Consider the following 144179-nt stretch of genomic DNA (forward strand, 5'->3'; position numbering starts at 1 on the left):
GGGGATTATTCGTGGCAAAACTCGTGGCGAAGCGCGGTATTTCCGAGTACAGTCTCCCTCCCTTCTTTTTTTTCCAAATAGGTATTATATGTTCGGAAGATGAGCTTGCATACCTCGTACCTAAAAGAAAAAAGTCAGGGGAGCCAGCAGTGACTTTCATGTCCATACATTTCGCCTGGCACACAAATATTAATTATAAAATGGTCGGAAAATCTTATATATTATACAGATGCAGCCATATCCATTTATCATTATTTGTTACTCAATAGCTGTAGTGAAATGTCAACTGTCATTTATCATTGGTTGTTACTCAACAGTTGTAGAGATGCAGCCATATCCATTTATCAGTATTTGTTACTCAATAACTGTAGTGAAATGTCAACTGTCATTTATCATTGGTTGTTACTCAACAGTTGTAGAGATGCAGCCATATCCATTTATCATTATTTGTTACTCAATAACTGTAGTGAAATGTCAACTGTCATTTATCATTGGTTGTTACTCAACAGTTGTAGAGATGCAGCCATATCCATTTATCATTATTTGTTACTCAATAACTGTAGTGAAATGTCAACTGTCATTTATCATTGGTTGTTACTCAACAGTTTCAGAAATACAGTTATATCCACTTATCATTTGTTACAGTAGTAATATGCTGACTGTCATTTATCACTAGTTGTTGCAATGCTGAAATGACTATTTCAATGAGGTCAAAACAGCCTAAATATCCAGCTAAAATAAAGCATCTTAATGAATGTGGATTGTGTTGTGTACAGTCATTAAATTGTCCATTGTATCTATGTATATATGGAAATGCATGCATCATAAGAAGGCTATTTTGTGACATTATTTTGAAAATAAAACAATAACATACTATATGTTACAAAACTACTCTTCACCAGTATACAATTAGGCTGGTGGCAGGCTAACATATTAGAAAGTTATATATTGGCATTGGGATTTTGTGTCAATGTGCTGATTTGTAAATCTCTTGTTGTTATTTGCTATTCCGGTTACTAAAATTGTATTGGTAATTTTATTTCATTTTATTTATAGAACAGATAATATAATCGCTTGTAGTATTACCCATATACCAACAGATTGTTTTATTTGCATCCTTATTTTATATTTATTAATTAGTAATAATCCACATTTTATAATGAACATCCACACAAGATTGAAACAAAAATAATGATCGATAGACTCGATGCAGCCCAACCGTGGTATTACATTGTTTCATATGATAAAAGATTTTTGGATTCAATTTGTACAATCACTGGTTCTGATGCAATATTATAGTAATATATATTGTCATTGTACTAATTCCCATTAATTTGATCGTCAGGAGAATAAATATTTTTTGCCGAAAATAAAGAAACGTTAAATGAACAAAATTATTCTATTTCCGGGTGGCCATTGTGGATTATATATCAGACCTTTATCTAAATAATAAAGCTCTCATATTGCGGTTTCGCTCTCTATAGTTGAGATCAGTTTCCGTTTTGTTTTGTTTTGACGCAGAGGACGCTATTACGATAATCATGTATTCAAATGAAGTCTATTGGCAGCTGCCTGATGTGTTATGCAGTATGAAAATAGTCTTGGGACTTGTGTTTAAAAAAAACAATTACTATGTGGTTCACACTTTGGACAGTCACTATGTGGTTTTGGGTACTGGTCTGTGTCACTGTGTGCAAACAGTTGTGGTTTTATTATTCCTGGGTTTGATTTCAGATTTCTATTCATTGTTTTACGGTCAAAATGGTTTCATGTTGTGCCAATAATAACAGGGCCAATTTGGCAATCATGTTCACCTGGCTACCTTTTCGGACCAAAGGTCAAAGTTAACGCATGTATTTTTGTTTTGTTTGTTATTATAAACACACGGAGGACCTAGCTTGGACCTTCAAACGTGGCACACATGTTCCCTATGTGTCTCGGTAATATGTTTACATCTGGTAACTGACTGTATTTTGTACTCACACTACAGGTGTTATTTCTATATTCGTCGTTAGTATTAGTTAATTAATTAACCGACCATGTATTTAGAAATGTTTCATTCTCATACAACAGAAGATTGTTAAATTACATATGGATCATTAATTAATATTCAATCCATTTCAGCTAACTCATCAGTACACAAAATTAACAAACTGAAAAAGTTTGTTAGATCCAGAATCCAATTACGGGGTCTGAAATTGTATTTTTGACCCTGAAAAAGGATGTTAATTCCGACGTTTAAGCCTTGCAGTTAGATAATTAAAATAAATTACAAACTATTAGTGTAGCAAGTTACAATCCGTTTCAGCAAACTGTTGTTAAGTTTCAGAAAAAAAAACTTACTGCGAGCAGTTAAATAGTATACAAATGTCCAATGTTTTTCATATTAGTTTTACCCCTCATTTTAGCTAAAGTGCCAACAATCTAATTGCGCGAACAATAGCTACATCTTAAATTAGCGAATTTCTAGGATTAACTAAATTAGCTAAAATATCATGCTAGTAAAAAAGATATGTTTTACAGTATATTTACTAGAAATAACTTACTGAAAAAGGATAGGTATTGGGGTTTATATTTGTATTACTGAAGCTCAAGAAGATTAATTTAAAAGTGATGTATCGAGAGAATGAATACTTTGATGATACATGATATATATATTCTACTGATTCACGATGTAGGAATGATGGTTTGGACCATCCGGCATAACGTGCATTCTACGGCTATTCTTCAGTTTTAAATGGACAAATCGGGAAATAGAAGGTATTTCATTAAAACAAATATGGTAAAATTACTTGATGAAGAAATCGACTATTCGATAATCTTTATTCAATCTCAAGTTACATTAATAATGATAGGTAGGCGCTGCGTTGTGCCAAATACTATTACTACATCAACAGCGTTCATTACAGGTGCACAATACCGGCGAGGCATGTACAATCTCGAAATAAATAAACAAAGCGGTATTGCGTGAACATTCTACATGGAATGACATTTTAATAGTGTCTTTTATTCTATTACGAAGGCGACAAGAGTGCGACAAGAAATGTCATGTTATGCAATTATGTTCGGAAATAGACGCGTCGAGTGTATGTGCATTAAGTTCCAAGTAAGCATATAAACATAGGGTACATAATATAATAAATACTGCCTCAAATAGCCAAATGCGACCGGGGCAACTCATATTACAGTTATATTCGTAAGAATATACCCATTTACCACAAGCACGATTTCGAATTGTAAGGTATGGATACAATATGCATATTATCCTTATTGACAACATAGTAATTATTAATTTATCTAGCTATTTGTAGAAATATTGTGGCTCGTAAAATTGACAGTTGCACTTACTTCGTGCTCTTTTGCTGATTGCTTCTATTGCATGTTCAATGTCGAAATCTTCTACGCTCAGGATTTCGGTAACAACAGTTACATTGTGGCTTTCTAGTTGCTCCTTCGTAATTTGATAAACGATGTCAGTGTACGCGTTCTTTTCACTAAGGATTCCTACATGCGCCCACCCGAATCGGAGAATAATTTCTACGATCATGGTTACGTCTTTGGACGATGGTGACACCACCCTACTGAATGTATCGTAATGTTTCTTATCGGATAGAACGGCTGAAAGAGCAGACATACTTATCATCGGAATACTCCAGCTCGAAGCCAACAAGCCACAGACTTCACAGTCGGATGAGCAAGGGGGGCCAATAACGCCCGCCACTCTGTGGTCGTCAACAACATGTATCAAACTGATGAGGCATGTTTTCCCGTAGTCCCTGCAAATGGCTGGGGCACTGGTGAAATTAAGTGTTATATTGCGGAATACATCCCTGTCCGTGTTGACTTCATCTCTAGCAATGTACGCTGCCGAAGCTAACGTGTTGAAACTCAGATGGAACCCTGGTTGCGAATGCAAAAAAAGTGCTATACGATAATCTGTCGCCTGAACGTGTAAATAAAGAAAAACATGGACCATACACGCCATATGTATATATGTATTCCAATCCATCGTGCACTTCAAATGAAGTTCCTTCCAAGCGTACTCTGAATATTCAAGATAGTTTAGTCGGCTTGAGCAGACTTCCTATGATGTAGTTCAATGGATTACAGAAAAAGCCATTCAACTATATTTCAGTATTTGCACAGAACTAAGGAGCAGGCCAAAAAGATAATACAAATAAGTCTTTTACAAGAGTCGTAAAAATGCAGGATACCCCGAGGATCTGTGCTAGGGCCGACTTCTTTCTTGATTTGTATAACTGGCATTTATATATCCTCACAGCTATTCACATTTAGTTTTCGATACCGATGTACATGTGAAGTTACTCGGCTCAACACAAGGAAACGTTGAAAAATTTAAGAACATGATTTAAATGCGACAAATAAACACGCATACACGGAGCTATATTTGTGTCATTCAAATTTGTGCACACAACTAATCAAATGAAAAAATCAGCTACAAAATCAATTCAGTCGGTCGAATGAAAGCAGTTCATGGGTCTAACTTTTCAAACTGGTCTAAGTTAAACAGTTGTGGTCAATTACAACATGACCATCTGTCATTTACAAACTGCGTATGCTTGCACCTTATAGTATGAAAAATGCAATTCAATCCAATTTCCCATTATCTCCCCTTGTACCCTTTAACGTCGGGTTTTGACGAAGGCTTGAATTGTATTTTATCTATTTACAACACTAGTGCAGTGCTCATTATTTTAAGTGACTTATTTGAAAAAAAAGTGTACATTATTTGTTTCGTTTTTATGTCTTAAAGTATTCGTTCAGAAGCGCAAATCTGACGCTGTTCAACAGTCCACTAGATTTTACAGTCGATAACAATACTTTCTGGACTCTCCAAACCCAATTCTGTGTCAGTATTTAAATATAAATATAAGAAATCCCTCACTAATAGATATTGATATAAAATATAATGTTTAAAATAATTAATAATTAATATTTACTTATTTCATATTGTTAACTTTACTTGTATGTTTTTTGTGTATTTGTTCTCTTTATTTGTATTTTTAAGTTTTATATTTTGTATATGGAACAAAACATATGTTACTATTGTTTAATTGATTTCAGTATACTTTTATTATTATATTATTGCCACAAATTGAGGTGTTAACGATAAAAGCTTTTAGCTTCTAGTTAATTTCCTTCACATGACACAACATTTTCTGTAGTATTGTATTTTTTTTCTATTTTATTGTGAGAAATAAATGATTGATTGATTGACCTCGCCACGACAACATCGTTGTTTATATTAATTACGCAAACACGACACCGTAAATGCACCTTATTACTTTAAGCGTCCCTGTTAGACTGCTTGAAATAACGTGTAGTAAATACATTCGCGATTCGAATTTCTGACGTCACAAACAACATATACACTAATTATATTAGTGTTGTTGTTCCTTTCATCGCCAATTCCGACTACGATGATAGTCATATCCATGCAGGTAAGACATGTATCATGTGGAAGAACCCCGTTTTCATGAACGATGTGGTGTATCCTGGCTCCGTAATTTTCGCGAACTAAGCTAATGAATAATGGAATATATCTGTCAGCAAATTTGCTTCATTGGAATGCCGATACGTTGTTTAAAAGGTATATTCTTCAAACTCGAGAAATGCGTTCTAGCATACTGAGATTGTCATCTTCATTTCAGAAATGTTTAACGACTCGCAGTCTTGTTCTTAACAAAGTAGATAGAATGGTATCCAACTACTTATATATATATTTTATTTTATGACATATTATAATATATATTATAGGAACTTTTAATAATTTTGGTTAATGTAAGAGATTGCTAGCATGTAAACTAAATTATTCCTGAAACTAAGTTGCTTGATTTGCCTGAATCACTGAGGGGAATTATTCTAAATGTGTCAACATAACTATTTACACTCCTTTGACTCGACTTGGTGATTACTTGTGTCAAAAAATATAAGATCCTTGTGGATATTACGACACACACACAGGTTTGATAGAATATATCTATATAAAAATATTTGAAGTAAGCTTTATAGATATTTATTATTGTTATGCAAATTGTTTTGCAATTTAAAAATAACATTGGAATAACTAGATATATTTTACGGCGCCGAGTATGACTGGTCTTCAGTAATATGTTTGGGCGAAACCTCTTATTGAATTCAATCTTATACATAAAGGACATATCCAAAAGACATGAGCGTTCGTCGAGCGGTACAATTGTCGTTGAGTTGCGCCATCTGCCGGCGGTTGCAGCAACTCGTGCTAGGCTGTATGCTTCGGTGAGGGCGCAACATATAATTAAAACATAAGGCTGTAACTGAAGGCTGTTGTATCATACAGTAAAGTGCACGCACGACTCCGTTGTTTATATTTATAAGCAAAATTATTTGACACCAGTCACGTTCAAATCCAATTCGATTGCGTAGGTTGGTGACTCTTTCCTTTCCAGAAGCGCTAACTCCATTACCTAGTGGTAATATACGTCGTCTTATTCATATCTGCTTTTTTGTTATAATGTGAAATATACATGCCTTAGTACCACAATTATCATATAGTGCCAATGGCTGTTACATCAACTATTCACACTACGTTATGTGCTACCATTTCAGTAATGCTAGATTTGTTAACCCGCGGCCGAAGACTACAAATCTTGTTTTGTTAAAATCGATCGACTCAATTCGCCCGTTTGTCGTCGTTTATAAATATAATATTTTAAATTGACGACTGACATCTAAATGTGTCATGATATTATCAAAGATGTATATGGATATATCCTACTAGGACATAACATAGCGAAAGGATTCCACCATGTTGTGAGCGGTTGAGAGCGCTTACAAGTCCGTCTCCAACTATTTGAATTTTAGTTTGCGAGGAATCTGACTACTACTCCGTACTTGTCTTCTGCCACCATCCACACACGTTTGCATGAAACAGTCTGTGTTGCGTTCATTGCGCGTGTTGGTTTGGGCTCAGTCTGATGACAAACACCCCTAGCGACCGGAATTAAAGGTACCTGTCACCTTTACCTACATCGGAGTCCAACCACTGAGTAATTTGCACGTCGGATATTAAAATTGCGCCCTCTAGTCTACTTCGGATTAGCTGTGAAGTGTGCGCGAGTCACATTCAGGTCACAACGCCCTCGCGCACAGAAATGAAAAAAAAAAAAAAACGTAGGTTCTATCGAGTATTCGACGGCCTCAAGTGAAACAGTACGATCCATGAAAACATCTATGCGTAATTTGAAAAGTTGAAAACAAAAAATTGCCAGAAATACCATTTATTTTCGGTAAACCCAGAACGTCCACTTTGTAATTATTTCGATTATAGATAAACAATATTCATTCAAGTGTATCGGAATAATAGAAATCGCTCCATTTATTTACATGGTATCAATTTTTGCAAAATCATACAGCTGTCACAAGTGTGTTAAATTATTGAAAACAATGAAGATATATATATAACACAATGCGTCCCATGGCACTAATGTGTGTGGCTTAGTTTTCTATCGGATGGTGGACCACTTCATTCCGCAAAAAAATCGACAAACCCTGCCCAGTGGGAGTGTGCGGACGTCAATAGGAGTGCCCCCCTTACCGAATTTCTGGATCCACCAGTGGTACGTATTCCAATGTATAGAAGGTAGTATGGTTAAAGCCAACAGGTGGCACTGTCTCTCGAAGAATATAAATTTAACCTCGCAGTCAATTTGCAATTTGATGATGATACTGCAATATGATTTTGTGAAAAACCGCTGTTTGTATGTAAACATGGATTATTATAATTTTATATATTAGTCTATCTATTAAAAGACAAAGAGAAATTGCAAAATTAGACAAATTCGTTTTTTTCTCATTTTATCTAAAAAATTACGTTAGTTATTTTTCACTATTGTCTAGCTCGATCACGACCAATTGAACTGGCGTTAATATCCATATCATATCTTTCAGGGATATTACCCGTGACGCAACTCAGAGGTCGTATGACACTAATTTGTCCCGGTGCATGGCTTTTTCTTCGAAAGGCCATTCGAAAAAAAGTGCATTTCGTCGGAAGTTGGATATATCGAAGCGAATCCCTTTCGACAGGTGTCCTCCGGTAAAGAAAATGCACCTGTTTGTAGTTTGTACACATAAAATACTTAAAAGCGGGAGGGTCGTCACCTGCGCACGCGCGGGAATTGAGTCCCAAGCGACGATAACAACTCACGCTAAAACGCAAAGGGGAGACGCTCGTGTGTAAACAATGACACGCTATGGCCATCTGACGCATGCGTAGGTGACGACTCGCCCGCTTTAAGACTATGATGGTCAAATTATATGCATTGTACAATTTTTTTTTGTAATTAACTGATCACCGCTAGGTTGTCAGCAGACCCGAGTTAAACACGAAAATGTCTTGTGACCCACATATTAAATAAATAAATAAATAAATAAATAAATAAATAAATAAATAAATAAATAAATAAATAAATAAATAAATAAATAAATAAATAAATAAACGAATAAATAAATAAATAAATAAATAAATAAATAAATAAAATGATTGATATTTTATTCATATGTTTTGGGAAAATAATGAAATCCGCTGTTTATTTAAATGAAGTGTCGTCATGCATGGTCCACGACATTTCGTAGAAAATCAGAACCCCGGATTTGTTATATCTTTATGCTTGCTCATATATGACGTAAGTGGTCACGTGGTATATAACGATTTATGCAACCTTATCTACAGATGATGCAGAATACAACACTTGGAAACGTTTAGAAAATAATCTACACTATACCCTCCTGCATGGTACCCGACAATATTAAAATAAGAATCGAGCAAATAACACCCGCTTTCTCTTTCTTTCCTTTTGTAAGGCAGACCCGCGTGTTTGTGACATCCGGTCAAGTTTCCGGTTTGTTTGTATATTTTTTTTCTCTGAAAATAAAAAGTCTTTATGACGATGATATTATCGTCTGCAGGCAGCTTTGGATCAATTTCCGGCAGCTTTGTTGTTTTATGGTGATTTTAAAAATCGCAAAAAAGATGATTTTTATAACTATGGCTCTATGGTCAAACCAATGACGTCACAACTTGGACTTGTATAGCCCAGTTCAAGACAACCATAAACACACTTGCTATTTGCAGTCTAAATACTACTGACGGAACTGATTCATTTAAATATTATTTGAATTGTTCGTATTTTTTGTAAAGTTTAATAAAATATTTCATACAAATTGTTAGTTTAGAAAAGCCGACTTACGGGCGAACAGTGGACATCTGATATATACGTAAAACTGAATTTCAATCTACATTTGTTTTATGCATACCATATTTTATCAAAAACTTAAAGAAAGCGAACACGTTATAATATTCCTGATATTCGGCTTTAGTTTTAACGCTTCAATCTTCGCTCCTTCAACCGTCACTCACCTTGAACGCGTTTCTCTTTGATATTATTAATCTAAATGCGCCTTTCTTTTCACTTCCGGTGTGGAAATGGGGGAAACGTCGCTTGTATTCGCGATCCCTACACAGGGCCCCTTACACCATAAAGTAAGAAAACCTGAATCGACAACAACAAGGACCGTGCTGCAACGATAATAAATAGTATGAATACAGGTGTAATGCATGAGGAGGTCATTTTGAAGGTTATCATCCGGGGAACTGATTACCCAACATGCAACGCGTTTATTTTTCAATTTCTCTATCCTGCCATCTTCTTCACTGGAATCTGATGTGAATAAAGCGATATGGAGTTTATGCAGTCTCCTTAAAACAAAATGGCTTATTCTTGAAGGAAATATTGTCGGAATGTCTGCTAAGGCAACGATGAAGAAATTTGCAAGCATAGGACGTGTGTTGGATGGGTTGCGGTCGGGCTCGACCCCAACACCGAAGGCGGAGAACGAAATCGTCGAAACCCTGAGTTCGGAAGATTTCACCATCAACAAGGTATGTATGCCACTGTAGATGAACTCGCAGTAAATTTTTCTTTATTTCGACCATCCAGTGGGTTTTAATCGTTCTCCACTCGGTTGTTATTATTTTAGGTCGTACGACATGGATTTCCATACAAGCCGTCTGCAATGGCTTACGACCCAGTGCAACACATTTTGGTGATCGGATCCGAGAATGGTTCGCTCAGAATGTATCCTTTTAGCATTTCATTCATTGGCGACACGTCGATCTCTGTGTTGACTCCAACGCTCTACGGTAAGCAAAACTGCATCGTGTCGAAATAAAAGTAAGTCTCAAACATCATGCCGATTTGCTTTGCCGTAATTTGTGCATAACATGACATTTTACATCGCAACCTTCCCCGTCGCCACCGCAGGGGTTGTCATTTTGTACTCGTTCCGATCTGTCCTGCTTCAGCGAATCGTGAATTATGCAAATCCGTATCCACAATTTCTTTAGTCACTAAGCAGCAGCGCGGTTTTCACTCGACGTATATTCGCGAAATTATCGTTATTTTTGTAGAATAATTCCTTTTATTTATTCACCCAGCGCCTTTAAACTGTTTTGCATGTTAGTGGGAACAGCCCACTTTTAAATCCTGCTTCGCAAACAACATTCAGCCAGGGCTGTTGCATATTTAAACATACAGGCCTGACGTCATTTGCATATTAAATATGTAATATGTAGTATACACAACGTATACACTGCGATATGTATATCAGGTGCTTATTACCTAAACTTGTACAGTCTTGATCTGAAAATGAAATTTTATATTTCCACTTCTCAAAAAAATGTTTTGTCTGCTCTGTCTCATCACCATTTTTCGCCCATGCACATTCTTTGAACCAGGAAATGAGTGTGTAAAATATTATTGCTGTATATTTTTATCTAATTTAATATTCTTATCCAGATTGACTTAGTAATCCTCATCCTAGACTGGTCTGGGCAGTTCATACAATATTAATATTTGTCAGCGATATTACAGAAAATTGTTTATGATACTGTAGGTGTGTATTTTGTTCAGTTGAATTACCACTTCATTAATAAGGTCAGCAGAATAATTTACAAAAGAAATGTGTGGTTATTGTACTTGTACTTGGGTTACTATGTACAGTAAACTGAAGTGTAGTGTAGTATGCTACTTTAGTAAAATCCCTGTGTAAAACTCTGTAAACATTGTGTAATCGAAAACTCATTATTGTGATACTCAGACTGTTGTAGTATTCAAAATGTCAAGTGTCTAATTAATACTTGAACATTTGTAAAATATGAAAGCCTTTTAAAAATTTGAGAAAGTTATTTCTTTTCAATTAGTAACATTAAGCAGATGATACTGTTACATTTATTATTACACTTTTTTTCAGGATAAGAGTAAATATAAAAATATAATCTATTATATTATTGATTGTTGATTTTATCATTAGTAGGTGTTATTACAAACTGTATAATTTGTACTTACCCTGTAGTTTGTAAACAAAACACCCCCCACCCCTACCATGGATATATTTTACATTTTCATTATTCTTCTCTGATGATGTCGGTTTCTTCTTTGGCTGTTGCATTCTGGGTATAGCAGAACTACTAATCAAGGTACTTGTACATCAGGAAATGTAGGCCGGTGCTTTGCAATCTGGCAAATCTATTAGAATAAATAAATGACAAAATGGTACAGGCGTCAGCCGTTAATCTCAATTTTTACTGGTCTTTCATGTAATATCAAAGAAGTCTGGACTGTATCGTATTACTTTTGGAAACAAAACCTAAAATGTTGTATCGTTCTCACAATGCTGTGCTAAGGTCATGCGACTATGAATCTATAATTTAATTTAAGTTTAATGTTCAGCAAATCAAGTGATAAGCTGTTGCTGCAGCCATGCAGAGTGAAACGACATTGATTTTAATCCAAAGATGCATGCCATTTCTGAGTGCTTGCTTTTAAAGAAATTTGCTTGTTGATTTGATATAGCAGGTGAAAATAAAACTGTGCATATAATTGGCCATAAGCTATGCTATGGTAGTTACTGTCTCACCTAATGTGTTCATTTTAATTTTAAAATGGATATAGAGATATAATTGCGTTTAATGAATTATCTTGGATAAGTTATCTTGGAGGATTAAAATTGATAAAATTAATCTCCTTAATAGACTTCCACAAAATAGTAGTACTTTTTATCCATGTTTTTGGTCTCATCAGCGCAATATAAGCTTGTCTGAAATGTATAACATTCTTGTCAACAAGCCATCTATAGAAACTGGTTGTTGTTGAAATTATTCTATTCGGATCTGAATATAACTATTAATAAAAATATTTTATCCACTATTTTGTAAAATTTAAATCAACTGATTTGTGAAATTTTATTAATTTAGTTGTGCTGCAAGCAGCTACTGCTACAGTTTTGTCAGTGGCAATAATGATGAAGATTTTGACTTTGACTGTGTTCCAACAGACTCAAATATTTTTAATCTCGTAAATTCGGGTGGTACGTAATTAATATTGTAATAAAATGTGCATATTTGACCATTTCTGTTTCTTCATTGTAAGAGTCAATGACGACGCACCTAGTTTCGTAATTTTATTTTCCCTCAAAGACGTAATATTCCCCTCAATCTGTCACACGGTGAATTAAAATTGTCATTTGCATTTGTAAGCGCCCACCCCTGAAAAATCCTGATTTCATGAGTTGAGGACCCTGGGCGCTGACGCGGTCGAGTACGGTAGTTTTGTCAACCCCCCCCCCCCTCACTCATCCATCCAAGGTATTGTTGGATCCTAGAACACTATTTTGTATAACAGTGATTTGTCTATTGTTTTTTAATGTAGTTTCACTGATTATAGTTATTATCCAGAAAAACTATGTGACTGTAAACCACTTTATTTTCATGAGAAAAAAATAAAAGTTTTGCAAAGTGAAAAAATCATGGATGAATACATCACAGCAGTCACTTCGCATCATAATCGTGTGGGTCTCCCGCAACATATAAAACTCATGTAATACAATTGTTTGTTTACACACAAAGTCAAACATGAACACAACAGTAGCTTTTTAAATCATTCGAGTCGCTACAGTTTCAGTAGTAATATATCCCACTTTTAAACAAAAGCACATGTTGTTGAAGTTCAATTTGTATCAACATTCGTTAAAATTATTAGCAGTAGTTTGAATAGACCCATGTGTACAGAATGTCACTGGTATGGAATTATAAAATTACAAAAGGCAATTTCAAGTAGGTGTTATTGAAAATTATAATGTCTATACTGCTCCTCATCATTTGATTTACATATAATGTCTGGGAAAATACATGATGTGTTTTTATTTAAAGCTGCTAGATGCTTCTCTATGTGTTTATCGCTATCAGAAGATTTCATGATATTCAGATGTTCAGGTTTTCAACTTGAAGATGTAATTTAATTCTACCATCTAGAACCTACATCACAACAGTGGTCATATTCCAATCATCACAGAAATAATGTTTACAAGTTTATTTGAACTGAACCAAGAAAAACATAAATGGTCTCCCTCCACCCTATTTCAATAATGGTCAAAAGTAATGTTTTAAGGCTGACCAATAACCAAAACATTTCTTGTAATTAGAATTAACCCCCTCATGCCCCTACTCCACTTACATCTGAAATAATGGGAGTTTTTGGTGATGTTTAACCTTAAAATGTATTGATGTCGCATTTGTATCTTTACAATTTCGTCACTGGTTTTGGCGCTGAACCATATTCTCTTTTCAACAAAGTCAGTAAAGTCAAATTGACAAAACGGAGCAGCGAATCACGACCATATTGGGAAGCATGTGGGTACCAAAAATCATATCTCGAAAGCGATTTGTCATGTGACTAACTAGGGCCATTATTTGATCAAGAAAGCATGATATCAGTGGAGTCTAAATTTTAAAAATCATTTTGTAATATGCGTAGTAACTATTAAGTTTTTAATTTGAAAATGCCATAGTGTATTGCGTGAATGACTTTTTGGAATCTATTTTGTAACATTAAGTGAGTGTACTGATGAGTCGTATACAACTAGAAATTGAATCATGATGGCTACTAATTGTATATCCTGTTTTCAGTTTGTTCCAATTAGACACATAAAAATGGCAAATACATGTATTGATTCATGCTCTCTATTGATTTTCTTGAGATAGTCACTCTCTAAATATGTTTACGCTATCATTTAATTTGACTTGAATATTTTTATTCTCAGTTTCTGTGGCCTCATTTTATAAACATCACAAACATATATTTGTATTAGATGTTATACCTGGGATTTGGTTTCCTATATTACCTATACTTGTAGATGCCAATGTTGATATATTTATAGTTATTTATATATTTAGTTATTTGTTTTTAGTATCTTGCATATTCAGGTTGAAACTAGCACACTACTTGCCTTGCTTTTCTTGGATGTATTCATGTCTTGGAGTGCCTCTGTGTATGTGAGCTTATTGTGTTAGATATCAAAACTGCTCATTGATCGATTAAAAGCTTGAATCATTGCAAGGCCAGCTGTGATCAATCTTCATTTCATTGGAACGAGATAGTGACGCACATAGCAAAGCTTCAATTTTCTGGTTGTCCTCTTCTCACTGACAGATGTAATTGCAATCAGGTATCCCATTGGCATGTACTTTTTTATTTCAAAAGTATGATCATAACATGATCTGATGATGTACAGAACGGTCCTAGCGTAACTTTTATCTAGCTTTTAAGCTGGCGTAAAGCTAGCTTAGCTTAGCTTGATTTCAATACAGAATGGGCACAAATTTATAATCTACAAAAATTATTACTCTGCCTATCTTTGCAATAAAACCTTTTACTCTTTCTCAGGACAAATATCTTCATAAACTTCTACCATTTCTGTCATCTGCTTTGCATGTTGGTAGATACACTTGGATTATGTTGATCTGTTTCAGGCTTAGCATTCACTCTAATCATGATAACTCAGGGTCATTCACTAGTGCTACTGCTTGTACCGGCTTTCAGAATGTTCTTTGGGTACTAAGAATCCATCTGTACTCAGATGTTGATCACTTTTACCTACAATATTGTTAATTTGTCTACATCCACTTTTTTCGATAATGAACTCTCTCACTTATTCTATTCCCATCTTTGAATATCTCTGCAGGAAGGAAAAGATGTATAATAATAAGGTTATTATGAGTATACCCCAAAATATGCACTTAGACAGTACCCAATCGCATCGACCTCCCGCTGTACTGTCTTCGTGCATACTTTGAGGTATACTCCTAATAACCTCATAATATCACAAATATGATTTACTCTGTCTGCACACTAGCAATTGAACTGCATGTTGATGACATGAGCACCGCAAATTGCATGGTGGCCAATAAAACAACTTGGCATTTGTAGAATTGCTGCTACTGTTAGTGTAGCAGTGGAGATTGGGCTTAAATATGTTGAGTTAGAGTACAGATGTGTTTGGCATGTAACCCTTGATATTTCCATACACTATATACTACTACAGATTAACTTGCTTAAACCCTTTGAACATTTAGGCAGAGTAATGCCATTTTAGGCTGATGTTAATATCAAATCCTGTTTCTAATTATCCCCTGTCTTTTCATTATTGATTTTCCATGTTATTGCCAGACTTAGTTGTTTTCCATTAGTTGGATGGAAGGAAGTGCCCGTCCACTTCTAATGCATACAGCATTTGTAGTCACTGCATGAAGAATTCTGCATACTCTAGATTTGCCTGGCTTGCACATACACAGTCCAACTTTTAACTGGTTTTCCCAGCAAAATCCATTATATATTCAATGCTTGAACTTTGGTATTCAGAAGAAACCAATTACAAGGCTAAAAATTCCCTATGACTAATTGAAATGGCAAAGGAAATATTGACTATGAGAGGCAGGCTGACAGATTATCCAAGGCCATTGTGGCCTCCTTGAATTTAAAGACCTGTTTATTATTATTATAATTAGTAAATATTTATTTTTAATTTCTTTGAATAATGCTCATCCCTCCAAATGAAGAGTTGTTTTGAGACTTGTTGACTGCCCTATAAGGCAGAAGGGCATCCGTGATTATGAATTTCAATGTTGATTATCTGAAAAAGACAATAAATGACCATTGAATATGTACATACATTGTATACTCATATTTGAATAATTGAATTTTATTAGCTCCGCTTGTTGTATTTTGAGATGGGAATTAACACAAGCCTACAGCAGTTCCCAGTGTTTTAATAAACTAGACTTATCACATGTCTGTTTGAACAAGTGGGGTCATGATAATGCCATTTGTATTTTTATATATATGTAACTAAAATGTCATTTTATTCATATTCAAAGAGCTATATATTTATTTGTTATATATAATATATCTGCAAAAGTTGGTGTTATGGCAATTATAAAAAACAATAACATGGTTTGGTTACAAAACAACCTTGCTGAGGCCTAGATATCATTTATGTTGTTTATTTGTAATAAATCTGGACAAGAAATATTGGTGTAAATACTTGTATTGTGTATTATGTACGATTATAATTTTTATCTTATCCATTTGTCTGCAGAGCATGTAGATGCAATTTGCATATTGTATGGCGTTTCATCCCCAGCCATGACTGGGAAATTCTATTCAACCTCTTGGCTTCATTCAGTCTGGTTTTTCATTTTATTTTAACTTTGTACAAAAACAAACTCACTGCAGTTCCTGATTGGAAATTACATGACGTGTTCTCCACATTTTCTTTCCATTACTATTTTTATTGGTAGGCTTATATTTTGAAATAATTTATTGTGCATTATGGATGACTTGTACATTTGTGATAAGAACAAATAATGCATTTCTCTCGTTTGGCATTTCTTTTGTATATAACTCTGTAGACAAACTAAGCCAATCCATGAAACATCGTTGAGTTCAACCGATCCAAATACTTGTATTAGAATTCAGGCAATCAGAAAACATTCAACAAAACACATTGGTATTCATAATATTTAATACATTCCATAAGGTACATTGGAATTTGAGTAAGTAAAGTACATTGTAAACCTTTCCTTCATCCCTCTCTTACAACTTTCACCATCAAAGTAAACCTTTCCTTCATCCCTCTCTTACCACTTACATCATCAAAGTAAACCTTTCCTTCATCCCTCTCTTACCACTTACATCATCAAAGTAAACCTTTCCTTCATCCCTCTCTTACCACTTTCACCATCAAAGTAAACCTTTTCATCATCCCTCTCTTACCACTTTCACCATCAAAGTAAACCTTTCCTTCATCCCTCTCTTACCACTTTCACCATCAAAGTAAACCTTCCCTTCATCCCTCTCTTACCACTTACGCCATCAAAGTAAACCTTTCCTTCATCCCTCTCTTACCACTTACGCCATCAAAGTAAACCTTCCCTTCATCCCTCTCTTACCACTTACATCATCAAAGTAAACCTTTCCTTCATCCCTCTCTTACCACTTAGCCATCAAAGTAAACCTTTCCTTCATCCTTCTCTTACCACTTACATCATCAAAGTAAACCTTTCCTTCATCCCTCTTTTACCACTTTCACCATCAAAGTAAACCTTCCCTTCATCCCTCTCTTACCACTTACATCATCAAAGTAAACCTTTCCTTCATCCCTCTCTTACCACTTTCACCATCAAAGTAAACCTTTCCTTCATCCCTCTCTTACCACTTACGCCATCAAAGTAAACCTTCCCTTCATCCCTCTCTTACCACTTACATCATCAAAGTAAACCTTTCCTTCATCCCTCTCTTACCACTTACGCCATCAAAGTAAACATTTCCTTCATCCTTCTCTTACCACTTACATCATCAAAGTAAACCTTTCCTTCATCCCTCTCTTAACACTTTCACCATCAAAGTAAACCTTTCCGTCATCCCTCTCTTACCACTTTCACCATCAAAGTAAACCTTCCCTTCATCCCTCTCTTACCACTTACATCATCAAAGTAAACCTTTCCTTCATCCCTCTCTTACCACTTTCACCATCAAAGTAAACCTTTCCTTCATCCCTCTCTTACCACTTTCACCATCAAAGTAAACCTTTCCTTCATCCCTCTCTTACCACTTTCACCATCAAAGTAAACCTTCCCTTCATCCCTCTCTTACCACTTACGCCATCAAAGTAAACCTTTCCTTCATCTCTCTCTTACCACTTACGCCATCAAAGTAAATCTTTCCTTCATCCCTCTCTTACCACTTTCACCATCAAAGTAAACCTTCCCTTCATCCCTCTCTTACCACTTGCTCCATCAAAGTAAACCTTTCCTTCATCCCTCTCTTACCACTTACGCCATCAAAATAAACCTTCCCTTCATCCCTCTCTTACCACTTACGCCATCAAAGTAAACCTTTCCTTCATCCCTCTCTTACCACTTTCACCATCAAAGTAAACCTTTCCTTCATCCTTCTCTTACCACTTACGCCATCAAAGTAAACCTTTCCTTCATCTCTCTCTTACCACTTACGCCATCAAAGTAAACCTTTCCTTCATCCCTCTCTTACCACTTTCACCATCAAAGTAAACCTTTCCTTCATCCTTCTCTTACCACTTAGCCATCAAAGTAAACCTTTCCTTCATCCCTCTCTTACCACTTACGCCATCAAAGTAAACCTTCCCTTCATCCTTCTCTTACCACTTACACCATCAAAATAAATCTTCCCTTCATCCCTCTCTTACCACTTACGCCATCAAAGTAAACCTTTCCTTCATCCCTCTCTTACCACTTACGCCATCAAAGTAAACCTTTCCTTCATCCCTCTCTTACCACTTTCACCATCAAAGTAAACCTTTCCTTCATCCTTCTCTTACCACTTAGCCATCAAAGTAAACCTTTCCTTCATCCCTCTCTTACCACTTACGCCATCAAAGTAAACCTTCCCTTCATCCTTCTCTTACCACTTACACCATCAAAATAAATCTTCCCTTCATCTCTCTCTTACCACTTACATCATCAAAGTAAACCTTTCCTTCATCCCTCTCTTACCACTTTCACCATCAAAGTAAACCTTCCCTTCATCCTTCTCTTACCACTTACACCATCAAAATAAATCTTCCCTTCATCTCTCTCTTACCACTTACATCATCAAAGTAAACCTTCCCTTCATCCCTCTCTTACCACTTAGCCATCAAAGTAAACCTTTCCTTCATCCTTCTCTTACCACTTACATCATCAAAGTAAACCTTCCCTTCATCCCTCTCTTACCACTTAGCCATCAAAGTAAACCTTTCCTTCATCCTTCTCTTACCACTTACATCATCAAAGTAAACCTTCCCTTCATCCTTCTCTTACCACTTACACCATCAAAATAAATCTTCCCTTCATCTCTCTCTTACCACTTACATCATCAAAGTAAACCTTTCCTTCATCCCTCTCTTACCACTTAGCCATCAAAGTAAACCTTTCCTTCATCCTTCTCTTACCACTTACATCATCAAAGTAAACCTTTCCTTCATCCCTCTTTTACCACTTTCACCATCAAAGTAAACCTTCCCTTCATCCCTCTCTTACCACTTACATCATCAAAGTAAACCTTCCCTTCATCCCTCTCTTACCACTTTCACCATCAAAGTAAACCTTCCCTTCATCCTTCTCTTACCACTTACGCCATCAAAGTAAATCTTTCCTTCATCTTTCTCTTACAACTTACACCATCAAAGTAAACCTTCCCTTCATTCCTCTCTGACTGCCTACATCCTCAAAGTAAACATTCTCTTCTTACTATATAGACCATCAGTTGTTATGAAACCATCCCCCAAATCTTATTATATTGTACCCACATTATAACTATTATAGTAAATTCCCATTTATTTTTGGTGGAATAGAATAAAACACAAAATTTTTTCTTGCTGACAGTCAAAAAATTATTTTCACCCAAATAGTGCATTCAACATTGGAAATGAATTCCTCCTTGTGCACCATTTCAAATTAATTCTGGATCCTATAAATGATTACCCCTTGTATGATTTCATTGTGAGACACTCAGTTTCTTTGTTCTGTGTATTAACAGTTGATGAATAATATATGTATTTAAATTTGAGTTTGACGTAGTTTCTCTGTGTGGCATACACAAATACTATAGTCGCACTATCTCATTTATTACTGTCTTACTAAGTATATAGTGAACTAAATAAGTAGTTTGATGTATAGAATATAAATAGTAAATATGAATACTAATAAAGGTTCTTGACGGTGGTTCACTAAATATAAAAAATCAACTTCAAGCAATGCTTGTTTACGAATCAGTTAATTAGTTTAGAACATCAATGAATATTTTTTTTTTTTGTCATTGAAATTTTTTTTTTTCAAAAGTTGAGAATCAGAATCAATAAAATGCATCTGGAATTATAGTCTTGAAATGTACCGGTATAGTACTAAATTCTTACCTGGGTTTCATTTTTGCTGTTAGCTAATTGTTCTAAGATCCAGTTACTATTAAATGAAATTATTTCCTTCATAAATCAGTGAATTTAACACCATACAAAATCAAATTCCTGTGCGTATTTTTTTGTGAAAGACAAAACAAATTTCTTGTTCATCTGACACACACCTGCCAGATCACATTTAGGATTTTTTATTAGTATTCTGTAACTTGTGATTGCACCAATCAGCATCTCTCCCTTCCATTATGGATACCCAGTCAATCTACGTTCTTAAACAAGTGCTGATTGGTCATTTGCTGACATTTGCTTGTGAATATTGAAATCATAGTTTTTAAATAAATATCCTAAGGAAAAAATACTGAAAAAATGATTAGCAAAATGGGACTTATTATTAGTCTTAATAGTTTAATCAACAAATATCCATGTGCTTGTTTCCATGGATACCATTGTGTACTATTAAAGTGTCCATCTGTAGCCACAAGGCTTAAATAATTAAAAAAAGTCTCAATCGTATGCATGATCCTGAAGGTCACACATGTTGGTACTTTCAAAGAGACAAATTCACTATTTATGAGAATGTCCAAATGAATTTTTTAAAGAAGCAGTTGTGTAATAACATAGCTTGAAAAATATTGAAAATGATTGCTGTTAAAATGTATAATATGACAATATGATTTTGTGGCCCGAGGTCGTGCCCGAGCACGTGAGGTCGCTTAAGCCGTATGACCTAGGACAGCAAAAGCCGTATCCAGTCCAAAAAGGTTTAATCATACACCCTATAGGTGTAATTACAGTTTTACCATGGCGTGACCTCAAACACACGACGTAATTTAGAATGAAGCGTTTTGTTGCGAATGATGAAAATCAGTTGCACTGGGCCAAGCATGATACTGAAAATTATTGCCCCTATGCGAGGGCACACTTCCCAAAACGTTACAATACGAGGTATATGATAACAATACAATAAGTTTTATTTTATTTTATTTTTTTTTCAAAATAATCCGAGAGATATTTAGTAGGGGTATCTGGTGAGTATCTTAAAAGTGTTAGTGCTTATGATAATTGAATATGTCTGATGTAAACCTCCTCCTAATTGGTTAGTAATAGACAGCAACTATTTTTTTCAACCAATAGCGCCATGCATTGTAAAATGAGTCAAATAGGTCAGTAATCCCTAAGGACATGCGCACTCATCACTAACTGTAAAAAGGTTTCTGATCACTTCATGCCATGGAAATTTACAGTCGCAGTATTCAAGTCACATCCTGGCCATAAAGCAAAACATCAAATTAAGCTTGAATTTAGAAGGCAAATGAAACCTGACTATCTGGAGTCGATGTACAAGTTCCATTATTCGTTGGTATTGTCAATTAGCATGGGTAGTCACAGCTCAATATGGATTGGTGACCTACTGTACTGACTAATTAGCATGGGACGTCACAACTAAAACAAACGAAGACTTCAATCGACATGAGATCAAATTTAGATATTGCTGTACAGAATTTATCTTAGCCATTGTGTGACTACATAATTTAGTTTTTCATGGTCTCGTTATTTTAAAATGCTGTAATAAATTTAATTTAAACAAAAATGGTGCTGTAAATATTGTGCATCTTGCACTGTCTTGCAAAATTGAAATATTTTGTAGTATCCAGTGAAATATTTGTTTAGCAGAGTTGTAAAGTTTTGTCTTCGTCAGTGTGTTCTAATCATCTGATTGTGAAAAGTTATTCTGGAGCTCAAGAAAAGTATTTTTTTCTTTGTACTACATGTAACAGTTATTATTACATCCAAGTACTAACTGTGTTTTCATCTTTCTTGTCCTATTTGGTCAATACTCCATTTATAGTACATCTATACTACTTACATGTACATAGACCATTACTGTGTATGTCCTACTCAGTACAGGTGTACAGTTTACATAATATGAATGGATATCAAATAAGAGCAGACCATTGCTGTGTATGTCCTACTCAGTACAGGTGTACAGTTTACATAATATGAACGGATATCAAATAAGAGCAGACCATTGCTGTGTATGTCCTACTCAGTACAGATGTTCAGTTTACATAATATGAATGGACATCAAATAAGAGCAGACCATTGTTGTGTATGTCCTACTCAGTACAGGTGTACAGTTTACATAATACATGTATGAATGGATATCAAATAAGAGCAGACCATTGCTGTGTATGTCCTACTCAGTACAGGTGTACAGTTTACATAATATGAACGGATATCAAATAAGAGCAGACCATTGCTGTGTATGTCCTACTCAGTACAGGTGTACAGTTTACATAATATGAATGGATATCAAATAAGAGCAGACCATTGCTGTGTATGTCCTACTCAGTACAGGTGTACAGTTTACATAATATGAACGGATATCAAATAAGAGCAGACCATTGCTGTGTATGTCCTACTCAGTACAGATGTTCAGTTTACATAATATGAATGGACATCAAATAAGAGCAGACCATTGCTGTGTATGTCCTACTCAGTACAGGTGTACAGTTTACATAATACATGTATGAATGGATATCAAATAAGAGCAGACCATTGCTGTGTATGTCCTACTCAGTACAGGTGTACAGTTTACATAATATGAACGGATATCAAATAAGAGCAGACCATTGCTGTGTATGTCCTACTCAGTACAGGTGTACAGTTTACATAATACATGTATGAATGGATATCAAATAAGAGCAGACCATTGCTGTGTATGTCCTACTCAGTACAGGTGTACAGTTTACATAATATGAATGGATATCAAATAAGAGCAAACCATTGCTGTGTATGTCCTACTCAGTACAGATGTTCAGTTTACATAATATGAATGGACATCAAATAAGAGCAGACCATTGCTGTGTATGTCCTACTCAGTACAGGTGTACAGTTTACATGATATGAATGGATATCAAATAAGAGCAGACCATTGCTGTGCATGTTCTACTCAGTACAGGTGTACAGTTTACATAATATGAATGGACATCAAATGGCCTTTTGACCCCCCCCCCCCCAACCTAAACCCTATCTTTACCCGTACCCTATAGTTCTCCCCAATTTAATTGTACTTGTCCCTCCTGAGGACAACTATAATTATCTACGGGGACATGTATATACAATGGAGGGTGGGTTTACAAAATGAACTCTTTCCAATAATGAACTGTTCCCATTAATACAGGGAAGCCTGTCTTGCTTTATGGAAATTAAATGTCAAATCTGTTTTTTCTATGATGACCTTCCATTTAATTTTCTTGGATTTTCAGTTTCTTCCATCATGGATAATGACATGTCCCTTCTACTGCTAAGGTTGTGATCAAATGACCTTCATTATGAAACCTGACAGTGATGTTAGGCCAAGATGAAAGACAAGAGGCTACATTGTAAATTAAAGTAGGCTTGTAATATCGTTCATTTTGATGAAGGATTGGGGTCACCTACATAAATTTTGCAAAACCACAGAATATAGCTTTTAATATTGCCAGTGTAATGCTGATATAGTGCGTTTTCAGTGAAAATTTAGAAATCACTGTCTGCAGCCTCTTTTGTTGTCTTTCCTCATAAAAGTTAATCTTCAGTAATGGATGTACATGCGCATCTTAACATGAAATAAATTAGCAGTGTCTTTTATGTTGAAATACCGCACACATTTAAAGATCATTCTTAGAACCTTACAACTTGTAAAAAATATGCAGTAAACCAGGCTTTAAAGATACGATCTTAAAATTTTCATCTATTCTTGGAATCCTCTAGAAATAGTCGTGATTTATATCGTGAATGTTTTCACGATTGGAGTTAGCAGGCAGTTGTATTTAAATTACATAGCTAAACTTGAATATACTTTGTTCCTTTGGGACTGCTTGATGCATTGCGTTTGCAATTAAATATGACAAATTGATCTCGTGGTTGTCTTTACCAGCGTTGTTTCTGGGGAAAATTGTAAATTCTCTGTTTTCTGCTCGGCAATATGGTGTATATAGTAACATGGTCAGGTGGATCAGATATTACCTGGGTCCTTGAAAAGAAATATGTGGAAAGAGAACACTTTTTAAAAATGAATTTTTTACATAACTCTACACCTACTATTCACCTAATAAATTATGTTATTTTCATGACCATATTTTAATCCCCTACAAAAAATTAAAAATATGAAAAATTACTTTTTAAAACAATTAATAATTTCCAAGTGAAATAAATGGCAAAGGCCACAAAGAATTATTGGAACACCCACTCGCCCAGTGTGGAGTGATTTTAGATTTATTTCTCGGCTTGAAACAAAAGTACTTGCCTGAGATCCTATACCTTGTCAAGTTAAAGGTTCAGCTCAGAACTGGTACAAGTCTTTGTCATCTACATTGCTTTCATGTAACTTATTGCATAGACTACACTACACTCGATTTTACTGAAAATAAATTACATTGTCAACTCGTAAAATTAGATTTAGTCTTAAATGGTGTTCTGAATACTGAAACATGGCAAGTGTATTTCTAAATTGACACAACTGTTACAAACCATTTGATTTTTTTTTTGTCAATTTAACGTAAATTGCGCTGATATTGAAGATTAATTTATATTTGTTGAAAAATGTTTTCCTTCAGTTAAATATATAGTGTCTTATTTTATGTGCTGTTCAGTGTTGTTATGCAGTGTTTTATGCTGACAAATTTGTCCTCATTGCCTAGTTTTCTCTCTGAATTTACCTTTATTTTTATTCCCATTATCTCATCTCCATGTAAATTACATCTAAGACTTTTGTGATGTCTGCCTTCACAATTCTGCCATTGCAATTTCCAGTCAGTGAAATGGATGAGCAGAGGAAGTTGTATACCTTGACCTTTTCATCACTGCTGTAGCCTGTCACAGAATACACCTGTATGGTTTTTCCATATTTATTATCTTGGGTCCCCGCCCTATCAGTATGATTTGGGAAAAGATGGAGGTGGGAAATTGGAGGTGTCATGTTTTACACCTAAAATGGTAAATAAAACATTTCTGACTGTAAAATAGCTACTGTAAAATGACTAATTTTCACTGGGTTTAAATTTCACTGATTTACCATTTCAGGCATATTCAGTGGGTTTTAAATTCACGGTTTTATCATTTAGATAATATGTTTTATGCTAAATTTTACATATTCACTGGGTTTTAATTTAGCGCATTTTCCAGTCAGCGAAATAAGCCAAATTAAAAACCATTTTACAGTATAATTGAAATGTTTCAAAATTAATTTTAAATGCAGTTAATATTCCAGCATATTCTTGGGATAAAAATAAAATAACATCGTAGCTTAAAAAAATTACCTTTTCTAGAGAGACAAAGCTGTATTTATACATTTACATAGCAGTGACTACAGGTACCAATGGCCATGACCTCTAATTGGGGAGAGTAATGTGGATTTAAAAGCATTTAATATTTAAATTGGGAGAATATGTTGCTAAATAGTCAAATTGTGTACAGATATTGAATCCCTTTTCTTACTAGCAAATAATTTATAGTGTATGCTACATATGGCTAATGTATGTAGCCAGATTATAAATTTTATTTCTGAGTCAGATCATTAAAATTAAAGGTTTTTCTTCTCAAGTGATAAACTGAGGTGTTCAAGTGAAAAAAAAGACAAATTATGCCACACACCTTAATCATAGCACCAAAATATAAATGCGCAAGAAGTTGCCATTATGTCTGTGAATGTGTTAAAGCACTGTCGCTTTACCACTTGTGAAAGACCAGTCTAATCCTGTTATAATTGTATGTTTTCATATTGTTGAATTCAGTGTTCAGGTGTTGTTTTTTCAAAGTTGATTGATAGTTATCTCACAAGATCTTTACTTTTTTTTATGGCTGTTTTGATTGTATCTCACATTTTCAAGGCTCTCTGTATAGTATTTGCATATACTGCTTCTATACCCTGCCCCCCAAGGAATCTGATTACATAAATGGGTGATGATGACTAATGTTTCCATATACATCTCTGTCTTAAAGTTAATGTTGTGTTCCAATTAGGGATGGCTATCACACTTTTGGTAGAGGCCAGGACATTCAATGAATAAGTGTAATGACGCCGAAACTCTGACTGAGATGTAGCATCCAGCCAGAAAGTGTAATTGCCACGGTGGATTTCAAACATTTCATTTGCTTTCAATGTTTTTGATGCTCTTCAAATCTGCATGGATTGTTTTTTTACTGTGTTGATAGAAATGATATTTTGGTTTGTTGTTGTTCAAATCCTGGAGAAAACAGACAAAAATTAATTTTAGCAGAGGCACTTTTGTACTGGCATTGACCTCTACTTTGAGTTGTATGTCTCTGAACTGTGAAGGTTCCTCGTTTTGGGAATTTGCCATGAAAATACAGAGAATTACTTCATGGACATGTGACTAATTTGCATAATTACTCATGGCTCTTGTGAAAGAGAGGAACTTAATATTCAACAATAATTGCCCCGAAGGGAAGGGGTGCAACAAATGCCAAAATACACAAATATAGAAGGAACGATTTTATCTCATTTGCATATCAGTTAAGACATTACCAAAATTATTCCACAAATAACAAATATCTGTAATAATATCATTTACTTAAATATCAAGATGTTTGCAGGATTTCAGTTTGACTCTGGATTTCTCTAAAATCAGTCTCACTGATTGTTTAACAAACAATGAATTTAACGCATGTTGTGAATGTTGAATAGAACCCATATTTATCCAGGCATGGTGCAAAGGCTGTTCGTTTTCATTGCTATAAATTTTGTCGCATGATGATAATTCTTAGTAATTCATGGATATGACATTTCGCAATAGTTACTGTGACTCACTTTAGTAATGATTCAAATAAAAAGTTCACTACGACAAAATTTCATGGTATCTCACAAAAATAGAGCATGAAATCAGTTACAGCGGAAGGGTCACGCACACGCGCAGGAATTGAGCCTCAAGCAATGATTAACAAAGCACGCTAAAAACGCGATGGCTCATTGATAGGCATTTGTTTGTAAACAACAACATGCTATGGTCATCTGTCGCATTTGCAAGTGACGACTCCCCTTGCTTTAAAAATATTACAAAAGTCAGTATTATTTCAGTAATAATAATTACTGCGTATTCGTACATTGAAAAATCAAAACAATCACATCTCATAAATATTCCACATGTGATACACTGACACTAGATGGTAATGAATAGATGTGCTTTGCTGGCCTTGATTGGAATAAAAGCAGTGAGGTTACATGCTTGCAAATCTTTAATAATGATAAAAGATGAAATCAACTACACCTGGTATAATTTATTTGATTAAACGCGGATTAATGATAATTGCGGAATCTTTTTCGTTCAACTAGGGACTTCTGTGGTTTATTTCCTGTAATCAGCTAGCTTTAAGGATATGATTGATGGTTATTTGTCAACCGCATTTGTATCTTCAATAGAAGTGCATGTGAGACAAAAACATGGTTTGATTTTAAATGTATTAAAATGTTCTACTAACCTACTAGTAACAACACGCACTATACTTTTTCTGGTGTTATTACATTGGTACCTAAATCTTTCATGAATGTGTATTACGGTAATACCAATTGATGTTTATTTTTTTGGAATAACTGTACCAGTATTGATAAGTGTCTCACCTTTATGCAAGATTAATAGTATTTTCTCAAGTGTTGATGATCACTACCCTAGAACTTGTCTTGCATGTTTATTGCTGTTAGTGTAACCGACTCCCGCTTAGTTGCTATTCTAATACACTTCTACTCGTGCTGCGAATAGTAGCCAATCACAACCCTTCAGTAGACACACATGTTACAAATGTCTGAACACGTGACCTTATTTGGAATTGTGATTGCTGGTAAAGGTTGATGTTTATTTGTTCAGATTCTTTGTGTTTCTTTTTTTATTACAGTCCCCACCAATTATCTTAAACTTGTATTTCTCAGTTTACAAGACAATTATGTTGACCACGATTGAAGTAATGTTGTGAATGTTGAATAGAATATTGATCGTGGCATGGTGCAAAGGCTGTCGTTTAACAACTCTAAATCGTTTTCATTGCTATAAATTTTTGCATTATGATAATTTTGACGTAATTCATGGAGATGACATTTCAAAATAGTTACTGTGGCTGACTCTTTTAATGATTCAAATAAAAAGTTCACTATTTGGCAATTTTTTAAAAACAAAGATTGAAATTTGGTACACATTTTGTGTGAGCATATTGATTGGCACTGAACTCATTATTAATTCAACCAATCAAATAGCCACATTAGTGTGAATATATGGAATAGCTTGAGTCAGTGGGAGTAACATGTATTGAAGTTTCTTGGGTAGATTATTGCTGTCAGTTACTGAAATAAAGAATGATGTAAATATGTTAGCTGTTACATGCTAACTGTTTTTGTAGGGCTTTTATGAGAAGGAGATTTATCTATTATTAAAAGTAATATAAATTAAAAACTAGTCTGACCCAGGTGTGGCAATTTTTGTGTTTTATATGAACGAATTTCCATGACTGGTCTATTCTGGCACACACCATGTTTTCGTGGTGGTAATTATGCTAATGCATATTCAGGTTGTAAACTGCCAACCAATGAAAAAGCAGTGACTTATTCTACATAACCCTGATGCATGTGTGACCCTGATGCATAGAACCTTTCTGCAAGTATGCGCCTACTTAACCTTTCTGAAAGTGTTCCATTAAACATCACTGCATCTTGTGAATAATTAATAATGATTATGAATATGCCACAGAGTAGACCAGTGATGGTCTGTGTTAGGCCACGAATTATAAAAACAATAAAATTGCCATAGCATGGCTAATCTAGCTAGACACTTGACACTGTTCCATTGGCTTATTATTCAGAATCATGGAACTATACAGTTGTACTATCATAGTAATGTGAAACAGCATTCTGTTTTGTTTTTCATTCATGAGTAGGCTTCAACCATAACAACACTGCTTTTAATGAATTGGTATATTGAAAAACTTTGTAATAAGTTATTCTTATAAACTAATGATAGTTAATTATTTTATTGATTGAATAAATTATTAAGTTAACTTTATTAACCTTTTGAGTGCCAACATTTTGTACATTTATATGTATTTCTGTATAATCTTTTTGTTCGATCAAATGGACATAATTTCTCATTGGATATAGATCTTGTGAAATTCCTCTGTAAAAGTATGGAGGTATTTCGATAAGAGCTGGCTGCTGGCCATATGTTCGGCTACAAGCCCAAATTGGCTGTCTACTTTCTTGTCTTCTCCCTTCCCCCTCCCCAACTGTTTACGACTGCCTTGCTGCAGAGCTTCGCACTGCTGAGAGCCTTTGGGGGGGGGGGGGGCTGTTACAGGATGATGGCAAATATTGTTATGAATGATCTCGAAGTAGTATATATTGTTCTCACTGATTTGATTAATTGTCAGTTGATGGTTGTTTTGTACTTTTGTGTTTTGGATTGTTTGTCCATTTGTTTTGGGGTCTTGGATTCCCTAATACAATTAATTATGAATTGAAATCTTGATTGGGTATATAGTTATTTCTAATGCTCTGTATGTAGAAATGTGTTTTATGCTAATAACTCTACATTGTGATATTTTTGCAAATCGTACAATATTTTCAGCACTATAAATTTCTGCGATCTTACTATTTAAGGATGTTGTGAAGGCACAATTGTGTGAAGGTTCCTCTTACTCCCTGCTTTCAGAGGGCTCTAAATTTTCCCTTTCTGTGCCACAAAATTTATTATTAATTTAAGATCAGCCTGTATTCTGTTCTTTTCAGTGGTGTAAATACTTCCCAAACAAACATACACTCACTACAAATGTCACGGAACTTATTAACAAGCATTCGATCTCCATTTCAATTGCAAAATATGTGGTTAAATGCCTATTTTATTATCAGTAAGTTTTATTGATTGCCATGGAATCATGATGACGAATCTAGGGGCAGCATTACAAGATGACAAATCGGGGACAGAAATGTGCAGAATAAATGGGTGTATGAGCAGCTTTACTCATAGATTTTTTTGAGAGTTTCATGCTGCATGTTTTTGCCTCTGAAATAGTGCTCATTCCCACCCTTACATAATGTCAAGTTCAAAATACCATGGTCACATACTAGTAGATCAAAAGAAGAGTGAACATAATGAAGGGAGGGAATTTAACAATATTTAAAGGAAGTGGTTTGGTTGCTCTTACTGAAATATCAGCGGCCGTTTGTGTCCAACATCAATTTCGAGTATAATCAACAAATTATGGTTTAAGTAGGGACATGGCATTTGGTAGAAAATAACAGTTGACATTTATAATATAAAACTAGCATAATTTGTGATTTTACTGGTTTTATTACTTCGCATCCTTTAGACAACTCCCACTGCCAACCTAACAATTATGTAATTTCATCTATTGCATGCAAGTTGTTTTGGGGATTGGTGTTTATAAAAATGTTTCTCACACACAATACCTGGGGGATTTTTTTCATACATAAGTTTTATAACGTTTGTAAATAATTGATTCACATCTTTTAGGCAATATTTGTCATTTACAATGGTTAGTCCCAAATTTATGCTGGTTTATCTATTTTTTGGTTTTGATTTTAATTTTAAAATTTTTTCAATTTGTTTATTAAGATTTTTTCATGAAAGATAATTTGTTTTCTTCATTATCCTAAAATATTTTTAACAAATGAAAACACATTTTTATCACTTTTCATAACAAAATTGGGATAACAAAATGTACCATATCAGTCACAATATATATAATTTGTTCACCCTATATACATGTATCAAGTCAATGAGCCAACAATTTGGGAAATAGCACAATAATTCCACATAGAAACCAATGGTGGAACCATTCTAAGACTCACAAAATGGACGCCATCCACTAAACTATATCATTTTTTAAGTCAAAATTCTTATATTCACCGAGAGTACAATTTTTACAAAATAGATAATTTCTAATAATTCTGTAGCTTAATTTAGCCTTCGTGAACTCCAAGTAGGCGAACATATTAACAATATGTGGGACTAGAGATCGTAACACAGTTATATACAAGAACACATAGCCACTCTGCAACAGTAAATGTATCTACGCATTTACTCACAGAAATGGGTTAATGAAACTACCAAATTACATTACTGTGCAGAACGTGCCACTAAGGGACGCTGTCAAAAGATCGCTGTCGGATGAAAAACCTATTTCCTTTAGTTTGGGGGTGGGGGGTTTTGACCTCAAAAAGTTTCCATCCTACAAAAACGATTTTATTTTTTAATGAAGTCAAAAAAATCTTGGAGTATTTGTAGTTCGTTTTTTTTTCTATCCAATCATAGACAGAAATAACCGAAAGGGGAAAAAAGCAACAGAAAAATGGTTTGGTTCGAGTATAAATTTGTGCGTCAAATGAGGCGCATTTGTAAAATCCTTTTACACCCACCCGACAACCAACTGCTATGCAATACTACTGTCCAATTATCAATTTGTATTTAATGGTGAATGTAGTCTGACGCCATGACCAATATTTATCAATTAAGTTTCAGTGGGGGTGGGGGTATGGGGTGGGGATTGGAAAAAAACTAAAGGAATTAAGTTTTTTATCCGACATCGATCTTTTGACGTCGTCCCTAAGACCTATTGATTTTTGTGTGTATACATAAATGTCATTATTTGTGGCTTACAGCTTTCAATAGCTACTGACCAATAGTACACAGTTGTGTAATTAAAATGATATCTAATTTGTATAATACTGTAGAATACTTTATTTTCGCTTGGAATTTATTTTCGCAGAAGGGAAGATTCCATGAAAATAAAATCCAGCAAATATACTTTTTTAGTCCCCGTTCGGACAAAGTCCGAAAACGGGGACTTATAATTCGGTCTCCGTGCGTCCGTCCGGAGTCATATCTCAAAATCCCTTGGACCAATTCCGTTTATTCTTTGCATGTGCCTAGTACTTTATGTGGGACATATGCACATGCAGTGGTTTAGCGATTCGATTCAAAATAGCCGACTGGCAGCCATCTTGTTTTTTGAAAATGTTGTATTTTGGACATGCTTTGTCAGTTTTCATTCAAACTTGGTACATAGATTATATATGTTAGGATACATGTCCATGATGATTTATTTCACAATTGGATCAAAGATGGCCGACTGGCAGCCATCTTGTTTTTTGAAAATGTCGTATTTTGGACATGCTTTGTCAGTTTTCATTCAAATTTAGTACATAGATCATACATGTTAGGATACATGTCCCCAACCGTCTGTGAGTTCCTGAGTCTGTCTGTCCGACTGTCCGTGTGTCCGTCTGTCCGTGCGTCAGTCTATCCAACGTCATATTTCAGAATCCTGTGGACCGATTCCGTTCATTCTTTGCATGTGCCTAGTACCTTATGTGAGACATATACACATGCAGTGGTTTAGCGATTCGATTCAAAAAGGCCGACTGGCAGCCATCTTGTTTTTTGAAAATGTTGTATTTTGGAAATGCTTTGTCAGTTGTCATTCAAACTTGGTACATAGATTATACATGTTAGGATACATGTCCATGACGATTTATTTCGCAATTGGATCAAAGATGGTCAACTGGCAGGCATCTTGTTTTTGTTTTTTTATAATTCCATGACAATTTGTTTCAAAATCTGGTCAAGGATGGCCGATTGACAGCCATCTGACTTTTTGGCCTTACTACTATATTTCCACAATTTATGTACCATTTTCATTCACATTTGGCACATACATCATACATATCAGTGTGTTTCATAATCAGATCAAAGATGGCTGAATAACGGCTGTTTTTATTTTGGCCATATTACTATGACACGAAACACGTGTTTTGATGTAAATAAACAATCTGTTGTACACGCCACTTAGAACTCAAGTTTCAAGGACACGCTCGCGACAACCCCTCCGCTTTAATATGACGAGCACAAAGAGAACTTAACGGGGACTGTGTCATTTTCAATGACTTGTTTCCTATAATTCACATTAAACTCATCAAAAATCAGTGAAAATAAATTCCATATAAAACGTCCAAAAAGATTTTTCAGCGAAAATTAAGTCCAGCAAAAATAAACTATTCCACAATACTCATTATTCTGATGCTCAGTTTCTATACTTTTTCACCAGCAATTTATATAATCATATACAGTAAGCAAAAAGTGCTAATATATTTTTGTTGGTATTAAAATAACCAGATTTCAGGACAGACATACTGGGACACAGCTGTGGGTTCATCTAGTATTAAAAAAAAACTGTCTGTCAGCCATGCTGGCCGCAATGCATACTGTAATTTCAGTTGAATATTCGCTCGCATGCAGATCAATAGATAAATTTTTTTTTTTTCTAGTATTTTTTTTAAGACACCTTTGTTTAGGAATAACAAATTTTTTGCAGATTCATATTCAATAGATTTGGTTGCTTGTTATTTTTTTTTTTTTTTTCGGATTTGTTGCTCAGCGACATTAAATCAAGTATATTGGCAAAATTATACAAAGTTCAAAATGTCTTTTTGAAAGATACATTAATATTAGCCTCATTCATATATTCTGCTCGTTTAATATCAAAAATGGCTGCTAGAATCATCAGCCTCATTCTGATGCCAAAATGGCTGCCTCAATTATCAGCCTTGTTACGTCAAAATGGCCGCCATGAACTCAGTAACCTCAATCTAATGTCATAATGGCTGCTGGAATTGTTGTCTTCAATGGATACTGGAATTATTGATGCCATAATGGCTCCTAGAAATACATGTATTGGCCTCATTATGATGTCTAAATGGTTGCCATGAGCTCAGTACCTTCATTCTAATGTCAAAATGGCTGCCAGAAGTTTTGGCCTCGATAAGATATAACCGTACCAAATGATATTATAGATTTACACTACTTTGTCATTCTTGTTAATAATTGTGGACCCTTGAATTGTTGAGGGCATGCAGTTGACTAATTTAAACAAAGTTTTTTGAACATTTTCTCATCAAATTAATAAACATTCATTTTTCAAAGTTGAAAGTAAAGAAGAGTCATTTGCGCATGTAAAATGTATGGTTTGTTTTAATACACAAAATTTATACGCAACTATGTTCTGTTGATATATATTTACAGATAGCTGCGAGTAAATCAACGATGGATAACTCAAATGGGGGATTTGAGATTATTATGTGTGTTTATAGGAAGGAGGCAGGTGTTTTTTATTGACTGTTGCTATTCCATTGCTATATATTACCTTCTTTGTAGACTTCAGTTGACCAGATGCATAGATAATGAGCATTTTCCTTAGTTCTTTGAACCCGAGTAAGGTACAGCGGCATGCGGCAAACATGCCAACCTGTTTCCATAATCCCTCGTTTTAATGAATTTGTTCCAGTGTTATTGCATCGCTGATTGAAATGTCTATTGATACTCTTTTATTTTGCCTCACTTCAAAGCTACCAATTAACATACTAAATACAATTTTTATAGAGGTTTGTTTTTATTTCGCAGTATAATTGGGTTCTTAACAATTTACTATGCTGTTTATGTGCTTAGAAATTTTTTATTGATTTTGTAATTTAGACATCTGTGAAATCAGAATCAGCTACATATGACACCACATCACCCCTTCCACCCTACCCCACTCCACCCCACACCCCCTTCTCCTCAACTCTGGAGTCAGTGAGAAGCTATTTACAAGATCATTGTTCCTGATTGGCTACACAACCCTAAGATTCAGACCAATCAGACAGCAGCTCTTTGACAGGATTTTTTCGATGTATAAAATTCTGCCCTGTGTATACGCTTTGACTTGATTGAAAGTCTTAGAACCAGAGTTTCCATTTAAAATGTGCATCATATTCCTGCTGTGATGTCATGTAATTAAACTGTTATTGTGCATGACCTCCAAAAGGTCACACATCCTGGCAATTTTGGGGGGTACAAATTCACTATAAAATTAGAATTTCTTTATTATTTTCCTTCAAAATGCAAGTAAATTGAAGTTCAGAAACAGTTAAACTTGGGGAAAATGCATGTTATAATGCAGGATATTATGCTGTTTATTGCTATGCACTGAACATTAAACTGTTTTAAGTATTTATCTTCTCTTGGAATTTATTTTCACTTCAAATGTGAAAGTGCATGTACCATGAAATACACCTGTCAATTGAAATCGTTGTTTTTAGGTAGATTAAACGAACCTACACTCTGTATGTGTATTATTACTTACATCTTGTATTTATCATATGTTCCATCCTCAAATTCAGGGATATATACCAGGGTTTGAGTGGAGTGGAGTGGAGTGGACAGGACGGGCAGTTTCAAGGCCAATCTGATATAATTGCCTCAGCATATAATGTGTATATCATTAATACATGTACAGGGAATAGATCTGTATTTTTTAAAGGACACCAAAGCATCAGGGTAATTGATGTGTGGTGAAAAACATGTACAGTTAAAACATTACACCTTGTTTTTCAATTTTGTTTTATCTTTTTCATGTCAATTCAATTTATGGATATAATATTCAGCCATATTTACAATATGGCTGAATATTATATCCATATTTGTGAATCACAGCACAGATGGTGAACATTTTCAATTCGATTTCAAGAGAAGCTATTGCAGGAAATGTTGATTTTTTTTTTCAATTCTGTGAGTGTTCTATACTTGAACACAATGAAATACCCGTTTATTCGCAAGCATACAATTTAATTTCAAAATCGACCCCCCCCCCTCCATCAAATATATTGGGACTTTCGATATGCAAATTTTGAGCAGTTGAATATCATGTCGTAACAAATGCCACTATGAATCTTCCAAATGATATTTCAAAGGAATAAGAAATACTGGTTTTTGTGAATTTCAATAATTAATTTCATCGTATGGTATTAGGTTATGACTGATTTGAAAACTATGTCATTTCCTTCATACTCACATTGTTATGGGTTCATGCCATTATGGAAAATAGAAACAAAAATGAGGTCACTGGGTGGTAGTTTTTCAAAAACTCAATTTCTATGGTGATCTTATAATTGTATATCTTTATTTTATCTTTATCTCCCTATCAAATGGCAATTTAATGCGCTATCCTGGCATCTGCAACCAGGCTCTGCCGAACACAAGCACCTGCAGACCTTAACCAAGAACCCTTAAAGTCGGATTCATTAGTGAATGAATTTTGGCCAGTCTGTAGCACACTCACCCAGGGTAGGGGTCGACCTAAGGTAGGATTTGAACTTGGGTCTATCGATTATGAGTCTAATGCGACAACCACTATGCCACCAGTGACCGGTGAATTGCACATTCATGCTTAGTAGTGTAACATTTCAATTTGATTGACTTCTTAATTTTCATTCAGTTGTTCTTCTGACCCGATAAGGCAAATAAATAAGGTTTTCTGCAGTTATCGTCTCGATTTCATTTGCTCAGCCAATCTGGGACAATCTTGTAAAAAATATCTAACACACTTGAAAAATAACTATTTGTTATTAATATGCTATTTTTCCTTATTCCCAGTTTAGAATGTACTGGGGGTGTAGACATTACTGGCACAGTAGATCACGAGTAATGGCTCATACTGAAAAATCCAGTTTTCTTTTTTACATCAGCCTTACTGGTGGTGGGTTGCTTGCAGTAATTTTCAGCATTTGATATAAGTAGTTAGCATTACATTTCAATGAAACTTGGTACTTCCATACTCAAGGACTATGCAGAGATTGATTGTTTTCGATAAATATTTGTGCATATTAATCACCTAATTTGCATAATTAGTTAATTTTCAGCTTTTCCACGGGTATCTCAAGTACTAATCATCGCATTTCAATGAAACTTGGTACATAGATCCTTTAGGACTATGCAGAGACCTGATTAGTTTTAGGGTAAATAATTGTGCATATTAATTACCTAATTTGCATAATTAATTTTCAGCTTTTCTACTGATATCTAAAGTACTAATCATCACATTTCAATGAATCTAGAATTATGCAGACCCAATTAGTTTCCGGTAAATATTTGTGCATATTAATCACCTAATTTGCATAATTAACCAACTTTCACACTGATATCTCAGGTACTATACATCACATATCAATGAATGTACATGGATGCTGTAGGACAATAGACAGACCTGAATAATTGTGGGTTAAAATCTGTACATATTAATTACCTAATTTGCATAATTAACCAATTTTAAGCTTTCACACTGATATCTAAAGTACCGTAAAAACTCCAAAATTTCGACCGGTTTTAAATAATTGGTGTTAGAAATGTGACGTGTTTTTAGAGTCAAAATTAAGGTGCATTTTCGGACGGTCGAATTTTTCAGAATAGAAATCAGCAAAAAAAATGGGGATGATAGACAGTGTGCTTCATTAGTTTTTAAAAAAATGCAATGTCCGTCAATTGACGTAAACTTCCTCATGTTTCACGGTAAAAGCAAAGGTCGTGGCCGAGTTGTAACTCAAATTCTAAACAAAGTCATCAATCAGTGAGTATTATGACAAGCAAAACAAAACATCAAGACGCGGAGAAGAGGTCGTGCTGACCTAACTAATAGGTCAAAAGACAAAGCTGTCTCGCACTACCTAGGAAAACTTGCGAATGTTCGAAGTACAGGTACCCATTGGACAAAAGATACATGGAAGTTTAGCAAACGATCTCCCCGACCCAGTGCAATGTATCCGGTTAGAATCAAAGCTCACGTGTCCCTTATTTGAGGGACCAAATTCTGCCGTAAATTCGCCCTTGGATTAAAAAATAAAATGGGATTTAAGAAAATAAAATGGGACTTTTAAGGTGTATTTTGGCGTCATTTTTTGGACATTTCAATCAATCCTGCCGGCTAAAATAGAGTCTAAGTTTTACCGTAGTCATTGACATCTGTCTATTCAAGAGTACACGTGTATGATTTTTATCGTGACTAGCGTGAGCGGGTAAGCTTCCTTTCGAGAATGAGCTGTTATCACTGTGAACAATGTTAAATTATTCTTCAGTTGACCAGTTTATTTTTTAAAAACAACTAATTTTTTTATTTAAAAAAAATCATGCCGTTTTCGCATCAAAATCCAAGCCAAAATATCGTACTACAACATCAATCTCTTCCGCATTGCGTTCAATAACATTAACATATTTAAATAAGCTATGGTAATTTGAACACGTTGGCATCATCCAGCTTTTTGATTGGTTAATTAGCGATTTGACCTATTTGACCTAAGAGAACATGGCGGATATCCTACAGCATCAAACGTTTATGCGAGACCGGAATCATTCGCTTACGATGAAACTAAGTTGACTTTTATTTGTATTTCATAACCATTCAACAAATTTATTTTGTGTACATTATTATAATCACTACTGAGTACAGTAATAATCAACAATTCAGAAACGCAGCATGCCGAGATTTTTGTGTTCGTTTTTATTTGAAACTTCGTTTATTTAGAATATATTTTCGTTACCAATAAAATAAAAATCTCTCAGTCAATCAGAAACCCGGATTCATGCCTTTGAGGAAGGTCCCGTTTGAACGCTCACATCGGTTTTTTTTTTCGTTTGGGGGAAAACTAAAACTGGTCGCAATTTTCGAATAAGAATGAGTCGGCAATTTTTAGTGGAGTCGAAAATTTGGAGGTAAATAAAACACCGAAACCCGGCAAATAAATAGGCGCTCGAATTTTTAGAGGGGTCGAAATTTTGGAGTTTTCACAGTACTAATTATTCCATTTCAATGAAACTTAGTACAAAGATGCTCTAGGACAATGTACAAACCTAATTAGTTTGGGGTAAAAATCTGTTCATATTAATTCCCTAATAAGCATAATAATTCATAATTTTTTGGTTCTAATCACATTTCAATTAAACTTGGAGACATAGATTTTCTGTTACATTGCGCAGACCTCATTAGTTTTACACTCAAATCTGGTCATATTAATTTTCTGATTTGCATAATTAGTTTTCAGCTAAGTAATTTCGAATTATATTTAATGTGTCTCCAATACTCTCAGCACATGGGAGTTCTTTCTAAGCTTTCTTTGATTTGTGAGATAAATATGGGGCGGAAATATGAATCATTTGGAAAATGTTTTGTATGTCTTGTATGTGATGAGAACTCTGTACAGGTATGAGGTTACAGGTAGGCTGTGGACTTACACTGGGATCTACAGTGAGAACATAATTGAAGAGGGATCAGTGATGCACATCATATATACTGAACACTGGGGATGTATTATTTGACAAATGGAATGACATTACAAATTACTTTGTGTTTATATTCTGAGTCATCATTGAGGGACTGAAGCATGTCATCACTGTGTGTTATTATTATTAATTACATTGTGTGACATCCTCTCATCCCTGTCCCTGTCTCTTTCAGTTTTATTTGCTTAAATTATTCTGTGGTATTTAAATGCCTTTTCCTAAAGAGAATTGTTAACTGTGTCAGTGTGTGAAGTTTGGCGTCCTGATTGCTGTTTCAATGCAAAATTTCTGATTGCATCTTAAAAACCATGGGCGCTGTGTTTTTAATTGAACACTGAATAGTTAGATACAAGTTGCAAGGTGATACTGACCATACTAGTGTTGTCGTAGATTGAAAGATAAGGTCAATATATTTTAGTTATATATAATACTGAACTTAAAAAAACATGCACACATACACACCATAACATGCAAATTTTATGAATATTAATACAAATTGATCGAATAATGTGCATGACTCTGTGACGTATAGATTTCATGCAAGTAGTGCATTCATCTGCTCGTATATATAATACTAAACTCAAAAAAACATGCACACATACACACCATAACATGCTAATTTTATGAATATTAATATAAATTGATCGAATAATTTGCATGATTCTGTGATGTATAGTTTACATGCAAGTAGTGCATTCATCTGTTCATTATGACATTTTTTTTGATGGGAAAATCAGAAAAAAATAGAAAAATTTTAGATCAAGATTTGTCAAATGGCAGTTCAACATTTGATAATTCAAAATTTCTTTTTTATGATTGATAGTTTTAGAAATATTGTTTGTGTTGTCCCACATTGCTGAAAACCATTATTCTTGATTGCTCAGAATACAGTCACTTGTCTTTCATGATAACTTATTGGCTGGAATGCTGTCACGTATGGCATTCATAGAAACTCAGTATTGTCAACAAAAAGGAAAATAGTATCTGCTATCTACTTGATTTAGGTTTTCATTACGTCCCAGCAATGTTAATTAAAATTAATATTAAATCAGGAAGTCAATATTCACTTTTGTTGACTTGCACAGACAGTAATTGACTTCAATTCCACCTTGGTATTAAACTTTGTTTAATTTTTCTCTACATTATTGTACTGTACTGTACTGTACTGTTGCAGTACTGTAACGGACAGCATATATTGTTGAGACATACATTCAGTTAAAAATATCAATTGAAATTCATTATTTTAATTGCTAACTGTTATTTTTTAATTATTCAGTTTCCTGAAATTGATGAGGATTTACAACCGCATCACCCTAACTTTTCATCCTACCTTGAATGTACTTTGTTAACCTCAAGAAAGATGGTGTGAAGCTATATATTCTATATGGTAGATGTCTTACACCTTGCAGTTATATACATTAGTATTCTGAGGCACGAAGCACTTGTATGTGAAATATAAGTCGATTGATGACTAGCGCAGTGATGCTAAACCTGACCATTGCCATGTATAAATTATACATTAGTCTGAATTTCTATGGTCTATTCGCAAGTATGAAAGGAAAGAAAAATAACATTTAGTTGAAAAGGAAAAGAGATGTCTGTATGGCTTGACAAGTTTCTTAATATTAATAATGTCAGTATCCTGATTAACCTTTAGTGGCCTTGCATTTGATGTTCCTATGACTTCATTACCTCGATATAAATAGCTGATATTTAAATGTCACTAATGTGATGTGTAGTTGTGCATGTATAATTTTTAAAAAATTAAAAAAAAAAATTGTATTTCTTGAACTGTACCGCCTGAGCGTAACATAACCTTTAGCAAGGTTTAAGCTAAGCTAAAGCTAGTTTAGCTGGCTGTCAAAACTTTGTGCAGAATAATTTGTCTGAATATGTCTTATATTAGTAACTTAGGTAAATAATATAAATATTCGGTTGAAATAATTGATGACAATTTTTAAAAATTAAAACAAAAAAGTTTTTATAAAAAAAGCAAAACCATCTGATAACTCGCTCAGATGTTCATTACACCTGGACTGTATTGCATTTTTCACATTATAAAATATTTATTTATCTATTTATTATTAAATTTGCTTTAATATTAATTAATATTGTTTTTTAACTTAATAGATTTTTCCTCTGTTATATTACAACATGTGAGATGTATAATGAAAATCAGTTTTATTTCAGAAGACCAAAGTAGGTCAGGGCTTTATTTATAATCTTGGTAATTACTGCCTAATTACACTGATTTTTTATACTGATTGAAAACTAACTCTTGAGCATCCAAACCAATTTACTAAAAACTAAATGGTTCCATTCATAATATTTCCTATTTACTTTTCTACTGTCCGTACCCAGGTGTAGTCTACTATGTAATTAATGATTTGTACGAGTTGCCAGTCAACTCTGCATTAATGTATCTCCTTTTAAATGTCAGCAGATTCCATTCTTTTCAGTGCGTTTCTACATCCAGTTAAATCTAACGCATTATATTAGAATTTTAATAATATCCATCTCTTTAAGTGTTATTTTCGTTTATCAAATCTCGTTCCATTTCGATATTAACTGAACAGGTTTAATTTGACTGGTGTCCATCACGGAAGATTATCTCACTATTCTGATTCTGGCGTTTCATATACATCAAGTGTGCATTTACAAATTGTTATTGCTTTAACACAACATTTACTTCGTGCTTGATATGTGGCAACAGTGCCTGCCTTCTTTCAACACATTATTAAAATTCAAATGTTTCATTTAGATCTTAAACTTAATTGTCTATAATTTGTACCACGTGTATAAGCAATGATAAACTAAATTTAAACCTCCCATGATGACAAAGCCAAATAAATAAGGATTATTATTACATCCCCCACACCATCTACACAATGTATCTGTGGTACATTACCTGTGGGGTACACTTACAGTGGTGCTAAAAATTCTATGTTCAAATTGTCCTCTCAAATTTTCAGTTGGTTGTTTTCTATGAAATAACCATGTTTGAGCAGTATTGGGAGGGGAGAAGGTGATATAGTACCACTAGAGGGCACTAAATTTCTTCAGAAGACCTGACTCGCACATATTCAGGATAGTCTGATATATGGTTTGGTGCACTGCATTCAGACTTGTTGACCTGCAATTTCTAAAAAATTGTAAAATCTAAATCTTTAAATTGAGATTTAAAAGTAATCAGTATTTTATTCTGGTCTTCCTAAATTTAACTAATTTAGCGTCACATTGGTATTTCATGGATTTCTGTAGACAAGTTTAAATTTCAAATGAATTGATTTCCTTTTGGAGGGATTATCAGCTGTTCACTTGAATAACGTTGTGCCAAGTCCATGCTAAGATGTCTTTTATTTTTGCTTTCTGTATGTTTTCGTTCATTCATCCCTTCTAAACCGTATGTTCATTATTGCAGGAATAAAATAAATGTAATTTGAAAATGAAAAATAAATATTCATTGAACTTTAGTTTTGTTCATTTTGATTTTGCGGTGTCGTACAGTAAGCGAACAGTGAGTGAATGAAAGGTGAATTAAATATGCTGCTTATGAGTAGCAAGAGCAGGTAGTGTTATATTTTAAAATTACATTTCCTGTCGCATATTCATTCGGAATGAACAAATGCTGATTGGAAATGTTTGAAATATTTAATGCATAAAAAATTAAAGAAACAGGAAACTAGAGAATTCCCTGTATAAAATGGAAGTAATAACAATAAATCTTTATTTTGTGCTGTACATGTGTGCCTAGTGCATTTGCCTTGAAACGCTTATATTTTTACTACATATTGTGGATCCTGGCTGTGTTATAGCAGCCATACACCATGCACTGATCTGTCGAAATACATGTAAATTGCTGTAAATTTCTGAGAATGCTCATCTCAAAGGAATGACTGTATATATAAATTATAATATCTCATAAAATTGAAGAGGTGATGCACAGATTTTATAAGTAGATGGATTGATTGATTGAACATTCTTATAGATTTTGTAGTGACATTTTTTTAATGCAGCAGATATTTTTATATTTGAAAAAAAAAATATGCACAGGTGAATTAATATACACACTTGATTTCAAGTACTGCTTGCTTTATGGATTTATTTAATTTCACTATTTCATGTAGCTTCATTGTCTGCAAATAATATTTTGTGTGAACCACTGATTAAAACTTTGACAACCAGCAAATGTTTTATTAGAATATTGGTTGTACCAGTTGCATTAGCTCACTTTGTTTATTGTGATGGTCGGTGACTATTGTTGGTTAGTCATCATGATAGACAAAGAGAGCTGACTGTTATTACAGTGATTCAGACAACAGCAATTTTCTGATAATGTCCTACAATGTTGTTTTGTTTAGTCATTTCAAACAAAAGGTTTGAGTTTTTCAGTTAAATTTGCTGTTTTACTCTCAAAATGTGGCCAATAATTAGAAATGTCCAATGACATCAGTTGCTATTATGACAAAAAGTCCTAAGTTAATTTAAAACAACTGAATCTCTGTATTGGTTGGTCATTGTGATGGAAAAGTATATGAGACTTAGTTTTGGTTGGACTTTGTGATAGTCAGGGAAAGGGATTGTTATTGGGTTGCTGTTGTGATGAACAGGGAGAGGTGTCTGTTATTGGGTTGCTGTTGTGATGAACAGGGAGAGGTGACTGTTATTGGGTTGCTGTTGTGATGAACAGGGAGAGGTGACTGTTATTGGGTTGCTGTTGTGATGGACAGGGAGAGGTGACTGTTATTGGCTGGTCATTGTGATGAACAGGGAGAGGTGTCTGTTATTGGGTTGCTGTTGTGATGAACAGGGAGAGGTGTCTGTTATTGGGTTGCTGTTGTGATGAACAGGGAGAGGTGTCTGTTATTGGGTTGCTGTTGTGATGGACAGGAAGAGGTGACTGTTATTGGCTGGTCATTGTGATGAACAGGGAGAGGTGTCTGTTATTGGGTTGCTGTTGTGATGAACAGGGAGAGGTGTCTGTTATTGGGTTGCTGTTGTGATGAACAGGGAGAGGTGACTGTTATTGGGTTGCTGTTGTGATGGACAGGAAGAGGTGACTGTTATTGGCTGGTCATTGTGATGAACAGGGAGAGGTGTCTGTTATTGGGTTGCTGTTGTGATGAACAGGGAGAGGTGACTGTTATTGGGTTGCTGTTGTGATGAACAGGGAGAGGTGTCTGTTATTGGGTTGCTGTTGTGATGAACAGGGAGAGGTGACTGTTATTGGGTTGCTGTTGTGATGAACAGGGAGAGGTGTCTGTTATTGGGTTGCTGTTGTGATGAACAGGGAGAGGTGACTGTTATTGGCTGGTCATTGTGATGAACAGGGAGAGGTGTCTGTTATTGGGTTGCTGTTGTGATGAACAGGTAGAGGTGACTGTTATTGGGTTGCTGTTGTGATGGACAGGAAGAGGTGACTGTTATTGGCTGGTCATTGTGATGAACAGGGAGAGGTGTCTGTTATTGGGTTGCTGTTGTGATGAACAGGGAGAGGAGTCTGTTATTGGGTTGCTGTTGTGATGGACAGGAAGAGGTGACTGTTATTGGCTGGTCATCGTGATGGATAGGAAGAAGTCACTTATTGGCTGGTCATCTTGATGGACAGGGAGAGGTGACTGTTATTGGCTGGTCATCGTAATCGATAGTGAGAGGTTACTCTTATTGGCTGGTCATCGTGATGGGTAGGGATAAGACTGTTATTGGCTGGTTGTGGTGATGGACATGGAGAGATTAATGTCATTTGCTTGGACATTGTGACGGACAGATATCAGATTTTGATTAGGTATTGTAATTTAGATTTTTTTTTTGCCCCGGTCATTCATTCATTCATTGACTGCCGTTTATGTTATGTGAACAATACTTCTATTTTCAAAACTAAATTGTTATGATTCAGAAATATCTTTCACAATGTCATATTTTTGATAAAGTTCTATCTGTCTTCATTTTTTGCCCTGAAATTTCTAGTACATGTACAGACATAATACATTTATTGAATTATTTCACACAAATCAGTATTAACCAGGAACCAGTTATTTAATATTTTGTTAAATAGCTTTTATTCTTCCTTTAATATACCTGTGTGTCTTGATCACAGTATATGCTATAAACTCTGATGTCCAGATGAGGTGAGTAGTTGTGAAAACATAGACAGCAGTTTATTCTAATTTCAACTCAAATGACATTTTAAACTAATAAATATTGCTAAAAGATGAACACAGTCCACAGATAAAAATGATTCATGCATCCTTGATCCTAAAATTACAGGTACATGCGTGCAATGGCCTTAAATGAGCATAAGTTTGCTTTTTCAATTTGCAAATTTTATGTTTATTTCTAAACATGCATGTATCTAGGAATTTGTTATTATCATTATGTTGCATATCTACAATATGTTAACATTGGGCATTTGATTTTGCTGCATTACATGTAAACTGGCACATAAATGTATTTTTTATTATATAACTATTCAGGTGCTCTGCTATTATTTCTAATTATGTTTGCACACTACATTACAGCACCTCCAGATTAAAAACTATTTTAACTGTTATTCATGTACAACATTATTCACACAATGCACTGTGACATTGACACAACAAAAATGTTATGGATATTGTAAAAAATCAGTAGATAAACAAAATGTGCATTATTAAACCCCCTGGGCATTATGCCAATGTTCTTATTTATAGCAAGGTCTGCAGTGACTGTACTTGCGAGAGTTGGTACAAAACTACATGTGATTTTATATCCATTTTGAAATCAACTTTATAATTAAATGTCACTTCTTTGAACTACATGTTATATTATTTGAATACTTTTCACTTGTTAATACACACTGTTCTTTTGTGTTGACGAATAGCAGCTCTGTTGTATTTAAATTTAATCTGAAGGGCAGTGATTTTAATTCAAGTGATGATAACTTCATTCATGACTCGCCAGCAATAATAATTTTTTGGATGCTTACTAGTACAGTTGTATGAAGAAAAATAAAAACAAATTGAGATCGCCATGCTAGTTAGAGTGAACTTTGGCATCCAAAATCCACTTAAATTTGCCACTTCTATGATTAGTTTCTATGGAAGCAGATTTTCATTGACTCACTGAATTTGTTTAATGTGAAAAGAAATGCATGTAATTGTAATTCAAATTGTGTATTGGTTGCTGTGACACCATGACAAACAAATATTTTTTTGAAAAAAAAGTGAGTCAGCAAAAAAGCTGTATGGAGATTTTAAAAATGACCCAGCATTCAATTTTGCAATTGATAATCAAGAAAATGGTTGTTATACGAGTGGCCAGTTAGAAGTGACATTTAATTTGACATGTAGATTACGGTACTTTTCTAAGGTACCTGGATTTAGTGCAATGCTAGTAAACACCACGGTAAAGAAGTATCCAACCCTGATATTGCTGTGCATACTAATAAGCATCCCTAATGATTTGTTCATTTTTGTTAGCTTTGACCTCAACAAATGGTATGATAGCTTTGAATAATTTATTAACGATGCCTACAGAATACACAATTTTATTCTTGTTTTGAACTTCCAAGGTATGTACATTGTACATAGGTGCATGAGGGGGGTTCACTAAAATATCCCCATAATGGGATTTGGTGTTTGTTTTTTCTATACCCTATGCTAAGGATAATTTTGGCCATTTGATCAGTAAAATCACAATTAATTACCATATTAAATGAATTTGTGTCTACCACCCTTTTTTTTTTTACTAACCTTTTGTTAACAAGATATTGAAATCAAATGCAAATGTCTTAAGAGATGTGCAATTAATTATAATTACAATGCATTAATTTGTACTGAAGAAGGCTGACTGCTTTCACTGAATATAGCAAACTTGACTGTCATCAAAGATGGCCGACACTGCTTTCATCATAGATGACCGACACAGCTTTTATCATAGATGGCCAACTTCGTTGTCATCATAGATGGTCAACACTGCTTTCATCATAGATGGTCAACACTGCTTTCATCATAGATGGTCAACACTGCTTTCATCATAGACGGCTGACACAGCTTTTATCATAGATGGCCAACTTGGTTGTCATTAAAGATTGCTGGCTGCTGTCATTGAATAAGGCCGACTTGACTGTTGAAAATATTTGATTTGGTCACCTATGTTGTGTTCTTTAGTTTGTATGTTGCTTTGCAATTTTGGCTGTTGGTCAAAATGTCTGTATAATCACTATCCATGTGGCATAGAAATTGTGGTCATTATCAATTCTACTAGGGTGAAAAACTTTTGATTTACTCATGATGCATCAAGTTTTAATAAGGCTTGGCAAAAAATATAATGAAGTAAAACATATTTACCCAGCATGCATCCCAATTGGGATTCACATACGTTAAGAGAATTTGAGGTGTAAAGTTTACGATAAAACTCACTCCTAAAATTGAGCCTAGAGACAACCTGGATCAGTACAATAAATCCATGGTCACATCAGTTAGAGTTGGACGATCAAATATATGCCTGCTGGCCTTAATTTCTTATTTCATCTAGAGTGAAAGTAATGCCATCTGTCATATTCTGTGGTTGGACTTCTGTAATTTGTAAATTTAATTTGCCTTTTCATAAAAACTTATTTTTTAATGAGTATCTAATGTTGAAATAACATACCCAACCGTAGATATTTTAACACAAGTCTTACAGGGAAATTTACATGTTCAATAACACAGATCAAATGACTAACAAACAATAAAGCAAAACAAAAAGAAAGGAAAATCCAGAAGAATTTAATATTAAATTAAGCTTGGACCATTTTCTAGATGCTGTAGTTCATCTTCAAACACAACAGTTACTGAGTGTGACTTCTTATCAACAGTGTGTAAACACTATATACTGGCCTCTTCCTATCAGCTTGTCTTTTTTTCTTTTGAGACAAAAACTCTGACCTACATTGTATCTCTCTTGCATTTAAGGTATGAGCAGTGAATGTAAAATAATTCTACCCAGATGACAGTCCGCTTCATTTTCAATGCAAATTTCATATTCAGAACATGTTTTTGATTTCAGTTTCCTTTCACGTAGCTCATGTGCGTGTTCTAATTCTCTGATATTAATCCCAAAGATGTATTGTCAGTTATTTCCTTCCTTTGTTCCCCCCGAAGTGACACAAGAAAAGCACACATCGGTGAGATTAACATGTCACTGTTCCATCGGTCATTTCACACTCCACACTCGGTTAATGTCACAACCACAATAAGTATGAGTGGTGAAATTCCAGCACTGACTCTGGCAGCTGTCATACACGATTAAATTATATCAGAATAAACTGGTCCAGTACATGCCTGATTTCATTTTCTCTCTCATTTCGCCCTTTCTTCAACATACTTTGTGCAAATGAAATTTCCTTGGCATTCTAATTACATGTTTTTCATGGTAAAGTGAGCCACATCTGCACCAATTTCTCAGCGATGATTAAAATTCAGGTTAGAATTGAAGTGATTTGTCATGCGCTGTTCATTTGCATATGATGGATTTGTAACTTCCAGTAGTTATCTTATTACGTTGTGTAGCTTTACTGATTCTGAAGAGCCAAAAGGTGATTAATACCTAAACGTGTTACTAGAGTTTAAGCCGGCATAATACTAATTGAAACAGTCAGTCTAATCTTTTTTGTGATCTACCAGTGTCATGCTTGTGATTTTAGAAGCTTAAATTGTCATTCTTAGACCATATTACACGTACATAAAGCTTCATTAATAATATTGTTTTCGTGATTACATTTACCTCATAACCGTGATACAGTTGTGATGCTCAACATGAAATATCACTTCTGGTAATGATTTGGTCAACATCACAATATTCGCATAAAAATAAGTTTATTATGGAGAAATATGAATTGTTACTATTTTTTATATCTCATTAAAACATGTATAATACTTTAAGACTAGGCAATGTTTATTTATGATCTATTGTCTTAGTTCTAGTAATACCAACAGAAAACTATAACTGTATAACTCTATGCATCATGTGTAATTGGCACATTATACATAAAATTCTAGAAAATTACAATTTCTGTCTTTCTAGCATTGCAATTAGTCACATTAAAATTTGTTCACCTGATGTCACTTATTCATAGACCTTGATGGTAGTCTTGACATCGACATCGTGGATTTATTATTATCCGTGACCTCACTATTATCAACTTCTGAGTGCTATCGGGTGATAACCTCATAGACGAGTATATCATATATTACTGATCTCTGCACAAGTCAGTTGTAATTCCTCATCAACTTTGACCTGCTCGACATGAAAGTGTGGCTGCAAACTCTCTCATTTGTATTCTACATGCTTCAGATCCAATTTATTCAGTCATTACTTATTTCTCGGTACCGTATTTGCTCTATCAGAAGCACTTCTTCAATAAAGGACATGTATACAAAATGTCTGTATACTAAATCATTAAAACATTACTTAATTTTACCGTAGAAAAATCCCTGGAAATTTGAGATTATCATAAGAATACTGCAAAGTATGTACGAAGACAGTACAGACATGCAAGTAAGCAGAGGATGATGCTTTACTTTACTACCTAAGCGCATATTTTGCTGTATCCTTGAGATGAGCTTGTTATTATACATCTTTTGCCTCCTTGTGGTAAAAATCGAATGAGGGAAATGGCAAAAGATGCCTTTGTGCGCTGTAAGTCAGAATCCTATTTCCATCACACACTGATATCACTTCATGCATCTGAAATAAACAAAAAAGTGTTCCAATGTGGCATAAATGTTATGCACAATTACCAAATAAAGGAATACATTTAGAATGCATGTGTAATACTTTCAAACATAACTATACATCATTTTATGAGCAGGGTGATTCTATTGTTTTGGTTGTCAGATGTATCATTATATTATCACATGCACTACTAATGCTAATTACGTAATGTTTTTGTTGTTCATGACATCCTTAATGACTTTATGTCAACTTTTGTTAGTGCATTTACATGCATGTGTGTGTGTGCATTATTTATGTCTATGGTAATAATATGTTAATGGTGCAAAATAAATGCATTCTTTATTTTATGATCTTATAGAGCAAAAACAGTGATTTCAATTTTTGTTCACACAAACTATATTGTTGAAAGCACAACAACAAAATAATTCTTATTATATTATTATAACTCGCCATCATCATCCATACATTGTCTTATGTGATTGGTATATTGTTTAAACAATAATGCATCCCCAACAGTGCAATATTAGATGGGGAGAATTGTCTATAGCAAGATGATCTGTATAGCAAAATCAAACTCATCATTGCGTCTTTACCCTTCTTAGATACAGGATTCATTATTGTGCTATAAATCATCGTCATCAGAATAAACAAATTTAGTTAAATTTGGGGGCTTTTTCTTGAAATGAATTTACTTGCCACTGGAGGATTACATTATCGTGTGATAATGTGAAGCTACATTTTGTATGACGTCATAAAAACTTTTAAATTCAGATAGCAGTGATTTATAACAGACAATTATTACAGTAACTCTCCGTTATGTGTGCTCTGAACCTACATAATATTTCCATGTTTAATCTATAGCAAAAAGTCGTGCAATATTTCTGGTGTTGTAGGAGATTTGATGTTTGAATAACAGTGTAATATTTATTAATTATTTATGATCAACTTGAGGTTTCTTTTGCATCAAGCAATATGCGCACACATGTTCCAGGGCTACAGGATCTATTCTATGCACCAACAAGTACACCAGTTAATAAATTAATAAACGCTGCTCGGACTTATAAATACGATATATAGAAGATAATATTTGGTAATCGTAGTCCTAAGTAACTACTAAAAATAGCTAGAAGAAAATAGTTCTATGCTATCGATAAAGAGCCATTGCTCGAAACGTCTAGCTATTTTTAATAGTTACTTAGGACTACGATTACCAAATATTATCTTTTATATAACAAGCACACCAGTCTGTTCATTGGACAGAAACAAAACGAAAATATATGTAACACACAAAGTCTGCACGAAGACAGTACAACGGAAGTATTGACCGACGCGACTGCGTACTGAGTGCATACTTTGCAGTATCCTCGTAATAACCTTACGGTATTATTATACATTTCCTCCCAGGAATACATCATGGAAATGTCGAAATTCGAAATGTTTAGAACAGATTTAACAAACTTCTTTGTGTGGGGTTCGTTCAAATCCTGGGGGCAGCCATGTTTTTTTTCACATTATTAGAAGACGCTTATGCGCGTAATCGTTCCATATTTGGAATTCGCGTTTCCTAATATGGTAGGATGAAAATACCCACTGCAACTACGTACGGTGACAGATATATAATAATATATCGTATTATGAATAATGAACTCTTGACTTACAGTGCCATGTTGGATTCATCATCGACTCCACATACAATATGGTTTTTACTGTTATAATAATAAATTTTTGTACACTCTTCATTGATGCTTTTTTTGAGACATTGTGGTCAGAAAACATCTCATAATTTTCATGCAGAACCATAATATCAAGATGTAAACAAAATAGAGAATTTCAATGGGATTGTAACAGTTTTAATTTTTCATCTCTACATTTTTTTCAGTACGTGGCAGTACAAATAAGAGATACATGTCTGATTTATTCCATACTTTGCACGATAAGGGTTAAAGTTTCTCTCCATATTAATGTGTTAGTAAGCAGAATGACCTGTATTCATGTGGACAGCCATTAATTCAACATGGAACAACTTCTGGCACTGTATGACTGGCCCACATTCATTTCTCATAATTTGTTTAATTGCCACATATTTCATTCATTGGTTGAAAAAGTAATTGATCATAATATAATATAATATAATATAATATAAAATAAATTAAATTAGACGATTAAAACCTATCATGGTTAGAAATATTTGTTTAATACAAACAAACTTGCCACACAAAAATGATTTGAGCTTAATTTCCTTCATAGAATGCATGTATTAAATGTAAGGTTAAATTATTGTTCAACAGTGTTGTAATAGCCACAGGGTACAAGGAGAACCACACCCATGGAGATTGGATTTTATATCCACATCTTAGTTTCATAAATCATTGTTTATATTCAGGAGCTATAATCAGGATATTAGTTAGATATTTTCCAGCCCGAGGCAGTCTCTCGGCTTTCCACCTGTTAGTGGCTGAGGCGATCTATAATAAACTGAAACCCTGCATGGTTATGTGTTATTACAGAGGCTAGCTACAACAGCAGTTTATTTGAAGTTGCACAAAACGCTGTTGAAAAAACATGTAATGAAGCCTAATTGGCTAGTTTGACGATGTAATTTAGCAAAATGTCTGCTAAAATGCCAACAATGATTATCATACTGTTGGCGTTTTAGCTAAATTACCGTTCCACTATATCAGACCTTGAGCAACATTTGCTATTAAATGTTATGAAGTTATTTCAAATTAATACATGGAGTATATTATATGCACTACATGTACGTGTGTTTTGATGGACATGTATGTATGGGTTGTAAATGACCTCATGGTTGAGTGGCAAGACTATGAGTATGCCTGTCAGCCATAGATACTGGAATTATCTCTACATGGATGACAGTATATTCTTTTCATTTCAGTCAGATTGAAATTGGTCAACTGTATCAGGGGTGAAATAAAAGCGAAAAAGGAAGAGTTTGAATTATCCTGCAATCCCGAACAATCTTGTCAAATTATTTTAGAATTAAACATGTTTATAACATTTTCACCACCAGTTCCCTCTTCATCACAAATTCACAAAATAATCCTGTTTATAGTCTGCACTTTTCTTCAGAAGATTGGGTCAAAAATAGCCAAATAGTTTAAACTGAAAAAAGAATTGACTTAAATTTTGTCTGTTGACTCCAAAATTTGAAATCAATTTAGCTATACTTGGCATTTTTACCTTGTGTGTGGCTCTGCTGACCATGCATGTTTTAATTTATGTTAATGTGCATAGCTAAAACTTGTGAATGATTATTGGATGAATTTATTGTATATTTATCATTTTTTGCATTCTGCTCTAAGATGCGTTGTGAGTTATTTTCACCACACTTTAATAAATCAGTACAAGTGTACAATGTAGTTTCTAGCTGTTGTCAGCTGAAATTCAACTACTTGAAGTGCACGCACGTAAATATTATAATAATTTAAATAATTACCTAAATGATTCACCCATTACTGTGGTATCTAAGAATGAGCCACGTTCTACTTTCTCAAGGTGTGTCCTATTTTATGTATCAGTTTGGCTGTATCAACAAACGAATTCTGTAGATGTATGTGTGTGTGTGTGAGTTATTAAATGAGGCTTTGTTCTAGTATGGTGAGTCTGTCCTCGTCTTTGTCCAGTATTAAACTTAATGGAGCATGACTGCATAGCTAGTTGTATTCATACTTATAAGATACACATATAGACAGTCAGCTATAAATAGACTGACTTGAAGTTTTAATGTTAATGCTGACCATGTCATTTTGTATTCATTCTATTTTTCCTAATTACCTGAATCTTCAGAATACAGTATGATGAGTACATGCATGTGAAGTCTAAATAAACACTATTATTATACATTTGTCACCGTAACGCCTTAAGTTACAGCTTGCCGTAATTTTGTGGTACTTTTTGGGCTATTTCATCCTACCATATTAGGAAATGCGAATTCCAATATGGAATGATTACACGCATAAGCGTCCTCTAATAATAAAACAAAGATGACTGCCACCGGAGTTTGACGGGACTACATACAAAGAAGTTCGCTGATTCTGTTCTAAACATTTTGTATTTCGGCATTCCCATGGTGTATCCTTGGATGGAAAAGATGTATAACAATAAGGTTATTACAAGAATACCTCAAAGTATGCACTCAGACAGTACGCCGCTCATCGACCTATGCTGCACGTCGGTCGAAACTCCAGCTGTACTGTACTGTCTTCGTCCATACTCGTAATAACCTTATATTATTTCATTTTAATAGTTGTATTGATCACATTAATAACCATTTGTTTTGATTTTACCTGTTCACCTTGTGTTACAGGGAAAGTCTTAGTGTTGTCTTTAAATTACAGGAAAAATAAAAAAGTCTTTAAAAAGTCTTTAAATTTCTTCATAGTTATAATTCATTTTAGAAAGGCCCATTTTCTCCAGGGAACTACCATATCCTCAGAACTTTCATAAGCTTTGGTGATGATGTTGGCCTGAATTAAGGGTCAAAATGTCTTTGGAAAAATGCAAGAAAGTTTGGGAAAAAGGTCTGGAAAAGTCTTGGAAATCATTTGGCTCTTAGTGCTATAGACCCTGTGTTAAAAACCTTATTACAACTTGGATCACAGTAATTGTTGATGTCATGAGATTTAATTTTATACTGATTTGTCTTATATCAGTACATTCATTTGTACTTTCCTAAAGGAACTTCATTTCTGCACCTCACTAAAATAGGATTTGTTTCACATTTATGTTCGATATTACCTTTAACCCTAATCTGGTCAAAAGTACATGGGGCTGGCAGAATAATGGTTAATTTTGTCTTTCCCATTTTTACTGTTCTCCGAAACTATATGATGCTCTATTTTCATTAAAAATGTCTTCTGTGATACATACAAACTGTATAGTTTTCGTTATTTCTGGATTTTATGCCATCCGTGAAAACAAAATTTCACGGAAGTCACTGAAACGCCATATCGTAGGGCCCCATAAATGTCACTGCTACAAGATGCAGCAAAAAAATTATATCTCACACAATTTTAGCAGTTTACAGTATAAAGAGATATGATTCGTTTTCATATTCATGTTCTTATCAAATACATGCATACATAGTAGCTAAAAGGAAATCAAATCAATTTAATCTTAGATTCAATATATTTGACCTATTTTCATGGAAGACGCTAAGTCCAATGATATATTACAATACTTATTATTAAAATTAACTTGAATTGCGGTGACTTTATATTGGGTTTTTTTGATTACTAGACAGAGTACCATAGTTGATGAGATAAACCTGTTTTACAGTCTATATGTTGTCATAATCCCAAATTTCACTTTTATCTGTTCCCTTTTTAATTCACATATATAAATATTAATCTTTGATTGAACTCTTCATCTTTGACAATGTGGGAATGGGGTGTCTTCACATAATCTATTTTAATAAAATTACTCTGAATTTGTATTGCATGGATTTCTATTTTGCGCTCAGATTTCCCTACTTTGAGCCCCCTGGTTTGGATTGCTTGTGTGCTGTGAGCACAGAGGTTGCATCCTTCAAACGACCACACAAGTGTTCATCTCTCTTTGCTTTTATATGTGTATATATGGTGTGCTATGTTAACACCTGCATTGTTTGAATGTATTGTTCCATAAATACAGTCATATTCCCAGGGACATATGCACCATTTAGAACTGACACAATTCTATGAAGCTGACCTGGGCTTTAAATATTTATTGCTGAAATTCACACTGTTTGTAACTGGTATTGACAGGACAACACTGATTTAAAAAAACAAAACAAACAAACTCCAAAACTGTTAAAAAAAGACATGAGAAAATAATGAGAAATTAATTATTTTATACTCTATGTCAAACATGCTTTAATATACATGTAGTTATAAAACGCCTTCCACCTCGCCACTTCAGTGAAAATGAATTCAAATTGAAAAAATACTCTCTCACTGCATTTTGTTGATATATCCAGTGGAGCCATTGGCCTCTATTTAGAATATATTACAGTCAATTCATGCAATTCATTGATATTTCATGTGCTAATCCACTGAAGTAGGATATCTTATATCTCTGCTTTTTACAAATATTTTTGGAATTTTGCACGTTTTCAAATGTATTATTTAGTCATGTAATATCCCATATATAATTTGACTTTCTAATAGAATAATTTTTTTTGTTATGACGTTTATTAATGGAACAGTACTGTCATGCCTTCTGTCAGTCCTAATAGGTTTTTGCAGTTAACCAGTTGGATGCAGTTGTTTATAAATAAATAAACGCTGCTCGGACTGATAAGTATGATATATTGAAGATAATATTTGGTAATCGTAGTCCTAAATAACTATTAAAAAAATAGTCTGTTAAGTTTGATTTGTTATTATTGCATATTTAATGAAGGCATTTGCATAATCTCCCTGCTTTCTCTATTGCTGTGCTGCTAAATTATGTTTCATGTCACATTGGGCCATTCCAGTTTATTAACTATTTTTAATAGTTATTTAGGGATGCAGTTGTTGACATTTATGTTTGTTTGCCAATAGCACTCAAGCCCCTTTGAGTATGGCTCTTACTGACTATCACAATATTTTATATTCTGTGCATCCATCCTATATTTTTCCAATAAATTCCTTGATATATTGAACAGTCAAAGTCTTTTTTTTTTTGCCCAGTTATTGATTATTTTTATCTTACGCAGAAATATAAGGTATTATGCGAACAGCAAAGAGACAACAACTGGTTCAGTTGTGTGGGTGGATCACGTGCAGTCTTGCTGCCCAGTGGACCCCTCAGCTGTGTAGAAATTATGCCTTGATGTACGCCTTAGTTTAGTCAACGTATGTTCAGTGTGCATGAATATCTCCATGTCTCAGCTCCTTATGCACTTGACATTGTCATGCTCTTTCTGGTTGATTGAAATGTGCAATATATAGAAATAACATTCGCCTGTCTTGTTCGTGTCATTGACAAGCTTTGTATTAACTAGATTCTCATTTCCCTAAAAATGAAATTTATCATTTAGTGGACATAACAATAATTAAAAAAATATCTGACTTCAAATATCTGAATTAATTAATTGTCATGTTTTTTATGTCTTAAACTCTCTTGATAAACATTATCTGTAAATACATTTGGTTAATATGTTAATTTTGCGTTATATACTGTCAATTTATGCACAGTTTATCATGTCCTATTTCTAATATGAAGTATGACTTCAGTCCTTGCATATAGATAATATTTATGCATACTGGCCAGGATATACTTTGGACTACAGTTTGGGTGGCACAAGTACCGGTATGGTCTACTTTGTCTTAGCTTCAGTTTGGGTGGCACAAGTAATTTATTTGTCATATTTTCACTAGATTTGCATCTCGTTTGTGAAAAATGCTAATATTCCATGTGAAAACCAATTAGCAGCAAAAACCTTGCATTCTAGTTTGTTTTATTTCAGCAAACTTCTCACACTAAATCAAGGTCTATATATGTAGGCAGTCGGTAGTCATCAAATTTAGTACTTGCGCATGTGAATGACGTAAATGTGTTTGGTGGAAGGAATGTCAACAGTCTGTTAAGTTTGATTTGTTATTATTGCATATTTAATGAAGGCATTTGCATAATCTCCCTGCTTTCTCTATTGCTGTGCTGCTAAATTATGTTTCATGTCACATTGGGCCATTCCAGTTTATATCTGCACCCCTCTGGATTACCAGGGCATTTAGTCGCTCAATTCACCTTACCTTATTGATATGCAGATTTCAAACTACTTTAACCACAGGTCATTGGTAGTTCACTGGTTAAACCCTTTTGCTTTATATTCATGCATAACACATGTTAGTACATTTGAGCTTCTTATTTTTGCAAATCTAATGAAATATCATGTGTTCTGTTTTATAGCAGAGATGCATGTATCGATGGATTTACTCTTAGTTATAGTAATTTTATTAACACATAACAACCCTTGGAAGGTATGAAAAGGTTAGAATTGAAATGAATAAAAAAAAGTGTACAATTAAGGTGTGTGTTGCTGTCTATGTGGCATACATATTGATATGAACTGGTTCCGTATTGACATGTCATGCTTGCCCATAAGGAATTCAGATTTATTTTGAATTGAATATTTATTCTTCACATTTGGTGCAGTGTTCAATTACATTGCCATCACAGTGTTCTCAGGTCTGTTCAATAACAGGCACATTTAAGAAAAAGTGCATGAGCTTACATAAATACAGTGAATTTTGCTTTAAATATTATATTTTGAGTTTGGATGCATACTTGTGTATGACAGGTGTGTGAGATCATACTATCATCTTGTAGTTACGACCTTTGCCTATGTTGTTTGTTTTAACGAGTCTGAATTTTTACTTTTTATAAAGTGAAAACACCTGGCTGTGCTCTCTGACCAGATCTGTTGTCAAACATATTCACTAGTCATCATGCATTTAAATGGAAACAAACAATATTGTATATACTTTGTATGTGCATGGGACAAGTATCTAGTATGACACTATGTAGAGACTGTGGCACATACACTTCAATATTCTGCATGTGTGTAACTGTTTTTTTTGGTGCAAAATCCAAAGTACAATTCGAACTAATTCCATATAGGAATCTTTTTTTTTTCATATAGGTACTCCTTCATTATGTATGTGTACCCTTGCTTCCACTTAATCTATCAGTATGTATACATTTTTTTTTTGAACTTCCACTAACTGCAATCCATGTACATGTACGTGTACACGCATGCTGATGGTCATTCCTAGTAAAATATTGATTTGTGCCTCCGAAAACATCATTGTTAATAGCATTGCAGATGACTATTGGGAATAAGCCTTGTAGAATGGGTTGTCATCAGTGAAATTTGTAATCTGCGAGTATCCTTCTGTACATACCTTCTGGTGTAGTAAAACTGTATCACATGATATCGGTGTCTGAGTTGGTACATTGCACTTCACAGTGATAAATTTCACTTGAAAGGAAACTTACTATCAGCTGCTTTTGAGTCGAATTCATTACCGGTAACTATGATCTTAAATGATCATGACCTTTACGGGTACTTTGATGTCAAGGTACAATGTACTATACTGGTAAATCCAAACATTAACTAACGTAACTGAGTTGGTTTTAATAGAAAATAAAAAGCAAAATTGGAAAAAAGAAATGACTTGCAATTCTTACTTTTGTATACCTGAATCAAGCACTATATCTTGGTCCTTAATTTTCAATTTATAAAACCAAACTGAGCATCTAATGTTCATTTTGCTTTTTAACATGAATGAACAGATGAACAGAGCAATTTCATTCAGACTTTGTATGAGGATCATACATATTCAAGTTAGGTTACATGTGCACATCACATGTTTTTGAGGTTCAAACAAAATTGGTCGATTGGTGGCCATTTTGTTTTTATTCATTTTTATTCTGATTCCTCACCTGTGTATTATTTTGTGATTTGATCAAATTTGTTGAAATGATAATCATTTTGTCTAAAATCCACAAATCTCAGTCTGTAAGGTGTTCGAAATCATTTCAGATAATATTTTCTGATTTTTGCTTTTTATTATTTTTTGTCATTACATATGATAAAAAAGTACAAAATTGTAAAAGGATGTTATGAAATAGTTAGCTCATAAAACATTTTACAAAATGCAATGGATACCCACTTATCCAGTAATTTCATGCAATTATATTACACTACTAGGAAATGTCAGCTGAATAAAAAGGTGGGCAGTATTCAATATTTGCAAGAATGATCATATCAGATCTATATATCCAAGATGGAGGTCACTCGTTTTTTCCCCGAGCATAAATGTGAAATTAATACTGATTGACAATCTAGGCATCCGCTACCCCTTTGGCAATTGTTAATGCTGAATTACAATGTACATTTATTTTTTATTATGAACTGAGGACTTTTTTTAAACCATGAATTTCTGAGAAACTAGTTGTTATTTAAAATGTCATCACCAACAGAAAAGTAAATTAAATTGGGAAAAGTATTGCTTAATATAAAGTGTATGTAATATGAATATACCGGTAGTACTACCGGTAGTGGGTATATTATAATTTTTCTCATGAATCTGAAAAACATTTTTATAATGCTATCTCGTCCAGTCCATCTAGGTAGCGGCTGAACAAATTTGTAATTTGCTAAGAAAAACAAACTACTGCTGCATCCTTAGCTGAAGCGCACACATACTGTTTAAATAGATCATTGAAATGATGTATAAAACATTTTCCAGCCTAGTGAGCAGAACAAAATAAAACCTGGTGGGAACACTGGAGACACAAAGTGGTTTTCCTGTATATTGGTTCATTTAAAATTGACATCGCTACACATGCATTTACTCGTCTGTGTATGTATACACATTATATTATACGATTATATTCCATTTACCCAGGCATGTCTATTCTACATTACACTAACCAAATAAAATCTGTGCAATGGTATTTGCACTAACTTTCCTACTGTTGTAATCAAATTAAAAGCAAAATACAAGTTTCCTTTACTATAGTATTTTGTGCTTACTAGTCACATATCCCTCCTTGGTTATTGACTTCTTCCTGTGCCAGATCATGTGATATTATCATCCCACTCTCGCCTGATTGCCAATTTATGTTATTTGCCGTTTTAACTGGAATGGGTGGCAATTCATCAGCCACCTCCAAAGTAAATCAAATTTTGTGAGTATCGGAATAGAATCTGAGTCAACTCCACCACTTAGGGAATTCCCTCAGATTCCATCTGTAATGTTGTATATTCTAGATTAAATGTTCTATGCTTTTAGTCTTAAAAACTGCAATGTGTATACCACTATTTTAACTGGAAGTATGCTGGTTCTCTATTGAAAATATTTTAATTAATTGTCATCGTGCTCTACTATGTATGCATACACTACTCTTATGTGCAGCTACTCTGTATAGTACACAATGCATGTAGCAATTTGAATGCATAGAATGATACTGTAAAATACTTTATTTTAGCTGGAATTAATTTTCGCTGATTTTTGACAAGGTTTACATAAAATATAGGTAAACAGGTATATTCACTGGGTTTTATTTTCACTGAATTATTCCTTCAGCGAAAATAGCGACAATTCCAAGCGAAATTAAGTATTTTACAGGAGTTTATCTAAATGTACAAGCAAATTATTGTTACATGTACAGGCTTTTGTTTGTTTTATATACCATTCTAGACTTATCAGTAATTATAAAAACAGATTACTAAACTTTGTATTGTCACATGGTGAATGCTATAACTACCAACAGACTTATCAGTAATTGGTTTATACCATTCTAATAACAGATTACTAAACTTTGTATTGTCACATGGAGAATGCTATAAATACCAACAGATTTATCAGTAATTGGTTTATACCATTCTAATAACAGATTACTAAACTTTGTATTGTCACATGGAGAATGCTATAAATACCAACAGACTTATAAGTAATTGGTTTATACCATTCTAATAACAGATTACTAAACTTTGTATTGTCACATGGAGAATGCTATAAATACCAACAGACTTATCAGTAATTGGTTTATACCATTCTAATAACAGATTACTAAACTTTTTATTGTCACATGGTGAAGATTTATTTTTTCAATAATTTGTTTCATGTCATCTGATTACTTTGGACATGAAGTACATGTACCTGTGCAATGAAATTTAATCATTAGGGGGGAGCATGTGATTACAATTAGATTGGATAAAAACTGTTTGCACTGTAACTCCATGTAAACAAATGTAGATTTGATACACAAGTCCTACAAATGGGTTAAGACAGTATCTGCCATTTCAGGGCGAGAAAGAACGACAAAGATAAAAACCATTGAGTCTAAAAATCCAAGTAAACACAGATTTTAAAGCTTTTTGATTCTATACCTGTTAAGTGTAAAGCAGTGTTTGTTCATACTCAACCCTGTACTGTCAAAGTATTGATGCATTGACCTCTGCATGAGTAATCTGTTTGTTTTTTTTTATTATTTTAACAAGATATAGTGATTGTAATTAGTTTTGGATGCCGTCCAAGTGAAGATGTTTTTGAAATATGAACAGGAAGTTCTTAAAGTTTGACATGCTCTGCACTTAATGCATCCTCTCTCCCTGTAGACTGACTTGTAAATGGAGTTGAAGGCTGCGCACGAAGTCGCGGTTGTTGTGTGCCAGTAATTCTCCTGTAATAATGTTCTGTCTTCTGGAGTGTCTCAACAAGTACAAATAACATGTACCATGCATGTATATAGTGCCATAAAATATATGTAGCCTGTTATATCATTTACATTGTCATTAAATTAACTCGCCTCAATGTACATATTAGTTAAAGGGAAGAGGTTGCCCTGCCAGGTTTTGAGTTCCATAGCACATGTAAAATACATTGTTCGCAATAATATTTGAGCGTTCACTGTGTGACAACCATTGCCCTTCAAGTACATGTATGCTGGGATGAAAAAAAAAAAAGCGTTTTGTGTAATTGAATCACCTTTTTTATATTATTTAATTTGTGAAATATTTCCTTGACTGCGAATACATAGATTTGGACAGCCCGGTGTTGATTGTCATGTACGCCATGATGAAGATGTAGCGGTCTTGCAACTGATTTTCCTTGTCAATGAGGTAGGTGTTACTTTCATGTACGATGATATGTGATCTCGTGAGAATTGAACTCCGGTTGTAAATGGCAGCATTTGGAAGCGATGTAGATCCTGTTCCTTGTGTACAGCAAACATATTTCAACCAATAGCTTCACATAATCAGTAGGTGCTTGAAAAGGTTCAATTGCTGAAACAGGAATAACAGGTTATTACTGTATTAAAAATAATGCAAAAAGCACTTAATACACTTTCAACAATGAGTTGATATGAATACTACTCAGTTCTAACAAAGACTTACTAATTTGCATGAGGTGGTTTTGTGATCTTCTTGAAATTCACATGTTCTCTCCAATTTGTATGAGATTTACCTCACATATATCATTCTCTTACTCATTATTTGAAAATTTACTATCTCTCTCACAATTTCTACACATGGTACCATGCAATACATTTTGGAGTCACATGAAGCTTGTTTGTGAAAACTGTCCAGAGTTGATCATGACTGGAAAATGTAAACCTTTTCTATAAATAGCGCCCTCTATTGGTAAAGAACTTCAATAGCCATACATGTATATAATTACCATAAATGGTTGAAAAACATAGTATCACAGTGACAACTCAATGTTTGTTCATTATTCAGAATTTATAGTCAATGTTTTGCAAACATTTATTGTTATTGCTGGACGATTACAGATCAAAACAAATCCCTCTCACACATCTGCATCCTGGCAACACTTGAAGCTAGTGGGAAATATCTCTGCCAGTAAAAAAATTACAACCAACTCCAAACTATTTTAGAGCAGATTTGAGATATTCATGAATATATTTCACTGTCGTCCAATAATTCTTGGTCTAGTAGCTATAATTCATCTGTCGACATTTTTGTTTTGCCAACATTATGACTCAGACTTTTGGAAACATATCAGTTTTGTGTGTTGCCTATTAACTACATTACCATGTGTGTTGCATAATATGTAAAGTTTAAAACAAAGATTAAAAATCTGTACTTGGACAACACAAAATCGTCAATCTTTCTGATTTTTGTTTATTGACCAAATATTTTTCATATTTTGTACATTTTTGGGGGTGGGTGGGTGGGTGATTGGCTCGACTCTTAATTTTGCGTACAAAAATAGCTTTAAGTATTTTATAACACATGAAACTGTTAGTCATTTACTCAAACATTAAACAAAAATTAAAAGTTTCACGAAAGATTTTTTGAAACAAAACTGTTAATTTCAACTCAAAACAATACGACTTACATTACAGTACTGACCAAATGTATTGTTTCCTACTCAGGGTGCTTTAGTCAGTGTATGTGCAGACGATAGCCTGCATTTATGGAATTTAAGGCAGAAGAAGCCAGCAATATTGCATTCACTTAAGTTTAATAGAGAAAGGTATGTGCAGACATTGTTATATGTATAAGTAACATATGGCATCCTAAAGTAATGATTTGGCCAGTGACCGTATTATAGGTTACACTGTCATGCTTTAATAGCCTTATTTTTTTTGCGTGTGTAACATAAGGCATTCTAGGTTATGATTTGGCCAGTGACCGTATTATAGGTTATAGCTCCATGCTTAATAGCTTTCAACTGAAATCAATGCACGTTTCAGTAATAAGCCCGATTTCATTTATTTATGAAATAAATAAATAATGCGCCAACATATGGTCTTCACATCTACTGCCATTCCTCCTATGTTTGCTAAAGAACAATAATCTTTGTCAGTTTTTTTGCATGGTTAGTATTTAATAGATCAGTTTGCAGACTGTTACCACACTTGTCAAATATGAGCTTTGACAATTTATTGGGAGACCTTGCCATTCTGTATTTTTGCTTATTGGTTATTTACGATTTATTTGAAAATTGAATTGTTTAGCAGCGTGTACTATATAACAGTCAATATGATATTAATTTTATTATGATGGGTTACCTACCCGCCATCTACTTAATCCTTGTGTGCCCTTAACATGAGCTGTATTTTTTCATATTTATTTTACTCTTGTAATACTGTGCTAAAAAGATCTCCGCTTCTCCAGATAAATACACACAGATCTAGCATGATTGTTCACGTGTACCGTATTCACTCTATTAGAAACACATTTCTAATAGAAACACACTTACACCTAATATTTTCATGGTCTAGTCTCTGTGTGTTTGTCCAGACTTGTATCTTGAATATCCCTGGACCAGTTCTCCTCAAAGTTTACACATAGCTATTACCTAACTAATACTTGGTACATATCCACATGCATTTACTTCGTAATCCAGTCTGCCACTCCTTTTTAGCTCCGCTGTCGAATTTGTCGAGCGGAGCTTATCATATGAGTGATTGTCCGTCGTCGTCCGTGTCAATGTTTTACTTTTTCGACTTCTTCTTGAAAACTACAAGCCTGAATGCTTTAATACTTGGTGTATATGTACCTTGGGTAGACCTCTCTTAGGTTTGTTCATTTCATGTCGATATCTTCAATTCTCTAATTTTGGTGAATATTTTTGTCATTTTTGGTAAAAAGTGATATTTTCGACTTCTTGTTAAAAACCACAAGTCCATTTGCTTTGATATTACATATATAGGTACTACATGTGGACCTCTCTCAGATTTGTTCATTTTGTAATGATATCTTTAATTCTCTAATTTTGATGAATAATTTTGTAATTGGTAAATTGGTAAAAAGTGATATTTTTGAATTCTTGTTGAAAACAGCAAGTCCCATTGCTTGATACTATACATATTGTTCATTTTCTAATGATATCTTCTGTTCTTTAATTGACATGTGCATTGCTAACAGCGGAGCTATCTCAGCCGAGAGGCTGCTTGTTGATCTATAAATGCACTGAAAATGGACTTTTTTTTTTCGGCCACACTTGTTTCAAATCTGGTATGAATGTATGTATGTCTAATTATTGTGTATTTTTAATTAAAGAGGCTGACTGGCAGCCATATTTGATCTCAAAATAACCTAAAAATCTACATTTTAATTTTATACAAGTTCAAACTTGGAATATTGGTAACACCTGATGGCATACGGTACTTAATTTTTCAAGATCTCTTTCAAATTTTTAATTTGATGTGATCCAGCACCTCAATGAAAGCTGATCTGTGTTATGAGGTAATGCAAAATGGTGAAAATTGAAAGATTCTGCTTGTAATCAAAATTAACAATTAGGTCCAAACTTTGTACACAGACAAGTATATTTTAGCATATCAACAAAAGTTGTGTCACTATCCATTCTAAAATGGTGGATTGGAAACCATTTTGTTTTACATAGACATAAGAGACTTGCTGTATGTTGTCAGGCAGGCAGGCAGTCAGTCAGGCAGGCAGTCAGTCAGTCAAAGACATTCAGTTCACAGCGTAGAAAGCCACTTTTGCATGTTATCAAGTGCAAGAACAGAGGAGATTTTGACATTCTCAATGGCTTGACATACTACTGGAAGTCTCCAATAGAAGCGTACCTAAAACAAAGATTACATTCATTGTATACTCTAATGTTAAAATATGAATTATTTTGAGCCATAGTCAAACCTTTGATATGGACATTAACACTTGCACTTCTAACGGCAAATATGGTACGACTTATTTTTACCGTACACACTTTTCATTTACGTATTAAGCTAGAAGCCCAAGTACAGGATGGCTGGAGGGTTAATTTAGTTCTAGCTACTTGCCTACTATTATGACATCTTACACCTTGATTTTTTTATTTTCCTGCCATAAAGGTCATTTATGAAGTATTTATCATAAGAAATAAAAATTTGGAAAAAAAAAAATGCAGCTTTGCCTTTAATCATTTCACTTGTTCATTGACCAGAATAATAATATTGTTTCTATGTATTTGTATGTAGTATCGGTTCATAAGTGCATATTGTTTATTTGTGCTATACTTGTACATGCAGTGTACAAACTGTTTATTGAGCGCTTATTCTTGGTAGTGAGCGTCTAGGCGTTTTCACTGCCTGACACAGTCACCACAGTCGATGAAAACAAAAAAATCAACAACAAAAACTGTACTTGAGGCTAGTTGTTGAGACTCTTGTGAACATTGTAATAATAACCCCAGGGTACATGTGCAACATATATAAATTTGGTTTTTCGGGATTGTCTCATAGTTGAGTTTGTGCTGTTTTTTCAACTTCACCAGCTCTTCAGCTGGCTTGTGCAGAGTCCATATATACTTGGTACAGTAGCGCATGTTTTACCAGCATAGAACGTTATGTGACATAGCCCAGAGAATCCAGATTTGAGCAGCCATATGTGTCTACGTGCATATTGAATTTGGTTCAGTGACACTCTGCATAGCCTAGATTTGCTAAACTAGATTTCATTGAAATAATTGTAACTATGTTATTGACCCCCCAATATTGATAATAATGTGTTGTATCAATACATAGTGCATATTATTTTTTGTACTATAGTACATGCATTGTGCAAACTAATATTAATTTTACATAGATATTCATTGCATTGTAACATTTGTCATGCATTTATTACGCAACTATTTGATATTACAATGTGCAACTTTGATGAGATGTGATTTCATTGAAAATATTTTAGCAATGCAACATTGATGCGATGTGACCATTGATGCGATTGTGAAAATGATGTGAAAAACATGAGACATGAAGCAAAGACTGCAATGTACATGCTATTAACTATGTCCTTGTACCAAGATATAAGCAGCTATATGACATATGTTATTGCATGATTTGGTTCAGTGACACTCTGCATAGCCTAGATTTGCCAAAACGGATGTCACTAAAATCATTTAAATTTTGTCACTAACCCGAATAATATTATTACAATGCCTAGATTTCAGCACTGCCATGACATTGTACCCAGATTTAAGCAGCTATGTGGCATTGTTGTAAGATTTTATTCAGTGACAGTCTGCATAGCCTATATTTGCCAAACCAAATGTCACTAAAATCATTTAAATTATGTCACTGACCCCAATAATATTACTACAATGCCTAGATTTCAGCACTGATGGTTCCATCAATTTGGTTATTTCATACATGATGTGGAAGAGGAGGACTTTCAGTGACTGTTGAGATCAACCCGCAATGGTGGTTAACATCAGGCTAACTATCATACATGTTACATGGCTAAGATCAAATTTTGCTACCGTTTTCTGCAATTTATCTCAACAATTCTTATATATATGTATACCGGGGTATATATATATATATTTATTATAACACTGAAAAGTGTTCAGTACTGATTTCCAAGACATTGTCAAGTGCAATCTTCAAATCATTTGTGTTGTTACTCACGTTTTTTAATATATTTTTTTTGTAGAATAACCTACACTCATCTGCCATTTCAAAGCAAATGGTTGTACATAGGAACAGAGAGAGGCAATATCCATATTGTGAATATAGAATCATTTATTTTATCAGGTTATGTTATCAACTGGAATAAAGCTATAGAATTGTAAGTATACACATGTCATTCTTTATTTCATCTGCTACAATAAAATGCCTGATTTAGGCTAAATGTCTATGTCTGTGTGAAACACTAATGTTTCATGATCCGATTCAAGATGGCTGAATGGCAGCCATTTTAAGGCTTAAAAACTCATGAAAATTACACATTTTTGGAACTCGATCTCAGTTGTGTGTGGACAGATTTAGTTTAAACTTGGTACATACATTGGATACAATGGGACGGACCTTGGTGCACACCATTTTATGTTTTGCATCAAGTTCAAAATGGTCGACTGGTGGCCATTTTGTTTTAAAAAAATGCTGGGCCGATCAAGTTAAACTTCTATCATACATTAATTATAATATCAGACAAACAGTGTGAAATCCAACATGAATGACTGGTGGCCATCTTGTGTAAATGAAGGCCATTTCACAATATCTCACATGCCAGGACCAAAGAAATTTAAACTTCACACATACATCACAATTAAGGTCCTATATTCTGGAAATAGATTCCAATTACTCATTAATACTAAATTGGTCCATACAATGTCAGGGACCTGGAGTTGATCATGTAGTTTTGTTTCTAAATTGGATTTCTAATTCCTGACTGGCTGCCATATTGTTTTATAGAATGCTATACAATAACCATAATTATAACATATGTCTTTTCTGTGCACATTATTCAAATGGATTATGTCATTGACAATGCCTTTTTTTAAAATAGTGCATGTTCATTAGAATACACAAACGGTTATATTGATGTGTTTTAATATTTCTTTCAATGTAGATAAATTAAGAAATGAAGAATTGTTATTGAATGTACGTAAACTAGATTTGCCAATCATCATGTTGATCATCCCTAAGAAATAGTTAATAACACACATCACGCTGTCAAGTCAAATGGCAACGTCAAGTCTAGAAAGCAAACGCCAATTGTTACTTACGATAATTTGTCTTTCACAACGGTAAATACTTGTTCGTTGAGACAATTTAAGACCATCTAATAATGCTTAAGATTAACTATCGCTTTTAACATTTAATTAAAAAAAACACTCCCTATCGTCTGCAGGGCATGGTCTGTTCTATTCAAAAATAAATTCCTATGATGGACCAAAATCTCCTCAACTCTGTCCTTGAGATATAGCCATCAGCAAGCTTTATAACAAACGTGATCAAGGTCATCGCATAGTACGCCATTTGAGGATGTCAGAATTGCTGCTTAAGAATTTTCATCAAATCCCAATGGGACACACCCCTGTTGTGGATCTGTCTAAACTCCCATCACTGCTGTGAAAGCATTTCAAATGCAAAATATTATATATACATATTTACCAGGTATATAAAAAAGGATTAAAATGTTTTTACGTACTGCCTGTTCATCAAAATCAAATAGTGACAGCTGAATCAATACTGATCAATAGTACAGCAGTGAATACTTGGCATAGAAGGGGGATGTTGCATTGTAATGTCATGGTGATGTTAATACCTTTTTCCCTCCTGTATACATGGCTATTTAATAGGTCTGTAAAAGGAACAAATATTCACTGGATTGCAATCTGCAAGTAATATGTGCCAGGTTTTTGAAATTCAAAGTAGGATATCTATAAAGCTCCCTTTGCTTGAATTGAATTTGAATTTCTAAATTACACATTTTAACTGTCTTTGATCTGTATTATTATGCAGCCATTCCTTACAGAAGATTTTTTCAGAGAAATATTCTCATGTCCAAAATAAAAATTGCTGATAATCCCATTTGAACATCATCAAATAAAGTTTTTGTACCAAATTTACTCATTTTTTGAATTGTATACCAATTGGACAGATTAATATTAATTAATATTAATAATCTTGTGTGTGAGATAATACAAAAATATTTACATAACAAGGTTTATGTGTATTAAAATACCTCACAATTGGATTTATGTCATAAATAACACCATTAGTATGAAGTGAATGAATGAATATTATTCAAATCGTATGCACTGATTGTATGGGCCCTCAACGTTCCATAGCCCTAACTCAACTATCTCTTGCATGAGGTTATCGGGAGAATATCGTCAAGTAAGCACAAAGATAGGGAAGTGATCATATCAACCTTCTATTTGTAGAGGTTGGTGGGATCGACTTGAGTGCATAACTTTCACAGTTTGTTGGCATAATTTTCAGAAAATTACCAACCTGAAATCACCTGATGAAAGCCTCCATAGAAGGTTGAAATGAATGGGATAAAGTGTTAATATCACATTAACAATATAAAATACTACTTGTTAACATATTTTATCATCTTTCAGATCTAGGAAGACGCATCCTGGACCAGTAGTGCATCTTAGTGACAATCCAATTGATTCTAATAAGGTAAGATAACATGCTACATTCATTCTCAGTGTGGGTCATGTGAGGTCACATCCCCAGTGCAGGTCATGTGAGGTCACATCCTCAGTGCAGGTCATGTGGTCCACATCCCCAGTGTGGATCATGTGAGTTTACATCCTCACAGCCAGGTCGTGTGAGGTGGCATCCTCACAGCCAGGTTGTGTGAGGTAACATTCTCACAGCCAGGTCGTGTGAGGTCACATCCTCAGTGTGGGTCATGTGAGGTCACATCCCCAGTGCAGGTCATGTGAGGTCACATCCTCAGTGCAGGTCATGTGGTCCACATCCCCAGTGTGGATCATGTGAGTTTACATCCTCACAGCCAGGTCGTGTGAGGTGGCATCCTCACAGCCAGGTTGTGTGAGGTAACATTCTCACAGCCAGGTCGTGTGAGGTCACATCCTCAGTGTGGATCATGTGAGGTCACATCCTCAGTGTGGATCGTGTAAGGTCACATCCTCACAGCCAGGTCATGTGAGGTCACATCCTCACAGCCAGGTCATGTGAGGTCATATCTTCAGTGTGGGTAATGTGAGGTCATTGTTAGAGTCATGTATGGTCATTTCACACAGATCAATTAACTGTACAAATTTGTAATATGTAGTAACAAAGTAACTTGTTTTTTATACATTGTACTGAAGGATTGGGTAACATATTATACTATAATTCTTTCATGAATTGGATCATGAACCACCAAAAAAAAATTAAAGATGTCCACAAAAAATGTGAAATTTTAAGTTATGATCTATGCTCAACAAATTCTCATTCAGAATTTGAATATTCACAAATGAAACTTTGAAATATAAATCTCACTAACAATTTTTTTTTGCCAATGAAGTGGTGGGAATTTATATCCTCGCCTTGGAACAGTGAGAATATGAAAACTGGGACTAATATCTAATCTCACTGAACTGCGAGAAGTCTCAGTTCTCTCTTTTGCCTGCAGTTCTTCCTAATAGTAAGGTATATTATTTACCAATAATTGTTATTAGTTCACTTTGGAATCTGAGAAAAGTCATTGCACTGTCTGATATCCAGTATTTCACTTGTCTTGCAGTTATTAATTGGTTTTGAATCAGGTGCATTAGTATTATGGGACTTGCGAAATAAGCAAGCTGAATACAGATACAGTTGTTCTGCACCTCTTCGATCGGTGTCTTGGAATCATGAAGGAAAACAATTCATGTGTAGTCATACAGATGGCAGTCTTTCACTGTGGCATGTTAGAACAACGACTAAACCGCATAATATTATGTACCCACATGGTAAGTACATATTGGCTGAGATTCATTCAGTATATGACGTTGGGAGGGGGGGGGGGCTTGGATAAAGTCTGTAGGTACTTGCGTTTGACTAATTCTGGTTGTGTATTAAATTGTAATTTGATGGAGAGATTGTCACATAGCCCTGTCGTGTAGTTCAAAACATTGATTTTGTTTAAAAATGCTTTATATGTACCATCAGCAATTGCTCTTACAATAAAGCAAAGTTATGAAATACAACAGTAACGCTCAGCGTGTGAGACTTTTGCCTGGCACAAAACTAATAAAAAAAAATTGAGAACATGTGAAACATGTACAAGTTGCAAACACTGAGGGCGCTCTATATTTTTCAAAGCCTTGTGATATTATATTAGTTTGAAATTTAGTGTACTATATTAACATAATGTTGTTGGACATAGTGTGAAAATTATTACATTAATAATTTAAAAGAGACTTCTTCATAAATAAAGACAGTTGTAAATTATTCTAATTGATATTATATGATATCCTCCTGTTTTTATAACCATAAAGTTTTCAAAATGAATTCAAACTACGGATAAGTTAGCCGTGTCAGTGTTTTAGTCTTATAGTGTCTCATTCACAAAGATAGTTTGTGTTAATTCACCCATTTCCTTTTCAAAACTTTCCTGATTGGGGTAGAGCCGTTAATGTTTTCCTCATTATAGTATTTTGGCTTGCCAATTCAGAGCTTCAGTTGTCTCAAAATTGGCTTAGGAAATTTTGTCATTAATGTCAAGCAGTGTCATTGGACATTTGGAATTATTTGCTGTATTTTGGGTGTAATACAGTAAATTTGACATGAAAACATGTAGGCCCTTTGTCTGAAATGATTGGACATTTTGAAAAAATACTAGCAAATTGCTGAAGTCCAAAGAAAGTATGGATCACTGCACTTTGAAATGCTGTTGAATTTGTCCTCAGATTTTTTAAATTTTTAATGATAGCTTCAGTTCTTCAATTGAAATGTGAATTACTAACAGCAGAGCTATCTCGGCCGATAGGCAGCTTGTTTATGAGTTTATATTTATTTCTGATGTCTATTAACTGACATATATGCATGCCTGATCAGTTTTAAACCTTTACCTCATGAAATTGAATAATGATCACTATAATTTGACAGCTTTTTTTGTAGTGATTGTGAAACTGAAGTTCTTACATCAATATATTACAGTTTAAGCTGTAGCTGTTATTTTTATTTAGTTGCCATAGAAGGCATACTTTTATTGAGTTAAAATGCATCGACATTGAGGTGTGAAAATTACATTATTACTAATGAGACCCCTTCATAAATAAAGGCATTTTGTTAATTGATACTATGTAATATCATTCCTTCAATAACTATAAAGTTTTCAATGAACCTCAAAATGAATATAAACTTCGCCCTCAAATATAGAGAAAGGAATTATTCTAATTGATGTGTAATTTTTTTTTTAATTCATGTGCATCTTCAAGTATATATTGATAGATTTTTGTTTGAAGTTAGAATTAGTCGTATTCATTTGTCGTGCATATCAAATCCTACTTTGGGTTGTAGCTGTACTCTGTTTTGACCGTTTTATAACCGCATGAAAGGTTGTCTGTACTCTTGAATCACAGTCATTGTAAACTGATATAGCAGTATGTAGAACATTCTGGATACTAATAACAATCACTGACATCTAATACATCCTTGTTGAGTACTTCAAAATGTCATCCGCAAATGTTAATCATATTTTGTTTGCTATCAATGTTCTATGCCCTCTTGAAGGTTATCTTTTTGTCGGCTTCTCAAAGTCAGTGACATTTATGGAGTACGGTGTCTTGTATGTAGGAGTGAAGGCGGTATTATTGTATCATTGGGTGTTGCAGCTCGATTATAAAATCATTAGTAATAGTAATTTCAATACAATTATAAATTCAAATAACAGGGTTTAAGTGTGGCATTACCGTTTGTTATTATTTTCATATTTTAGCAAGGCCGCCACTTGTTAAAGGAGCTCGACCAGATCCTTGTACACCTATCAACAAAGTAGAATGGAGGACGTGTAAAGGACAGTAAGTCGTGGATTAGTTAATTTTTCTTCCAATCAAGACATTTATTATAAAGCACTGGAATGCATCATCATTTTCATTTCAATTACTTGATGTGTAATTGATTATAATCTTAACTTTGGCAGAATTTGGTATTGATATCTAAATTAAGATTTCAGGCAACATCAAAAATTCTACTAAAATAGAAAATTATTTAAATTATTTTTCTTATCTTTCTAGGGATCCATATATTATATTTTCTGGTGGACTGTCATATGAGAAAGCAGCAAAACAACCTAGTTTAACAATTATGCAGGGTAAAAATACAACAGTGCTTGAAATGGAACATCCTATTATGGATTTTATGTCTCTGTGTGAAACACCATGGCCAAGTGGTGAGTAATGTACTTGCACAATTTAACATAACATTAGATGTTTTGTGTCAATATTTTGTGGTATCTGAGCTTTTGTTGGTTACCTGCTCATGTACATCTTAACAAGTCAAATAGGAGATCTCATTCGTATGATCACTTTGGGTAAATTACTCAACTGTTCAAAGAACATTTTACTTCTAGAATACATCACAACACTTTGTTTGAAACGCGCATTCTGAATGATCTTTACTGAACCAATCAAAAAACGTTTTACTTCTAGGATGTACCGCAATACTTTGTTGTTGAAACGTGCATTCTGAGTGATCTTTACTCAACCAATCAAAAAAAAACGTTTTACTGCTAGGATGTACCGCAATACTTTGTTGTTGAAACACGCATTCTGAATGATCTTTACTGAACCAATCAAAAACCGTTTTACTGCTAGGATGTACCACATCACTTTGTTTGAAACACGCATTCTGAGTGATCTTTACTCAACCAATCAAAAAACGTTTTACTGCTAGGATGTACCACAACACTTTGTTGTTGAAACACATCTTCTGAGTGGACATATTATACTCAAAAACAAAAATATTAGATCTTATTTTAATCAGATTAGTCTATACATGAAACACATAAATAGTGTTCAGTTGGTCACATAATTATTCTAGTATTATTATACCAGTATTTCATTTGCCTGAATATGTTGTTCTGATTGGTCAGGAGTTCTTGGCAGTAGTTATTCCTTCAATATTGTTGATTGGTTTATTGTGATAGATCTTAATTTTCATCGTACGCCATCATCTGGGGAAAATTCGCCTTAAAGGAATTATTATTTTTCACTTTTAATTCAACATGTAGCTGCAAATACATTGAGGGAGTTCAGTTTGAAATAATGAATTTTAAATATCTAATTAATTTTTTTGTTCATTTCAGACATTCATGAGCCGTATGCTATTGTCGTATTGTTAGAAAATGATATGGTTGTGGTTGATTTGAATTCACCTGGGTAAGATATATTACTATTCATCTGTGGAGTGATAAGGTGATACTCGCATGCACTTGCATCAATCAATACAATGATTGATTTCTCTTTGATTGATATCTTTCTACTGTGTGATGAATCAGCTGCAAGAAGCAGTGGACTATTTTTTTTGAAATATATGATAAAAGTTGTAATAGACGTGATAGAAGTCAAATAATGGTTACCTTGCATAAGGAAAGTAGCAAATTCTCACCTTCGTTTTGTCTGCATACTCAGCAGTGGAGAAGGAGAACTTATTAAGCTTGTGGTGTTCTAGCAATGTGTAAAATAGTCATTTCTGTCTTTCTCTCATGAAAAAAAAAATATTGCATCCTATTTAAAAAAAATGGCATGTTACAGGGAAGAATATATTGTATATTTTTCTTACAGCTACCCATGTTTTGAAAATCCTTATCCAATGGACCTTCATGAATCTCCAGTTACTTGTGTGCAATATTATGCTGATTGTCCGCCAGATATCATACCTGCTCTTTATTCGGTGGGGTCAAGTAGCCAACAAAAGAAGAGAATGGGCTATAGTAAAAAGGTTAGTGGTCATTTTTTTTTTTTTTTTTTTTTCACCTATGTCAACTAGATTAATGGCCGGCAGCTTGCCTGCACGGGAGTTTGAACAGACTGCATCTTTTCAAACTCCAAGCGTGCATGCATCAACAGATTGTAGCTTGCTTTAACTTATTTGCAGACTACCTAACTACACGTGCATCACCAGGTTGTAATTTGTCTATTAAAATGCACACATACATCAACAGGTTGCAATTTGCCTATCTGAAGACTTACAACTTGAAACAACTGACTGCAGCATGTTAGCATATTGTACATGAGTTTAAAAAAAAAAAAATCAAATAATTTAGCTATTACTTGTGTTTGTAATTAAGATTTTAAACTATTATTAATTTATTTGTAAGGAATGGCCAGTGAAAGGAGGAGAATGGGGAACGGGAGGTAATAGCTATCCTGAAATTATTATAACCGGGTAAGTCAAGCAAATATTGTATGCATTATTAAACCAAAAACATAACAGAAAACTGATGACTGATGATTCTGATTTCAGCCTCAACATCTGAAGCTGACATGGAATATGATGTAACAGTGACGTCTATTGACACCCTCCACGATTACTTCATTAATTGTCTTTTGTGGTGAGATACTGGTATTCTCCCTTTTAACCTCAAACATGTAACTCATAAAGAAACGCCTGTTAGCAAACTAGAGACAGTATCACATGTCAGATTGTTCTGGCTTTAATTGCGTTGTCCCTTGTACTTTAATTACATTATAATTATAGATGCAAAACTTTGTGAATCTTCATCAGAGGTAAACCAAGTCACAAACATGATACTGTGAAATACTTTATTTTAGCTGGAATTAATTTTTACTGGAAAGACTTTTCGGGTGTTTTGTATGAATTTATTTTCACTGATTCCTGACGAGTTGAATTTTAATTATAGGAAAAAAAGTATATTCACTGGATTTTATTTTCACTGAATCATCCCTTCAGCGAAAATAGCGAAAATTAATTCCAAGCGAAAATAAAGCAATTTACAGTATATAAGTTAGCGTATTCGCAATGTATCGTGGGAGGTGTGAATTTGTTTCCTCAGCACACTGCTCACTCAATAGTATACACACAGTATTATATTTGAAAGAATGGTGTAATATTGGATGGGGATGATAACAACTGTCATTTTCATTGGATTGTTACATTTTCCTTGTGTTTCAGGAGCTGGAGTTCCAGATCTGTAATCAAACTATTTTACACATGTTAATCTGATGAGCAAATAAATAATTCAAATCATTTAAAAACTTCTGACCTCCATTCTGTATTCTTTCACCAGACATGCTGATGGTTCTTTGAAATTCTGGGATGCATCTGCAGGTATGTAACATTCCTAAACAAATTATGTTAATTGAGACAGTTTAATATTTCATTTTGATGCTTTACAAGAAGAGTGTCTCAATGAGTGTTGTTGAGATTGTTATAGCGCCCTCTGTGTCATTTTTGAGAGGACAATTTCTTTTTTTCTTTCGTTTTTTAGGGGGTAGGGGTAAATTATGCATGTCACACTGTTCTGTTTCATACAGTGTGATCAATATTACACTCGTGATCAGTTTTGTTTTATGTTCAGCTCTAAGAGATTACACATGATTTGTCAATCTTTGTTTTTTTGTTCTTGAATGATCTCTGATGGCTTCAAAATTAATCTTAAATCCATAACCATTGGTAATGTTTTGTTGTTAATATTAATCTGGATACGCATATTAACTTTGCTCAACTAGTTTTCACCACACTTCTTACCATCTCTCAATCTCAATTTGTGTTATCATTATATTTTTAGTGACGCTACAAGTCTTGTACAAACTGAAGACTGCCAAAGTTTTTGAGAAGAAGGGGAAGAGTGTAGATGGGGAAGAAGACCCATATGCAATTCAAATAATAAATATGTGTTTAGATAGTAGACTATTTTGTGTTGCTGGTGCTAGTGGACATGTAATTTTATTCAGATATAGTAAACAAGAAGCACAACTTGAACAACTAACTGTGAGTATCTTGTACACTCTTCTATTTCTTGCATTAATATTAGATTGTATCGCTGGCAGTTTTTAATTCAGGACGTGTCTGGATTCACTCATAAAGTAATCCATTAAACCAAGGCTATGGGTTTTTAAAAGATGGCTTCCAGATTCAGTATGCAAATCCGCACTGCTTGGAGTGTTTCTCAAATTGATATTTTTTGACAAACCAAATTATTTTTCTGTTCATTCAATAATGAATATATTGCATAGAATACTATTTTGATGTTGGTTTTTTAGTTGCGCAAGATTGAAATATAATTCTTCATTTAAAAAAATATATAATAATAAAAATTGCTGTCAATCTTTGGTTTATGTGAATCAAAGTGTTTATTGAAACTGTCAGTGACAATAAATATGTATTTCAAGCCAGGAAATGGTGTACTTAATGTTAGCACACAGGATTCACACCTGCAGTAACATTTCTATACATACGGTAGTAAAGAATAGGCCAGCCATTCAAATTACATTTTCTTACATGCACTGGTGCTATTCCAGGGATTTTGCAGAGCCTTATTTTATCAACCAAAATCTTAAATTTATTCTATGATTATCTAGGGAAAACGTGAAAACCACTTATGAATATCTCAAACTTCTTTCTCAAGATATGAGACAATTGACAGAAAAGGATGTTTACTTGTTTATTTCATGTTTAAAAAAAAATGTTTTAACATGTTTATTATTATTTCTTAATTGTTTGTTTGTTTGTTCATTTATTTGTTATTCGTTTGTTGATGCAATTAATTTTGAAAGGTGAAACGTAGAAATGAGAGAAAAGAAGGGATAACAGTAAGAAACAAATTTCCTTTGCATGAAACAGTGCAAGATTTATTGTAGACTTAGATTTATAATTTATTTAATTTAATACTATTTAATTTAATACATTGTACCCTCATAATTTGTATAATGATACACAAAAAATAACTACACTATACTCTTAAATGGGATTGTTTCACTATCTGATGAAAAAAACATTATGGGCGATATAATCATTCAAGTTCGCTTTTGTGTGAATTAATGTTTCTTACAATCATATGAATTAATGTTTCCTAGAATCTCCATATAATGTACCTTCCTTAGTGTATACATGAAATTAAACATTAATTTTTGGTAGTCGGCAACTAAACATGGTTGATTGGCTTAAAGCGCCACAGATGTTGCACCGTGTCATGTCAGAGCACACTATGGCGTCTGCGTTTTTTAATTATTTAATAATCGGGAGGGGTCTATAAATCTATAACATCGGTCCATCAAATACTTGAATGTGAATTATCTAGTGGTGATTCATAAATTTTAACAGCATAATTACATCAATTTTGTCTTTCTCCATTTTCGTTTCTAGTCCATTGAGATTTCTATTGTGTACGAAGCAGAAGAACTGGAATCTCCCGACTGTGAATTGCCACCTACTCCAATTGGACGGAATGCTAGTACTAGTAGCTCCAGTACTGCTCCACATATGAGCAGTAGCTCTGGAGAAGGAGTCAAAGATAATGTTACAAATATTAAAGTGAGATCAGGGGGAGTTAAGTTTCCTCCCGGCTACCAACCTGATGTCATCTGTCAGTTTGTATGGATGGATGGGGAGCCGCCGCCGACTGTCACCTCACTTGAGTGCAATTCAGCGTATGGTCTGTAAGTCAATTTTGTAGCTCATTTATTTTGTGTTCTTTCTGTGATATGACATACATATAAAAGATGATAGCATGCAAATAAATAGTCATAAAATTTGTGATAGACCAATACAATTTGGTACCCAAGTGTGTATAGTGAATTAACTTTATTCCACAATTGTACTATATTGACGACACTCGTGTGCTTATTGCAATTTTGTTTATTAGCCAAGTAAGCATTTTTTGTCTGAAAAATTATTCTCTGGAAATATCTATGAATTAAGCTAAAGTAAAATATGTTTGCTAAATGGATAACAAGTTTTTCCTATCAAAAACGCAGACGTTAACAAATCATTTCTTAAATGTAATTTATGAGCCATTTTAAAAATAAAACCGTAAATAAAACAATGAACATTTCTTACATCAACTGTTCTTGAAATATCTAAACTCAAACATTTTGAGTTTACCAGATGTCAAATTTTATTACAGAAGAAGTCTTAGTGTACTAAATACTGTGTATTTTATTTATTTATGAGTTATCAATACATTATTGTTTTTCTTATTAGCATGGCAATTGGTACAGCTAATGGTATAGCAATAGTGGATTTTATACAAAAAACATGTCTACTCAATATGGGGACACCCGATCTGTATGGATCGGCTGATCCCTACCAGAGAACACCACGCTCGCCAAAGCGAAATAAACCACAGGGCTTAGGAGATATAGTTGAGCAAGGAATGACAGAACCTGAGAGGTGTCGGTCACCGCCGGGTAATTCAGGTAATTCTGATCAGGTAAGTCATAATATCTACTTTACAAGTGGGAAATGAAGTATTTCTTAATAAATTTTTTTGCATAATAAATATCTAATTTGCATAGTTTTTACCCAAAACTTTTTTATTGATACTTCAAAAACTGAGTTGATTTTAATGTCATTAATACAAAACTAGTACATTATAGTAAAAAGTCAAAACAGTAAATAAAGATTCATGTACTTCGTGATAATCATAAAGTGATATTATATTGTACTATGGCTTGTACAATCTACTCTATTATGCTCAAAGGGTAATTTTTCATTGACTCAATAATTGAAGGTATTGAACTTTATTACTGTGCACTTGGCTTATGCTTGGCTGCTTCAAGACACAAGATACATGACACTTTTGCTTTCTATTTTCAAATGTGGTCATATGAAGCCCAAATTTCCAGCCAGCTCACAATATTATTCCCACTATACAGGCTTGTAGTATGTTTGCTTTTATTTGTATCTTATATGTTTTATGTCATATATTTTGCAGCAAAACGGTGTTTGTCTGAGTCCCACTAGTAATAATTCCAAGAAAGAGAAGCGGCCAAATGACGCACAGCTAAAGAGGAGTAAGTCACAAGGAACACGAAAGTTACTAAAAAAGGGCGAATCAACTGCATCTGAAGGTGGTAATGGCGAAGGTATCGACGTGGGATGCATGGGTGGATTTATGAGTCAGTAGTTACCAAATTCACAAATATCTCAATATTGTGTGTTCTAACGCATTATCTGGGCAGCTCTGTCATCACATTTTTCCTTGCATATAACCAAACATACACTTTCTTGGTAGTGCATGATTGTGTAGAAGACCCGTCTTGAAGTATAAAACATGTACTTTAATAATGCAAGTGTCATTCATTACGTTAACTGTGACATTACTGTCATACATCCCCCCCAAATTGAAGACACAGACTTGCATGTTTTTTTATAATAATGAAGGAATTTTTTGATTACTTAATTAAAATTACCACCAATTATATAAACTTAAATAAAATTTAAAATCAATTCCATGAATTTGCATGAAATTTTTTTGGATTTTAATTCTTATGTAAAGAATAAATGTTTATATAAAGAATAAACTTTTTATTATTTTCTCAATTTATTTTTAATACAATTATTTCAATAAATGCATTAATTTCTATATATATTTCACAAAATAGGTTGCCCATTTTTTCCAATAAATGTTGATTAATACCTGCAGGCAATGACAATTGCACTGCAGAATACTAGAAAAAATAAATAAATAAATAAAGCAAATGGTTGAATGAAAAAAAAACATCAAAATTTGCCAGACGGGACTATGTAGGGATGTGTTGATCTTCTTTGAGAGACTTATCTAGTTTTTCTACCCTTTAGGGAAAAATGACTCGGATAAAAAAACAAAAAAACAAATACAGTTGTATGTTGTAATCTAACTGATATTTTCACTATTTCAATTGACTACCGGTATTTCAACCAATTATTTAGAAATATTAACTGTTACAGTTCGACTGATTGTAAGCTGATACTTTTATGTTCGATGGTATAATTATTCACAAAGTACAGGAAATATGCCCTAAAATGTTCTAATTTCACTGATTTTTCAGCACATTCAAATGTTGACAATTATTTCTTATTCAAATGTTTACCTTTCTTTTTATGCCTGGAACATTTTCAATAATTGTAGCTTAATTATACCAACAAACATGTAAGATCATCTCAAAATCCCTATAAACCTGGAAGTATGAACATACTGCTATAATCTATGAGCCATCAGTAGATATTTACAACAGATACATTTAAACTTGAACACCATACTAGAGACTAATTGAGACTAAGACTAAATGAGCATAAATCATTGTATTTTAGATCAGTCTTTGTGAAACTTTGTTCTCATTACCACATTTTTACATCAAATCCTGAATTTGTTTGCAGAGGAAAATTTAAGAATTTACAAATTTAAAGGTCCACATTATTGTTAGTATTAAAGACAATCAACAGAAGTATGCCTTAAACAATGGGATTAAAAGTCACTTTCAGGGGTGGGGTGGTGTGGGGGGGGGGGTAGGGTTTCCATGAAAGCTTTGATTGTCTCTATTTGTATTGCAAGCAACAACTTGGCACAATAAACCAATCCAGCTGCTTTATTTATGTATTTAAAATGTGATTGCTCGCTATGCGAGTAGAGTTGCCCAGATATGCAAGTGGAAACTATTTCAAGTGTATGATGCACTATCACTTTATGCACTTTTGACATGTCTTCTCATTGTTGCTTTTGTATAATTTTGGAATTGTTAACTGTTTATATTAATTGACCATATATCATTCTATATGTGTCTTTGATGTACGGTAGCCACTGACTTGCTTATGGCTTACTTTTATGGTTTTATTATTATTATTTTCCTCCCTGGTGTTTTTTTTGCTGTATTTGTTTGGTGGGCTGTTGTAACCTTCGCTATTGCTTATTATTAACTAAAAAGCATGATTATAATCTTATGAAAAGTAACTCTACAATAAGTCATGAGGTTTTTATTATCAGAAAAAAACTTCTTACACAGTAGGACATGTGAACAAATTACATATTCATGCAACTGTGTTGAAAAAATATTGCAAATATTGTGTTCTTAAGTTGATGTTCATTATCATGTATATATATATATAATATCAAAATGAGTTGATAAACAGCCATTGATCTTGGAAAGCTTTTTAGATCTGATAAAAAAGAAAGATTTATGTACATCAACTTAATATGAACCCTTGCACTGTGTTTCACATGTCATGTGTTAGCATGTTATATATTAAAGACCAGACATGTGTACATAATTACCTACATTTGATTATTCATTGCATTTTAATATACACATGGTAGTTATCAGACTGGGCGAGATTGATGCTGGAACTGATGATGCATGTATTAGCCCAAAACTTTGTTATGCGCTACACTATACTCCAGTGTGACTGCTTCCATTCCAAAAAATAGTTAAATTTGTGTAATATTTGTACTGCAAAACTCCATCAGAAATGCGTGTTACAAACACCTGAATTGGGTGACCATATTTGGAATATGGCAGCTACAGGTTCACATGTTTTCTGTATTTCATTTTTCAATTTACAGGACATAATAGCTCATATCAGCAATGTCTCCATTGAAAGATTGAAGCAAGGTGCATTGTTACAGGGAAATCAGCTGCCTGATCAATTTAACCATTCAAGTTGAAACCACTGTAATAAATGCACCGTCCCATTACAAATCACAAACATATGTTTGACACATAATTCAACCAGTAAAGTGGACTCATTAATTTTGTGAAAATGTGTGAATGATAAGGGAAACATGCTGAAGTCTAGTGTAGCATCAGCGATGACACATAACACAAGTCTTGGGTATATATAGGGTATGGGTATTTGCCAAACTATAATATAGAAAACAAATTAGGATATTCTCGGTAGAATTTAATTGATAGATAGATTCATGACATCTTCACTTCATGTTTGTATACTAGTTAATTTAATACATTCATGATAACATTGTACTTGTATTATTTGTACCTATACTCACAGTGATAAGCTTCATGCATTTATTGTGTTATGTATCATATGTGCGTGTATGTATTGTGTGTGCATATCATATGTTTGTTTATGTACTAGTATGTATGTGTGTGTGTGTGTGTGTGTGTGTGTGCATCTCTTTGTTTATTCATTTGTTTATATATTAATAAACTAACAGAAATATGTTTCATTCTTTCTGCTGTAAGCCTTCCTACATTGCTTACTTTTTTGAATATATGGTTTTTTCCCCAACCCAACCCCTACTCCATTGATCTTGATGATGAAACCATATTTTGCACTTTCTTCTCAATAATAGATGTGATCTTGTTGCATTGATGTTTTTTTTTTGTTGGTTTTTGATTTTTTTTGTGCGTGTGTGATTGTTTAGCGTTATTTATTTGGCTGTAGTTGTCATGGTGAACTTGTTCTCTAGTCTATCCTATATTGACATTCTTTTTGTTTACTCGTCACCAAGACACAGACGGAGCGAGTAGATGCTCATCTCTTTTAACACCTGGTAAATAGACATTATATGCCCATGTAAAAATTTCCTTTTTCTAATCAATTTTTTTCTATACTTTGCACCCTTTCTCCATACTCTTTCTCTCTTACTATGTGTCAGGTTTAGCCGTTATTCATTGATGGCTGTTTTCCTATATTATTTCACTAATAAAATATGTATGTGTATACATGTATATTTCTGATATTGGGAAAACTGTTCGAAAAGAACAGCCAATGTTGCTTGTAACTGCACTCAAAGTCACACACAAACAGCATGTTATGTTATGTTTCTTCATAAGTTTCACCCTTGCTCGTTTCATGTTATGCCCGCATTTGGGTACACTTTATTATACACTCTTGGCAGTTTCATCTTGCTAGGGTTCAATTTCAACTTTCACAAATTCTATACTACATTTCAGCATTTTTCAAACTATTTTACACTTTCACTTTCGTATAAATTCTCTGCGTACTTGAAAATGCCAGTCAGCAGATTTGTTTGACGTTTGTTTCCATCCTTAGACCGAGGAGAAGGATCATTTACCAGGTCGCGGAGTTCAAGTATGTCTAGTCTTGAGAGGGAAAGCAAGGAAGCTATTAATTGCTTGGCATTTGCTGAGTCATACACAACCAAAACAGGTAATTCAATAGCTATTGAGGTTTTGGGTTTTATAACTTCATCTGTATGTAGGTTTATTTTAGATCACAGTGGTTAGATATTTTAGCGTTAAACATGCACTGTTGTAAGAAATGGGTATGTGCACTGTACTATGAGGTTATTATAAAGATACCAAAAATTATGCACGAAAACAGTACAGCGGAAGTATCGACCAACATGGCGGCATACTGTCTGAGTGCATACTTTTGCGGTATCCTCGTAATAACCTTATTACTATACATCTTTTCGTCCCAATGATACATCATGGGAATGCCGAAATCCAAAAAGTTTATAATAGAATGAGTGAACTTCTTTGTGTGGAGTCCAGTCAAATCCTGTTGGCACCCTTGTTTTTAGCTCCGCTGTCGACTTTGTCTAGCGGAGCTTATCATATGAGTGATTGTCCTCCGTCATCCGTCGTCGTCCGTGTCAATGTTTTACTTTTTTGACTTCTTCTTGAAAACTACATGCCTGAATGCTTTGATACTTGGTGTATATGTACCTTGGGTGGACCTCTCTCAGATTTGTTCATTTTGTAATGATATTTTCAATTCTCTAATTTTGGTGAATATTTTTGTCATTTTTGGTAGAAAGTGATATTTTCGGCTTCTTGTTAAAAACTGTAAGTCCGATTGCTTTGATACTATACATATTGTTCATTTTCTAATGATGTCTTCAGTTCTTTAATTGAAATGTGCATTGCTAACAGCGGAGCTATCTCAGCCGATAGGCTGCTTGTTATTATTAGAGGACGCTTACTCGCGAAATCATTCCATTTATGGAATTCGCAAAATTACTAATAATTAAAAAATAATATGCTTTATACATATTTTATACTATGCACTGCTATATATGCAGTCTATTCAAATGCAATAAGCAAAATGTTGCACTGTACTGTAAATGTTCGTCATCATATGAGCCCTCCCTCTGCATTTGCACAGTTCATCAATCTCCTGACATGTTTTGTTTATTCTTGCCATCTAGATCTGATAACAGTACCTTGCCTATGGGTAGGTACCAGCCTTGGTTCTGTGCTTGTTATTGTAATTACATTGCCATCATCTTGTGAACAAAGGCCAAGCGAACCAGTTATTGTCTCGCCCAGTGGTAAGTAAAATATAGTAGCAACCTCTAATCTCACAAACTGAATTTCGCGAAAGATTCTGTATTCCATGTTTTGGATGACTGTGCTGTAATCTTCCCATTATAATCTCATTATTGCACTTTACTGTCTGGGTAACAACTGCACCTAGAGCATTAAACGACAGTAAGAACAAAAGTAATATACTCCAGTGCTTATTGTAATAAATATTGAATTTGTGTAGATTTTTTTACTCTAAGTTGTTGTAAATTTTTGTGCTGTTAGTGATTGATATGTTGCAGCTAAAATGAATTGTCGCATCTGTAGTTACCAAAATTACAGGCACATTACAAAGATTTAAACATTTGGCAATGCCTTGCCACTATAAGCAAAGGTACTGCAAACTATTTAATATGCTTTGTTGGCTTGATTGAACCTGTAACTATATATCCACTGTATTCACTTCTTATACACTTGTGATGGTAATTTTTTTTTTGTCAGGTACTGTACTTCGATTGAAGGGTGCTATATTATGTATGTCTTTCTTGGATTTTACTGGTAATGTGTTACCGCTTCAGAGTGAACCTTGGAGGGAAATGAACCCCAAAGAAACTCCCAAGGAAAAAACAAGTAAGTTTCTTCCTTATTTTAACAGGGTGCTTCACCCCAATTGGATAAGTATTTCTGGAGTTGGTGTAATTTATATAAAAAGTCATTTATTTGTATTCATTCTCAGATGGATTATGGAAATAACTTTCAAAGAAAATACAAAATTTCATATTTAGTTAGTGTTTTTAATATGAAAAAAAAAATGAATCAATTTTGTTGGAAGAGGTGAGCACTGAGAGAAAACATTGCGCAAAATTAAAAAAAATTCACCCATTGTCACTATTGCTTTGTAGAACGTGACATACCAGCGAGACCTAAGATGTCACCATCCTCATCTACAGAAATTGTAGACAGGCAATTTGTGGTGATATGCTCAGAAAAACAAGCTAAGGTAAGACTTTTACCAGCATGCATTTAAAGATGAATGTGGCTAACTAGTATAACAAACATATATTTAAAATCACAACAAATCCTTTGTTTTGCTGAATGTTTTATCAAATAAATAACAAAAAGCAAATATAAATGCAGTAGGGTGCGCTGAACAATTTTCCGTTCAAACAATCACGTTGTAATCTACGTTTGTATAGCGTGAAGCTATTTTATATTTAAAAATAGGCAAAATGTGTCTTTCGAAAACTAGTTTGAGTATACCCCATGTGTTTTCTTAAAAAATTCAAACAGCCAATCACGAAGAATAGTTAAGCAAATTTTCATAAAATTCTTTTCCCAAAATTGTGTTAGCTGCAACTCCCCAACCCAAAAGAGTGGTAAAATAATAGATTTGCAGTGTGAAAGATAAACATAACAGGAAAGAAACCGTGTTTGCGACTTTCTTGTTGTAAACTAAAGAAAAATAACAACACAAACAAAATGTCATTGGCTTTCCATGATAATGAAAAAAGAAAAATAGCCAAAAACATTTCTGTTTAATATTGTTTTTCGATACCTCATGCTATAGATCAAATCAAATTATGATTTATCATAAACTAAAAATGTTGCATTTGCAGAACACACAACATTATTTTTTAGATGAATAATCAATAACTCTAATACGCATGTGCAGTGATTGTTATTGTACGTAGCAAAACAACCAATGCACATGGGTATTATAGAATTTTATTTTTTCATCAAACGAAAACTTGGATCTGCTCCACAAGAATTCCATGATAAATTGTTGTTCAATAATTTTATCAACATACAGTATCAAACAGCAAATTACATGTTTTCATCATTATTGCATAATTTACAAACTCACCACATCACGTTCCTTAGTCAATCATTTAATAATAATAAATGTTTTTGTGTTTTAATGCATATGTAATTTTTTTTGGGGGGGGGGGGGGCTGTAAAAGGGGTTTGCCCATTGATCTGTGTATGTAATAAAAAAATATAATCTCTTCCATGCCAAATAAAATAATGCATTAATGGGTCCCATGTTACATATACCTATTCATTGCTTGTTAACACACACTACTTGAGTTTTAAGTTGGGTATGTGTAAAACACATTGTAGTTGGTGTGACAACTTTGAAACCACTTGGTTCTGCTATAATAGCCAGTTTGTAGATTGGTGCCCAATTCAAACTGACAGTTGATATTGTTTTATTACCAGGTGATCTCATTGCCATCTCAGACATGTGCCTACAGAGTTAAAGTTACGGAAACTTCATATGCGCTTAAATCTGACGTTATCAGTATGCCGACCAAGTCATCAGGAAGAGGTAAGTAATTGTAATCAGTGGAGACATGAAGTATTCTCTATTAATTGGAGCATAACAAATAATCAAAAAAGCACATGGTATGCAAGAAGACCATCTGTTTCGTCTTATGACATTATTGCTAGCAAATTTCACAATATTTAGCCCCCGCCGGATCTGCGATCCGGGCGGGGGATATTAATTTGGGTTGTGTCTGTGCAATGTGCGTTCACATTTTCATGTTACCAGCTTTTTCTCGCACATGTGTGATCCAATTAAGTTCAGAGTTGGTACAGAGACAGAAATTGATGGTGCTATGGTGCACATCAAGTTATTTTTTCGATTCTTCAAAGTTTCACTGTGTTTTTCCTTGATTTTTAACATTTTTCCTTCAAAATCCGACTTTTCCCGAAATTACCTGAGTTTAATCCGAGTTTTGATGACGCTTACGCAGTTCTCGTCTCGGTGGAAATCAGTCAATTTTGTGAGGATATTGTATCCCGGAATCTTTATTTGCGCAACGCTTCTATGGACAAAATTGTGTCTCGTCAATTTCAAAGGTAAGAAACTGTGCTTGTTATGGTATTTATACACTTTGTATTATCGTTTGTGTCTCCGGTTTGGTGATCGTGAGAAACTATTGCTAACCTGGTGAGAGTTTCGCCAGAAAAACTGCCTTTTTATTATGGTTGTAGGAACTGATTATGTATTGTGTAAATTGAAAGTTTACCTCGTGACTTAAGAGGTTTGCAGTGCTCTCACCGGGATTCAAACGTCGTGGTGGTGTCGGCGCAATGCTGCTCTGAGACGCTTGCCAGACTCTGCCTCGCTCAAAATCATTATCGCCATGCTTGATTTCCGCAACATTTACATTTGTTTATGATTTCCACAGCTATTGTTCTATGAGATGCGTCCTCGCTGTTCATAAACAGCCATAAACAAGTTTAGTTGGGTCGGCATGTACTCATTGAAAGTGTTGGTTTATTTACGTAATCCACTGATCACGCAATAGACGAAGTTAAAAATATGTCGCTACTCAGGAGAGCTTGCCCACAACGCTAAATGTCCCAATATAAACGTACCGGTACGTTTATTTTTTCCACAGAAAAATTCCATCCGGCACATTTCTATTTGGGACGGTACGTTTATTTATTTTTCTAAATCCGATTAAAAAAATCCTGCCTTTTTTTTCCCCATGAGAAACGAAGCCAAAAGATCGCACTAAAACATCGGTAAATCTGGTCTTTCGTGTTGCTTTCACCATGAGGTCTAAATGTCCCAATATAAACGTACCGGTACGTTTATTTTTTCCACAGAAAAATTCCATCCGGCACATTTTTATTTGGGACGGTACGTTTATTTATTTTTCTAAATCCGATTAAAAAAATCCTGCCTTTTTCCCCATGAGAAACGAAGCCAAAGATCGCACTAAAACATCGGTAAATCTGGTCTTTCGTGTTGCTTTCACCATGAGATCGCTGAACTGTCATATTTAAATGCTTTATGGTAATTTGAGCACATGGGCACCATCCAGCATTTTGATTGGTTGATTAGCGACTTGACCTATCTGGTCATTATAAACACGCGTCGTGGGCATGGATAACATGGCGGATATTGTCTCATCGAGCGTTAACATGTAACCGAAAACATTTGCTTACGATAAAACTAAGTTGAATTTTACTTGCATTTCATAACAATTCAACGAATTTATTTTTTGTACGTTAATATAATCACTACTGAGTACTAATCAACAATTACAACACTTCGAAAACAAGTAAGCTACCGTACCGTGCTACCAACAAAAAAATAATGCATAATGAATATAGTGAATATTTGTTGTTGTGTGAACAGTTTTTTTGATTGACTGTAATTTTCCAACATTCCATGACGTCTATTGTAGCACCAAATTAGGGCTTTTCACTCCTCCTTGACGCCTATTTAAACGATTAGACGGGATCTTGTCGCCAGCCACGAATGTCACACTAGACGAACTTGATCGATACTGCCGACTATTCCATGCATTTTTTATCGACGCACGACGACACGCAAATCGAGAAAAGTATTGTCCTTGCAACAATTTTTCGCAATACGTCACCACTATACAGTGACTGATTTTAATTTTTATTCAACATTAAAACAAACTACAGTGAGTTGTTCTATGGTCGTATAAAAATAAAATGAACTACATTAAGATACATTAAAGTTAACCAACTAAACAGAATGCTAAATAAACTTGTACGATACAGTACAATACAATACTCTAACTACTATTGCTAAGGAGTGGAAAATCACATTCACATTAGAGTCATAACTATGGAAAGAATATTTTTATATTTGGTGGAGCTGCTCGTATATCATGAGCATACATTTTTGTATGTACTGTGCAGTTTCCCAGCCAGTCAGACTACTTCGCTACTTCGCTACTTCATTACATCTTGCAGCCTTTCAAACAGTATATTGCTAGAAATGCATCAATTGTTGTCCATGTATATTCCTAATTGCTCAGTGAAAACTTGCAATTTCTTTCTGGCTGGTATAAATATATTAAGTAATATATTTTCGTACTGAAAAGACAGTACGAAAATATCTTTTTTAATTAAATTTAACAGCTAATGGGAGCATATATGCTACAATCTCTGCTTACTTTTGACTAAATGTTTTTTTGTTTTTTTCAGGTGCAGAGCCAGAATTTTTTTCTCGGAAAGCAAAGCCACTGAAACTGCATATACAATGTATTACAAAAGCATACTATTCGCTGCATGTCTAACAATTGTATAAAGTTTTGCAGGTCGTCTTTTTTTTTTTTTGAGAAGTGCTGTCAACCAAAGCATAAATATGTGTTTCTCTGTACATAAAAGTTCAATTTCACATGATTTGTTAATATTAATGTATGATAATAAAAACTTGATAATATTTTTTCTTGATTCTTGCACTTTATTTGTATCATTGTCATATGAGAAGTACTCTTGTCCTTATTTAGAGATATTGAAACTAATTCAGGGCCATAAACTACATGTAGATCTGTGCATGAAGTACATGGGAAGTAAAGTTGTTGACACAGGTAATGTACACCAAGGATCATTACAGTTTCTCAGTTCTTCATCTGGTGCTAGTACTTGTATGACAAACGGTATCTTTGCTCTGTTACTGTTTGAAATATCAGAAGTTTTTCGCTGGAACAGTTCTGTGATTGACGGTGTTCTTGTATTAGGAATACAGTTGTACAAAGAAGTTTATCCAAACAGACACAACACTGACTCTTCAACATATTTGCAGATCTGATTTGCATACTTGCATGTCATTTTACCTGTTGTACTTGTTTGTTGCTCTCTGGTGTTCTTGCTGAGAATGCCATAGAAATCATGTTTGCCAATTTACATCCAAACCAAAAACTGGACAAATTATATGTTGCAACTTTCAGTGTCATTCATGCCCTGTTTGATTGGATAAAGTTTTACGACTTGGAGGCCATTTTTTCCCTCAAAAATCTAAAAAAAACAAGCTTTTTCTAGCTGTTAACAGCTTTTTCTCAGATATGTCATCCAGTTTTGTTCAAAGTTGGTACAGGGACAGGTAATAATTGTTTACAAGTGCACATCGCATTATATGTTTAACAAGTTATAAATTGTCTCAGAAAAGCCAAATGAATAAATTTTTACCCCACCCCCTAAAATTGTAACACATCAATTCTGAACATTTAATAACAGAATTTTAATACAGCTCAGAATGAATTAATTCACTCTGACACAAACTAAGTTCAATATAAGTTTTTAAATTTTTTTCTGAGCGGGGGCTATGACATGACATGTCATGTCTTGTTTAACAAGTATTGACAGATATCAGATGATATGACATGTAAGAGTTTTAGATGTGAAGTTTCTTGGATCCTTTCCACTTGAAATCGTAGTTTGCATGACCTGCATGACAGCTGTGGCGTAACCCTGTCACATCATGTGCTACCAGCATATACACTGTATACCTCGTAAAGCACATGTTCATTCAGTGACTAATCCATTCTGACATCTGCTTTTACTCTGATTACAGAAGCTTGTTGTCTGGCATGTTATATAGCCAATGGTCATATAATGGCATTTGCTGTACCCAGTCTAAGACCCATGTTAGACTCAGAATACTTACCTTTAACTGATTATAGAATTGCAAGGACATTTTGTTTCACAAATCATGGACAGGCATTGTATTTATGTAGTCCTACTGAGATGCAAAGGGTCACTCTTTGTACAGAGACCAGGTAAGAATGTGCTAAGCTTTGCTTTAATGTGGTTCAATAAAGTCTGACATAGTTTTTCTGACTAAAGAAAAATATTTGGCAATATAAATACTATATGTCAAAATGCAGTGTTTTTAAAGTGGTTTGCATACTGTCATTGATGAGGGGAATTCTTAAGGCCTCTAAAAATAAATGAATAAAAATACATTTTTACCTTGCCCGTAACATCGAAGATGGAAAGGAAAGGTATATTAAGGGACAAATTTCTGTTGTTGTCGTCGTTAATAATTGTGTTTATTGTATTTGTATTTGTATAACATGTTTATATGATTCTGCTAACAAATCAGGTACTTATAAATTGTGTTTCAACTGTCTGTAATTCCTGGACTAAAACTTAACCAAAATATATCCGTCTCGGGAAGTAATATTCTCAGAATGTTAAGAAAGAGGTGTTTAATTGAAAATGGCACTTGCTGGTCATAGTCTAGAAACGCCATAAATATGTTGTGCGACATATTTCGTTTGGTGCTTCTTCCCCTTTCCAGGACGGATTTGTTTTATTAAAGATCACTAATCATGGCGTATAGAATTTTGGAAAATTATAAATGCTATGAAAGATTCAAAGAAAGATAGCAACAACCCAATATCACCTGAGAAATGGTTACAATACTACAAAATTTTAAATGAAAATACCACTCAAAATAATGACAACTACATACATACTAAAATAACAAATCTAGAAAAAAATATCTCACATGACCTCAATATAAATAAAAACATAACAGAAGAAGAAACTAAACTATCAATAAACTGTCTTAAATCTAAAAAATCTGCTGGTCATGATGGTATATGTCCTGAATTATTGAAATATGGTTCAAATGATTTAACTAAGTCACTAACAAAATTATTCAATTCAATACTAGATGAAGGTATATTTCCAGACATGTGGAATACCAGCATCATAACACACCTATATAAGAAAGGTGACAGTCATGATCCAAATAATTACAGAGGTATTTCAGTCTCCAGCAGTATCGGCAAAGTGTTCTGCTCCATCATAAACTCAAGAATTACACTATGCTTAGAGGACAACAAAATTGTCAACAATAATCAAGCAGGATGCAAACAAATCATCGCACAACAGACCAAATATTTGTACTTAAAACAATAATTGAAAAATGTCTTAAAAAGAATAAAAAATTCTATTGTTCTGTGGTAACACTGACATTCAAACTCTTTCTGGAATTATTTCATTCAAACATTTAAACCCATTTTACTCTATGGTGCAGATGTCTGGGGATCAGATATTTTGGATTTTGGAAAATGGGAGAAATGTCCAATTGAAAAATGCACTTAAAATTTTTGTAAGAGAACACTTTGTTTAAACAGATATACAAGCAACGCAGCATGTAGGAGCGAAATAGGCAAACTACCACAATTAATAGAAATTAAAAAAATGCTAATAAAATACTGGTTAAGACTAAAAGATATGCCAGAGGATAACCCCACGAAACAAGCATACTATGAACAACGAAAATCACAGCAACTTACTTTTATCATCAGTAAATAAAATATTAATAATTAATTAAAAGATTATTATTACACATCATTAATAAATTTTACAACAGGTATTCCAAAAAGAAACATCCATAAGATTATAAATAACATTGAAGCAAATATAAAACAAAAATATGTAAACCAGTGGAAGTCACAAATCTCAAAAGATAATAGTAAACTTAGAACATTTGCAAAAATCAAATTTACATACTCTTTTGAGCCATATTTGACACTACAAAACATTAATCGTAGAAATGCATTACTAAAATTGAGAACAAGCACACACAAACTTGAAATTGAAAAGGGCAGGTACACACACCCTAAAACACCAGTAAATGAAAGAAAATGCAAACAGTGCAACATGAATGTGATTGAGGATGAATTTCACTTTCTCATGATCTGTCCAAAATATGGAAACTTGCGCCAACAACTTATGTCTGAATTTAATTTTCTATCACATGATGCACACAATACATTCAGTGCAGATGAATGTGAAATTATAAAAAAGGTTTCACAGTTTATTTACAAAGCTTTTCAATAAAGAATAGATAGTTGATAGCTTTGAATTTTCTTATTATTAAACTTATTAGTATTTGTAACAAATTTAACACATTACATTCCACTTTCATACTTAACATTATAATATTTTCTCTTTCTTTATTATTTCATTATTATTATTATACTTTGTTATACTTCTATTGCTACTGTACTGATAGAAATACTGTATTTCTAAAGATGCAATAAATAAATATTATTATTATATGCTCAGAAAGCTATACTGAATGACTGTTGCACTGTAACATTGTTTTACAGTGAGAATTTACAGGAGATGTTAGGAGACTTATTCTTGCCAGTTGACACACCAGAAGCACCCAGTAAAGGTTTCTTCAAAGGTCTTTTTGGTGGTGGCGGTGGAGCGTTAGACAGAGAAGAATTGTGTAAGTTTATTTTATGCATTTCAATTTCACTTGTATCATATTATACAAATTGTTTAGATGTTATGTGTCAACCATATACTTTCCATGTGGTTTTAAATTAATTCCTTCGGAAAAAATTTAAAGATAAGAACATGCTTCCTACTATTCATTTGTAACTAGCATCTCTAATATAAGAATTTATGAAAGTGACACAATTTGTGACACATTTTGTATTCCTATGAGCGAGTCATTACATTGGAATTATTTGCGACTACCTTAAGTGTGTATGTATGTACTATGTATGGACGTATATATGTACCGGTATGTATTTTCCACGATTATTTTAAGAACCAATCATCACATTTCAATAAACCGTGGTATATAGATGCTATGGGACAATTTACAGATCTGATTAGTTTTGGGTTAAATTTGCATAATAGTTTAACCAATATATCTCAGTTATCACATTTAAATAAAACTTTGTACATCGAAGTTTTAAAACAACGCAAAGACCCAAATAGTTAAATGAGTTGAAATCTTAATTATTAATATCTTAATATTCCATTTTGTTTTTCTCGCTGAACCAATCATTTGAATGAAACCTGGTATGTAGGTGTCATAGGAAAATGCAGAGATCTGATGAGTTTAGGGTTAATATCCATGTATGTTAATTACCTAATTTGCACAATTAGTAAATATTTTGCTTTTTCTCTGTTATTTCAAGTTCTAATCAATACATTTCAATAAAACTTGGTACACAATTACAAGTAAAATGTAAAATGACTAATTTTCACTGGGTTTCACTGATTTATCATTTCAGACATATTCAGTGGGTTTTAAATTCACGGTTTTATCATTTAGACAATGTGTTCTATGTTAAATTTTACATATTCACTGGGTTTTAATTTAGCGCATTTTCCAGTCAGTGAAATAAGCCAAATTAAAACCCAGTGAATAATTAACCCTTTTACAGTATGCACAGACCTAATTAGTTTTGATTAAACATTTCTGAGGAATAATCACCTAATTTGTTCTAGGACAATATACAGACCTGATATGTTTTTGGTTACTATCTGTGCATATTAATTACCTAATTTACCCAATTAGTAAATGTTTGGCTTTTCTGCTGATATTTCAACTACTACTCATTAAATTTAATACATAGATGCTCTAGGACTAGTTTTGACTAAAATCTATGTGCATATTGTTTACCTAAGTTGCATAATTATTCATAATGTTTCGGCTTTTTCATGGATATCTTAAGTTCTAATCACATTTCATTGAAACCTGGTACATTGATGGTCTGTGACATTGTGCAGACCTTGTTTGAAAGACTAATTATATATATATATGTCTCCAATACTCTCAGCACACAGGAGTTATTTCTAAGCTTGCTTATTTTTTTTCTAGTTGGTGAATCAAGCGGTAAAGCTTCTAAAAGTGTTGCAAAACATATACCAGGAACTGGTGGCATGGAAGGTGTGAAAGCAGCTAGTGGCGGTGTTGCTGCTGAACTTCAAAAAGCCAGACTGGTAAGCTACATATGTGAGGTTATGACCATATATCGCCTGTTTGTTGAGTTGGGTGATACAAGTGACAGTTGATGATGTCACAGATATTCAACCTTCCATTCGAATGAATGATAACCTTTGTATGTATTTATAAGCAACTCTGATCGCCAAAAAAATAGACGCTCTAATCTTCTTGAATTATATATGTATATTTATTTGATTGAATATGTCTAGTTTTTGCTAATAGACCATTTTCTGTTCACTGCGAGAATCATGCGTTATGCATAAAATCGAACGTAAAAACAGGACAAACAAAGGTCATAGCGTTGTAGTGGCGTCAAACATCGCGTGGGATTTGACAAACGCGAAGTATTTCGGGGACATTTCCATGCTTAATAATGTGCTGTCCACATTTGTTGATAGGCAATTTCGATTAAGTAAGGGTATTCACAAGCAATATTCCTCTGTCGAAGATTGGCCGGTCGATGTGAGTTACGAAATAAAGAAATTCTAGTTCAAAATCAAATCGTTCGATTTTTGCGGCAGACGTTCGACGTGCGTTTTTTATACATCTCGCGAGATCTCGCAATTGTACGGAAAATCCCCTATTACATTTACAATCAGCTATTTCTAATGATTGGCAGAACATGAATAATAATATGTATGATTAGTAGTATTTTATTTTTTCAAAATAAACTATTAAGTTGGTATTATCGATATTAAGTGTAATTGCATCATAGGAGTCTGGTGATGATACTGTTGTAATGCATAATTTCTTCTGTAGCAGACTTTCTGAATATTATTTTAGGTAAGGCTATCATCTTAGGGAACTTCTTGATCTTCAAACTGTGCACTTCTACTTTTCGCAGGCATTAAATGAAAGAGGTGAAAAATTAGGAGAACTTGAAGACAGAACAGCTCAAATGATGGCTAATGCCGATAACTTTTCACAAGCAGCTCATCAGATAATGCAGAAATATAAAGATAAAAAGTGGTACCAGTTTTGAGAATATTTTCTTACTGATCAAGCTGCTTGAGTTTGAACTGGAAATCCGGAGCATGGAACCCTGACTTTGGGGGAAACAATCATTTGATAATACAATGCCATGTACTGGATGTCATCATGGAAACCATGGCAACTGATGCTGCTCAGGCTCTGTGATATATATTTCCACACAGTTGATATTGATTCTCTTAAAAGTAGTGAAGATTCAACACCAGCTCAGAAATCTGCATTTGAAATAGTCCACTTGAGAGGATTATAGCAGAATATGTGCAACAAGATATCCTAATTTTTTTTTTTTTGCAAATATTTGTATAAATTCAGCAATTGGGAGCCAAGGTTACAGTGCGACTTGTACAGTTAGTGTTACAGTATAATAAGTGTATTTAGGATATCTATATATATTAAATATATATATATTCAGTAAGAGAGTATGTGATGTAGTAATAAGACGTTGTCTTTAGGAAAATAACAAGGAATTTGAAAACCAGAAAAAAAAAGAAAAAAAAAACCCACTGAAATACTATCAGTTTAGCAGTATGGTTGACTTGGTGTATTATGTGTCTGATGTATTTGTATATCTTAACTAGCTGTTATAAACCCCAAGTGTGTATCAGTGACCCTGGGTGGTAGACAAACATTTCACTCCAGACTCCTAGTGGTATACCCCACTCCATCAAGTTATTTTTTTTCTTTTAAAGCAGTTTGTGCAACTGCTTACTTTCATATATATATATATATTGTCTTGGTTACAGCTTATTTTTTTTTCTTTTGGGGTTGACCATTACGGTGTGGCCGTAGTGCGGTAATTTCACATACCCATATCGATATGCTGTACTTGTATATAAAAAAAAAAACCTTTGACTAAGTAATTGCCGCGTTTGAAGCTTAATGCTCGATAACAATGTACATGTATGCATGTATTGTTTTTTTAATGCTATGTGAAAAGTTTGTCTTGACCCTTCACCGATAGGTGTCGCTAAAAGGGGAGAAAAAGTGCTTTGATAAGTTTTTCAAAAAAAAATATTTGTAAATCGGCTTATAGGTGAAATTCTTGAATGAATGAAGACGACAAATTTGATGGGGAGAGTGTGACACCTTGGGATTTTGCAAGAAAAATCATCTTGATTACTGCAAGACCTCTTTATTCCAAAACATGTAGCTGTGTAATTTGAACCTGAACTTGATATTGATTTTCATTCATTTTGCATACTGCATACTTCTAATGACCAAAGAATAAGAGGCCCCATGAAAGAGTCGGGATGTATTTTTGTCTTCATTCACTTGAATCATCTAACCTGAATTAATTGGCGTAGCATGGAATTTCAGTGAATTTACAAACGTGTCATCATTCATTCATTTTATTTTTTTTGTATGTAAACCTTGGGTAATCGCAACTCTCATACTTATGGATATTCTATGTATATATATGTGACATAATTTTATTGCCTTGATTCTTAGTTTAGAGATATATTTACTTAAAAAATTTATGAAGATGTACAAAGAAAATAGTAAAAACAGTTTCCGTGGGGCTTGACACCACATCAGCCTGGCTGTAAAATTGTTGAAACAAAAAGGTGTAATATGATCTATCAGAATTCAATTCATTTTTCATTGTATAATATTATTTATGTGAATTGCAATAGCCTTTTCAAATTAAAATGGGGAGGGGAGGGTTCTAAGCTACTGATGCAATGTGTTCCTCGTATTTGTATGTCACAATCACTTTTGAGAGTGAGGGGTATGTCTGGCATGGGTAATATTCGTTGGGTTTTGTTTACCGCCCTCTAAATAACTTGAGAAAGGATTAAACTGTCTTGTATGTCAGAGGGTCACTGTTTGGCTGTTTTTGTATAGTATTTTTGTTCAATAGCCTAAACCTAAGCCATTATTTTCTGTGGTCTCTAAACCTTAATAAATTGTATTTGGTAATAGCTACTATTTTTTTTGAATTTGCCTGTATTTATTCTTGTACAGCACGTCATGTAGTATGAGCTCTCTACTACGTTTTAAACTTTATTATTTATTTTTGTGCAGAATGTCATAGTGCATTGGCAATATTCAATATGACAGCTTTGTCTAATCAGCGCAATGTACGACTGAAAGGGAGTGCTGTACTTTGCATGTGACTTGTTATATAGTTGGGTATACTTAATACACAAACTCGGGAAGTTTGAACCTAATGACCAAACCTTATCAAAAACAGACAACAGATAGTATGGCACTTCTAGTGTGTGTCACTTGTACACATATATTTGAAGATATATTTATCTTTGCACACTGCCTCAACCATCTTATGTTACCAGTGTTTCACTAGAAGGAACTAAAAAGAAGAAATTACAAATAAGAAAACAGTTGATAATGCTCTTAGTTTCGGAATTGAATCATTAAGAATTATTTACACAAGCAAAACTATTTTTGCTATCAAATTTTGTTTTAAGAAAGAAATGCTTAGTATGAAGAATATTTTGTTTTCACTTGTAAATTGGCTCTGGGGGATGCTTTTGTCATTTGGCTTTCTTTATATCCCAGTAAATCTCAGCAATTCAACAAGTATTCATTGTAGAGATATCCAATCACTCATCTCGGCAACAAGTTTTTATTTTACCTGTATATCAATATGCAAATTATAATGAGGGCTTGAGGGAGGGGAAGTTCCATGTAAATAATCTATGATGTTGGTTCACGAAACACTTACCCTTTTTGTGCTGTTTTTTCTTTGTCATGCTTGTCAGTGTTAATGCACTTACTCATAGCCATCAGATGAACTATTGAATCCTATGACATTGTTCCATCTCCACATGCATATAAATAGAACGGACATGCCATTGATGTAATTTAAGAGTTTTGTAAGTTACATGTTAATTGTATATTTTCTCCACAGAATGTTTCTTTGGTTCTTTTTTTTTCCATTGATTTGAAGAATGAACATTAATCCATGGTAGGATTGTTAGAGTATTCTATTGTGAAGGTACACTTTCGTGGTCCCTGGACATTAAATTTGCATCCATTCATTTCTAATTTGTGACAAATCTTGTCCTTAATTACATACATATGGTCTAGTTGGACATATAAAAGTTGGTTGTGTCATTGCAACAAAACAAAACCTGCACATACAATGCATTTAGACCGTTGAACATGTAGAATCCACATCTAGTTTCTCTCAATGATGTTCTCAAATCTGTGTTTAGACATGGTTTGTAATCTAATTGTATGTGGCCAGTGTGTAATAATTTACAGTGAAACAAATTGTTTTGTCATATGAAGAAACACAACTAGGAGATCTGCCTGTCAGTTTTTTGGGTGTCCTTACAGCCTAATACTAATTTTTGAATGCATCTTAGGGCGAGTTCAATGTATATAACGATCTGTATTGACTCGTATACTGTTAAGCAGATATTGATGCTTCTGAGCAGTCCCATTGTATAGATTCACACCTAACCCTACTTGATGTTATTTCTTCTGTTTCTTGATCACACAATTTTGGTATGCGAGTCTATATTTTGAGTACTGTTTTCAATGTAAAAGTATGTTATATCAATGCAATTCTGAAAAAAACAGTGATTCACACAAACTGGCAAAAAAAATGATGTTTTAAAATGTCCTTGTATCTTTGTGTGATGTTTTCTATAGATTTGTGTGAGGATTGTCCTTTCATGGAAACTTTTCGAATACTAAATGCTTAAAAGTGTGTCGCTTGGAAATTGTCAGTCTGTATTTTTCCAGTCACTGTTTCAATGTCTGGCAAACTGGTGGTCAGTCTTCATTCAGCATCAAGCATAATACCATCTAACTCGCTGTTAATCGTATCTTTTTCACCAATCACAGATGATCTTGCTGATCACTTCGTTGTCATTCACCAATCATAGAGGGTCTTGCTTCCCACCTCATTGTCACTCACCAAGCACTATTGGTATTACGATATAATATTTACCGTGTCACTATCCCCCCCCTCTCTCTCTCTCTCTCTCTCTCTCTCTCTCTCCCTGCAAGCCACCATCATTGGTAGCCATAGAAATAGAGACTGGATCATCTTAACTGTGATCAGCTAAAGTTGTTGTTTAAATTGCGTTTTGACGCCTGTTTCCATTAATGGTCCAGGTGTCTAATGTAGTTGTACAGCTTTTTACATGCATACAAACTTAATGACTTTTCTACCATGTACATTCCTTACCAAAGCTTTCTTAAGTTACTGTTGTAGAAAGTTGTGTTCTAAGTTGCCTTGATTAATTGATACAATGTTTGACACAGCAAATTGCATGATTTTTATTATTACCTGGTGTAGATATATCAAACAACATGTGCAAATAGTCTACCGAAATAGTCAATTGAAAATTAATTAAAAGATTTAATTATTTATTACTAAGGTAGAGTATTCTTTTATTCCTCAATTAAGGTGAAGTGTACATGTTGCTAGGTTACAGAGTTAAACACTGCTAGATGATGGTATGGTATGCATCCACGTTTTAGGTATAGAGTTCTTGAACTATATAGAACGTTTCATCATATTACATTTTCCATGTTTTGTGTATATGTTTTCTTTCTGTGTTACTTACTGAAAGCTGTGTGACTACCGTGACTTTCATTTTCTGCAGTTCAAGTTTAAGGGTTTCACATCTATATTTTTTTTTCCTTGTGAAGAAGGCCCATATTTACAAAGTCAGCTGGATATGAGCGTCTACTGCTAGCTTTCTGTCAATCAATCAATCTTTATTACATCTTGCTTTTCTCTCTCGCCACAATATTGTTTCTCATTCATGTATCTGTTTATGTGTGGTGCTACCATATTCCCCCTGCTTGCCACTGGACTCCCCACTGCCATGATCATTCATCCTCTTCTCGTCTGTTTAAGTTTCTTATTTATTTACTGTATAGGTTCAGTTTCTTTTTGATGGAGAGCTAGCATGTATCTGTGTATGATGTACAGATTTTAAGAAAGGCTGCTGTGTAAAGAATAAAATACCATAATATAAAAATAAATGTCTCTTAATTGTTTTATCATGCTTTCATGCAAGTGGTTTACAGTGTTTAGCATATGCCTTATGGAGGCAGGGCACAGTGATGTGTTAGTATGATGGGTTGTGCCATCATCCGCCTGCATGGTGTTGCTCCGTTTGGACATAGTGGAGTGCTTCGCCGGAACATTCACCTTGAAAATTCAAGATGGTCTGTGCATGATACAAAAATGACACTTGTTTTTTGTATCAATAATTTAAATCCAATTTGGATTGTCTTTCATTTTACTCAAACTTAGAATAAAATCGTAAAAGTGAGTCGTGTTGAAGAATTTCATTGATTCCAATATCTTTGGGTAAGGAGTGTGAATGATATAGGAATGTATATATATACGAATCTTTACGCCACGAGATAACTTTAACGTCACAAGCGAGGGGGTTTTCCACGTGCACTGAACGACACTTCGGCTGTCATAGCAGTTTATTTAGCAGTGTTTGGGAAAAAAACGAAACGACCATAGGTTGGCACTTGTAATTCATGCTACTCTTTAGCTTATTTATCACTACAAAAACGTAGTAACAACTATAGAGGGCGATGCAGAACAGATCAGTGATGGTAATTTCGCGTCATGCGTCGTTTTAAGGGAATTATCTTATAAGACATTAAAATTACCACGACTAGACCAGTCTAACTGTCGCGTAGACTTGGTAAAATAATCCTACATGTGGAAAATAGTAGTACAATTCTATTTTTAAAAACGTACTCGTTTATTACAATCTTGTGCCTTTAATTTGTAATCCCCCTACTTTGAGCGTTGCTGTAATTTTATGATAATTCCTACTCGTTTGAACTATCCTTTTCAGTGTAAACGTAAAATGTGTTTATTTGCGTGATGTACTATCCCTGTTTAATCTAGGCTCAGAGGGCGCTTTCTATGAATATAGAAACCTGGCAAGAAGAAAGTCGTTTTTATACGACTTAAGGTAGCGAGAAGGGAAATTTTCACTTTTTTCTTGATTTTTCAAAAAATGATAAAACGGTTACTTTAGACCTTGATACATCACCCCAGGTTTACAAAAGATCGAAATTGCGAAATAACGTTGCTCAAATTAGTGTTTTAAAACACTAGCAGAAAAGACTACAACTGCCGTTTCGTGGATATTTGCATAGTGTTTATCTTTGGAAGGAATTAAATGATAACATCTTATCTGTATACTCTGTTGTTGACGATTCTGATATAACGGGTGATAAGCTTCCAGTTGCAAACAATGCGTGTTTATCTAACGTCCATTGTCAGCATTATTGTCAGTCGAGACTTCGTCGGAGAAACATGGTCATACAGTACTCATTTCGCCCAACCTTCCGCTTTTACATCGACCGCTTATCGCTTAATTTCCGACCACGCGGTCTTCTCCGACCGGAAACCGACCGCATTTTAACAAAAAATATTTTCGACTAAAAACGGCCACATGCCCTGAAAAAATCGAACAGAGCTTGACATGTATGAATAATTTATTGGGCTGAAATGAAAAACGTGTCAAATTTAGTTATAGCCATAACTATTTGGTGGCCAGTCGATGAACAATTCAAAGTCCTTCAGGGCTGAAAATCATCGACGCTACTCTGGTTTACTTTATTTCACAACTTGCAGAGAAAACTGATTCGCGTGAGCTCTAATGTATCTTAGCCTAGTATTTTCTTTTTGAACTAAGGTCAAATTCCATCAGTTTGTCAAAATATATGTTTTTCAGCGAATAATTTTGAAGCCTGTCACAGCACAAACAACTATGTGAATCGACGCCGGTGATTGGATTGTACGACGACCCTTCAATTAGCGTGCGTCAAATATGCTTTGTTACAACATCATTGATTGGCTGAGAGTCACCTGATCGGAGCACGAAATGGGTCACAGAACCATATTTGTCCGTATTATCAACAGGACTTCGCAAAATAACCACACCCACATTTTCAATCATTTTTAACGCGGAAGTTGCCAACAAATGTAAAAAAAATCGTGAATTTCATGGATTCGAATAAAATAAAGCAAGCGATTGATAAGGATGATTATTAATATTTTCCCCGATGCTCTTCGAATTTTTATTTTTTTTATTTCAAGGTAAGAAATGGCTAGCTGAAGTTGCATCGTCTTCAATGCGGTTGTTTCACCGCGAACAACTCTAGCTCTGTTTTGGGCATGGTTTAGTTTTGCGATGTAAAATAAAATATATATTAAAATAATAATACTTGATTAATTATTTGGGGTTTCAGCCCACAAATTACGGACATGATCTCCATGAATTACGGTCAATGTTTGTCTTCTCTCGGCTGATTGTCACGGTGTTGATCGACGCCCTTCCTAAACTCAGTATGGAGAAACCAACGGGGATCGACATTCCAAACAAACAATCGAAATTATCAACGAAAGACGAGATTTTTCTAGATATTTACAAATATACTGTCATGACAAACATATGTAAAATTAACAAATACACAAAGAGGTGTAATATTAGGTTTTATTTTAGGCTTAGAAATATTTTCTTTCACTCAGCCCATGCATGTAACTGCCATTTAGCTTTACGGTCCTTCAGCATCGGGGGAAAACAACAATAATTATACAAAACACATTGCGAAGACTCAACAATCAGGAAAGAAACCCCAGACAACCCTGTCGTACTTGTGTTGAAATACATTTTGTATTTCACGTCAGAATATTGTTTAAAATAAAATATTCAGTCCAAGCCAAATCGAGGTCAAAGGGTCAGATTGCGTGCATATAATTATATATAGTTAAAACAAAAAGTATTTGAACTTTTGTCAGCTGTTCAACATCTATAAAAACCAGAAAGACAATTATAAGACAATGTGAACCTCGGAAATTATTCTGTTAGTCCGAATTTTAAATGCGCGCGAGCGAGCAGGTGGGCGGCGACATTTCGGGGTTTGCGCGGTCGAAAATAAAGCGGAAATTGTCCGGTCGAATTCAACAAGCGGTCGCAAAAGCAAGAGAAAAAGGTGATTGGAAAGCGGAAGCGGGCGGGAGGTTGTGCGAAAGGAGTACTGTAACTTTGCACAACTTTCTTTTAAATAGTTTTATTTTCCAAGTCAATATTCTATTTTACTAATACATTTTTTTTCTAACGCAATGGCGAAGAAAAGAAAGAAAGCGTTGACAGACGAGGCAAAGAAAAATCTGCCACTCAGTGTCGCACTCTGACACAGCAATTTTTTTTTCAAACATCGGCCATTTTGTTTCACCATGAAAACCGTTTTATTAGATGTCTTATCTGAGACACTTGAAGGATTAGCTTGTTTGTAAACTGTCAGCGTGTACAGTGGGACAGTAATGTTTGTCAGAGGATTATCCCTCGTTGTTCGTTTGCATAACAATGAAAAACCCGAACGTTCCTGGAGGACGGACTCAAATGCCAGCAGTTTTCTTCATTTTTCGCGCTCGAGCTTGAAATTATTCATTATCTGACACTCTTTATGAGTTCTATGATATCAGTGGTTAATATGTTTGGCCATTTTTAGTGTATATTTATAATAATGCAGCAAATCTACAGTGTTTTATTAACCAAAACTGTTTTTCGCGTTTTTCTCGAGTTGAAGTTTTGATCGAGAACGACTCATTGGGACCGCCGCCAAATCAAGTGCGTTCGTACTAGGACATTCAAACTCGCAGTTATCGTTCAAAAGATAATGATGGTGCGAAATATGTCTGGGTTTTTAAAGAAAATGCTTTGTCACAGAATAATAGTCTGTTAAAGGTGCCAAGTATGAAATAATTTGGGGACAAAAAAACAAACCTGCATAGAAATCGGAATAATAGGTCTTTTGATTATCGGAGACGCATTTCAATGGACTTGATTACGGACAATGCATAACTTAAATTTCACCAGGAAATTCCGCAGTGTGCTCTCGCAATCGCGTACTTAGTCATTTTTACAAGGTTCGCCATTTTTGATGTCACGTGATAATTATGTAAACAATGTCTGTCCAGTTTGTGCGAACTTGCACCTCTATACTTAGTCTTTTGATATATATAACCTAAATTACTGTTCTGAACGAGACAACAGACAGAGAATGTTTTATTTAAAAACGTCACAAAACCTTCTCGCTACCTTAAAAAACAAACTAGTTTTATATTATTCATGCTTGCTCTGCGTATTCATCTTAAACTCGTGTAAACATGAGAAATTTTCTATTATGGGATTGAATGGAACAGTACTCTTTATTTCTTTGAATAGAGAAACCAAGTTCACTCTTCGGTCATTTTTCACATAATTCTAAACGATCCTGAGACATGTCTCGGAGATAGCGTTGGTCAACATATTCCGTACTGACCACCAGACTCATTTTTCACATATTTCTAAACGATCCTGAGACATGTCCCGGAGATAGCGTTGGCCAACATATTCCGTACTGAAGTCTCGAATCTACTTTCATTTTACCACCAGACTTGCAACTTGTCGATTAAATATTCAGTCAATGTTTTTTCGCCATTTTACTTCACAAGCATATTATAATGTTTATTGTTATTATAATCTTAATGTTTAACTTATCTGATAGTATCTTCACATAATTTTAGTAATATATATATATATATATATATATATATATATATATATATATATATATATATATATATATATTGAAATTTGTTTTAATCTGTTTCAGTGACACATCACCGCCACACCAACGACTAAATTGTTGAATTGCCCTGTCAACATAAATTGTAAATAACAAAAACTTGAAAATTTATACTTTCACTCGATTTTATTTCGTATTTTGGGCTTCTTTGTATGCAAAGCACAAAACGAGATATACTGTCATTTCGACGCATGTCTGTCTGTCTGTCTGTCTGTCTGTCTGTATATATGTTGGTACAGATCACTGATTATTAGCATTTTTATTATGTAACTTTGCATATAAATTGAAACTTTTACACGATTTTTCACTGGAGCTATTATTTTTAAAGTTATACGTTGTGTGAATATGAGGTTATTACGGAGGATACCTCAAAGTATGCACGAAGACAGTACAGCGAGAGTATCGACCGACGCGCAGCGGAGGTCAATGCGATGGCGTACTGTCATACTTTGAGATATCCATGTAATAACCTTATTACTATACATCTTTTCTTTCCAAAGATACGTCATGGGAATGCTGAAATCCAGAAAGTTTCGAACAGAATCAGCGAACTTCTTTCTGTGGTGTCTGGTCAAACCATGGTGGCAGCCATGATGTTTGTTTTTATTATTAGAGGACGCTTACGCAAGTAATCATTCCATATTTGGAATTCGCATTTCCTATTATGATAGGATGAAAACATCTCGTAAAATACCGCAAAATTATGGCACGCTGTAACTTATGGCGTTACGGTGACAGATGTATAATAATATGATGGTACAATAGATACATTACTCATCTATATCTACACATTTGATGCTTTCCACTGCCAGTGGCTTGACAGCAACGGGACATTGAAATATGCGCAATGCGTGACAGACATGAATTAAGCTTGTGATTACTTGAAGGGTCAGCTGGGGGTATTTCTGTGATGAACATTAGACAGTCGACAGATTACGAAACAGACAATCTACAGTTAAAGACACTCTGGAAAGAACCATGTATAATCAATATATGGAATTAGACAATGTTGTAACTCGTCTAGAGGACAGTCAACGATTTAATTAACCAAGGTAATTCAAGAGGACAATCTATGAATGAATTAACAATATGCCCAAATGCGAATTCCAACACCCAATGTCTCACTGATCTGAGCTAAAGGCCAACACCTGGCACAATCACCATCAGTATTCGTTCGTTATTTAATTTATAAATATTTGATGCAGTGACAAATCTTCTCGTGATGTATGTCCGTATTGTTAATGCGTAGAACTATTGTTATTAATATTATGTTGCATCTTGCATATTATATTATTGTATGTCGTTCATGTACCTATACATTCGATTTTGAGTATTATGTTCATGTACGCACAACTACAATTGTTCATTTGTATTACTCCATGAAATTTCTTACGAGTTCAGTTTATATGCAATTATACCATGTTATACCTGTGTGATTAATGTAGTACATCCCGCGCCATATCTTAGTTGTTATTAATTAGCCGATTTGCATACTTATGACCTGACTTTTTTTTATCTGTGTCGTAACAAGAGTTTACTTCAGTAGGGTAAAATTGTGTACGTGCATATCTTTCGGTTGTCTGATAATTTTCTAATTAGACAGCGCTTGTCCGAGATGACAGCCTGCGTCAGATCCACACACACACAGCTATAATGTAGGCATTGTGGTTGCCTAGTTATGGCCGAAAACGTGTTTGGTGATTATGTGACATTGATCTTTATCATTTAAGCCGTAAAGTGTGTAAAGTTAGAAAGCTATAACATATTTCCTTTGGAGCACTGTTGCAAATATATTCGCACATACTTAAACACGAATGTCCTAAAAATCTATCTGGGAATTTAGGGTCACATACGGGATCTATTTTGTATATGGTCACCCGGTAACATCTTCAATAATATATATTTAAGCCGAATGCAATACATATAAACTTATTATAATGAATTATTAAATTTTGCAATTACTGTTCGCTTACAGGCAAAGGCATATAGATAAGTATTAGTGCAACTGTTTTTGTAAAGATGACCTGCAACATAATACACAACATGTTATAACCACAAGATTGTATCATTCAGTAAAGCAGTATCATTCAGATTACAGAGACCACGCGACAAGCCTGAAACAAGTCAAATTCTTCCTGTCACCCTTGTAAACGAAATACATTTTTTGTCATCCACATATAATGCGCCAAATAGCCAACACAATATACAGCGATGCTGTTCTTTTGCAGGTTTATGCTCTAGTTACTGTTTTATATGTCCACATACGTGTTGTATACATTTGCTTTTTGTCAATATTACATTTGTAAGGTAACGTGCATTTCATGACAGGCAATACGCACCCAATCTGTTCAGAATTAAATACGTTTGTAGTGTATATAAAAGCGTGTTAAAAAGCTGCCCCCAAGAACCAATTTTGAATAAACATTAGAATTATACAGTATTAATCATTGCCTGCATAAATAAAAAGGTTAATGTACTCTGACTTTCGCGAAATTACGCATTTAACTTTCGCTTTTTAGAATGACGTTTTACAAGAGCTTGGACATTAATGGACATATTATTTCAGTTACTTACTTGATCTAACATCAGATGGATGAAATTTTCTTTTTTTTACAAGATGATGATGCATGTGATGTACAAGAATGCCATTCTTAAATTCCAACTGCGATAACAGTTGCACCACTTTATTGTGTTTAGACGATAAATAACAATATAATAAGGGTTTATAATTTTCTTTGAATATTAAATAGCTAATTTGCGTTCTAATTTTTTATCCTTAAAACTAGGTACACACATTGTTGTTTTGTACATAAATGACAGCTAATAGTTTAATACAGTCTGCAATTTAATTAGGTATTTTGCATATGAATTACATATTTAATAATACTTTGTTATTTCGCAAGCAGTATTGACTTTGCTTGTTTGTTATATGATTCCATTCGTTGTAAGACTGTTACGATTTTTACCGACTGTACTGTCACAATTCCAGTCCCGATGTTTATTCATCGAGCTTAGTATTAAAGATACACGCATAAAATATATATATGTTTTGTTTCACAAAACTAAATATGCTCATTACCAGGTGTTGATTTTGAACAAGCGCCACAAATTTTTTTTCACAAGCAGCTTCTTTATGATACAATTAATCTCACCGGCGGTGCCTTTGATAAGCTTCCAATTAAAACAAAAAAAATACATGTTGAACTGTCGAGCTTAATTTTCGCTGTAAACGGAAGATCATATTCATCAGAGATTTTAGGCGCTGATATTCTCAAAATCCACAAAAAAAAAAAACACAATGAACGCAATCAAAGGTGCCGACCACGCACTTTGGAAGTAAATAGAACTCGTTAAAGCAAGACGTTTACCTGTTTCTCTCTGTCTGCCTCACCTATTCCTATATTATGCTATTCCAAACACACCCACAGTAAACGTGTTGGCATAGAGAAAACATTGCAAGGTAAAATTTGAATCCGGTTTTTAACTTTCACAACTCAAACACAACATTGATCACCGTGGAAATTGAATAGATTCGAATCAACCATCAAACCCCAATTTCAAACATAACGACCTCTTTGAATGGCGTCCATGACGGTGGAGAAACCTTTGAGGTGTTGGGCGTATTTATCAGCGATGGTAGTGGTATGTATTTTGTGAGTGAGGGGCATGTGCTTGTTCGATCGGTGCTATTGATCGCGTTTATTTTGTTTGATATTTCATTCTCGAAATGTAGCACTGTGTTTCGCAACCGAAAGTTCACGCTGACTTTGTTTTACCTGTATACAAGCATCAATAAAAATGTGCTCATCTTTTGTTTTCAGGCGTTTTGTCCGAGTTTAAATGAAAACAGATTTTCAGGAAAATTAAAATAAAAGCACAAATTTATAACAATTTAAAATATGTATATCCTAAAACGTTTTTGGCCCAACCATTAACTCATCATTACTAGAGGACGTCATTCATTTTTCTATATGCTCGTTTGATCGCTAAAAGCAAAGTCACACTTAGTTCGATAGGAATGATAATACACGTTTTTTTTTATTATTACTTTCACTGTCAACGTTAGTTAATGAAAAAAAAGTAACATGGTGTTCATTAGCCACGACTGGCAACACACGGCTGGAGGAGTTTTTGAATCCAAGAACGCATGCGCAGAATTACACAACGCGGGATACTCTGAGGCGAACAACAGTATTGTACATCTTAAGAACCAAATGTCAAAAGAGGATATGATTATATTGGAACTTCTGGCGAAACAACGATGTATACAGGCATTAATGAACTATATGGATTTGTTGCAACAATAATATTTGTATTGGGACAAAATTTCAACACTTGAATAGGGGGATATGAGTTGATAATATGCATTGATTGCTATGTTGGGCAACAACACTAAATGTCATTGTGTCTCCAGTGTGTGAGAAGCTATACAACTTTTCTATATATTGCGCCCTCTAGCGATGAAGCGCTTCATTGAGATTCACTCGTTTTCCCGGCACATGTTTTGAAAACAGTCATAAGTAATTAATAATTTATTCATGACTTGGCAGTTTCTGTGCTAATAAATATTCATTAATTAGTAGGTCAATACATTCTAAAGGGGGCGATACAATATTTTGGGAGGAAGAGTTAGAAAGGGGGAATTAGCAACATATTTCTATTATTGAGTCACAATTGTCAAAAATATTGCCAATTTGGTGTTTTCTCCTTGTGTAAACTATATGCATGCCATAAGCCGTTAGTGTACATCTTGCCAACTGGGTGTTTGCCATTTGCGTTGTCCATACCTGACCCGACCCTAACCCTAATGCCAAGACACGTTCCTGTTAATAATTGTAGCTCAATAATGGTACTCTCTTATGCACTGTCTGCGGGTAAGTTGGAATGATATCATATGATTAAACAAGTCGCGTTTGATTAATTCCCATCATTACAAGTTGTTAAGTTGAGAGAATAAATGTATGGACAAATATTTGATACATATTTTGGTGTAAACAACTCGCGTTTGATTAATTCCCACCATCACAAGTTCTTAAATTGAGAGAATAAACGTATGGACAAATATTTTAGACATATTTTGGTGTAAACAACTCGCGTTTGATTAATTCCCACCATTACAAGTTGTTAAATTGAGAGAATAAATGTGCGGACAAATATAGGCCATGTATTTGTGAGTAAATACCTGTCGTTTAATTACTTTCCATCTCTACAAGGTTGTTAAATTGAGAAAAAAAAACGTGCAGACAAATATTTGATACTTATTACCTTGACTTGGTCTTCTGTTTATCTTTTGTCACGATCTGCATGGTAACTGTTGGACAAATTACGCGTCGTTTACTAGTTTAAGGCGCAAGTTATTGGCGATCCGCTCCGCTAGGATTGCCCTTATAATCACTTTTGTCGTTTTGTGTGTGTGTGTGTGTCTGTGTGTGTACATTTCCAGTGTTCACTATTATTTCTTCTGTGATTTTTTTTGGCTTGGCCGATTTCGTTCAAACTTGGCAGGTAGGTCACACCTTAACCCTAGTTATAAGGAGAAATCTGAAAAAAAATTTTGGCCCACCGTTGCCATAGCAACAGCAAAAAAACTGATTTTTGGATAGCTTCACGCCAAATGTATCTCCTCCTACAAATTTGGGATAAAACACTTCAGACATAGCTCATTCTACTCAGCTTGAGTGTGGGCACAAAGTTACCATTTGAATTTTTGATATCTGTTTTCATTACCGAGAAATTTGACTCTAAAGTTGGGGTAACTTTTCACCAGCAATGGCTTTTAACTCCTCTGTGATTGTTTCGGCTCGGCCGGTTTTGTTCATACTTCACAGGTAGGTCGTGCCGTCACTAATTGGAAAACAATCCTGGCCCACCATTGCCATTGCAACATCCAAAAACTGATTTTTGAATACTTTCGCCCCAAATGTATTACCTCCTACCAGTTTTATCGGTGTCGCTGGGTGTATATGATAAAGGGAAGTTGTGCAACCAAATTTGCCGAGTTCGCAGTTTTTCGCCAATAAAAAAATAACTAAGGCAACAACTCACGGTTTTTCAGCATTTTTGTAATAAAGACATTATTCTCCATCAATAATCCGCCCAAAACAGGAACATTTCTACTAATTCTTGTGTTTTTTCGACGTTTTTCGAAAAACCTGCGATTAGGCTGTGAAAGTAGAACATTCCGGAGGGGGCGAAATGGAAGAGCCATATTTAATGCGTAAAAATAGAACGCGTATTTTGACCTCTATGCGGTTGTCGCCAAAGAGCCCCGCGTCCATCTCCTGGCAATGCTCTTCCGTTTCACCAGTTGCGTTTTTTTGGCTAAAATTTGGGCAGTACTGTCAGTCACGAAAATTGATGAATAAATTAATACACATAAAATATGAATCACGGGCTAATTCAATGGTCACCGAACACTCCACTGTGGCAAGATAGTAGCGTACTGTATATTTGACCCAGATTTGACAAGCGTGGTACAGTTTTTTGCGCGTCCGTAATAACGCGCACAAAGGATTGTGGGACAGAGTCCTTTATTTGCTGGCATTCTTGACTTTTGACTGCAGTTCTTTTTTATATTTTAGAGTAAATGCTTTTGATATGCTCTTAGGTTTCTTAATATCCGTCTGAAATTCTGGACTGTGGTCATATTTTTCGATTAGGAGTCGTATATTTAAATAACTCACCGTGACTAATGTTTTGCATTATGAAGTATATTTTTATGAAGGTCAACACACTGTACTTTAGGTAAATATTTACCATCTCGTTATTTCATTATTTCGCTTTCCAGCATTTACAGGAAACGCTTCATTCTAGAAAATGCTATCGCAAAACTGTTGGAAATAATAAATGTAACAGCAGAATACGTCCTAGCACAGTCACTCGACTAGGAGAGTGATTGTGGTCCTAGTAATAAACTAAGTGACTTCCAAAAACTGAATGGTGTTTGCGAACTTCGTATTAGTTATAAACCGCCGTTAGCTTCACGTTTATGTCACACCATGGAAACAGCCAAAAACATGGTGCTTGTTTTTGAGCGGAGCGGATCGCCAACCAGCCTACCGGCTTGTTTTATTATTTATTTAATTTTACATGTTAGACTTTCGTGAGGTTTATCTTTTTTCCGCGATGTTCTTTGTTTACTTGTTATGGTTTGATTTCATTTATTTGATTTACGTTTTTTTACGGTAGCTATGAGAGTGACTCGAACCTACTTTATCTCGATGGCACGCTTGTGTATCACGCCACGACGTTGGTCTTTGAGTGGTGTTCATTTTTGTGGTATTCTGGGATGGGCCCGTGACAAAAGCACGCACATACACAGTACAATGGCAAGATACAAACACGACCAAGGCTTATAGAATACTGACAATATTTTACTGAGTTACATTTCAGATTCTTTTATAACAACGCATACATGATGTACTGGCATAACCAGGTGTAAATTTAATTAGCATATCAATAGTGTGTACAGATCATTACAATTTTGCTAGTAACACTTCAATGTTCCGATGAGTTGAACAGGAAAGCCAAACGGATTGCTGGTTTCCGATTGCTTCGGTTCCGGTGCGTGTGCATCTAGTAGGATTCGAACCCTTCGAACCGTTTTTTATTTCCCATATTTGCTACGCCGTAATATGCGACCACTTTTATTGTAATTTTGTGAGTGTTTAATAATGATGTCCTCCTCACCCGTCACGCCATGAACTGAAAACTCACCTACAGATACGCTTTTGAGGTACCCGTACATACCTCAAATTTGACAATGGCACTAGCCCAACATGTACTTCCTGTTCAACGCGTCTTTAATGTAATCGGTAATGTTCACGTCGCCGTACGTAAAACCACACTCTCGAATTTGACGACATTCATTCTCAGACAACAAGACTAATGATTTGATTGATGGCTGGAATGGCTGTATTGTTAATTTCCATGCAATTGTCACGTGATTCTCAATTTCTATGTGTAAAATATCGTATGGTATGGACGGCGGCGGCTGACAGACTGTTTTGATTCTGCAGCTTTCTTGACTTTTATCTTTTTTTTTACTATTGTGACTTTTCTCGGTCGAGTTTTACGCTGATTAGTAAGTATTATCATGGATGTACTAAGATCTTAGTACATCCATGGTATTATGTAAGTAAACGATCCGGGGCATAGTCAACATGAGGCTCTGGATAACAGGTCGGATCTGAATGTATCGTCAACATACAGCATTAATGAACGAAATTTACATTACAATTTTCTGTTTCCGAATAATCCGATTTTTATGCTGGAAACTGCCAAGTATAAAGTGTAGTCAAGTCAGTAAGCAAAAGGTACTGTGGACCCTATGGTATACATTAATTAAAAATGTCGGTAAATATTTTATTTTTAAACTTGCAGCCCCAGGGACAAGCGACAATCCTTTTTTTAAATATCATTTATTAGGATTTCCGCATGACGTTAGACGTTATCATTATAGCAAGAAAAAATAATAATTTTTTTCATCCAGGTTGTATAATGGATTCTATAATTAATATATCGTGGGTATTTTGTAAAGTGTACCGTTATGTATTACCGGTAAAATATGCACACCATTAAAATGATAAAAATCTCAAATGCAACCGTAGTATACATACAAAGTAAACACAATTATCGAGAGTAATTTTGGATTAGTTTTATTAATTTAGATAGATTATTTTGCCAGCACGGTGTGACATTATATATAATTGACGGTGGGAATTGCCGAGCTATTTTATAAAATAGTGAATAAATATTTTCGTAACTAACACTAACCGTGAAATACACCCATCATTGTCGCCGATGGGATATTTTGTATTTCAATTTCTTAATTTTATTGTGTTGTATAGTGATACAGTGATCCCTCGCTAAATGGCGGGTATCGGGATCCAAACAAAGACCGCGAAACATGTGTTTGTAGTAAGTTTTCTTTATTGCAAAACATCACAGCTTCCATGCCTGTATGAATTCAACTCATTGTAGTGAAATTTATAGAGTTATATCAAAGGCAGACAGGCCAATAAGTACATAAAGTAACAACTTGACACCCCGTCAACATCTGGAGCCAGGCACCTGTGTGTCACCCTTTGTATCTCAGTAATTGACGGACAATAAGTGTTAAGTTGTCCCCTCCAGTCCTTTTACGATCAATTAAATACAAGATGTAACGAAACATTAGTTCTTTTACTTACTGGGATGTAACTTTTACTTACTTCCGTTACATCCCAGTTAACGTATACCAATTTTATAGCTCACAAAATATTTGTAGGCTATTGTCAAGTAATAGGAGAGGGTGCACTAGAAACTAGCTAGGATATATACATCCCAGTTAACGTATATGCATTCTTACTACCTTATACGAAATTATGAAGTTACACAGATAGGGGAAATGTCTCATGGCATGGGAAAATAATGCTTTCTTTTGTCCAGGTTTTATGATAAATATTTTGAGTGAGTATGTATTAAAATATGCATTCATAGTACACATGCAAAGTAAACAGAATTGTGTGAATTTTCATTGGTGGTTGGAATTTTCAAGCCAGTTTATAAAATCGTGAACAAATATTTTCGCAAATAACACATAACGCGAAAGGCGTTTTCCCATTAGTGTGTATCATTTATGCATATAATCACATGTCTCATACACTTTGTATCATTTTAATTATACGTGGTATTAATGACACATACAACATTAGATTCTCAACTCCGATAAAAAAGACAAGTTTCTGCCACTCGCCGCAGAAGCCAGTCACCGTGAAAGCCAATCATCGCGAAAGCCACTCATCGCGAAGATACTAGTTTCCTAATAAAGTATCTTAGTTTTACAGCGGAGAAAGTGGGAATACCTTGAGAAAGTACCGTTTACTAGTATTCTTCTAACGCTATAACGTCAACCCAGAGCTCACATGCACGCAGTAGTGATTAGCGAAATGGGCTACAGATTTAATAAGTTGTTAAATTTCTTCTCATTTTTATCTTTTCATGCGATTTTCTCCTCATGAAAGTAAAATCTATTTGTTTAAATTTGAAATCGATGTTATAGGGACGCGCCAATCAAATAATTCAATTTAACTGAGGTCTAATAAAACTTCGGCTTCAGCGAATCGAACAATGGGTACTGTTCTACTTTTGCCAAACCGCGGTGATAAATGGTGGCCAAATAGAGCGAGTGCGTCAGTTTTCTGTGATTTAACGATATGCCGTTTTTGACCATTTTGTTTTGAGTTTTATATAATGATTGTATGGCAACTTGTGCAGGTGCATGGGACTAATATGGATGGCAAAGCATTTCTTTTATATATGACATATTCACACTGCGTGTACGTGTACGTCAATTAGTTTAATAAAGGGCGCCATCGCGCAATCACTGACAGTTGCAATTAATTTGATGAATTTGTTACAAACCATAAATACAAATTTTTATTAAAATTCAGCATAATCTAGGCTTAGGTATTCCTAAATCTGTTGTCACATCGTGAGAGTTTGGGCCAAACAAAGCAACAATTTGTATAACATTATGGATATGTTTCTGAGTATTTGACCAGTCACCAAAATACAGGGACGGCAATAAAATGGTGGACTAATTGTAGCAACGTTCCAAAAAGGTTAAAGGTCATGGTATGAATCGTGATAGATTTGATATTTTGTTTAGTAGATGTATATATATAGTCGGTCTTTATTTGACAAGAACTGATCATTCCCTAAATTCGTCTTGAATACCAAATGAAAAACATAGATTGCTCCAAATACCATTGGCCGCCATTTACAATCGTGGATTTCCGTTAGCGTTTTTTTTATCCTAACGAATGATGCAGGAACTGCAACACAGCTTGACCCCAATTTGACCAATTGTATATTATTCACGTCACTCAAACACGCCACTCAAATTTGATTCATCTTGAAGGTCATCAGCACGCTCAGACATTCAAGAGAGAAACCAGGAGAGGTAAGGTATCTGTTGCTGACTGCATTATGTATCTATATATGTCGTACAGCTTACTTTTCTATAAGTTGTCTTGTCACATGTAGACGACGACGATTTTGATATGCGAAATTGGCTAAGACACTATTTACGTATCGTGTATTGTGGATATTGCTAAACAAGAACATGTGTGGCCCAGTTAGAACACAAGGTTCAGTGGACGGTGCTTTCTATCAATATTTCACGATATTTCAGTGCGCCGAAAAAAAAAAACATCAGTAGGGCAAAACTAACCTGTCTCACGTAAATGTATGCGCACTTCTATATATGTCGCAGTATACGTTTTCTTATTCCGCTGATCTTACTGGCACTTAAAAACAGTTTCGCCAGCATTTTCACCCCAATGCCGTTTCGTTCCCCCATAATATAAATTAGCAATAACGTTTCTGGAAGATAATAATTGGCTCGAAATGTTATAGATCGTTCTGGAGTCACCACACTTCATGCAATATACTTACACAAAATAGGTTTCAATGTGAGTAACTGTCACGTACACCGTTAGTTCATATAATGAGACCAACCGATGCAGTTCAGGGAATATATACTTTCAATAAACACAGGAACAACACGCGTTTCTGTGTAGAACATTCGTTACATGTTATATGACCATGTACAAAACTCAATGCGTTGTAATGCCATTTAATCATCTACGTTCTTGTTACTGTTACCAAGACGATCATAGTTTAGGAGACAACTGAAACTGTGGAATGATCCTGGCATAAACCTTTGCGAGAAGCAAACACTTAGTCAAACAGGATTGCAGTAAGATTAAATAGCAAACTTGTATCAGCTGCGCCACTAGCAGATTTGTATTATTTTTATCTACAAGGTCAAAGAAATTAGACTTGACTATTAAAACTATGCATTATCAATGTATGCAACTTTTTTTTAACAAATACGCTAAATTATTTTGTCATTTCTTGGTAAACTAGTTTGCGATTGTCAACTGTATTTTTTTTTTAAATCTCATATCATCTTGCATTCTTCAAGTAGCAGATTAAAATCTTATTGGAGGCCATTTTGATATGACGAGTACTGTTTTAGAACCACATCTCTAACGTGACTGGACAGGACTTAATACAATAGCTGATGTTTCATGTTAAACATGCTTGGAGTCATCATTTACAATCCGTTTTTTTATTAAACTCATTTCATTTCGGTGCAGCTATTTAACGACGAGTAATGTATGTCATATCATGACTCGCTTATATTTGTGTATTTGTATATTTCAGCCAGTTATACACGAGTGAACACACGTACTGATATCGTCCCACTATGCCAAATAAGGTCAAAGGTCAGTATAAAACAAATACTTGCTAACTATTCTAACGTTACTGCATTGCGCGGTTGACGCGTTTATAAATGACCCATCTACGACTATAATCATCAGTCATTTTCAATGGTACATGCAAAATGTGCTTTATCGTTTTATTATTGGCTTCCTTGTCTGTGGTCGGTCGATTGATGATTTGATTGGCTGGCTGGCTGGCTGATTGGTTGTTTGGATGGTTGGGGGTTTAATACAAAGTCCTTCGCCGTTAGCCAACATACCATGCTCGTACATAGACGAAATGAGTTTAATTTGAAAAACTGGCTACAAGAGGGCGCGAAATCCCGTGATCAGCTGGACATGAGGTTGTGAGCCAATCGCCGATAGCGAATTAAAGAGCTGAAACTTACCAATGGGAAACCACCGTTTTGAATACAGTGTTTACTGCGTCGAAATACGGATTTACTTCAGCTATATTTCATTATGGTATCCACCATTCCCGTCGGTGGAGCAGTGTGCTACTCAATTCTTTTCTTAATTACTGGAAAATTAATTTTGCCCCAATCATTGTGAAGGAGATCTATCATAAATAATGACATCGTGTATTTCGTTCGGCTAATAAAAAACAGTTGAGTAAGCTATGTTCCTTTATGGTATTCCTCATTTCTGTCAGTGGACCAATGTGTTCGTATGTTAGGATAGCTAATTATAATATTGCACTAATTACAAAGTTGCCAATGAGACATTTTCTGAAAATGGCCACTTCACTAAATAAAATATAATTTAGGGTTTGAGTAGTTGTGTGTAACATTCTTCTTGTTTTAAACATATAGTCAATTGATATGGGTAATTTGTGTATTATGTCATGTTTTGGTCACAGTATAGAATAGTCAGGTGGAATAGTCCATAATCTTAATAGATATAGATCGTGGATAAAGATTATTTCCATTTGAAGGATCAACTATTAATTCATATTTTACTATATTAAATACAACACACAAGACAAAACTGTTATTGTTTGTCGTTACTGATGCGCGACTGTAAGACGGTTGCGACGTTCGCTCGCACGGTTTCGTGTTCGTTCAGAAATTTCTCTCCGCAATGAGACAGATAGTACTTTGGAATATTATACACCGAACACTCGGGATAGACAGCTGGATGATTTTTAACAATTTGAATTATACTAAAAAATCATTGTTTTATATCAATGAAATCTGATATTAACATAAATAAATTCAGTCAAACTACATATTGGAATCGGAGACCGCACTATGTTCCAAGTAACACCTCGAATAAAGGTGAATACATCTATTGTAGTGTACATCTGTGTTCACAGGGTTGCTGGAAAGGCTTCAAGATGACGAAACCGTCATAGTAGCAGAAGGATACATCTTTCATTTCGAGAGAAGGGGCTATCTCAAAGCTGGTCCATTTGTTCCAGAAGTTATTTTGGAACACCCAGAATTGGTCAGAAATGCCTACCAGGAATTTGTTCACGCTGGTAGCGATGTTGTACTTGCTTTCACGGTGAGTAAACAAATATTGTTGGTGTTAAAGCGGAAGGTTGTCACCTGCGCATGCGCGAGAATTGAGTCCCAAACGACGATATCAACACACGCTGAAACGTAAAGGCTTATGGGTAGACGCTTGTTTGTAAACAATGACACGCCATGGCCGTCTGACGCATGCGTAGGGGACGACTCCCCCGCTTTAAGCAATGCATTTCCTTCATATAATAAAGAGTCATGCCTTTTGGTTTTGAAGGAAGTCGAGTATGTTCCATCTAGATTCAGGCAGAATCGTTTGCTATGTCCAGTATATAATGTATTGAAGACATTGCATATATATATGATACAGTTAGTGATGTCATTATATTTGTAAAGTCGGGCACATTAAGATTTTCATATCCGATTAAATCGACAGGCTATTCATAGCAACAACCAGAGGTGCCGTGTGGCATTACCCTGGGTTACCTCCGGTATTACCCTGGGTCACCTCCGGCATTACCGCGAATGACCTCGTTATTATGTATGCAACTGCGAAACTTTGGAATACGCAAATTTGATTTTGGGATTACTGTCGAGCAACACGTGATTTGGTTTGTTGAATTTCTGGCTAAAAGTTGATCTGAAACTAGTCAATGTTCTCTGATTTCTGGCACCCTACTAAGTAAATTTAAATATTAGAATATTCTTACCAGCAACTGAAATTGACGGAGACTGTTGTCACAGAACGTTCGAAAGTAAACAAGGCATAGTGAACAACATTGTAGAAAAAATATTTTATCTGTGGATTCCGAGTTTGTCGTTATTTTTTTTTTAAATCGAAATAACACAGGGATCAGAGAATAATAAAATAATGAAATATTGACTAATTTATTGGAAAACATTGCATGATGTCATCTTGTGCACGAACAATTTGTTTTAGAATCGATTAAGTAATACCGATGCAACCATTTTGGTCGTAAAATAGGGCTAAATCCCAATTCTTTTTAATAACTTTATTATAACTGATATAATATTTTAATGAGAATGTGTCAACTTTTCTGAACGGTTGGAGTGTATGTTTATCTTTATAATATCAATTATTTCAAAATGTCAAAGACACGATAATTATTGTCTGTTAAATCTTAGTATCTGTGAAAATATGAAAGTAATTATAGTTCATTAAATTATTATCCTTGTAATATTTATTGGAGATATATATATATATATATATTGGAGAAATATACCTACATTATAAGCTCTCGTGTGCATAATTACGTGAATACGATCAAGTCTACCATCAGTAGCGTTACGTCCCAAAATGCCATCTGCCAGGAAAACCTTATCCATAAATGTTATTTATAAAATGTCACTGTATAAACATGAAGGTAACATTGAACATGACTGTTCTGAGCTATATTATGTAAATGTGCATGATAAGTATAACCCATCATTTCTTGTGAACCTCTCTGTAGTATTACGTTCATCGCGAGAAGATGCGGTTGATTGGACGGGAGAATGATATATTGAAGATGAACAAAGATGCTCTGCGCATGGCGCGTGAAGTTGCTGATGAAACAGGGACACTAATGGCGGGAAATATATGTAACACCAATTTATATACACCGGAAAATACTAAAGAGAAAAACTCAAACATTAAGGACATGTTCAAGGTTCGTATTTTTGTATAATGCTTTAAGCCAATTAATCAAGCAATTATCATGTTAATGATGTAATCCATTCAGTCTCAAAATAAACAATGAAATTGAAGAAACACGCACAAATGTGGAAAAGCTTTTGACTAAAATATGCCACGCTTTGACAATTTAAAACATTTTGAATTAATGTTGATATAATTTTGTGAGTTTAATATTCTGATCACTAAAATCATTTAGAGCCAAAGTCTATATCTGCACCATATGTTCACCAGATAGAAATCCTGATGGACGTAATGGGACATGATTTCTGTGCATTGAAAAAAAAAAAAAAAAAATTATAATCTACTGAGTGACTTATTTGGGATATTTATAGGAGCAAATCGAATGGGCAGTCGATGGTGGTGCAGATTACATGGTTGCCGAGACATTTCTACACTACGGTGAAGCAGTGATTGCACTTGAAGCAATGAACGAATGTGCGAAAGGTGTGTAAGCGAATATACGCGAGTAATCGACGTCTGACACGAGGGCAGGGATTTCAGCGTGATACATTCCATTGTTTTACACACTCGTGTTATGTATTTTGGATAGTGTAGCTTAATTACAGAAAATCACACTCGTGAAAATATAACATCATAGATTTGAAATCGATTTCAACCAGCATCTGTATAGAGTAATAACATGCGACAGCCCGTCTTTAAAACGGCATAGGTTGTAATCCCAGATCACAATGTTAATTGATTTACTGAGCATGAAATCAACCTGTCCCGCTGAAGGAGCGGAAATCGGCGCATGTTTTAACATGAACGGGATCTATATATTCTACCCCCTCAAGTTGTATTTAATGCAGAAAAGAATGGATTAAACCACTACATCCAGGTTGATTTTCGGCTTTATTTTTGTAAATTGGGGCACCAAACCGCAAAACATGGCCCCTTTTTCATTTGTGATTATCAAAAGTCAGTGTTCCCATTTACAAATCAGTTACTGTTGTTACAACCCTTCGTCGTTCATGGAAACAGTCTTCGGGTTTAACAGTTTTTGTTGATGTCATGTCTGTGAGAAAAGACAACATTGACACATGCGTTTTTCGTCTATTTCAGATTTACCAAAGGTTATTGCGTTTTCACCGGTTGCTAGTGTGAAAGACGAGAGCGGACGTTATTGCACAACCGATAACGTTCCCTACGGAGAAGCATGCACAAAGTTACGGGACGCTGGTGCCGATGTGGTTGGTCTTAACTGTGGACGAGGACCAGCGACCATGATTCCTATACTAGAGCAAATAAGAGAAATATATCAGGTAAATACCAAAACGTGTTCTAATTTATATGGCGCCCTCTAGAGACAAGGCGCTGTCTTCGTGCCAACATGGCTTTGTATACTCGGAGTGCAAGTCATCTTCGCCAGTCAAGATTTACTGCATGTCGCACGCCCTCAAACGATTATAAGATTCACTTCGGCTAATTTGCATCACCCAATCAGAACTCACGAAAGAAACTACACATTACTTGGTAAAATTAAAATGGCAGAATCAAATACTAGTAAACGTGTTGATAGCTTTTTCACTGAACGATCTTACTGATCATCAAAAGAAAGCGCTTATTGCTGTATCCGAGGAAAATGACGTGTTTTTTTAAAAACAGTCTCTCGACTGTTGCAACGAAGACCGAATAGGGCAAGTCGATATTGTTATCAGTATCGACATTTTTGTCAGTTTACTAAAACACAGTTTGCACAAATATTTAGACATTCCATCGTCCTCATTCACTTTATATTACAATTTTACACGTTGGAATATGAAATCTTGGAAACGAATATGTAGACTTTCTGTTCTTGACTCCGGGTGAATCCGAGTCAGCGTAAAGCCTACACGCCGCTCCGGGACGCCGCCATTGTTTTAATCTATGATGAGCTCCCCGATCTTCACATTTATGAACTCTGATTGGTGGTGCCAGCGTGGGCCGGTTATAAATAGCCAGCTTTAGCGAAACTGTGCGATTCGGACGATGAATGCAAGTGTGATTTACACTCTTTTACGTCACAGACACAGTTCATCACAAGAGGGCACAATTTATAGCAATGGATAGTGTTGATTGTACGCCCTCTGCAGCGTCTCTTTTGTTTATGTTTACGACCGATAAAGCCAGCCACTCCTAGTAGAGTGACTGTGGCCAGACAGATACACAATATCACGTACAGTGTAAACTGTTATTGACGTTCATTCAATGACTCTTTGGAAACATGATTTGAGTACAATCTAACGTACGATACTGGCGATGTATGGCGCATATGTCCTGCGCTTTTGAGGAACAGCTCGTATACAATCTAACACGAATTTATTATTGCTAAGAGTTTTTTGTAACACATACCATGGACGTACGTCCGTGCACATACTAATGGGTAGACGCTTGTTTGTAAACAATGACACGCTATGTCCATCTGACGCATGCGCAGATGACGACACCCGCTTTAATGGTTCGTTGTATGGCGCGCATATGTCCCGCGCTCTCGAGGAACAGCTCGTATTCAATCTAACACGAATTTATTATTGCTAAGAGTTTTTTGTAACACATACGTAGTACTGCGGTAGTTATGAATATTATTTTAGGACCAACATGAATACGGGAACCATACACCACTCACCTTTGAAGTAACCCAATTACGTATTGTATTGCAATTATTTTATCATCACAGGGTCCAATGTGTGCTTTGCCATTGCCGTACAGAACAACAGAGAAAGAACCATCGTTCATGCAATTGTCAGACCCTCAGAACGGTAAGCATTATACATGTAATACAACATACAGTTTGCACAATCACTGTGTTGAATTTTGTTCATCGTCGCTTTAGAATAACAATGGCCTATCGGTGTGACTTTATATTTTTATGCGGGAGCGAGATGTTTGTTTGGTAACGCACTTGGTAACAGCGGCATCTCAAATAAAATCAATGAAGAGACGCACGGTGAACGAACGTTAAAAATTGTGATTGATGTAATGTGTGGAAACAAAACGTGGCTGACTTCCGCTCAATAAAGATAACTCCAGCTCAAAGTTGTAATTTGAATATTATCGCGCATGCGCATATATACTTTAGGTGAGACTTTGCAAAATAGTATTAGCCAGTACCACCTTAATAATACCCTGAACAAACAAACAAACAATTTATTCAATTCTGAATCTTATAATCAGTGGTCAACCCCGCAAACAGCTCACCCACCAAGCGCCACAGCATGTTATACACGTGTGAGCAATGTAATATGTTCAAGGATATGTAACAGTATTAAAAGTCACATAAAATCTGAATTGATTTGTCTTTCTGTCTGTATTCAGTCTTCAAATACATCCAATCTATAACAGTATGCATTGGAAATACTTAATTAGAATAGTCAAAGATATATGTACTTTGCATTATGTTTGTTATAAATTGTTAACGTATATGGTCGAATGGAAGAGGATATTGAAGTGACTAAGCCATTCATCATTGTTTAGTGTAAGCAGTTAACTACAAAATGGTGCTCTGCTTCATTTCACATTTTGTTTTGTTTTTCTCTATTTTGAACACTGTATTAATTTTTCGAATGTTTTAAAGAGCGTTAGTCGTCGCGCCAAGCTTGCGCTAATATATTGGTCTCATATAAACAAAGATGGCGACTTTGACTGTTGCGCAGATCAACGAGTACACACTGAGATGTTTCCAAGCTTGAATTAGGTAATTTTACGGGTGATTGAAAGGTATCGAAGGAGGCGCCGGTGGTAATCAGTGCAAGTCGCGCCCAGGTCAAACGTCATACTTGCATTTCCATTTGAAGAGCGCATTGGATTGTGGGAAAAACAATGTTTATCAATATAAATGTCGCACATGCGCAGCGCGACGACGAAATTAGTTTAGTAAGTTATCGGGTTTGTTTGTAGCTAAATGACTTACATTGTTAATGTTCAAGTGTATTAACATGCTGGATGTTATCATCAAACGAAACATTATATACACAATTTATGTATAACACCTCGATAAAGTCTTTTCGACTTTGTGAGATTCTTTCGTTTTTTTGGAGAAAAAGACGCTGAAAAAAAAAACTGATTTTGACAAGATAATTAAGAAATTTATATTAAGAATATCTCATAGCGCAATATATTCGCTATGCACCCATAATAATTTTCATAATTACCGATTACATAATATTACAGAAAAATGAAAAATCTCTATATTCTCTATATTTTTGCCTTTTATATGTTTCGAATTATGATTGAAAAAAGCTGAATGAAAATTACAAACTATGTGGTGTGTTCAACAACTCATGTATGAACAATAAGTTTAATAGATATGATTCAGTTGGTAAAGATACTGTATTTTTCTGCATAAAAACAAAAGAATTTCATAATGTCGAAAACGGAATAAGACTGGGTCATTCGACATTCCGATAATTTTACGTGAAGCATTTGTTTTTCCATATTCCAGGTGAGCGATTATTTCCCCTCGATTTAGAAGTAGCATCATGTTCACGAAAGGACATCGCTCAGTTCGGTGAGAAGTGCAAAGAGCTGAACATCAAGTACGTTGGTTTGTGCTGCGGTAACCTGGCTTGTCAAACTCGTACGCTGGCAGAAACATTTGGACGCACAGTTCCTGCAAGCCGTTATAGAGCTGATATGTCGTTGCACTGTATCTTCGGTACTGATGATAAGGTGGATAAAGACCACAGGGAGCAAGTACACTCTGTAATAGTAAACGATAAATAGATAAACTTATGCAATTAGAATGTATATTTAATTCTCACGCCTATAAATCCACTCACTTGTGTTCATATCATCTGTATTTCTAGAAACCATAATAATATTTTACGGCAAAGTGCAAATATTAAACTGTTTAAAATGATTTCTTTGAATAAAACACACAAAAACATGATTTGTTTTCATGATTTAATTTGAACTGTATGTATGTGTGTTTACTTCGCGCCATCACCGATATATATTTTACTTCCAGACACGTTGTGTACCGTGTACTGTATTGTATGTAAAACAAACTGTTTATAAGTTTCTGAATGTAAACAACTGGGCTGGCACATCTTAGATGACTATTATAAAATCGTCGATATGGGACTACCGGAAAAAAAAACGGCCTCCCAGAGTTGATCAACCTGTTTGGAATTAATTCATAATAAATCACAGTAGTATAATATTTACAAATTAAATATAAAATTTGTCTAAAGTACCATTGTCTTTATGATATATTTACTTTTCCTTTATGATATATTTACTTTTACTTTATGATATATTTACTTTTACTTTATGATATATTTACTTAAACTATTTAGATCGCGGGACTGTATTGTTTATTAACACTACTAAATGAATTTGTCAAATTATAAACACATTGGTGAACTACACAGAATTTCTTTCCCTTTGAAGGAAATAATAGGAGCGTATGTTCACTTAATCAGCATTTCCCATCCTGGTCGCTAGATGGCACACTGACCAACGTGTCATGTCTGTCAGAACATAAACTTAATTCAGGTAAACGCGACCTCGGAGCATGCAATCCATAATTGGGTGAATTTATGACCTCCATTGTGCGTATATAGAACACGTCACTCACAAAAACGCCGCAAGGTCATCAGTTACGTCCAGGTATTCAAGCGAGAAACTACGAGAGGTAAGGTATCTCTTCCTGAATTATGTACCTATACATGTCGTGCAGCTTAATGTTCTATAAGTTGTCTTGTCACATGTAGACAACGACGATTCTGACGTGCGAATTTGTCTGAGACACTATGTACATATCGTGTATTCCGGAATATACTGTTGAACAAGGACTTGTGTGGCCCACCTGGAACCCGCGGTGTTATTTTAAGTACTGTTCAGCGGACGGTGTAGACAAATAAAAAAAATATGGTGTTAATTTCACTCTCGATTCGAACAGTTTGTAACCAGGCATACGTATATATGTATATAATGTTGCATTATTCGTTCCAAGTTTCCTCTGACCGTATTCAAGTTGCACACACGGGATTGTTATCACGTGAACTAAGTCTACCAGAAGTTCCGCCCTTTAGTATCTATGTGCACCTGCATGTCATTGCTGCTCAGCTTCACTATTGATTTACCAACACGTGTGATTATTTATGTCGTGCAATATTTGTATATTTCAGTTACTTATATACGAACGACTACATACACTATTATCATTCCGCCATGTCGAATAAGGTCAAAGGTTAGTGTAAAACAAATAACTGCGTGATACGTTATCGTTAATGCATATGCGCGTGGGTGAGCAGTGATGACCTACTGACCAAAGATTACGTCACTCCATCGGATTTTGAAGACATAATTACGCTAATTTATTATATATAATTATGCACTAATCGGTGTATTAGACTATTGGACTTTTTGTTTGACATAAATCACTAAACAAAACAACATATACAAAAACAAATCATTACCAGACATTTATTTAAATACATTTATTATTAAATAGTCTTATATTAGAGTCTTGATTGGTGAGAAACAAAAAATATATAATTTCATTTTAACTTTGTTATTTCCATCAATATACACGGGGAAACTGTCCTCTGGACAGATCATGAGAACCAGCAGGGCGATTTTAGGATTTCATTTCTGGTAGGAGATCATACAGATTAACTTGAAACCTTGCATTGAGCGAAAGACATATATCGTGTAAAAAAACAACAACAAAAAAACATTTTTTTTTACATTTAGCGGAACACATATTAATTTTACCAGCCAGTCACACACAGTAGTCTTCAACCATTCCATTTTTTTTAAATACAACAAACAAAACAAAACAGATCGTGGATAAAACAGTGTCATTGAATGGCGTTATATCATGTAATGTTACAAGACGTCTTTGTAGAATTTGAATTATACTATCTGAATTTCACCGTTGCACAAAATCAGCTGGATTATATTAACACGAATAACTTCTCATATTTGATTCGATGATTTTTCTGCGCTTTAAGTGACACTGATTCTGGCACACCATCTTCGTCCTGTGTATTAGTTCAATCTACTGCAGTGTAACGTCTGTGTTCACAGGGCTGCTTGAAAGGCTACAAGATGACGAAACAGTTATAGTGGCGGAAGGATATATCTTCCATTTCGAGAGAAGGGGCTATCTCAAAGCCGGTCCATTTGTTCCAGAAGTTATTTTGGAACACCCAGAATTGGTCAGAAATGCCTACCAGGAATTTGTTCACGCTGGTAGTGATGTAGTTCTTGCTTTCACGGTGAGTAACAACTTAGAATGATGTTAGCGTGACATTTATCAATACATTTATTACCTGTTATGGAGAGTCGCCCGAGCACACTACTTGGTTCACGCATATGTTTTAAATTGTATTGCACGCATGCGCGTAATATTGTAAATACGATCCACCAGCAGCAGCGTTATGTCTTGGCTGGTTGCCGCCTCAAGTGGCATGGCGTACCAAGTCACAAGAGGCCGGTAATTAATAACGAATCCGGCATTCCGATTGGTCCATCACTTTCTCGTTGCTTGTTCTATTTCCCTTGGTTACCTGACGTCAGCGCTTACGCTCGTGGTCGTTCAGGGGTTTCCTTTTACTTTCGAAAGTTGGGTGAATAAAAAAAAGTGTTTCTTTTGTTGTAAATTTGCACAGAAACAGCGAGGAATATCAGAAACATCTCAAATATGTAAGTCTAAGCAGGCAGAATGTATGAGCATGGCTTTATTGTAGTATTAACATACACGTTTTCGCAGAACGGAACTTGGAATGATTTCAAATTACGTCACTCAGTCACGTTCTTTCCGGCCGGAAAACCGGACCAAACGGAACAATATGGCGATTACTAGTTACCTGCGTGCTACTGGCCATTCGCAAAGGACACCGGGAACCAGCGAACGTTATGTCCTGGGATAACGTTATTATCATAAAAGTAACATTTGAAAATGGACATTTGAAATGTGTGTTATGTATTGCGATAAATAAAACCTTCCTTTCTTGCAACCTTCTTTGTAGTATTACGTTAATCGCGAGAAGATGCGGTTGATTGGACGGGAGAAGGATATACTAAAGATGAACAAGGATGCTCTGCGCATGGCACGTGAAGTTGCTGATGAAACAGGGACACTAATGGCGGGAAATATATGTAATACCAATTTATATACAGCGGAAAATACTAAGGAGAAAAACTCGATCATTAAGGACATGTTCAAGGTACTAATGTTTGCATTTTATTTATTACATAAATAGAAATACACTACTCGCAGATGACGAAAATCAGCTCGGCGACGAACAAAAGATAATGTTTCAATTGTTAGATCAACACTTTGTGTAATTATCTTCGTATTATTGTAAGAACTCTAAAGTTAAAGCGGGAGGGTCGTCATCTGCGCACGCGCAGTAATTAAGTCCCAAGCAATGATAAGAACACACGCTGAATACGCAAAGGCGCATGGGTAGACGCTTGTTTGTAAACAATGACACGCTATGGCCATCTGACGCATGCGCAGGTGACGACTCCCCCGCTTTAATCTTTGTCACCATTCACGAATTCAAGCCACATAATATATTCCTTATTTGTTTACATTTTAACAAAGATTTGTAAAAAAAAAAAACACACACACAAGTAACAAATATTGTACCTAGGGCACTTTGAATATTTGAACAGTTATATTTGCATAATGCAAGGTAATCACTCAGACGTATGCAAACGTTTTTAGTACAGAAATGTGCACATTGCTAACCGTATATTAAAGCGGGGGAATCGTCACCTACGCATGCGTCAGGTGGCCATAGCGTGTCATTGTTTACAAACAAGCGTCTACCCATGCGCCTTTGCGTTCTTAGCGTGTGTTGTTATCATCGCTTGGGACTCAATACCCGCGCGAGTCTCGTGCTACAGTAACCGTGGTCGTCTTAATATTGAGATATGATTTATTAATGCGCAAATACAAATTATGAAATTTAACACGACAATATTTCTCATTTCGAATATATATTTAGGAGCAAATAGAATGGGCAGTCGATGGTGGTGCCGATTATATGGTTGCAGAAACATTTGTACACTTTGGGGAAGCAGTGATTGCACTTGAAGCAATGAACGAATGTGCGAAAGGTGTGTATATAATCAATATGGATAGGTTGCTTTAAGGTAGAAGCCTACTCATAAACTAAAAAAACAAACAGAATTTATTCATTTTGCAATAATCTGTACTTCAAGGCAATATAAGTATATTGACTTGAAAAAAGTTGGGGTCACCAGCCTTATTTACGAGAAATTGATAGTCATATTTTAGTGGATAGTCACCATTTTGACAGTATTATATCACTTCTACCATAGGTTTCTATGGCAGAGATATTACGCAATATGATGGAGTACTTTTTGTTGTTGTAAATTATTTAAAAAATCTGGGTTTTAAAAAGTGTCAAAAAATGCATTTTTTCTTTAACTTTGTGTTCTATAGAATTGTTCTAAAATGGCGATTTTCAAGAAATATTAGGACACGTTTCTTAAAAAACTTAACTGTGACACACACAATAATGCTATTTCATTGTACCATGCATATAAGATATTAGCTTTATGATTGTACATAATAAACTAATGAACATTGTCATGCGATTTATGACCAATTTTGTCAAAAATTATGTTTATTAAAATTAAGGTTCTACCTTAATGCTGTTCAGCAAACATTCGCAAATCGTGGACAGAGAACTTAGTCTACTTATGAATCAGTTACAGATATTACAATAAGCATTCCACAATACTCAAATTACGTCATTTTTGTAATTATTTCGATTATTTTTCGATGGCATATGCATGTATGCCTGTGAGAAAACAAGTGCTTTGATTGATTTTAGACAGCATTGACGCAGGCGGTTTTCGTCTGTATTTCAGATTTACCAAAGGTTATTGCGTTTTCTCCGGTTGCTACTGTGAAAGACGAGAGCGGACGTTATTGTACAACCGATAACGTTCTCTACGAAGAAGCATGTACAAAGTTACGGGAGGCTGGTGCCGATGTGGTTGGTCTTAATTGTGGACGAGGACCAGCGACCATGATACCTATATTAGAGCAAATAAGAGAAACATATCAGGTAAAATACCTTTTTTTTCTCAGATTGAAAGTATGGTATATGACCCTCTAGATACGCAGCGCTTTCGTCACGTCAAAATGGCGTCCGCGTTCTATACGTTTATTCACGTCACAGAAGCACTCCGCACATGAGGGCGAGACTTCTAGAAATTGTACGCAGTCTGTCGCGCCGCGGGTATATTCATATGTTGACCATGACCGATATAGAGTGAAAACATTGAATTCCCGACTACAGACTGACGTCACACTTTTGAGCTTCGACGGAGGCCTGCTTGAGGAAAGCGCGTTAAAACCTGTGGTTATGTTTTTAAGATTGTATAGTCGTGTTCGTGATCTGAAATAAACGCAATTTCAGTAAAAGTTTCATTCATTTAATTAAAGCGGTAGGGTCGTCACCTGCGCACGCGCGGGAATTGAGTCCCAAGCGACGATAACAACACACGCTAAAAACGCAAAGGCTCATGGGTAGACGCTTGTTTGTAAACAATGACACGCTATATCCATCTGACGCATGCGCAGATGACGACACCCCGCTTTAATGGTTCGTTGTATGGCGCGCATATGCCCCGCGCTCTCGAGGAACAGCTCGTATTCAATCTAACACGAATTTATTATTGCTAAGAGTTTTTTGTAACACATACGTAGTACTGCGGTAGTTATGAATATTATTTTAGGACTAACATGAATACGGGAACCATACACCACTCACCTTTGAAGTAACCCAATTACATATTGTATTGCAATTATTTTATCATCACAGGGTCCAATGTGTGCGTTGCCATTGCCGTACAGAACAACAGAGAAAGAACCATCGTTCATGCAATTGACCGATCCTCAGAACGGTAAGCATTATAATACAATATACAGTTTGCACAATCATTGTGTTGAAATGTTTTCATCGGCGCTTTAGAATATCATTTGCCATCGGCGTGACCTTATATTTGTATGCGGGAGCAAGTGTTTGATTGGAACACAGTGGTTGTAGTGGCATCTCAAGTGAAACCAATGAAGAGACGCATTGTGAATGATGTTAAATAAACTTGAATGGTTTAAGTATATTTGTTCATAGAGTAAAGTGACTGTGGGAAAAATCCGAAAGATAAGATTGGATCGTTCCACATACACAACAGTTTCTTGGTGATTTTCCATCCGGGTATTCAAATGAAGCGTTTTTGTTTTATTCTTTTCATAATGCAGGTGAGCGATTATTTCCCCTCGATTTGGAAGTAGTATCATGTTCACGAAAGGACATCGCTCAGTTCGGCGAGAAGTGCAAAGAGTTGAACATCAAGTACGTTGGGCTGTGCTGCGGTAACCTGGCTTGTCAAACTCGTACGTTAGCAGAAACCCTTGGACGCACAGTTCCTGCAAGCCGTTATAGAGCAGATATGTCGTTGCACTGTGTCTTTGGAACAGATGACAAAGTAGATAAAAATAACAAGGAGCACGTGCACTCAATAATAGCAAATAAATAGAAAGATGATTTCTTTGTATTCATGTTAATACATTTTATCAAATTCTATTTGGAACACCAACTCACGCGTAAATTTGGCGTGTTCTTATCGTTTGTATTATTAGAATGTTATTTACTACATAGTTCAAAATATGCATAAGTTAAAAATAAAACTCTGTCATTTCTTTGAATAAAGTACGCAAACATATAATACTCGGTCTATACTTGTCGTAATTATAAATTGTGTGGAATACTAGACGTCGTCAAAATGATTTTTACCAGTTCTCTAGAGCTCTTATTTGACCAAAAAAGGGGAAGGAAAATATAACAAAAGAAAAAAAAAAGAAATACTTTAAATCATGCTAATTATGGAAACGAGCGAGGGACAAACTTACTTTGCTGAAAACATAAATAATTTGTTCTTGTCAGATGCATCGACTGCAGTTTATGAAATATTGTGACCCTTGGAAATTCATCGGTTGGTTGCATTGATGTCTAAATATGTATGCAAACATCACCGCGTGTTGTCCTGATTGGATAGTTGAACTACTCATATTCATGTCAAATGATTATAAAATGGGTAGTTGTATAAGTCATTCAGATAATTTGCATATGTGAAATACGCATATAACTTGTGTATGTTAATTTGCATATGTGAAATACGTATGTAACTTGTGTATGTTGATTTGCATATGTGAAATACGTATGTAACTTGTGTATGTTAATTTGCATATGTGAAACCAATTGTTACTTGTGTATGTTAGTGTTGATCAATATAATTTTATGACAATTCTCGGAAATTGTTGATACTTTGTAAATAGATTGATTTATTGTTGTACAAGGTTATAATTGGGAAAAAAATATGAAACAGTTTTTGGGATAGACGTGTTATTATTTTAGCTGACAACGGAGTTAACATACGGTATTGAGAAACAGCTAAGCACGACCTGTTCAAACGTGTAAATTTCTCCCATTTTTAGCGTCAACTTTTTACTTTTTCTACTTCTTCTTGAAAACTACAAGCCTTATTCTTTTAATATATATACCTTGGGCAGATCTCTCATAGATTTGTTCATTTCGTGAAGATATACTACGAGTGTTTACTGTATTCAGTGCATGGCCTCCCCTTTATCTGACGTTTGATGGCTTAGTTTCGTATTGGAAGAAGTCGGAAAGCCGAAAACAGTGGACTGCGACAGAAAGAGGGTGTGGCTACGATTCGTTTTTTTTTTTTAATTTTATTAAAATATGATTTATAATTTAATTTTAATTTTGTTTACAAATGTCCATGTCAGAGCAGAAAACTAAAACTAACACTAAAAATGTATAGGCTGTCATTTTACAGGCACTTTACTGCACAAGCGTCACTCTGTATTACATGTAATTTAACGCCCATGTAACAGTTTGACTCGGCTTTAATATTTGCTTTTTGACCCGGGTTGACAAAAGGTTCAAGGCCATCTCGCCCAGACAGGTGACAGGTGACATTTATTAATGACCTAATTAACGATGTCAGTGTCAGCGATCATTACTCCCATTTCTGTCATTCATCTGTTCCAGTTCGAGTCCTATGATTTAGTATCTATCACGATTGGTTATATGAACCCAAATTAAAAGATTAAGCAGTTAAGTACACACTAGTAGCAAGGGATCTGTCGAATACGAATACTTATCACACTGGTCACCCAGAGTGAATGATAATATCAAAGCGAGGATAAAGGCAAATTGTTTACTCCATTTGCAAATTGTTTTTATCTATCTATTAATAACATAGACTGCTTTTCTCACTGCATATTATCGTGCTACTATATAAAATCTTCACGCTTGGGCTCAATTAAAACTTAAACTTTCAGTTGCGGCGGCCTCGAAAAAGATGTTGGGGCGTCGTCCCTCCAAAATCAAACTGAAACCCTTTGGGTCAGCAAAATTTCCCCCTCAAAATGCAGGAAATGGAGTTTCAGAGAGTCTAGATTTCAAACTTTTTAAGGGGGAACATGTCCCCGGACCTCGTAGTAAGGTCGCGCCTTCGGCGCAAGGATGATGAGCAGATCTCGCCCCTCCATGCAAAATTTCCTCTCGCCGCCTCTGACTTTGATTTACAGACTCACTGTTACGGATTCACAATTCGGATATAGATCTTGTGAGTGATGTCGTATTTCATTTTGTCTACTTTATGTTTTTTGGATATCCTTATTTTCTCAACAATCTTTGGAAATGAATCAATCTTTAGGTCTAGAATAGTGTCAGAGTTGTCCAGGCTTAGTGATATGCGCGTGTTGTTTAACAGTTGCTATATTGTTCGACCAAAGAAAACAACGCCCTCTAAAACGCTTGTTGTACCTGTACAGATCGGATGACTTGAGAGTTCAGGGTCACATCGCCCTTGTCGATGACAAGTGACGTGTATTAATGATCGCTGTCACGCATGCGCATTATGGACTGTGAACATAAGTATGCTTTTTCAGACGTTTTAAAAACCGTTTGGTCCATCATTGCAAAGATACGCAGTGATACGCCCCCTAGATAACTCCGCATGTTACTGCACTATTATGTTTGTTTAGTAGATATAAACACGACGAAAATAAAACGTCGAACTGGCACGATTTCAAATCTTACACGATGGCAAGTAAAAGAAAAGGTAACCTTATTTTTTTGTAATAATGTTTCTCAATCAACTATCTGGAATGACTAGTCATCTTGTGCCATATAGCGTTTGTAAGCTAGCCGCAGAAAAAAAACATAAGAAACAGTCTTTGTACAAAGTATATCAACTAAGTTGCGCTGGCAACTACCTCGAGATATGAAATACGGTATAAACATTTGTTCAATACTGAAATCTATAGAGATAACGTTGCCTCACATGGCTCTTATTAAACACTCTAAACTATATGTATAACTTGCAGGACTCCTGGAAAGGCTGGGAGACAATGAATTTGTTATAGCTGCAGAAGGCTATGCCTTTTATTTTGAACGAGCTGGTTATCACAAGTCTGGCCTCGGTGTTCCAGAGGTCGTTCTTGATCATCCCGAAGTCGTCGAGCATGCGTACAGGGAGTTTGTCCACGCCGGAAGTGATGTCATTGTATCGTATACGGTGTGTTATAAGTTCACCTAAGTTTCTGCAGCATTTATTTCGAAATAATTTCACTGTATTGACTGTCGACAAATATAACTTGGAAAATTATGTCCGGTAATTCAAAGCCACATATTAAAGCAAATATTAAATTTACTTTTTTATTCAAATGTTTATGTAAATATCATTATGCAATGTACAGCGCCACATTCACATCACGTAAATACCATGAATTAAAGTCGTTCACGGACAAATCGAACAAAAACTAATATTATCGCGTTCTTTTTTTGTTTTCATAGTGTTACATAATTGTTGACCAACTAATGTAAATTGTTTTTTTTAGACAATATTCGAAAACGCGCTGTTTGAGTTGAATTTCAATACTTTCTATATTTCAAATATATGTCCGTGGTGATTCAACACGAATGGCATTAATATAGATTCTAATCCTTACACATACCTAGATAAAACATATTTAATTAAAAACAAATTATCTGGTTTTTACTACTAAGCCAAATAGTCTATCGTGTTGTTGAACTCCTCAACCTGTACGCGCGCATTTACTAATTAAAACATGGTTTTCGTTCATTGCTCTTTCTCACTGACAAGTAGTATTATGGTCACCGTGAGAAGTTACGTCTCGCTGGCAGAGAAGGTGACATAGAGAAATTGAATAAAACTGCACTGAACTTAGCAAGAAAGGTTGCTGATGAGACAAACACACTAGTAGCAGGGGATTTGTCTAATACGAACATTTATCATCCTGATCACCCAGAAAGAAATGATAATATAAAGGCCATGATGAAGGTAATGTTTAGTTTTCGTCAATTTGGTTTTGCCGTTGTTATTTTCAATTTTAAGTCTCAAAATATAATTATGTTCTAGATTTGATTTCAGTAAACAATGACATGTTCCTTTAACGTGAGCATTTGAGTTTGTTTTGCCACTGCATCCCCCGCTTTCAAAATTGCGAATCATCTACGTAATATATATGTTCACTCACCCCCCCCCCCACAGGAGCAGACAGAATGGGCCGTTGAGTGTGGTGCTGATATGATAGTCGCTGAAACATTCACTTATTTCGGCGAGGCAATGTTGGCTCTTGAGGTCATTACGTCATACGGTAAAGGTATGGGAACATGGTAATACATCCTTCTTGTTCGTTACTCACTCACTACTCATAATTTTTGTTTGAATTATCTGAAAATGATTTGTATTGATTCCAACACAGGTTTGCCATCGGTGATCACTTTGGCACCGTTCATAGTTCCAACAATGGATGGGCATGCAATCACCGCAGACAAACTGCTAGTGAGTGAGGCGTGTAAGAAACTACAAGAAGCAGGGGCCGATGTCGTTGGACTTAATTGTGGGCGTGGTCCGAAAACAATGCTACCACTGCTAAAAGAAATTAAAGAAGTGTGCCCGGTGAGCTATGAACTTGACGTACCCGAGCATATATGCAGGTTGTGCTACGATTTTCAATATCACGTTCAAAGCAAATGAATCACGCATTCCTGACCAATTTGTTAGCCGTATTATCATTTATCATTATATATCTGTCACAATAACGCCATAAGTTACAGCGTGCCGTAGTTTTGCGGTATTTTACGGGGTATTTTCATCCTACCATATTAGGAAATGCGAATTCCAAATATGGAATGATTATGCGCATAAGCGTCCTCTAATAATAATAATAAAAAAACGGCTGCCACCAGGGTTTGACCGGACTCCACACAAAAACATTCGCTGGTTCTATTTTAAACTGTTTGGATTTCGGCATTCCTATGATGTATCTATGGGAAGGAAAAGATGTATAATAATAAGGTTATTACGAGGATACCTCAAAATATGCATTCAGACAGTACGCCACCGCTGCTCGTCGGCCGATACTCCCACTTTACTGTCTTCGTGCATACGTTAAGGTATCCTCGTAATAAACTCAATTTCGGTATGCAGAGCCCTTTCACATTGTACTCATATATGTCCACTGTACACACTTACTTACATTCCCAAAACACGTCAGTGTAGTTGTGGTACTTTCGAAGCTGGTCGTGTTACGTTGCAGTTAACATGGCGAATTCTACGATTTCAGGGACCTCTTGCAGCACTGCCCGTACCTTTCAGGACTACCAGTGAAGAACCTACATTCTTCATGTTGACGGATCCTTTGACAGGTATTAATGTGATTACTTCTAAGTTACACTGTTTCCGTGTTGCTATAGTATAATTCACATGCTTCAAGTTTTGACTTTTATCATACAGTAGTAAATACTTTGGTTTGCGTATACCCGTGCTTTGGTTTATGAATGGTGGTAAGTCGTCAGTTGGGAGAGAGGACCATGTGTGGGATTTACGGTGTGATTTTGGAAGGTCTTGAGTGATAGAATTATTTAAAAAGAATTAGAACAAAAATTCATTCCTAGCTTCGTGCAATGAACTCTAGACAAGCGTTATTCACACCTTTTATAATTGAAATAAATATGTTTGATTCGATTTATATTGATAGTTCTTTTTTTGACTTGTGGTTTTGTATCAAATAATCCTACAACAATTATAACACTACTGTGTTTTCAAAAAACAATATTCCCATTGCTCATTCACGGATATTAAATTAACATATACTACTACCTCGCCAACCAAAACAATCAAACATGATTGAATTAATAATACTAACCCCTTTTTTCAAAACAGCCGTCACAATATTTGTAAATCTGTTTTAAATTTCAGGCAAGAAAGTGTTTCCTGGAGATGTGGACATCCACAGCTGTACACGAGAAGACATCAACGAGTTTGGCGAAGAATGTAAACGGCTAGGGATTCAGTATATAGGTTTATGTTGTGGGAATCGTGCATATTATACACGTGCTCTGGCTGAGTCGTTAGCACGCACACCACCGGCTAGCCAGTACTCACTGGATATGTCTAAGCATTATGTCTACGGTACTGATGCTAAAGTGAAGAGAGATGTTGCTGACGATAGTCTAAAATTATACCACACACTCGGTGAAATTGACCACATTTAATTCTATTTTAGCTTCGTCTTCAGTGACAAATGAAGGTGGATACATTTGTACCTGAATGCTCCTTACTATGCTACTGTATACTGTTTCTATAACCGTTATTGTATGCATCTCTTAGACAAATAAATATAACTCTTGGGCGGTCGCCCCAAATCAAAATTGGTCCCTCAAAATACGGAAATAGCGTTTCAGAGGGTCTACATTTCAGATCTCGCCCCTCATGCAAAATGTCGTGCCGCCGCCTCTGGTAGACTGTCGTCCCCAGACCTAATTTGTTAGTGTACTAAATCGGCAAACGCCGAAGGTCTGAACGAAGACCTAATACCTTCGCTGAAAAGCCTGTTGCATTTCCTGAAAACGACTTCGGCGTTTGCCGATTTAGTACACTAACAAATTAGGCATGAGAACTGTCGACAGTATATATAGATAGATGCAGGTTCATTTGCACTCTGAGCCGTAAACAAAATTTATTATTTAAGTATTTACATTATCTTGGCTTTATCCTGCTACGATTTCAGCGCTGTATTGCAAGAAGAATACACGTTTGTAAGTCATTTCAAAATATATATGTTGCAAATAATCTATACAGAGAGTCGTTAATGTGTTTTGCCTTATCTAAGTTCAATCCGGGTGACCTGGACGTTCAGGGCTTTTGCCCTTACATAATACAGGTGACATGCAACAATTTAACTACTGTATAAGCAATACGAGCTTACATCTCTGGCGTATCCCTATTCTAGGGAGTCCTATTTCCAACATGCGTAATTAATAAGCTGCAGATAACACCAAGGGCCATGTATGAGGCTATATGATGGTGGCACATTTGTTATTAATGTAAATGATACCAGTCCATATCTGATTTTGCTGTCCTTGTTGTCACCTTTACCACTTGAACAACCTCACTAAGCTGTCAGTCACCGAGTTTCTGGGTCAGTTTGCAAAGGTACCAACAAGCACAACATTTCAACTTCGAAATCACCAACAGGTTAGTTTACTACTGTTAGAGTTCCGTTGCAATTTATTATAAAATTGATCGGAAGGTAAAACTACAGAATTTTTTTTCTTGGAGCAAATGTTTTCATCGGACAATAGTGTCAAATGCGTTGATTCATTAGATAAAAAATAAATATCGTAAAAGACCTACAACTTCTTTCTGGGTGACGCTAATGCTGTAGTACATTTGTGTACAGATATACCTGAGTACTAATACATAACGAAATTCGACAAGTATGTCGACGAAGACCAAAGGTAAGTCGACCGTTTTTCACTGTACGCATGTATGCCAATTATTCAACGACGGCGTGAATTGTGGGAATATTTGTTTCAAATACTGATTTAATTAACAAATTTCACATTTTGAAACCAGTATTATATAGCAAATGCATGTTTTAAAGGGAGAACATTTAAATTGCTTGTTTGGTTTACTGTTCGCCAAAAAGTACGCGAGAAAATAGCGCTGCCTTTGGTAGTGGATGGTAGATCTTTCAAAACGCAAAGCCATTTATTTGCAATATTACATTCAACCGTCAGTAAGGTTTATTGAGATAGTTCGTTGTCGTGTGACCGTATTAGCATGATGCCCGTTTGGTTTATCCGTTATTCCAACTGCGGAGCATAGATTTTACTAACTAAGAAGTAATTTTATATAATTTTATAAAATGTAAAATGCTATTGAGCGGACGGTTCAGTTTGTATACATGATATTAAAATAATTATTGTGCAACGGCTAGAGCTTTATTGTATGTCATAAATGCAGTCAAAAATGTGACTTCACTCATTATCTCCGTTCTAAGATGCTTTTATCTGTTTCTTTTTGTTTCAGGATTACTCCAACGCTTACATGATGGAGAATTCATCATTTGTGCTGAAGGTTATAGTTTTTATTTTGAAAGAGAAGGATATCTTCAGTTAGGACCTGGTGTTCCAATGATTGTGAAAGAGCATCCCGAACTGGTGAAGAACAGCTACAGAACTTTTGTTCGTGCCGGAAGTGACGTAGTTTTAGCGTTTACGGTAAGGTATTCGTTAAAACGTCTATTATGAGGTCATCACATGGTATCAATTGTCGTTGAGGCTCGTTGACAAGAATGGCATCGGAAAGTAGTATTATGACGCGAAATGAAGGTGATTCCTTGTCGGTACCGGTATCAATCAACATTACGAATAAGTGAAATTAGGTAGTAACCTTTTTATCACTTGAAACCAACTCCAAACATCATAGCGTCGGAGAAATTGTGACTTTACGGAACTTCGCTTACGAAGCATATGTCAATTTGTGCAAATTAAACGTGATTTCTACGTGGTCGGAGAAGGCACATTTGAACCATCAGCCACCTCTAGAGATATTCCATTTTTTTTTGCATTTGTTGCTATTCCGTCATCGTAGCGATAAAAAATGCTACCGTCGCACGATTTGGTTTTGTTCTGCATAATCGATGTTCGACCACACACAGACGGATGAAGTTCATCGTGCATATCGCCATCGTTAGTATGTTAGTGAGATTTGACTCTAAACGTCAAAGTCAAAATGTGAAAAATATGCATCATAGTCATGTGATAACATCATTTATTGACACTATCGATTGTTGCCATGGAGATTGTTTCATATCATATCGATTACATACATTTGAAAGCTTTGGCATTTAACAGGAATCGTACTGTGGCCGTATTGTTTGCGTCCGATATATCGAGATTAAAATGAATTACCAGTACGCTCGTTATTTTCAGTGTACTAACTATTAAAAACTTATATACTTTATGTGTATGTATTTAATTGTTATTGTTGGATCAACCAGCATAACTACCAAATTATACGGGTTTATTTAGTAAATGTTGTTAATATAGTATGATATCATTTCAGTACTATGGGCATCGTGCAAAACTAGCTGTTATTGGCAAGGAAGATCTGGTAGAAGAAATTAATAAATCAGCTCTACGCATGGCACGTGAAGTTGCCGACGAAACAGGAACCCTGATGGCGGGAAATCTCTGCAATACTAACATATATAATGCAGATGACGCTGAAAGGATTGAACAGATAAAGGAAATGTTTAGGGTAATACACTTATTAATATTGATTACTTATGATATTATACAAATTTTGTAATACGAATGGTCAATATATTCTACCATTGTTTATTTATTTATGTAAAGGAACAAGTGGAATGGGCTGTGGAAGCAGGTGCTGATTTCATTTTGGCTGAAACATACACATACTATGGTGAAGCTTTATTGGCTTTAGAAACGATCAAACAATACGGAAAAGGTAATTCACATAAATGACGTTGAATGGGCATATAATGATTTTGTATAAGGGACTACATAGAAAACAACATATTATAATTGTGGAACGTGTGCAAAACATTTGACTGAATATTACATCGTTTCTCAACACAGGATGATATCATTGAGCTCCTGATTTGTTCTACCTACCCCAGATTAAATTTTCTGATAATTGCCAATTGTATTCCGTGTACTGTTGTTTTTATTTATTCAAACTATGGAAGTGTTTTCCATGTCACCCAGACTAACTCCAACCAACTTCATTTTACAGGACTACCTGCAGTACTGACTCTTGCACCGTTTGTGGTTCCCACCAAAAATGGACACGCGGTTACAGCTGATAAAGTACTCTTGAGTGATGCATGTGCGAAGTTGAAAAGTGCTGGAGCTGCGGTGGTTGGTCTAAACTGTGGACGTGGACCTGACAGTATCATACCATTAATGAAAGAAATAAAAGATGCTTGTTCTGTTAGTAACAAACCCGTCCCCGTTTTTTTTTATCTTCACGTTTTACTTTCATTCACAAATTCATATATTGGTACGTGATGTCATCATTTTGCTGCGGTTTTGCAATTTTATATATGATACGATGATCATCGCAGCTAATGTGCGAATATATTTAAATTACAGGGTCCATTGGCTGCCATTCCAGTACCATACAGGACAACAAAAGAAGAACCAACTTTCTTCATGCTCAAGGACCC

At 34.8% G+C, this 144179-nt stretch overlaps 5 protein-coding genes and 1 long non-coding RNA gene across 9 annotated transcripts in view; all 6 read left to right on the plus strand.

The window, feature by feature from the left end:
- Positions 1–9636: 9636 nt before the first annotated feature.
- Positions 9637–102548, plus strand: LOC100375990 (syntaxin-binding protein 5-like). Of its 4 annotated transcripts, XM_078014004.2 has the most exons (28): positions 9637–9943; positions 10042–10139; positions 62706–62787; positions 64065–64165; positions 68074–68208; positions 70496–70559; positions 71635–71842; positions 73813–73894; positions 74111–74265; positions 75181–75253; positions 75659–75815; positions 76195–76262; positions 77125–77165; positions 77626–77828; positions 78614–78649; positions 79203–79495; positions 80040–80268; positions 80773–80956; positions 84286–84327; positions 84831–84947; positions 85951–86073; positions 86549–86677; positions 86950–87047; positions 88268–88376; positions 92397–92601; positions 94951–95075; positions 96465–96586; positions 97435–102548. In XM_078014004.2, exons 1-28 carry the CDS (start codon positions 9803–9805, stop codon positions 97570–97572), a joined length of 3558 nt encoding a protein of 1185 aa, XP_077870130.1. In that variant the 5' UTR covers positions 9637–9802; the 3' UTR covers positions 97573–102548. The 4 variants fall into 4 exon arrangements, with proteins under 4 accessions (XP_077870130.1, XP_085361050.1, XP_085361051.1 ...); XM_085504924.1 differs by lacking the exon at positions 84286–84327 and having other exon boundaries at positions 9638–9943; XM_085504925.1 differs by lacking the exon at positions 84286–84327 and having other exon boundaries at positions 9638–9943; positions 80773–80923.
- Positions 10887–41044, plus strand: LOC144363062 (uncharacterized). The gene is made up of 2 exons (XR_013422665.1): positions 10887–10956; positions 40750–41044. It is a non-coding gene; the product is annotated as an uncharacterized LOC144363062 (long non-coding RNA).
- Positions 102549–119430: 16882 nt separating the features above from the next.
- Positions 119431–127453, plus strand: LOC102807376 (betaine--homocysteine S-methyltransferase 1-like). Its single transcript, XM_006823526.3, has 7 exons — positions 119431–119449; positions 120762–120952; positions 122385–122582; positions 122941–123052; positions 123671–123870; positions 125265–125346; positions 127029–127453. Exons 1-7 carry the CDS (start codon positions 119431–119433, stop codon positions 127307–127309), a joined length of 1083 nt encoding a protein of 360 aa, XP_006823589.1. The 3' UTR covers positions 127310–127453.
- A 706-nt stretch (positions 127454–128159) lies between these two features.
- On the plus strand, positions 128160–134308 carry LOC100376137 (betaine--homocysteine S-methyltransferase 1-like). Its single transcript, XM_006823527.2, has 8 exons — positions 128160–128222; positions 128719–128780; positions 129623–129813; positions 130567–130764; positions 131554–131665; positions 132446–132645; positions 133405–133486; positions 133842–134308. The coding sequence occupies exons 2-8, from the start codon at positions 128762–128764 to the stop codon at positions 134117–134119; spliced, it is 1080 nt and encodes a 359-aa protein (XP_006823590.1). The 5' UTR covers positions 128160–128222; positions 128719–128761; the 3' UTR covers positions 134120–134308.
- Positions 134309–136716: 2408 nt separating this feature from the next.
- Positions 136717–140352, plus strand: LOC100376292 (betaine--homocysteine S-methyltransferase 1-like). The gene is made up of 7 exons (XM_002740300.4): positions 136717–136735; positions 137001–137191; positions 137783–137977; positions 138188–138299; positions 138402–138598; positions 139266–139347; positions 139901–140352. The coding sequence occupies exons 1-7, from the start codon at positions 136717–136719 to the stop codon at positions 140194–140196; spliced, it is 1092 nt and encodes a 363-aa protein (XP_002740346.2). The 3' UTR covers positions 140197–140352.
- Positions 140353–141422: 1070 nt separating this feature from the next.
- Positions 141423–144179, plus strand: part of LOC100376443 (betaine--homocysteine S-methyltransferase 1-like) — a 3519-nt gene continuing 762 nt past the window's right edge. The window contains exons 1-6 of the mRNA XM_085505445.1: positions 141423–141441; positions 142016–142206; positions 143054–143248; positions 143347–143458; positions 143747–143943; positions 144106–144179. The exon at positions 144106–144179 is cut by the window's right edge and continues 20 nt beyond it. Coding sequence (XP_085361571.1) covers positions 141423–141441; positions 142016–142206; positions 143054–143248; positions 143347–143458; positions 143747–143943; positions 144106–144179 — 788 coding nt within the window. The remainder of the gene's footprint in view (positions 141442–142015; positions 142207–143053; positions 143249–143346; positions 143459–143746; positions 143944–144105) is intronic.

The sequence above is a fragment of the Saccoglossus kowalevskii genome, chromosome 11 (assembly GCF_978046115.1).
Source record: "Saccoglossus kowalevskii chromosome 11, keSacKowa6.1, whole genome shotgun sequence".
Classification (NCBI taxonomy): Eukaryota; Metazoa; Hemichordata; class Enteropneusta; family Harrimaniidae; genus Saccoglossus; species Saccoglossus kowalevskii.

What these genes read in the sequence shown, in the direction of transcription:
- LOC102807376 (XM_006823526.3), top strand. An exon ending in ATGTTGTACTTGCTTTCACG is followed by an intron (nt 120,953 to 122,384) that starts GTGAGTAAACAA and finishes ACCTCTCTGTAG; the next exon opens with TATTACGTTCATCGCGAGAA. An exon ending in ACATTAAGGACATGTTCAAG is followed by an intron (nt 122,583 to 122,940) that starts GTTCGTATTTTT and finishes GGATATTTATAG; the next exon opens with GAGCAAATCGAATGGGCAGT.
- LOC100375990 (XM_078014004.2), top strand. Translation starts at nt 9,803, where the DNA reads ATGTCTGCTAAGGCAACGATGAAGAAATTTGCAAGCATAGGACGTGTG. An exon ending in TAATATTATGTACCCACATG is followed by an intron (nt 71,843 to 73,812) that starts GTAAGTACATAT and finishes TTCATATTTTAG; the next exon opens with CAAGGCCGCCACTTGTTAAA. An exon ending in TGGAGGACGTGTAAAGGACA is followed by an intron (nt 73,895 to 74,110) that starts GTAAGTCGTGGA and finishes TTATCTTTCTAG; the next exon opens with GGATCCATATATTATATTTT.
- LOC100376292 (XM_002740300.4), top strand. An exon ending in CATTACGTCATACGGTAAAG is followed by an intron (nt 138,300 to 138,401) that starts GTATGGGAACAT and finishes ATTCCAACACAG; the next exon opens with GTTTGCCATCGGTGATCACT. An exon ending in AAATTAAAGAAGTGTGCCCG is followed by an intron (nt 138,599 to 139,265) that starts GTGAGCTATGAA and finishes CTACGATTTCAG; the next exon opens with GGACCTCTTGCAGCACTGCC.
- LOC100376137 (XM_006823527.2), top strand. An exon ending in AATGAACGAATGTGCGAAAG is followed by an intron (nt 131,666 to 132,445) that starts GTGTGTATATAA and finishes TCTGTATTTCAG; the next exon opens with ATTTACCAAAGGTTATTGCG. An exon ending in ATTGACCGATCCTCAGAACG is followed by an intron (nt 133,487 to 133,841) that starts GTAAGCATTATA and finishes TTCATAATGCAG; the next exon opens with GTGAGCGATTATTTCCCCTC.